Here is a 144,179-nt window from a genome sequence, read left to right on the forward strand (position 1 = left end):
AAAATATGTCTTTCCGTTTTAAACTATTTGATGCCAAAAAAAAATGTGTGAAAAATAAATATAAATGATTAGGGTACATGATACAGTTACAGACGGATTTTGTGTAAATAGTAAAGCAAAGTAAAATACATCAAAAATGGTACTCTACTCAATAATTCTTGTTACAATGCCGACAGCTACAGTTCGTCCTAGTGCTCTTCGAAACACCCTTCCAAGAGCTCTGCAACTTGAGAACTCATCTACACAAACTGGTTCCTGTAAAACCACTTGAATTCGGAAGAACAGAAAAATATGTTAAAAACAATCTTCAGTTATTTATTGTTAAGAGATTGGATTTGAAGTGGTCTTAGGCTTAGCCTAAGTGGTTCCACTTCCGTAATAAAAAAAAAAAAGAGAAACTGGATTTGAAGTTACCTCAACAATAGCACTCTGTTTCACAGTAAGACAACGAGGGGCCTTCTTTGCCACCTTGCCCGTCTTTGAATCGAGCAACGACAGTGTTGACGCCGTTTTTCGTCAACAGTGAAAGAAGAGCACGTAAACAACAAACAGTAATGGCCAATAAAAATACGATAATACAAAACATGATTTTTACGTGGTTCATCAGTTAAATCTGCCTAGTCCACGAGTCTTTGTTATTTAAACTCAAGATGATCTCTGAAAATTCTTCAAGGATGAATTCTTCAGAGTTTTCTCTCAAGATCACCAAAATTCCCCCTTTACAATGGTGCATGACCTCTCTATTTATAGAGAAGATTTCAGAATACTATCCCACATATTTTGGGTAGTTACTCTTTTTATGCAAATAAATTGAATGACATTAAATGCCTGCAATCCGATATAAAAGGAAACGTCCCCTGAAGACCAGGGGACGTATAACTGATCAAATAATATCCCATGATTTTAGGGGATTTACAGTAATAAATGTAGACTGCGTCTCTTATAGATGACTCATTAGGATATCCAAGGCTATTATCCTATATCACCAAGGTCCTATTCTCCCAGGTCTCGTATCGACTTTCGAGCTAATAACATCTCCCGAGGCCACATGACTTCGAGATCGTACGCGCGTCAGGCTCGGAGCCCATGATCCGAAGTCATCCCTGAGAACATATGCACCTCGGGGCCTACTCTTCGAGCTCATGGGGATTTCGAGGCCACCATCTTCGAAGTCGTCTCTGCTTTACAGGCTCGATGTTTAGATTCCAAACATATTCCAGACTTTACGAGTTCATTCATTATGAATCCAGCTTTCGAGGTCACAATTCTCATGGCTCGAAATCTGGGTATAACATCTTGCCCCCTCAAAAGTATTTGTTCGAATCCTAAGAGAAGGAAACTTTTGAACTACTTTCTTCGGGAACCGTACCGTCACATACTTATTAAGAATGGACACGCGTCAGTTGGGTATTGCTCATTCATGGTACTCGAGTACCTTGGAAATCTGCCCACGATCATTCGTCTGCCACCTTTCTGGTACCATCATATCAGTAATCCCCATCTGTTGGATCTTGCAAGGATTTTATTCAAGGCCTCAGATTAATCCCCTTTTTTCATCTATATATAAGACCCCATTCATTATCTTCTTTTTTATTTTCGTTCATCAGAAGAAAGAACAAAAACAAAACCAGAAACTCTCTGAAAACTCCTTGCTTGTGCATGTTCTCCCAACCGAAGAAGCAAAGGACCGCCGGTTTGTTCGAGATCGTAAGCTCATACCTGCAGCCTCTCCTTCAATCAACGATTTCTCTGCAATCGCCATTATTGCGTAAGTATCTGATATTTATTTTCCCTTATGCCAGCTTCTGTCCATATTGTTCTTGTTATTTCTGGGAATGCGCTGATATATTTCCTTAGTATTATATGTTAGGAAATTTTTGATCGATAGTCTTCTACATTTATGTTCCCATACTAGGTGTTGAATCTCTGGTTCCAAATCCAGTTTTTGTGTAGAATAAGGTTTCTTCTTTCTGGACTTCAAAATTTTAAAGGACATATCTTGCACACCAAGATATCGGGTATAAAACCTTGGTTTTAAAGAACACACGATACCCTAGATGACCTTTTCTGGATAACCGCCACTCTTTTTCCCACGATTTTCAAGATTTTCAAAAAAATTTGTCCACTCTCCTCCTTTTTTTTTCGTGGAATACACGTTCTGACTCTTAAATAAGGGTCTTAGTTTCGAGCTCGTTTCGTTCTCAAGCTCCGAGCTTGTCTTGTCAAGCTCGTAACCTTTGAACTCTTGCATGCATGGCCCTCACCATTTTTTCTTTATCACTAGATGTCACAGAATCTGGAAAGACGGTGGGGGTCGTTGCTGGCAATCCCTTACTCGCCCAAAACCCCGAGCCCAGAGTCGTTGTTTGCTCGGAATCAACGTCGAATTCGCGAATACGATCTCGCGCGCGAACAGGAGGATATTCGAGCTCATTACCGCCGCCAAATTGACGAGGTCATAGAGAAGAAAAGGAGAACCCTTCGGGAGGCAATTTATCCAGAGTCCAATTCAGGACCCAGGCCGATCCCACTCGACCCTAAAATGACAGTGACCGTTGCGTACAGCCCAGGAGAGCTCCAATTTTCACTCATGGGGGAGCCTTCTACCTCGCAACCGAGGAGAGAAATCTTTGAGGCCGAGCACTATTGGAGCTCGGTTTCCTCGAAAAATCAGATAACCGATATTGTGGCCTTCCATGGCCTCAAGTTGTCAAGCTCCTTGAGATGTCGAGCTCCGACCGCTAGCGAACGGAGCTGCTATGCTCTAGGGACTGGAAACCCTGACAATAGGCTGAGGTACGCGGCATGGAGTCAGGAACACATGAAGGCAGGAGCGCTTCTACCTTTGAAGTCTTATTTCAAGGACTTCACGAATTTTGTTGGGTTGGCTCCATTCCAACTCAACACCAATTCTTACAGGGTTCTGTCTGCCCTGAGGTCGTTATACCACGAGCTTAAGTGGGAAGGCCCTTCAGCACAGGAGATCTTATACCTTTTCTGTCTAAAAAGCAACCCCTCCCGAGCTCGAGGAGGGGACGGCTTTTACTATCTTTTGAGCTACCCCAAAGAGAAAAAGGTGTTTGAGGACCTTCCTAATCATCCACCTGACTTTAAAAAGCCTTCTTTTGGACAGATGGCTTGTCCCCGTCTCGATGCTATTCATTCAGGCGGATTCGTAAGTATTCCAACCTTCTTTATCTCTGTGCTCGGGATTTTGTTTGTAAATCCGTACTTAGTTAAAATGTGTCTTGCTTTCCAGCCAATTTTCACCGTCCTACTCCTGACGAGGCAATGAAGGAGCATAGAGAGACTCTGCTTCAGCTCCCTTACGACAGGAGGTCTCTCTCGTACCTTTTACATGAGAGCAAGCTCCGAGCCTGTGGGCTTTTGGGAGATGGCTAGTCCACCTCGGATTGGTCCAATCAAAAGTATGACCATTGGGAGCAGGTACCTTTGCCCACAAGTATCCTCCCTCCCAGGAGAGAGGTGAGGCCTCCACTCCCAGCTCGTCGAAGGAGTCCGCCATCGGGGAACGAGGCTAATGATGAAGCCTCGAGCTCAGACTCGGATGAAGAAGGTAAAGTCATCCTTAGCTCGAGAATGTGGTCCCCCACCTTATTAAAATACAAACCCGATAGGTTAGTCTTGTGCCCAGACGATAGGGACCAATTCTATATTTGGACTTGGGTAGACGACCGAGTTCATAGGTTTGATAGTTGGCTCGGGAAGTATGACTCCATGTATAGTTTGAACGAAGTGTGGGACGGGATAGCCGTCCAATATGGGACAAACGATTATAGGGACCTTTCGAGGTTGACATCCACGTATAGGGAAGGTACTCCCCCCGCCTCTTATGAAGAAGGGGGAATTTCATGGTCCCCGAGCTCGAGCTCGGGGGCGAGTTCCAGTTAGGTCCTTCTTTACTTGGTTTTTTTTTTTTAAATTTTCCAAGCCCATTACCATTATGTCTAACCTCGTTTGGAACTGTTCAGGTGCCATGGACCCCGACCTTGACGCTGTGCTTTTTAGCGATGAGGGAGTTGGAGCTCAGAAGAGTAAGCGCCCGAGAGCCTCGCGGAGGTCCAATCGACCATCCAAGGTCCTCAGACGCTCCGAGAAGACCCCAACAGCTCAGGCTACTGCGAGCACAACCGAGGAGTCGATTGTCCAGGTTGATGCGTCCAGTTCAATCGCGCCCATTTCGCTTCCTCCGACCGACACTCAAATAACAGTCGGCCGGCCCCCGAAGAAACCTTCCGTCTCCAAGGTTCAACTGTCGATGGCCCGACCTCATGTTGAGGAGTTCGTGCTTGACGGCGCCGCTGGGACCCAAGGGGCTATGCTTAGCTCGGACGTCCTCTCTCGAGTGGGTCAGAGTTTTTCAGGCTTCGACGCCGACCATTGGGACCTTATGCACAAGGCCTCAGACTGCAATACTCTTTATGATAAGAGTATTGAACTTACTGCCGCGGTAACCTTCGCAATTCTCCTTTAACTGTTTGTGTCTCAGCTCGCGATCTAATTCATTCTTTGTATTTCAGGCCCTTGTCATTTCAGCACAGCTTAATTATAAGCTGACCAACGAGGTGCACATGAATATGTCTCTGGCCCAAGAGTCGAGGGATCTCCAGCTTAAGATGGCTGATGAACTCAAGGACTCGAAGAACGAACTTGAGAATGTGAAGATCCGTCTCGCGGAGCTGGAGAAGACGAAAATCGAGCTTGAACAGGCGAAGATTCGTCTTGCTGAGCTGGAGAAGGCTAATGCTAAGCTCGAGGAGGATAAAGCTGCTACTTTCGACATCATGGAAAGCGAGAAGGCCCGCCTCCTGGACGAGTTCAAAGAGTAGAAGGAGAAGGCGGTCGACCAGGCCATGTACAAAATTTGGGTTGACAATGCCGACCTTGATACCAGCTTCCTGGGTCCTCTCGAGGCCAAGTATGTAGAGCGGTGGAATGCCCGTCTTGAGGCGAGTGAAGCTGCTCGAGAGGCTGCTCAGAAGGATAGTCATGCTATTCGTCCTGAGGGGTCCAGTGCTGCTGATGTTGAGAAGGCCAAGGAGACTCCTACTTCTTGAATTTGATCTCGGGGAAATCTTGTCTTGGGGCTGCGTCCCCTTATTTTTGTAATTACTTTTATTTATGCCCACATGACTGATACAATTTCTTTTTATATTGACTTATATATGCCTTACATTTCTCAGCTCGAAATATTTTGCACATTTTATATTGATGAATCATTTATGTTTATTTACACATACAAACATAGTTTGGATTTAGGCTCGAGAATCGATGCATTCATGCATCGCTTGCTCGAATTATCCGCTTCCGATCTCGTTATTTATCAAGGTCGGATATTATTTTAACCATGAACTCGGAAGTACTTGTATGGTATATAATGTGAATGGTTTAGTTTTATCTTATTGCTTAGTTACTTTCTCTTGTCCTCGGTTATTGCTCCAAGGATATGAGTTCGAAACTATTTTCCTTTAAGACATTCCAGCCTCGATCTCGACTTATCTCGAAGTAGGTTTAGGCTCCTACTTATCGTTGATTAGTCTTAGCTAGTTTGCTCCAAACCTGTTAAGTTCGCACATTTGGTTATATCCAAACGCTTTCCTTTTGATAATTTGGTTATGTCCAAAATATCTAAGCTTGCGTATCTGGTTATATCCAAATACTTTTATGTTTTTGATAATTTGGATATATCAAAACTATCTAAGCTCGCGTATTTGGTTATATCCAAATACTTTTATGTCTTTAATAATTCGGTTATATCCAAACTATCTAAGCTCGCGTATCTGGTTATATCCAAATACTTTTATGTTTTTGATAATTCGGTTATATCCAAACTATCTAAGCTCGCGTATCTGGTTATATCCAGACACTTGGTTGTATTTCGTGCATGTTATTTTATTTTTTAAGCTGATGGTATATATACCCATGATGCCCCCCTTAATATCCTATGAGTGTGACCATAGGTTATTAAATTAAGAGAGATTGCAAAAATAAAAAGAGATAACATATTGAACGAAATAGATCTTTATTGATGAAAGACAAATACAGATAGAAAATCATGGTTACAGGCAACACTTTTCCTATACTATTGGTAGTAAGGTCTCAGGTGTTCGCCATTCCATGCTCGCGGTACCAGGCTCCCATCCAATCTTGCTAGCTTGTAAACACTGGGTCGGATGACTGACTCTATTTGGTACGTCCCTTCCCAATTCGGCCCAAGCACACCAGCTGCCGGATCTCGTGTTGCTAAAAATACGCATCTTAACACCAGATCTCCCATCCCGAACTTTCGATCTCGAACCCTCTTATTGAAGTACCTGGTAGCTCGTTGCTGGTAGGCAGCATTCCTCAGCTGAGCCTCGTTTCTCTTTTCTTCAATTAAGTCTAAGGTTTCCTCGAGCTGAGTTTGGTTTGAATTTTGGTCGTAAATCTGAGTTCGGATTGTTGGGATTTCGACCTCAATAGGTAACATTGCCTCGCAACCGTATGCTAGAGAGAACGGGGTATGTCCTGTTGATGTTCGAGCTGTGGTCCTATAACCCCATAGGACTTGGGGTAATTCTTCGGGCCATTGTCCCTTCGCCTCCTCCAACTTCTTCTTTAGAGAACTTTTGAGAGTTTTGCTCACATCCTCGACCTGGCCATTCGCCTGAGGATGAGCCACTGACGAGAAACTCTTTATTATGTCGTTCTTTTCGCAAAAGTTGGTGAACAAGTCGCAATCGAACTGGGTTCCGTTGTCGGATACAATCTTCCTCGGTACCCCATATCGGCATACGATGTTTTTTACCATGAAATCAAGGATCTTTTTTGAAGTTATTGTTGCCAATGCTTCAGCCTCTGTCCACTTTGTGAAGTAATCCTTGGCGACTACAGCATATTTTACACCGCCCTTGCCAGTTGGGAGGGAGCCTATGAGGTCGATGCCCCATACCGCGAAAGGCCATGGGGAAGTCAACATGGTCAGCTCGGATGGTGGTGCTCGGGGAATCGTGGCGAATCTCTGGCATTTGTCGCATTTCTTCACGTACTCGAAAGAATTCGTTTTAATGGTGGGCTAGAAATATCCTTGGCGTATGATCTTCTTGGATAGGCTATGCCCCCCGGTGTGGTCTCCGTAGAACCCTTCATGAATTTCTTCAATTGTTTTCTTAGCTTCAGGTGGAGTTACGCACCGAAGTAATGGGATGGAATATCCCCTTCTGTATAGCTTCCCGTCCAAGATGGTGTAACGGGGAAGTTGATACATTAACTTTCGAGCCTGGTTCCGATCTTTTGGAAGGACTCCGTTCTCGAGATATTCAACTATTGGGGTCATCCAGGTAGGCTCTGTTTCGATTATACATACATCTTCGTCCTCTGGCTCGTTAATGCTAGGTGTCGATAGGTGTTCTATGGGCACAACGTTCAGTTCTTCATTTTCGGCGAAGGTGGCGAGCCGAGCTAAGGCATCTGCATTTGAGTTCCACTCTCGGGGAACCTGTTCGATTGTATAAAATTCGAATCATTCCAATGCAGACTTTGCCTTCTCCAAATAAACTGCCATTCTCGTGCCGCGAGCCTGGTATTCTCCTAGGATTTGGTTAACCACGAGCTGGGAGTCGCTGTGGCAATGTATCGCTTTAGCTTTGAGCTCCTTGGCTATGCGAAGCCCCGCCAGTAAAGCCTCATACTCGGCATCATTATTCGACGCCTTGAAGTTGAATCTCAAGGCTGAATGAAATCTGCTTCCTGCGGGGGTAATCAGAATGATTACTGCCCCCGATCCATTTTCATTGGATGAGCCATCGACGTATAGTTTCCACAGCTCGTGGGCTGGGGTTATGACTTCGTCGCTGGTCATACCAGTACATTCCACTATAAAGTCCGCCAACGCCTGTGCCCTAATGGTCGTCCTCGGGTGGTAGGTGATCTCGAACTGTCCGAGCTCAACAGCCCATTTAAGAAGTCGACCTGAAGCTTCTGGTTTAGACAAGACTTGCCTAAGTGGTTGGTCAGTCAGCACATGGATGGGATGCGCCTGAAAGTAGGGGCGGAGTTTACGAGATGAATGAATTAGACTAAGCGCCAGTTTCTCCATCAAGGGGTATCTTGACTCTGCCCCCAGTAATCTTTTACTGATGTAGTAAATGGGTCTTTGCACCTTCTCTTCTTCTCGAACGAGTATTGTGCTTATTGCGTGTTCGGTGGTTGAAAGGTATAGGTACAGTATTTCTCCCGTTTCAGGTTTTGATAAGATAGGGGGCTCGACGAGGTGCTTTTTAAGTTCCTGGAATGCCAGCTCGCACTCCTCTGTCCATTCAAATTTATTTCCTCCCCTCAAAGGGTTGAAAAATGGGAGACAACAGTCGGTAGATTTCGAAATAAACCTACTTAGGGCCGCCATCCTGCCGGTCAAACTTTGGACATCCTTGTGCCTTCGAGGTGAGGGCATGTCAATCAGGGCCTTGATCTTGTCGGGGTTGGCTTCTATTCCATGAGCGTTCACGATAAAGCCCAAGAATTTCCCTGATGATACCCCGAAAGTGCACTTCTGAGGATTCAGTTTCATGTTATACTTTCGGAGCACGCCAAAGCACTCTTCGAGGTCATCAACATGGTTATTGTTAAGTTGAGACTTGACAAGCATGTCGTCAACATAAACTTCCATGTTGTTCCCTATCTGTTCTGAGAACATCATGTTCACGAGCCCTGGTATGTGGCCCCAGCATTTTTGAGCCCGAATGGCATGACATTATAGCAGTATAGCCCCTTATCCGTTATGAAGCTCGTATGTTCTTGGTCGGGGGCATGCATGGGAATCTGGTTGTATCCGGAATATGCATCCATGAAGGACATCAGGCCGTGCCCCGCCGTGGCATCCACGAGCTGGTCAATCCTTGGTAACGGAAAACAGTCTTTCGGGCAAGCTTTGTTGAGATCTGAGTAGTCAATACAGGTTCGCCACGTCCCATTGGGTTTTGGGACCAACACCGGATTGGCTACCCAGTCAAGGTAAAAGGCATCCCTAATGAATCGGTTTGCCTTTAACCTGTCAACCTCCTCCTTTAGTGCCTTCTTTCTGTCTTCGTCCAGCTGTCTTCGCTTTTTTTGCTTTGGAGGGAAGCTTTTGTCTATATTTAGTGCGTGGCTTGCTATATTTGGACTTATTCCCACCATGTCCGAGTGCGACCACGCGAAGACATCCTGGTTTTTCTTCAAAAAGCAAATTAATTGCTATTTTGTCTAATCTTGGAGGTGTTTTCCAACCTTCACCTTTTTCGAGGAATCGACTTCTTCGAGCTCCTCTAAGGGTTCGAGGTCAACTTTCTCCTCAATCCTTGGATCGATCTCTTCATCAATTTCTAAGATTGCCCCGTCTTTATTTTGAACAATGACGAGTGTTTGTGCGCTCTTCTGTTTCTTTCCTCTCAAGGAAATACTGTAGCATTCCCTCCCTACTAATTGATCTCCCTTTAATGTTCCGACTCCGCTAGGGGTTGGGAACTTAAGGGCCAGATGCCTTACTGATGAGACTGCCCCCAGCCTGACCAGGGCGGGTCTCCCGAGCAGCACATTGTAGGCTGATGGCAGGTCTACTACCACGAACTCCATCATCTTGGTTGCCGAGACTAGGTAGTCTCCCAAGGTCACGTGGAGCTCGATGGATCCCATGCAGGCGGTCCCTTCTCCTGAAAAGCCGTATAAAGTAGTTGCACACGCTTTCAGGTCACGAAGGGAGAGACCCATTTTCTCGAGGGTTGCTTTATAGAGAATGTTGACTGAGCTCTCATTGTCTACAAGAACTCGGTGGACCCTTTTATTGGCCAGCTGGAGAGTAATGACCAGCGGATCATGGTGAGGAAACTGGACATGGGACGTGTCTTCCTCGGTGAAGGTTATTTGTTGTGTTTCAATCCTCTGGCTTTTTGGAGCCCTAAGTTCGGGTTCATAGGGAGACCCATCTCCAATTTTCAGCTTGTTAATGTATCTCTTTTGGGCATTCCTGCCCATTCCTGCGGGATGAGGCCCTCCCGAGATGGTTATTACATCCTCTCCATCTATCGGCGGGGGCCTATCTTCTTCCCAAGCTCGAGAGTTATTGTTTTGTGCGGGTGGAGGCGCGACTATTTTCTGGCTCGCGGCCGCCTGACTACACTACTACAAATATAGGGTTTCTCTGCGCTTTTTTTTCAATCTAAAATAAAAAGCGCAGAGAAAAGGATTGAAGGACACTTAGGAACTTTGTTACTGCGGTTTTTTTTTTAAAAACGCAATGTAAAGTAGGAAAAGTGGGAAGTGAAAACTTTTTCTCTGCGGTTTTCTTAAAAAAACGCAGAGAAAAGTTGCACTACTTTTCTCCGCGGTTTTCTTAAGAAAACCGCAGAGAAATAAAGACTTTTCTCCGCGGTTTTATTGAAAAAACCGCAGAGAAAAGTAGTGTAATTTTTCAAAACTTTTACCAAGCATAACTATGTGATCGGTTGTCCGTTTTGATTTTTTTTTTTTTAACTTTGATATTTTTTCGAGATCTATACGGACAACCAAGCACATAGTTATGCTTGGTAAAAGTTTTGAAAAATTACACTACTTTTCTCTGCGGTTTTTTCAATAAAACCGCAGAGAAAAGGTTCCAGACCTATATATAAACACATTCTTCCCCACAAGGTTCGTAAACCTACTTCATTTCGCGAAAAACTTCTTCAACAGCGGCGGTATGTCTTTCAACCTTAATCTTACTATTTTTTTGTTTCATCTTTTTTAGCTAAATCTTAGTTAAAAACTGAAGTTGATGCTTAATATTTGTCTATTTTCAGGTTTTTTGTCGTAAAAATGGTTAGGATTTGGTCGAAAAATTGTCCATTTTCACTGTATTTTTTGGCAAACATTGTGTTCTTGAGCTTCAAAATAGGTAATGATCTATATATGTTTGTTTGTATAGTTTTTTGTTTTTTTTTTCATCATTATTTTTAGAGTTTATTTTGTGTGAAATAGACAAATAGAAATCAAAATTTTGAGAGGTTTTTCATAAATCATTAATTTGGTTGCTGAATTTTTTTTCTTCACATTTTTCGGTGACAAAACCTGAATTTTTTTTTCAGGTTTCTTTTGTATGCAGCTAGATAGATCTCGAAAAAATACCAAAGTTAAAAAAAAAAACACCAAAAACGGAGAACTGAGCACAAAGTTATGCTTCGTCAAAATTTTGAAAAATTACACTATTTTTCTCTGCGGTTTTTTCAATAAAACCGCGGAGAAAATTCTTTCTTTCTCAGCGGTTGTTTTAAAAAAACCGCGGAGAAAAGTACATCTTTCTCTGCGGTTGGCTTACTACAACCGCAGAGAAAAATGACACTTTTCTCCGCGGCTGGCATACCACTTTTCTCTGCGGTCGAATACACTGCGCTTTTCAATACTCTCGAAAACCGCAGTGTATTGAGTAAAAAAACTGCAGAGAAAAGCCTTTTTTGTAGTAGTGCTAGTACTCTGGTTTTTGACATATTGCCTGAAGTATCCTCTCGAGACCAGTCCTTCGATCTCGTCCTTCAGTTGTCGACATTCATCGGTTGTATGCCCGGTATCTCTGTGAAATCGGCAATACTTACTGGAGTCCCTCTTGGACTTTTGATTTCTCATCGGGTCCGGACGCCTAAAGGGGACCTAGTTTTCATTAGCTAGGTATATGTTCTCCCGAGACTCGTTGAGCTCAGTGTATACTCTATACACGGAGAAATATCTCTCCCCTTTCTTTTTCTTTCCTCCCTCAGCTTCGGGGTTATTCCCTTCGTTCTTTTTCCTCTTGGAGAGGTTTTCCGCCACAGGCTTTGCAGCTGCCGGGTCTGCCGAGGTTGAGGCAGAGTTGACGTTTATTGTTGTAGTTTCGGGCTGGGAAGTCACATTAAGTGTTGACCTCGCTTCCTCTACATTGACAAACCTCTGCGCTCGTTTGTTAAACTCGGTTATGGACCTCACCGGTTTTCTTTGCATGTCATCCCAGAGGGCACTCCCTGGCATTACGCCGGCTTGGACAGCCATTAGGTGTCCACTGTCATCTACGTTCCGAGCTCGGGCGACTTCCAGATTAAACCTTGTTAGGTAACTTTTTAACGTTTCGCCCGGTTGTTGTCGAACGTTAGTTAGGGTTGATGCCTCTGGTCTGACCCCCATCATGGCTCTGAACTGCTTCTTAAAGTCTTTAGACAGCTGCTCCTAAGAAGTTATCGAGTGTCTCTTATATTTTTCGAACCAGCTTTTGGCTGGTCCCGTCAATGATGCTGGAAACAACATGCATCTGAGCTCGTAACCCACATTACTGGCTCTCATTATGGTGTTGAACGTACTCAAATGACTATACGGGTCGATTTTTCCTTCGAACGTTGGGACGTGAGGGATCCGAAACCCTTGAGGAAATGGAGTGTTGGAAATATGGGGAGCAAACGGTTCGAGCTCCTCGTCAGAGTCTTCATATCGATCATTCTCTTGCTCGTTCTTCAAGAGCCTAAAGGCCTTTTCAAGCTGATCGATTCTTTCTTGGACTGGGTCCGCGAGAGGTACCGTCTGGAATCGGTTGTCATCGATCACAATTCCAGGATCGCGCCTCCGTAAAGGATCTCTACGCCTATTCAAGCGATCCTCAGGTCCGGATTTATCGGGTCAACATTACCCCGACTTTGATTCAGGTGTTCTCGCAGGTCAGGGCGATTTCTGCGGCTTCCAGTATTCTTACGACTTCGGTCATGCTTGCTGACCGACCTGGTATCTCCAGAGTCGTCACTGGTAAAACTCGTCGCATAGTTATTTCGAGATGGATTCTTTCCATGCTGCCTCGTCTCCGCCGTGTGAGACCGAGATGTTTGACTTCTTTATGACGGGGCGGCTCTTCGCTCCTGGAAAGCTTCCCCGTTTCCTTGTCTCCCTCCCGTACGCCTTTCGCCCTGATCTCAAACTGGTTGAGCATTCCTGCGAGGAGGCGAAGGATATCTTATAGGTGATGGAGGGAACCGTATGGGTGACGGTGGCTGCCATCCATTTCGCGGCCTAGACGGTCCGGAGTTTGCCCAAGATGGGTTGGTTGCATTTGGTGCGCTCCCAGGGATTTGAGTCCGAGCCTCTGCAGGGGTTCGGTTGTTCTCAGTTCCCGCAGGTACTTCCACAGGTGGATTAACCGGGGCCCTAGCCCGAGTACTTCTCTGAGGCCTAGGGGGAGCGGATGGCCCTGCTGGTGCCGGAGGTTGAGCTGGCCTTCTTGTGGCAGCATCTTTTCATGGGCGCCCACGGGGCCTACGGGGAGGAACGTGTACGTCCCTTGGAGGCGGGACTTGGTTCTCACGCGGAGGCGGGGGTTGAGCCACCTGTGCCTTTGCGGCTATCCTTGCCAACTCCTCATTCCGTTTGTTGGCCTCTGCCAACTGTTGTTTCAGTTACCGGTTCTCAAGTTCCACAATGGGAACATACCGCTCAGGATTGTAATACATATCCTCATCCCTTGGTGGAGCAGGTGGTCCCCGGGAATCGGAAGATCCACTTCTTTCTTCGACATCTGGGTTTTCCATTGGTTGTTTCCCAGGACGTCTTGGGTAACTTTCTTCAGGAGCGTTCTGATTATTAGTGGCCATGACTTACTCAAGGACTGAATGCTTAAGGCTCTCAATGAAAGCACCAAACTGTGGACGCCGTTTTTCGTCAACAGTGAAAGAAGAGCACGTAAACAATAAACAGTAATGGCCAATAAAAATACGATAATACAAAACATGATTTTTACGTGGTTCATCAGTTAAATCTGCCTAGTCCACGAGTCTTTGTTATTTAAACTCAAGATGATCTCTGAAAATTCTTCAAGGATGAATTCTTCAGAGTTTTCTCTCAAGATCACCAAAATTCCCCTTTTACAATGGTGCATGACCTCTCTATTTATAGAGAAGATTTCAGAATACTATCTCACATATTTTGGGTAGTTACTCTTTTTATGCAAATAAATTGAATGGCATTAAATGCCTGCAATCCGATATAAAAGGAAACGTCCCCTGAAGACCAGGGGACGTATAACTGATCAAATAATATCCCATGATTTTAGGGGATTTACAGTAATAAATGTAGACCGCGTCTCTTATAGATGACTCATTAGGATATCCAAGGCTATTATCCTATATCACCAAGGTCCTATTCTCCCAGGTCTCGTATTGACTTTCGAGCTAATAACATCTCTCGAGGCCACATGACTTCGAGATCGTACGCGCATCAGGCTCGGAGCCCATGATCCGAAGTCATCCCTGAGAACAGATGCACCTCGGGGCCTACTTGTAACACCCTCACTTATTTTAGTTAAAACCATATTTGAGGTGTTACGTTTTAAAACTATATCATAACTTATTACTGCGGAAGTCTGGACATTTTTTTTTTAACTTAAAAACTTATTTCACATTATTTACATTAAACATAAAGTGTGTCTCAAACATATTATACATAAGTATTAAATAACCCAATTTATTTTCAAAACATAACTTCACACTTTATTACAAACATCTCACTGATAACTGAAATAACCCACAAAAGGTCGATATGTTCATATGTACAAATCAGGGTCAGGACCATGCTTCAGTTCTCCTCATGTCATTCACACATTTCTTTCTCTACCTGCAACACAAGACAACTGTGAGCCTAAAGCTCAGTAAGCAAAGTAATGCATGCAATGCTAATGATTACCCAATATCAATGGACATACACAACTTCTTTTTAAATTTTGGGCCCCTTAATATTGTGCACACTGTTTGAATTGGTCAATGCCTACAGGGCTTGTTACACATACAATATAAAATCCCATGGGTTCTCCTCCGGCTAGCCATCACCACAGTAGGGCACATTAAAAACCTTATTCCATCGTTGCCCCGTCGGGCTCAAGAGTTAAGGCGGCCACACACTATGGTGTCAATACATATAACAATACTCATATGGAGGAGAAATAAAAACAGAAATATGGCAAACAATATAATTGGTTCACTAAAACCTAGCCCAAATTATTGGGCAGCCACTATAAGCCTACTATAGGCCTCCGTTTACACTTATTAACACTTTCATTTGCCTTTTCAAAACAGTGCCACTAAACTTAAACTTCTTATTACAAATTTCTCTTATGTTGCACAAAACTTGCAAAGGCATCATATGATTAATCATCATAATATCATGCATGGTCTTATATCATATAATAATTTACCATATCACTATTATGCCATGCATACAAATTTATGATGAAGTGTCAATGTATGTTAATACCACTTACTCACAAAATATTCATATAATGCATACTTTCACATAACATGTCATTCTTGTGTTGCAGTTGAGTACTTTACTTACCTTCTGTCCAAAATATAATTCACCGTGTAACAAGTGGTGTCTTAGGTATTGATGTGCTTATCCTGACAATGGCATGGATTTCTCATCATAATGATGGCAGTAATACATTGAACTCTCATTTAAAAATACCCATAAAACATCATACCCAAAACATGCCTAAAATGCCTTAAACCACCTAGATCGAGCATTAGATTTATCTTAGACATTTGAAGAAATTTTGACAGAGTTTCCCCTTAATTTTAGCTATCCTCAAATATCAAAATAAACCAATAATCAACATCAAATAACCTGCCATAACCATATATATCCCAAATACCAACATAATTCATCATAAAGTTATCACCGATTTTGATAAAATTCTAATTTCCTAGATCATCACCTAAATTAAATGAGTCTCCACATCTATTAAAAAATTTATAAACATATATACTCTCTTATAAACTCAATCAAATAACCAAAAATCATCTTGTACTCCAAGAACCCCAAAAACCTCATAAAACACAAAATTTCACTTACCGAGCAACTTTTCGGCGAAAACACTCTCTTCAAGCTTTTCTAAACCTCAAACCACTTGGAAACCCCAAGAAATATCTTAAAAAGGATAAAACACCATATATAAGCTTTCAGAAAAATTCAAAAACATGGTTTAATTTCCAAGTACAAGAACTTACCATAAAAAGGCTAGAACTAAGCTTAATCTACTTCTTTGGCTTTGCTTTCACTTGGATCTCCTTAGAATTTCTTCAAACCAGCCAAGAAATGGTTTTTGGTTTTCTTTTCTCTCTGTTTTTCAGAGTAATGGTCGTGCAAAGTGATAAGGTTGATGAAAAATTCTTTATTTTCAATGATTTAGCCTTATTGTATCAAAATTTGACACCTTTCATCTCATCATTTCATCTTTTGACTTATGAAAACCTTATCACTTCAATAATTTCGACTTAATCATCTGCTAGGCCTATTATCCTTATGTTTAAAACACTCACACCAAACCTTAGGTCCATATGACTTCATACCCAATAGTTATGCTTACCCGATCGAGCGTAGCGCACTTATGCTAAGCTCGTTTTGACTTTGCATCAATACCACTGATTATGTATACCTCCCATCAAGAATTGATCTAATGGTTCTAAAACCATTTTTACATCATCAATGAGACCTTAATCATACCTCGATTACATTTGGTAAATCCATAAATACTCAATTTTACACCGAAATACTAGTAGTCGACATTGTACTATTTTTCACTACTTAACCTATTTTGCCTTCTATATCTCACTTTCATCACTTAATTCCATGCCTTGTCCATATTTTTCATACTTTCTTATATCTTGAGCACATCAAACACCCATAAAAGACAACTCAAATGCCACAAGGTAAATAATATTGAGCATACATATAGACATCACATACACAACTTTTATACTTATACATGAAAACACTTATAAGAATATGCATATGCTCAAATTATACATATTGTATGATATGTAATGCAATGCAATCATGTGATTATTGGCTATATTATGTCAAAATAATGTGGGTGCTACACTACTCTTCGAGCTCATGGGGATTTCGAGGCCACCATCTTCGAAGTCGTCTCTGCTTTGCAGGCTCGATGTTTAGATTCCGAACATATTCCAGACTTTACGAGTTCATTCATTATGAATCCAGCTTTCGAGGTCACAATTCTCATGGCTCGAAATCTGGGTATAACGGACAGTATCTTTACAACTCTAGCCACCTCCTTCACGTGGTGTATGTGAAACTCCAACTGCTCATTCCAGTTACAAATAAATCTCCAGTAAAAGAAAAAGAAAAATGAATAGTGATGAGCAAGCACAATACACACCTGAGAACCAACTAATATTGGAGTTGTAACATCAAAAATAAGAACCTTCACTACTAAATGTTTTGCTACAAAAATTGGAAAATCAGGGTGACATAGCACCCCACCAGCCATCACACTGCTTTCGTACTGAGCACTGGTCGTATGTTATTGACTTAAGAGTCAAGAACGGTCTTAGCGTGCTTAACGCAAGCTGAAAAGATTAGATCTAATCGACATGAGCATTGAATGACTCATCATGAGCATTAATGCTTGACCGACCCCAAGTTTGATGAAAAACAAAAGTGCTTGTGTAGTCTCATAACTAGTCACTCAGAGCTAGGGCCAGAAGGCCCTGGTGACTACATCGTCACATGGCTAAGGGTATAGAACCCACATTAGTGACTCACTCATTTGGTTTAAGCTAGTGACTCCATGGTCACTCATTTGATTTACATTAGTGACTCCAAGGTCACTCATTTGCTAAGGGTGCGAAACCCACATTAATGACTTACACATCAGTCACTCATCTGTTTGGGGCTATAAGCTCTGGATGACTATCATAATCATCATTTGAAATTATATACATGCAGTAATGAGTTTTCTTGCTGAGCTTTGGCTCACGGGTGCTATGTGGTGCAGGTAAAGGGAAAGAAAAACTATCCAACCTTGAGTGGAGAGCTTAGGTGGCAATGTGTACATATGCGGCCACTTGACCACCACGGCCAAGGAGTTTCTCAGAGAAACTAGGGGGTTTGTAATGACCCACTAATCTAGACTTTTGGACCATTAACGAAACTATACATAAAATCCTTAATAGAACTCACATTTGCGAAAATACCATAATTTTATTAAGTAACTTGTAAAAATAAGAGTTACTTACAAATAAATACTAAGAAGGATATGGGATCCCATTGTCTTTAAAAACAAAACATGATTTAAAATAAAAAGACATTACATAAATAGTGCGGAAAATACATGTAAAAAGACATAAAACAGAAACTACATCCTCGAATCGAATAACGCTCGGCTCCTTGACTCCATTCACCATCGATACACATCCTCTAAGCGTCACGAATCTTACCGCCTCTAAAGCTATTTTCCTGCACATAAAATAGAAAGGAATGAGCCTAATGCCCAGCAAGGAAAATCTAACACATAGTCATAAACATAAATTTCGTAATAAACATAAAGACATATCATAACACTTAATACATACACTTATTATAATGGCCATTATTACTTGGGGTCCCATAGACTAAACAAGCTTATGCCCATGAGATTAGTGGGGTCCTACTAGCTAAGTAGGCATATGCCCATAATCTTTTTTGGGGTCTTGTTAGTCAAATAGGGCATAAGCCCAAACCTACAAACATACACATTCATAACATATTCCATAACATAACATAAGCAATAAACATATAGATTCTATCCTATTTTCCTTACCAAAGTTACCGGGATATGTTGGACTGAGTTGGGACTTTTGGAACACTCCTAAAACCATAATGAACAAGAGTGAGTCTAAAGAAGGAAAAGAGATGAAAAGGAATGGGAAGACTAAACCATTGAAAAACATGCTTACTAAAACTTATGTGCTCAAGAGCTTAGATTCCCTAACCAAAATAAGAATGAGGTTAGGAAACTGAGTAGAAGGCTATGAGAAAGAAAATAACATAAAACAATGAGCTAGAGTTTTGGTTTACCTCAAAGACCAATCTACACCACAACCGAAATACTATAGAATCTCACTTCCCAAAGTGTTTGATAAGCTAAAGATGATTAAGCTTATGACTTTCCCACCCAAGTGTTTAACTCTCACACTCTCCTAGCACTTGCAGCTTCTGAACTTAGAGTAAAAGTTGAATAATGGCTGGGTACTAGGTCCTATTTATAGAGTTTGGGAATGAAAGTGTCTTGATTTTACTTGAATAAAAATAATGGCTTTTTAGGTGAAAATAATTTGAATAATCGTTCAGCAGAGGCTGAAGACTCGTTCAAAAGATGTTGGACTTATGAAGGAGTTTGAATGGCTGAAAGGAAAAGAATTCAAAACGTTTGAACATATGCTGAAGGAGGCGATATATCGCCCCCTGTAGGCGATATATCGCTTGGGCCAGTATGCCCGAGGCGACCGTGCATCATCTCGTGTTTTCCGTATCTACGTGCTGCGATATATCGCCCCCTATAGCTGCGATATATCGGCACACGCTGAATATTTAAACACGAAATTACACATTTTTAGCTAAGTTTGAATGGAGTAAACAGCCTTGACTAAGCCCTCAACGTATTCAAAGCTGCTGACTGACCTTAGGGGATTCAAACTTTACTCCTTATTAAATTTAATCCTCAAAATACTTAATCCTTAATCACCATTCATAACATGTGCTTAAAATCCTATTGGTCCTTATCTAAACCTTATAGTATAATAAATATAATCCTTAATATCAGTCACATTAATCAAACCTTAGGTTAACTTAATATTCTTAAACTATAGATTAAACTTAGAAAATCTACAAGTACTACTATGAGTGTCCAAATAATTCCCGGTCTGAACCAAAAATCCACAGTTACAAAGATAATGCTATAAATACTATCATACTACTATCTATCTTAGCTAAGTAAAGTTCTTGGACTCTACAGGGTTAACCCTATTTTTTCCGCTTAGGTCGGCGGGTTGTAATTTTTACACTGTAATGACCATTTTGTATTGTAAATAACTTGTAAACGCTTTTATAAGCCTATGAACAATTTTATTTTTTAAATAGAATATATTATTTCCTTTTGATCAAGTTTTTCACCTTAGCCTGTTAATAACAACTAGATGCACGTTTATAACCAAATGACTCGATTAGCGAGTTAAACATGGTTCAAAGCTCACAGTAACGGTCTTGGAGTAACCAGGACGTTACAACAATAATCTCTAATGTATCAAATGAAGACAAAAAGTGCATATATATATATATGAGTCCACTCTTAATGGTTACTACCCATGGATAGTTACTTTTATATTAATCATTGGATTAAGATCAATGGTCCATATTTATAGTTGTTAATTAATAAATCTAAAAGTAAATTTTGATATTTTCAAATTTTTAGAAGGTTTACCTGATTAAAAATGTGTATTTATTATGAAAATATAATATTGTAAACTTTTCATTTTTCAAATGCATGTCAATTTTTAAATATAGCTAGTGTCTCTTATTGGTTGGAAACAACATTAATTATGGCAAAAAAAAAAAAAACTAAATTCAAAATTAATGTAGAAAAAAATATTTATCTGTTGTTGACTTGCTATACCAAGTCCCTATAGTGACACATCATTATAATTGTTAGTACTCATCTATGGGTAGTAACCATTGAAAAGTATTCCAATATGAATGTATCGGATTGATTTCATACGCAATCAATAAGTATTTTTATATGTATCGGCAATTATAATAATATATATCAAATAGAGAAGAACAAAAATCGTCGATAACAAACAATAACAGTAATTAAGGAAACGAAGTTAGAGATTAAATCGATTAATCAAAATAAATAAATAAATAACATATCATCAATCTTGAACCTTAAATGTTTGTCGTCAAACCAAATTAAAGATAATAGGTTATCAAAACCCTAATTTTAGAAAAGCCCCAAATTTCTTTGAACAAAATCATACAATCTTCAATTAGTCTAGCAAACATGGCTTTAGTACCACTTGTTAGAATTTCTAATGCACTCAAATAATATGAACAAATAATAATCTCCAACACGTAATCCTAAATTATAATTTTATAGATCATTTGCTAAATTAAAGAAGAATGTGCGAAATCACTAACCTGAAGTCATTGTTGGAGATGATACAGAGAGGGTTGTGATCTTCCAGGAAAACAGTTTATCTTTGTCTATAAAAGCCGTTCTGTTTCTTGAGAGCCACATTCATATATATTAATTGATAATAATATCAGTTTTTAATATTTATAATTTGGTCTCTCATCAAATTATAAATATTTATTCCATGATATATTAATACCCATAATACTTATATCATAATTAGTCACTTTATTTTGTATCAAACTTTATAATAGTAATGTACATTAATACATACGTCAATAGAATTTTAATCCAACAATAATATATTTTAAAAGTACTCCTAAAGAAATTAGCTTCTTTATGGGGTTATCTTCATTATTTGTTCACTAAATAGTATTATATTGGTCCATATTAGTGTTATGGAATATGAAGTCATGTTACTTTTGTTTTACTTGTAAGACTTTGACTCTATTTTCCATATTTTTTTAAGATTAGAAAATGTAACATGCATGTCTCAAAAGTCAAAAGTACGTCCTTCTTGGAAAATTGTAGTCCTTAACATATGGACCAATTATATATATGTTCAATTATTCATATCTTTTCTATATAATTTTTTTTTATTTTAACGGTTTTTTTTTAATTGTTAATTTTAACAGAATATTTTTATATTTAACAGCAGTTTGTAAATACTTAAATTTAAATAAAATAAAATAAATAATTAAAAAATAAAAATAAGAAATTTTTGAGATATTTTACAATGATAATTGTTTAAAATTAATAAATAATTAAACAAATTAAAATAGTATATTTTTGAGATATTTTACACTGATAATTATTTAAAAATAATAAAAGTATATGTTTTATGACTAAAATAAAATTTAATTAAACTTAAACTTATTAAAATAATATCACATTAAACATATAATATAATCTACTGTCAATTAGCAACAAATTATTTCTTTTAAAAATACTAGCAAGAAACTTAAATTTAAAATCCACATATAATATTTAATATTACATTAAACAAATAATATATAATCTCTTGTTGTCACTCTCAAATTTAAAAACTAGAACAAACATAAACTTAAACAAAAATAAATAAATTATTTAATTAAAATAAGATATTTATTTGAAATTTATATGACATTAATAAAAATTTAATAAAAATAATTAATAAATTCTATAAATAAAACTAAACAAACGTGAATATTGCACATTGATTGTATCTAGTATATTTATATATATATATATATATATATAATTCACGTAAAGTAATATTACGTCAGAATCAGGCAGTTAATAAAGAATCTTCCTTTATTTAAAAAAAAAAAGGTTATTTTCACAAATTTCTCGTTAAATTATTGGACAACAACATTATTATATTAACTTTCATGTAAGCCACAATATTTGCTAGTGACAGTTTTTATTTACTTATTCTTTTTCAAGTAATCATAATTCAATTAGCTTAACATGCGCTATGATTAGATAATGAACTTATTTAGATAGAAGAAATCTCTTCGTCATTTATTCTTTATAATCTTAGAACCACATGTACATATATATAAGTAATAATCACGATGTTAGTCAATATAATTCGGAAGATTAAAATATATAAAATGGTACTTTTGCAAAATTGCATCTCATGATTTAAACAACTAGTTGAAAATTTAGATAGCTGGTCGAAAATTCAAATAGTTGGTCAAATTTTTTAGAAAGATGCCATTTTGCAAAAAAAAATTATCAAAAGTAGGTCAGAATGTAAAATCACTTTAAAAAAAAAGTCATTTTCACCACTTTCTCTATATAAAATGACTCAAAAGTAGTCAAAAAAAAAAATTTAGAGGAAATTACATTTTATATGAGATTTTTAATAGAGTGTGCAAAAATATGGTTTTTTTTAAGAATTTTCACTTTTATGGATTTATTTTCCCATATTTTTGTATAAAAGTTAGTTTATGCCATAGTTTTACTCTTAATCAAATTTGGAAGGGTATGTTTATAATTTGATTATTATTTTTTTAGGTTATTTATTTTTTTATATTGTTTTTATATTACTAATTTTATATTAAACTTTTCTTTGGTTGTTTTGCAATTTTTTTTTTGTAATATGAATTGTTTTTAAAACTATTATTTATTTATTATAAACATGTTTTTTTTAAGATTGTACGTTTTTTTTTTCAAATCCTGAGTAGGGTAACAAGTTACTTGATTGATCTTAAAAAAAAATCCTAGAGCTAGGTTAAATAACATGCACCATGAGGGGTAACCAGTTATCCTGGGATGAGTAACTTTCTGCCATAAGAGGGGTAACCAGTTACCTAAGAGGGGTGACGAATTAATCATATTAAATATGAAAAGAAACATCAAATTTGAAGGAAAAAATGAAAGAACACTTCATTAAAAAATGAAGAAGAAGTAACTATGATTTTAGTAATATAAGTAACTAGTTACTATAAAAACAACCATAAATATACACACACCAGAACGTGAAAGTAACCAGTTACCCTCAGAAATATACACACAAAGAATGTGAAAGTAACCAGTTACCCATTCACGTTTTCATATTTTTATTAGTTTTCTTTCCAAATTTTTGTATTCCTATAAGTGTTACAGTAAAAAGAAAATGCTGAAAAAATTGGTTTGAGTTTTTTTTTTATATATAGTGGAAAAAACTATAAAAAAATTACAATAATAAAAGATAATAAATAAAAAAATAGTAGAATAATTATGTATTGTTAAAATATATGTGTGAAAAAAATGAAAAAAAATAAATAGAATGAGAAAAGAATAAGTACAAAAATTAAAAAAAAAAAAGAAATGATGAATGAAAAAAATAGATGAATAAATAAGAATGAAAAGAAGAAGAAGAAAAATAATGGAAAAATGAAAAGGAAAAAAAAAACATGAATGAAAAAATTGGTAGAAAAAAATGAAAAAAAAATGGAAGAAGAAAAAAAAAAGCAAAAAAAGTTCATATGTGTGAAAAAAGAAAAAAAAAATGAAAGGAGAAAATAATAAATACAAAAATGAAGAAAAAATAGAATGAAAAAAAAACTGAAAAAATATGAAAACAAAAACAATACAAATGAAAGAAAAAAAATAGATAAATGAATAAAAATGAAAAAAAGAAGAAGAAGAATGAAAAATTGGAAAGAAAAAAAAGATGAAGGAAAAAATTGGTAGAAAAAAAAAAGAAAAAGGAAAAAATAAAAGAAAAGAACAAGTAAGGAAACAAAAAAAATAATAATGGAAAAAAATAAAAATAAAAATAAAATTACTTTCAAAATCAAACAAAACATAACTATGATAAAAAAAAAAATGATATTTCCATATTTTAGTTAGCTACTAATTGTGTTTCCATACTTTTAACTTTTTCTTTAATAAATTTTTCATACAAATTAAGAAAAGTATAACTCCCATATTTTTGCACATTAATAGTATAAAAACCATATTTTTTAAAAATTCCCAAAAAATTATTGTCTTTATGGGGTCGGCTTCATTACTTCTTCACCAAATAGTGTTGTATTTGGTCCATATTCGTATTATGGAAGAATCACTTCTTTGATGTATGTAAAATGTTTATGCCCTCAGTTTTCTTGATGTCTAATCCTGGGCTCGAGCATTGGCTTGGTGTGAAATGGTCAATGAGGTATCTCAAAGGTACAATAAGCACACATGGTAAGGTGTACAAGAAAAATGCTGGAAAGATATGGCTCGAAGGGTTTGTAGATTCTGATTTTTCTTCAAATCAAGATTCAAGAAAGTCTCTCGCTTTCTATGTTGTTACAATAGTGGGAGCACAGTGAGTTGGAAGCCTCATCAGCACCAAGTTATTGCCTTGTCCATGTCTGAAGCTGAATTCATGGCAACTGTAGAAGCTTGTAAGAAAGTAGTGGGAGCATTGCTTAAACTTGTTGAACATTGATACAAGCTTGTTGAAGTTACTTGAGCTAAATCATCATGAGCTTTTTCTTTATTACTAATCCTCCAGAACACATCCAGCAAGCAGTGTTTTTACCGCTGGCTTTGCCTATGTACGCTAACTCAGTTCATCAAGTTAGTTTCAGATTGGTATTTTATTTCACATCTTTGTAGAAAGAAGATCACTTGGAGAGTTTTGAGAGCTTTGAGTGTGGTTGCACAAGGGGTTCTCGGGTTTGGTTCCAAGGGTACAGAAAGAGTGAGTTTGGTGAGAGAGTTTGAAGATCTTCAACTGTAACAAAGATTGTATTGCTGATTCTCTATATATATGTAGGTTTAAAATAAATCTTGACTTACTAATGAGTCATGAGTTATTGGTTTAATCTGTTATTCTCAATATCCATATTTTAAAAATACATATAAATAATATATATATATATTAAATATTTAAATAAAATAAAAATTTTAACAAAAAAATATAGAAACTTGTTAAAATAGGAGTTTTTTTTTTCTAAAATATTATATATTATTTTAATTTTTTTTTTAAAACAAGATAAAATAAAATTATTAAAATTGGCAAAAAATTAAATTAAAGAATGACAAAAGTGTTAATTTTTTTTAAAATTATTTTTTTAGTTAATGTGGTGCCTGTATATATCTTTGGGTGCCTATATATATATTTTACCTTAACAAAGATTTGAAAAAAGAAACGTACAATCTAAAAAAAGGAAAATAATATTTATAATAAATAAAAAAAATAATAAACACAATTCATATTACAAAAAAAAATTACAAAACAACCAAAGAAAAATTTCATATAAAATTAGTAATATAAAAAAAAAAAGCTAAAAAAATGATAATCAAATTACAAACATACTCTTCTAAATTAATAAAACTTGAATAAGACTAAAACTATGGCATAAACCAACTTTTATAAAAAAAAAAATATGGGAAAATAAAACCTTAAAAGTGAAAATTCTTAAAAAAAGTCATAGATTAATTTTTTTTGAAAAAAAAAAACCATATTTTTGCACACTCTATTAAAGATCTCATATAAAATGTAATTTACTCATAAAAATATGGCATTGCCATAGATCTAGCTTTAAAAAATTAACTTTCAAAAATCAATAACTAATATAGATTTGTCAAAAAGCCATTAAATAATAATACAACTTAAATGTGAAAAAAGCTATGAATTAATTTCAAACTTAATTATTTATATAGGAAATAAAAAAAAACCATATATTTGAAAAAATAAAATAAAAGCCATAAAAATAATTCAAAATTTCCATAAAAAAAAGTTAAAAGGCAAAAAAAAAAAGCCATATGTAATTTCCACTTTTCTATTCTTGTCTTTATCTTTCTCTCCTTTTTATTTCTTATTTCAATTAATAAAAAAAAATTAAGATATAACATTTATATGATGTAAAGAAAATATAAATAAATTGATGTATGGTGTAATATAAAAAATAGAGTTAAAACAGAAGAAGAATGTATGTTTTGATGATGTATTATAAAAAAATTGAGTATAACACCTATGGGGTGCCAACGACCATTTTGTTTCTTAAGTTTTATTTCCAATTTGATAGAATTTATATATATATATATTTATATATATAAATATAGTAAAGATGATTTTGACTATTATTATTATTATTATTATGGCCACACACTTGAGATTGAGAGCGACACCGTCCCATTTGCTGAAAATCCGCAGCAAGCCTTTAAAATTCTCACTTTTAATGTGGTGTAGAATGAGGTAATTCAATAGTGTCTTAATCAAAAATAATAATATGTTAGATATAATGAAGAAAATACAATATTAATTTCTAACCTCATAAATAAGAGATAATAGTGTTAATTAGAGGCCAAAAATTCCCAACTCAAAATTTGTTGTTAATTAGCAAAGAAAAGATAAAGCAAGGCAACAAAGGAAGAAAACAGAATGAAAAGATTTCCAACCAAACCACACTTTAGTATATTACCATACCATACCATTATATTTTAATTATTATTAAAGTCATATAAAACTTTAGTCATATTATATATTGCAAATCTTTTACTTGATGACTTTGAAAATAATAATGCTCTAACTGGATGTAGGTCAAATTGACCGAACCAGTATAAATCTTGGCGTCCATTTCTTTACTTTAATTTTGATTTGTTGCTCGGGTACTTTGGGTTCTGTTCTTGAACATAAATACATAATAGTGAGGTTTTCTATTTGAGATTGCTGAAATCATTGAGGGTTTATTGAATTTGATTGATATAGTGGGACTGAATCAAGTAAACTCGTCTCTTGTTCTTTTACTGCACTATTTTATTTGTTCTTTATTAGGCTAATGTGTTAGAGTAATTTGATGTTAATGTAGTTCTTTATTTTAATTTCTTTAATTGATAAATATGTATAATAGTACTGAAACAATAAAGAATTTATACAGAAGTTTGTATATAGCTGAGTGTATAGTGAAATTTTATCGTCTAATATTAATATTTCATGCATTTAAACATATACTTTTTTTTCAATGTTGTATTGGTGGCCTTAGCTCTCTGTAAATTCCTTTAGAAATAGGCTTGGGTTAAGAATTCAAACCCCTAAATAATATAAAAATATGGATTTAAAGAAAGTTTTCACTAACGTAATTAAAAAAAAAAAAGGTCTCATTTTCCGTTGAGAGTTTTCTCTCTTGGCAATTTTATGGAACCATCATACTTTAATTTTCAGTATTATTGAAAAGAAGAAAAAAAATATATATTTCTCTTTGAGTATAGTGTGTCACATAAAATAAGTGTAAGAATATTGAGCAATTAATAATAACATTGGTAACTCCACTAATAACTCGTTGATTTTTAATTAGAATAAGTCTCATGATTCTTGTCATGATATCATGAGCCAATTCATTTGCGGGCATCCGATCCACATCAATTAAGTCAAGTCACACGAGATTTATATAATGCAAAAAATTCTTGAGATTGAAATCCAAATAGTAAGCTACACTGCATAGAATTCAATATCAGTGAGCGAAAATAGAGAGCGAAAATAGAGACCAGTATAAGATGGTATATCGGAGTATGGTGTAAATGCAAGAATATTTGTAACTCCATTGAGTGGTGGTTGGTGTTTAGACGTAAAAATATAAGCTAAGATGAATCATATAATTAATATGATCAAGACATATTTCCAATCAAACAGTTGTACTTAGTTTGTTTTACTTGAAGGACTTTGACTCTATTTTTCAACTTTGTTTTTTTCATTTATTATTAGCCAAGTAGAAGCTAATACACACGCAAATTGCAATTGACCCAAGTATATATTTATATATATATATATATATATATGTGAGAAATGCTAATGGTTATTATTGGTGTCAAAAAAATGATATATTGATATTGGTATAATTCAGTATCGAGACTTCCACATTTAAATTTAATTAGTATTATGAGGTATCGTTAACTAACATAGGGTACCACCTTATGTAGTATTGAGAACTTTAATATGTTAAATAGTAATACTCATATATATATATATATATATATATGTTAGAATTATTTATGAGATCGATATAAGATTGAATTATCTATCCATATCATCACGGAAGAGGACAAAGCTGCATAAGAAAATCTTATCAACCTTGTTAATTAAGTCCTTTAAAGTTGGACTGAAAATAAGACAAATTCGAATATATATCCAGACATTTAATAATGTCAGCTTTGGCCTTGCTAATGTTAGATAATGAACATACTGTTGATTAATGAACATACTGTTGATTAATTGTTTAAATTAGTCTTTGAGTGTTTTAATTAATTAATTATATTAGCATGCATTCACAGTCTTTGTTGTTCTTAATGACTATGTTTTATTACCTTTCGACAACTCTTTCTACATATATTTGGTCATGGAACCATTTAATACTGAATATTTTTTTTATTTGAGTATATTAAATAGTTTCATTTTTAATTATACAACACAAACTTATCTTTATAATGAAATAATTAAGAACAAGAACACAGAAATGACATATCTCAGTTAATGTGGCACGGATTAGTCAAACAAAATTATATTCTTCAGAGTAATTATGTAATGACTCAAATAATTGATATGAAGACTTTGGCTCCTCCATTTTTCATCTTCTTTTTTGCACAGTTAATGATATGAGAGGAGCACATATATACATACAAAACCAAACCAAAAGCATAGAGTTTTCATTCCACCACTAATCTAAAGATGGAGTACTGGTCATCACGTTTGATGTTCCTCCTTACCCTTCTACTCCTTCTTTCTCAATCTTTAATCGACTCATCTACTCCTTCACCTTCTAATAATTTCTTGTGTCATCCTGCCGAGAGCTCTGCTCTCCTCCAATTCAGCAACTCCTTTATCATCAGTCCAAGCATGGTCGACTATGAAATGAATCCGAAGACAGTGTCTTGGAAGAATGGCATAGATTGTTGTTCATGGGATGGAGTGTCATGTGATCATATTTCAGGTCATGTAATTGGCCTCAACCTCAGCAATAACTATCTTCAAGGCCCTCTTCAGTCCAACAGCACCCTTTTCTCACTTCCCCATCTCCAAACTTTAATCCTTGACGACAATAATTTCTCTTGCTCTCCAATTCCTCCAGAAATTGGATTAGGAATTAGCATTATTAGTTTAATTATCTTATTTATTTATGTTGTATTTCGGTTAGTTAGATTGGTTATGCAGCTATAACCAAAATTAGTTACTCTGTTCCAGAGACTCTTGTATATATATGTGTTCATTCTCAGTTTTGGAATTAATTCGATATCAAGATTTCTTTCATCTCTCTTTGATCTCATTCCGCAATATGGTACCAGAGCGGGAAGGTTAAGCTTTCCCAGATTCGATCCTCACTCCGGCCAACCGTGTCTCTGTTCCGGTGAAGCTGTGCATCTCGTTCCGACGATCCGTTCTTCATCTTCTTTTCCGTTGCATCTCCTCTTCTTTGTTCCAGCAAAGCTGTGCATTCTTTTTTTCCACCTCCATTCATTCCGACGATCCATTCCGGTAGCTGAACTGTTTTTGATCTTCTTCAGTTGCAAAAATGTCAACGGATCCCCAGCCTCACTCTCCGTCTGACCAAAGCGATCCTCAAACGCCTTCAACTCAAAGTCTTCCCTACACTGCAGTCAAGAATCCCCTTGAAGATCCAGCGAATCCATATTTCTTGCACCATGGAGACAATCCAGGCAACGTGCTCGTCTCACAACCACTCACGGGGCAAGAAAACTATGTATCGTGGAGCCGAGCTATGCTTCTTGCGATTTCTGTCAAAAACAAGATTGGATTTATTGACGGTTCTATCCCTAAACCTTCAATTTCTGATCATAATCTCTATACTGCTTGGATTAGAAATAATAACATGGTAATATCTTGGATTTTGAATTCTGTTTCTAAGGATATATCATCTAGCATACTGTATGATGAATCTGCTGCAGCCATTTGGTCTGATCTTCAAGTTAGATTTCATCAAAGAAATGGTCCTCACATTTTTAATTTGAGGAAGGATTTGATGAATCTGAAACAGGAAAATCAAACAGTAAGCATGTATTTTACTAAACTGAAAACTATATGGGAAGAATTGACTAACTACAGGCCAAGTTGCAGCTGTCATGGATGTACTTGTGGAGGAGTCAAGAAGCTCCAAGAACACTATCACATGGAGTACATCATGTCGTTTTTTATGGGACTTTCAGATGCCTATTCACAAGTCCGTGGGAGCATTCTGCTTATGGATCCCTTGCCCGAAGTGAATAGAGTCTTTCATCTTGTGACTCAAGAAGAACTGCAAAAGGGAAATGCATCTGTTGGTTCAGATTCTAACCAGGCCATGGCATTTGCGTTTAAAGGAGACAAACATAATGGTTCTAAACCTGATAATCAAGCTTCTAAGGGTCATCCACCAAGAAGAAATAGACCATTCTGCAGTCATTGTAACATGCTCGGACACACTATTGAACGCTGTTACAAAATACATGGGTATCCGCCTGGATATCACAAGCCAAACAAGACTCCTGAAGCCACTGCCAATCAAATTCAGACAAATGATTCTGCTAACATTCCTTCTGCTGATAATTACACAATCTTGCCTCAGTTGACAACCAGTCAATACCAACAGTTGATGTATCTTCTAGGCACTCAACAAACTGGTATGCATGCTGGAGAACCATCTACTTCAATGGATAACTCAGGTATTATCTTATCTCATAATACTCAGCTCCCTTTAAATGATTCTTGGATCATTGATTCCGGGGCTACACGGCATATATGTGGTAATATAAAACTATTTCAATTTCTGTGTAATACAGCAGCTACCAAACTAGTTCTACCAAACAATGATTATGTTTTTGTGTGTCAAAGTGGATCGGTTTGTTTGAATAATCTTGTGCTTACTAATGTATTGTATGCTCCAAATTTCAAATACAATATCATTTCAGTAAGTTGTCTTACTAACCATTCAGATATTGTAATGCATTTTACATCTAGTTCTGTCTGTATACAGGACAAAATCAACAGGAAGACAATTGGAAAGGGTAACAATATCAACGGTTTATACATCCTTGATACTGCACCAACAAATTCTCCTATACTTTCTGTTTCAGCTGAGACTTGGCATTTTCGCCTTGGTCACCTGTCAAATAAAAGATTAGATTTACTCAAAAACATTTTGCCTTGTAATACTTCTGTTTTGCATAGATCTGAACCATGTTATATCTGTCCTAAAGCTAAGCAAAAGAAACTTGCTTTCAATAATAAAACCAGATTTACAAGTAAAATTTTTGAGCTTGTTCATTGTGATGTTTGGGGACCATACCATGTCACATCACACACAAATCACAGATTTTTCCTTACTTTGGTTGATGATTACTCTAGGTTTACTTGGGTGTACTTAATGCAGTTCAAATCTGATGCTTTAACCATTGTTCCACAATTTATATCCTATGTTCAAACTCAATTTCATTGCAGTTTTAAGACATTTAGATCAGATAATGCACCTGAACTTGTTTTTAAAGAACTTTTTTCTCAACATGGTATTTTACATGAATTCACATGTGTAGAAACTCCACAGCAAAATGCTATTGCTGAAAGGAAACATCAACACTTGCTCAATGTAGCTCGAGCACTATATTTTCAAGCTAAAGTTCCTATTAAATTCTGGTCTGAATGTATATTATCTTCTGCATATTTAATTAACAGAACTCCTACACCTCTGCTGAAAGGAAAAACTCCTTTTGAATTGCTATTTCATAAAGCACCTCTATATGATCACTTGAGAAGTTTTGGGTGTTTAGCTTTTGCCTCAACATTATCTGCACACCGAAACAAATTTTCACCAAGGGCTAGGACATGTGTTTTCATAGGATATCCCCAAGGAATTAAAGGTTACAAACTCTATGACATTAATACCAAATAGATTTTTATTTCTCGGAATGTTGTATTTTATGAAAATATCTTTCCTTTTCATAAGCTCAACACTGAAACTTCTTATCTTGATCCTTTTTCAAAACTAGTGCTTCCTAATCCTAATATTACTGATTATACCTGTTGTGAATTTCCATCTTTGCCTAGCACTACTATGGACACTTCTTTTCAGGAACATGATATTGGTATTGATGCTACACAACAAGAACTGGAATCTGAAGCAGCCACAAACATTCCAGATTCTTTTCAACATGATCCCGAGCCTCCTATACTTAGACGATCCAGCAGAGCTATCAAACCACCAGCATACCTGGGAGATTTTGAATGCTCTTCGATTATACAAGACAACTCCTCAACTCCTCATCCATTATCAAAATTTGTTTCATATTCTCATTTGTCAGATTCTTACAAAAAATTCATCTTTGCAGTATCATCCAACGACGAACCACAACACTACTCAGAAGCTATGCAATATGACCATTGGGTGAAAGCAATGCAACAAGAATTGAGTGCTCTCATCACTAACAAAACTTGGACTGTCACAGAGCTGCCTCACAACAAAAGAGCAATTGGATGCAGATGGATTTATAAAATCAAATACAACAGTGATGGCAGCATAGAGCGGTACAAGGCCCGTCTTGTTGCTCAAGGTTTCACGCAACAAGAAGGGCTGGATTTCTTTGATACATTTTCCCCTGTTGCTAAAATGGTCACACTCAAATTATTGCTTGCTATTTCTACTATTAAACAGTGGCATATCCTACAATTAGACATTAATAATGCCTTCCTAAACGGTGACCTCAATGAAGAGGTATACATGTCTTTACCTAAGGGATTAACTCTGCCTACATCTTCTAATGCAGGTTCTCATTTAGTCTGCAAACTACACAAGTCCATCTATGGACTTAAACAATCGTCCAGACAATGGTACAAGAAGCTCACGGATGCCTTACTACAAGAAGGTTTCAAGCAATCACAGGCTGATTACACCTTATTCACAAGAGGCACCGCAGACTCTTTCATTGCTCTACTTGTATACGTGGACAACATAGTCATCACAGGGCCCAACATCACTGCTTTACACCAGCTACAAGATTCACTCCATCAAAAATTCAAGCTGAAAACTCTTGGAAACCTGCAATACTTTCTGGGATTCGAAATAGCACGCATGAAGACCAACCTGTTTCTTTCACAGCGAAAGTATACTTTACAGCTCCTTGAAGACACGGGTTACACAGGCTGCAAACCGAGCAAGACTCCCATGGATCCTAAGCTCAAACTCGACAATGACAATGGACAAGCACTTGACAATCCCTCTCATTACAGACAATTAATTGGTCGCCTCCTCTACCTCACTTTGTCACGGCCAGACATCACGTTTGCTGTCAATTGCCTCAGCCAATTCATGTCTGCCCCTCGAACACCTCATCTTCAAGCTGTGCATCATCTTCTTCGATACCTGAAAGGTAACCCGGGCCAAGGACTCCTGTACACTTCATCTTCAGCACTTCAACTTCGTGGATTCTCTGACTCAGACTGTGCATCATGCCCAATCACAAGACGATCCACCACTGGCTTTTGCATATTCCTCGGCGATTGTCTCATATCCTGGAGGACAAAGAAACAACCAACAATATCTAAAAGCTCCGCAGAAGTAGAGTACCGAGCACTCGCAGCCACCACAAGTGAAGTCACATGGCTTCGATACCTTCTCCAGGATTTTCAAATTCCTCAGCCCCATCCTTCTTTCATTTACTGTGATAACCAATCGGCAATTCACATAGCCAATAACCCCACTTTCCACGAAAGGACCAAACACATAGAACTTGATTGCCATTTTGTTAGAGACAAAATCAAATCCTCCACCATTCGTCTAATTCCTATTTCTAGTAACCTTCAATTAGCCGATGCTTTTACCAAACCACTCACCTCACCTGTTCTATCGACTCATATTTCCAAGATGTCCATATATGACATATATGCTCCATCTTGAGGAGGGGGTATTAGGAATTAGCATTATTAGTTTAATTATCTTATTTATTTCTGTTGTATTTCGGTTAGTTAGATTGGTTATGCAGCTATAACCAAAATTAGTTACTCTGTTCCAGAGACTCTTGTATATATATGTGTTCATTCTCAGTTTTGGAATTAATTCGATATCAAGATTTCTTTCATCTCTCTTTGATCTCATTCCGCAATAGCAGTTTTCCCAACATGAAAACGCTTAGACTCTCTTTTGCCAACTTTTCTGGTTATGTCCCTGAAGAAATTTCTCACCTCTCTAAACTTTCTCATCTCACCATTTATCATGATTTCGATGATTGTCATTTTTTGATGGGGCCATTTGTCTTGAAAAAAATGCTTCAAAACTTCACCAATCTCATGGAACTTACTATAAATAACATCGACATGTCTGATGTTGAACTAGTTAGTTCTTTTATGAATGTGTCTTCTTCCTTGACGACTCTTGATCTCTGTGACTGTGGATTGTGAGGGAAATTCCCAGAAAATGTCTTTCACTTACCAAATCTTCAGGAGCTGAGATTAGAATTCAATGGTAATCTTACTGGTTCTCTGCCTATGTTTAATTGGAGTAGTCCACTCAGGTTCTTAGATCTTTCTCACACAAAAATCTCTATTGATTTACCTTACATGTGTTCAAGTGCCAAGTCTTTGCAGATTTTGCTTCTTTCAAATTGTAGTTTTAAAGGATCATCAAATAGTGCAATGCTGACTAACCTCACTCAATAGTGGAACTCATTGCCTTAGGCATCGATAGCAACAATCTTGGAGGTCAAATTCCATTGGTTTTTCTCAATCTTCAGCAGATGACCTATTTGGATCTTTCTCGCAACAATTTTGTTGGTAAGATTCCTGAATTTCCGAAAGCAAATTCCTTACAAAGCCCACTACAATTCCTTGTCATATCTGATAACTTGCTTGATGAATCAATACCTTCCTGGGTATATTCTCTTCTATATTTAAAGTATTTGCGGCTGAACAATAATAAGCTTATTGGCCCAATTAAAGAATTCCATTCTAAATCTCTTGTATGGCTCAATTTGGGTTCTAATAAACTACATGGCCAGATTCCAAACTCAATATTTCAACAGAAAAACCTACGAGAGCTAGATCTCTCACACAATAGTTTGGATGGTGTTTTAGAGTTAAGCAAGTTTTCAATGTTGAAAAATCTTCTGAGACTTGACCTTTCTTTTAACAATTTCACTGTCTCCACAAATAAATACACCAACAATGATTCATTTCCTCAACTTTTTTATTTGGGTTTGGCTTCATGCAACATTAGAGAATTTCCATATTTTCTGAAAAACATGAAAAGCTTACAAATACTACAACTTTCCTAGAATCAAATTCAGGGTAGGATTTCTGAATGGTTGTGGAAAGAGGGAACATGTTCGTTGTCTGGATTGAACATTTCTCACAACTTCTTAACAAGTGTACAGAAAATTCTATGTAAAAGCCTAGTCACTGTAGATCTTCGCTCTAACATGATTGAAGGGCCTCTTCCTATTGTTCCACCTTCAGTGAGCATTTTTTTCATCTCAAACAATGCTCTATCTGGAGAGATACCCTCTACATATTGCAATTTGAGTGAGTTGGAAATCCTTGATGTCTCCAACAACAGTATTCATGGAAAAATTCCTTCATGTCTTGGAAATAAGCTCTCTCTCTGTTTTAGATTTGCATACGAATAATCTTAGGGGAGAAATTCCTCGTGACATGTTTGAAAAGTTAACTAAGCTGAGGAGTTTGCACCTTAGTAACAATCATCTAGGTGGACCCCTGCTAAGTTTTCTGCATAGTTGCCAAAGCTTAGAAGTTTTAGACGTGGGAAATAACAAGATAAACGATTCCTTCCCTCGTTGGTTGGAAGATCTTGCAATGCTTCGAGTTCTTGTTTTGAAATCCAATAGATTCCATGGTTTCATAAGGCCACCTAAGGTTGAACATCCCTTTCAGAAGTTGCAAATCATGGATCTCTCTAACAATGAATTCAATGGTCTCTTACCAACAAAGCATTTCGAGAGTTTCACGTCTATGATGGATGAACACTCCATTAGAAACTTGACATACATTGGTGACCACAACTACTACCAAGATTCAATCATTTTGGTAGTGAAAGGCAACAAACTTGTACTGGAAAAAGTCATAAGTATCTTCGTAGCAATCGATTTCTCGAGAAATAATTTTGAAGGAGAGATTCCAGGGTCGATTGGAGAGCTAAAATCACTTAAAGGGCTCAACTTTTCTCGAAATAAGCTCCAGGGATCCATTTCAGTGGAGCTGATAAAACTAAGTAATCTTGAATGGTTAGATCTCTCTTCAAATGGGCTTGTGGGAGTTATTCCTACTAAAATGGCGGTTCTAACACAACTGTCAAACTTAAACCTTTCGCACAACAAATTAGTGGGAGAAATACCTCGTGGGAACCAGTTCGATACATTCAACAAAGATTCATACAGTGGGAACTTGGAACTATGTGGACCTCCAGTGTCTAAATCATGCACCAGTGGAGAGACACAACCAGATGATGATTGTAATGACCCACTACTCTAGACTATTTGGACCATTAACGAAACTATACATAAAACTTACATTTTTACGAAAATACCATAATTTATTGAGTAACTTGCAAAATAAGAGTTATTTACAAAGTAAATACTAAAACAGATATGGGATCCCATTGTCTTTAAAACAAAAACATAATTTCAAAATAAAAAGACATTACATAATTAGTGCGGAAAATACATGTAAAAAGACATAAAACCGAAACTACATCCTCGAATCGAATAACGCTCGGCCCCTTGACTCCATTCACCATCGATACACATCCTCCAAGCGTCACGAATCTTACCGCCCCTTAAGCTTATTTTCCTGCACATAAACAGAAAGGAGTGAGCCTAATGCCCAGCAAGAAAAATCTAACACATAGTCATATACATAATTTCATAAGAAAACATAAAGACTTAACATAATACATATAACATACACTTATTATAATGGCCATTATCACTTGGGGTCCCATAGACTAAACAAGCATATGCCCATGGGATTAGTGGGGTCCTACTAGCTAAGTAGGTCATATGCCCATAACCCATTTGGGGTCTTGTTAGTCATATGGGTCATATGCCCAAGCCTACAAACATACACATATACATATCATAACACTTTTAATAACATAAAACATATAGATAACATAAACACATAACATATTGATTCTAGCCTATTTTCCTTACCAAAGTTACCGGGATTATGGACTGAGTTGGGACTTTTGGAACACTCCTAAAACCATAAGAAAGAGTGAGTCTAAAGAAAGGAGATGAAATGAAAGAGATGGAAAGACTAAACCATAAAAAAAAGCATACTTACCGACTTATATGCTTAAGAGCTTGGATTCCCTAACCAAAATAAGAATAAGGTTAGGGGACTGAGTAGAAGGTTTTTGGAGAAAGGAAATAACATAAAATACAGAAAGGAACTAGAGTTTTGGGTTTACCTCAAAGATTTGCAAGATCAATCTAACCTCCACCGAAATACTATAGAACTCACTTCCCAAAGTGTTTGATAAGCTTATGATGTTTAAGCTTATAGTTTTTCCCCAAACCAGGTGTTTACACTCTCACACTCACTTAACACTAGCAGCTTCTGAACTTAGAGCAAATGGTGAATAATGGCTGGGTACTAGGTCCTATTTATAGAGTTTGGGAATGAAAGTATCTTGATTTTACTTGAATAAAAATAATGGCTTTTTAGATGAAAATCATTTGAATAATCGTTCAGCAGAGGCTGAAGACTCGTTCAAAAGATGCTGGACTGTTGAAGGAGTTTGAATGGCTGAGAGGAAATGAATTCAAAAACATTTGAAAACATACTGGAGGAGGCGATATATCGCCCCCTGTAGGCGATATATCGCCTGGGCCAGTATGCCCGAGGCGACCGTGCAACGTTTCGTGTTTTCCGTATCTACGTGCTGCGATATATCGCCCCCTATAGCTGCGATATATCGGCACATGCTGAATATTTAAACACGAAATTACACATTTTTAGCTAAGTTTGAATGGAGTAAACAGCCTTGACTAAGCCCTCAACGTACTCAAAGCTGCTGACTGACCCTATAACATTCAAACTTTACCCTTATTTAATTTAATCCTCCAAAATACTTAATCCTTAATTACCATTCATAACATGTGCTTAAAATCCTATTGGTTGATTTCTAAACCTTATAATATAATAAATATAACTCTTAATTATCAGTCATATAATCAAACCTTAGGTTATACTTAATATTCTTAAACTATAGGTTAAACTTAGAAAATCTATAAGTACTACTATGAGTGTCCAAATAATTCCCGGTCTGAACCAAAAATCCATAGTAACAAAGATAACACTAAACATACTATAATACTACTAACAATTAGCTAAGTAAAGTTCTTGGACTCTACAATGATGATGATGATGAAGATGATGATGGAGTATTCGATTGGAAGATTGTGATGATGGGATATGGATGTGGAATAATACTCGGAATATCTGTGGGTTACATGGTGCTTTACAGTAGACGGTTTGATTATTGGCTAAATAAACAAGTTAGAGAAAGAAGAAGAAGAATTAGCTAGAATAGAAAACAAGAAAACTAATCATGACTTTCGGTAAGCTTTGGTAACAAATTAAGATTCAGTTCAAATTAATAAATTTTATTTATTTTTTTAGGGTAGGTAACCATTTGTTTTTATACAAAGTATAATTTCGGTAACATGTGTTTAAAATAATGTTGATTTGGTACTTTGGATTTTGAAATCGTACATATTTTGTACCCTAAACTCTAATTTAATTAATAAATTTTTTACCAATTTAATCAAATTACTCTCACTCAATTATATAAGTTCTAAATTCAAATTTAATTTGTTAATTACGTATTCTAGGGTACCAAATAAGTATGATTTTAAAATACATGGAATCATATGAGCATTATTGAGAAAAGATGATACAAAAACGATACTTTGTAAAAACATATGGTACCAAATGAGTAAATTTTTAATTTTTTTATTCAAAATTGATTGACCCACTAATTCATTGTTTTTTTTTTTTATGTTTGTATGTACTAATATGTTATACTGAAGGATGGAACAGTGTTGGTGAGGTTTGATTATTTCTACAACAGACTCCTGATCTGCCTATACTCTTCCCACCTCATTCTCTTGTTCACTAAGTCTTGTTTTCCTATAGATATGTATTCCATGAAGCTGTACCAATTTATGTGTGTTAGTTAGGAATGTTAAGCCTAATATTTAGATTTTGAGTTGTGCCAATTGAAATGTCAATCTTATGTATTTGGTTTATGAAGCTACACCAATTAATGCCAATGACTTATCTTGTTTTTATGAGTAGGTGTAATCTTTTTAGAGTATCTATGATTACAGTTTGCTTTACTGCAAATGACTTATATCATCTGCATGTGACTATTCAATCAGCCTTGGCACTCAACAGATAAAATTGACTAGATGTCCATTATTAATATATGTAAGTATCTAGAGAAATTTGTGAAAATTACCTCTTTTTTTTTAAGTGATTTTGTACTCAGGTCTATTTTTTTATAATTTTTTGCATAAGTGCATCTGTCTAAAATTTTTCGACCAATTATCTAAAATTTTGTTGTTTGAATTTTTCGACCACCTGTCTAAATTTTCGACTAAGTGTCTAAATTATGAGATGTCATTTTGCAAAAAATTATTAAAACTAGTCTAAAGTACAACATGACTTAAAAAAATACTTCATTTTGCCTGCCAAGAGACCTTGTATTCTTTTGTGTTATTAAAAAAAACTCCACCAAATAAGGATACTGTTACTAGTAACAAGTGTAGAATATTTGCTTAGGAGAAGAGAAGCAAAACAGAGCAACCTCTCCAAAACAAGAGTAAAACAGAAAGGGAGCTTGACCACCATTTAACTAGTTCTCAAGTTCTTGGCTTTGAGATTTTGTCCAATGGTGGAGTTCAATCTTTTAAACTTGTTGGAGATTTAGAAGAGTAATCTATTTTTATGAGATGAATTGCTTCCCAATATGGGATTTTCTGTAAAAAAAAAATTATTTAATGTATACATTATAGTTGTATGGCCAAAACAAGAAAAAGAAAAGGTAACCAGTATTTTAGATGAGTTTCCATAAGTTAATATTGTTCAAAAACTTGAAGGAGTTCATCTTCAAAATGGTTTACAAAGTATAAGCCTTACTTATGATATTTCAACTTTATTTGACACTCAATAAGAGCACATAGCTAGAAACTGTCGAGAGAAAAAAAAAATAGCAGTCTTTTTCATCTCTTTGTCCTTGTTAATCATACTATGCACACTTATCTTTTGAAAAGAAAATTCAGAGAAAAGATCTATCGAAATGTCTAAGACTATTAGAAGAAAAAAAGCACAAACCACCTCTTTCATGCTTCAATCCAATAACCATAGAGACCTTTATTTCACTATTAATGTTAGCCAGAATAGTTCAGAAATTTCAAAGTGTGGATGATATTATTCATCAACTCGATTACAAACAAAAACAGCATGTATGTTTATATATATATATATATATGTACCTATTATGGAAGATTATTAGAGAAAATGAATGAAGTCTTTTTCATCTCTTTGTCCTTGTTAATCATACAATGCACACGTCGTTTTTGGCCAATGACGTGAGAACGTCAAAAACGACAAACCTTCAAGAGAATTCAAACGACACAGACGGTTTAATAAAGAAAGTAAATAACACATAAGATTTTATAGTGGTTCAGCCCCAATATGTTGGTAATAGCCTAATCCACTTAGAGATTTGATTATTTTATCTACATTCAAGATCAGATGAACCTGCGTCAACTGAGTTTCTTCAGCGTAAATTCTCAGAATACAAAAGAGTTCTCTCTCAATAAAAAGCACTTTCTCTCTCTAGAAAACTCAGACCAAAACTTCAAATTGCCAAAAGTTCTTTTCTAATCCCATAAGTCATGTATTTATAGGCTTAGGATCATACATTGATATCCCCTAGGATCGAAATATTTTATTATTCGTATTATATTTTAATTACAAAAAATATTCAAAATGCAACAGAAACCCCAATTTGTGTGAAGAATGAGAGATTCCCGCGTATGCCCAGATTCTTGTTGAAGTCGTTTCTGGGAATCTTGACGTAGTCTGCTTTTATCTGGTTGATGAATATCACCTTCGGGTCGGCCATAGCGCTCTGGTCTAGCATGCCATTTCTCTATTTGGACAGTCATGCACTTGCTGGACATATGCATAAGGACCAGGCCTTTGTCTCTCCTCGGACATGCGTCCGACCACCCCTTTTGTCTCTCCTCGGTCATGTGTCCGACCACCCCTTTTGTCTCTCCTCGGACATGCATCTGACCAGGCACACCTCTAGCCCAAGTACACTATCTCTCCTCGGACATGCATCCGACCAGGCACACCCCTAGCCCAAGTACACGCCTACTTGGATGCATGCTGCTGGCCATCATCTCCTCAGGCCTAAGGTGTCCGACCGGACACGCTCAACCTGCACCATGCCAAACATGGTCCGCTCGGACCAACCCATGCTTCATCGCGGACACAAGGCATGCACTCTCCTCGGATGAGTGTTCGACCGGATGCCTTTCCTCTAGCATTGAGTGTCCGACCGGACACTTGGGTTGCTTCTCGGACGCACTTGGCTCGGACATGCCAGTGCTGGACAGCAAAATCACTCCTGGTTGGATGCAACTTACCCGGTCGGTCATGACACCTCTCAAACAGTCAAAACTCTTCATTGATGTACTGGGCTGTTGCTAAGCCAGATCACCCAACATTCCTTACCACTTGTTATTTCTATTGCCACATCATCATTTTCAAATTTTTGGGGATAACAGAACCTAAGGTTAAAAATTCTTTTCAAAAGTTGTAGATCATGGATCTCTCTAACAATGAATTCATTGGTTTATTACCAACAAAGTATTTTGAGAGTTTCACGACTATGTTGGATGGACATGCCACTAGAAACCTGACATACATAGGAGAAAACTATTACCAAGATTCTGTGAATTTGGTAGTGAAAGGTCATCAACTTATACTTGAAAAAATCATAAGTATTTTTGTAACATTTGATTTTTCAAGAAATAACTTTGAAGGAGAGATTTCGGAGTCGATTGGACAGCTGAAATCACTTAAAGGGCTCAACTTTTCTCAAATAGACTAGGGGGTTTTATTCCTATCTCATTGATAAACTTAAGTAATCTTGAATGGTTAGATCTCTCTGTAAATAAGCTGGTTGGGGAGATTCCTAGTAAAATGATGGATCTCACACAACTTTTGCACTTAAACCTTTCACGTAACAAATTAGTGGGACCAATACCTCGTGGAAACCAAATTGATACGTTCAACGAAGATTCATATAGTGGAAACGTGGAATTATGTGGGCCTCCTTTATCTAAATCATGCAACAATGGGATGCAACAAGATGGTGACCATGGCGAGAAACATACGGATCACATAATCTTTGATTGGAAAATTGTGATGATAGGATATGGATGTGGACTAATTATCAGGATATATGTGGGCTACATGGTGCTTTATAGTGAAAGGTTTGATTATTGGCTTTACAAAAAGGTTGAAGGACGACAAAGACAAAGACTACGTCGTCAAACAAATACTCATCTAAGAATGATGAGCTAGATTTTCTTGTGATGAAGGAAATTGTTGACTTTCGGTAAGCTTATAGACCAAATTAAGATTAATTGTAATATATATTTGCTTTTGGAATTGATTACTTTATATTTTAATTTAGGGTAGGTAACCATTTTGTACCCTATGTTTTTGCAAAGTATCATCTTGGTAACCTGTGTTTACAAATAATGCTCATTTGATACCCTGCATTTTGAAATCGTACATATTTAGTACCCTGCATTTTAAAATCGTACATATTTAGTACCCTATATTTTAAATCGAAGATATTTGGTACCCTAATCTCAAATTTAATTAATAAAATTTTACTAATTTAATCAAATTACTCTCAATCTTATGAACTACAAATTCTATATAACTGCTGACAGTTTAGTCATATTGACAAAATTTTATTAATTAGGATACCAAATATTTATGTTTTCAAAATACGGGGTACCATATGAGCATTATTGAAAACAGAGGGTACCAGAACGAAACTTTACAAAAACAAATGGTACCAAATGAGAAAATTCCCTTTAATTTATTAAACTTGATTGATCCTAATGCATCTTTGTTTCTTATTTTATCTTGGTATGTTTTAATACCATACAAAGAGAAGGGACAGAGTTGATGAAGTTTGCTGTGTCTGCAATAGCTCTTGATTTGTTTAGACTAACGTGTGAACCTCATCTTATTCTCTTGTTCAAAAAATCTTGTTTCCCTATGCCGATGTAGTCATTGAAGAGGAAATTGAAGAATGTTTTATTTTCTTTTTCAAATATATAATTGTAGTTGACATGTCATGCCTAATATTGGAGCTTTCATATCTATCCATTTTTAATAAAACTATGAATCACACGTTTGTTTATGAAGGATTACCAATTTTTATTGTGCTATCTTTAATTTGAAGCATATTTCACTTATGATGTCATATATTTCAAAATTAGAATAAGTGTCCCACATGGAATAAGTGTAAGAATATTGAACCATTAATAAGAACATGTGTAACTCCACTAATCACCAGTTGGATTTTAGATGAAGTCTCATGATTCTTGTCAATGTTTTACACTTGAAGGTTTTACTGTTGGCTAAATGAAAAGGTTGGCCTAGGAGGAGGACAAAGACAAGACTGCGTCGCTAAACAAATGTTCATTTGAGAAGGAGCGAAAATATCGAACCAACAAGCTTGTGTGTGTGCATTCATCTAATTCTTTTGTTCTTTAAACCTTGTTTTCATATAGCACTATTAATTTAAAAAAAAAAATTGAAAAATACAAAATTACAAAAATACGGATAACAGTTATGTAGTCGCCTATTACAATTTTATATTTAGTTTGTAAATGTTGTTTACAAAATTGTAATATATAGTTACAAACTATTAAACTTTATTTACAAAAAAAAAAATCTTATTTACGATTATGCCCCTTCGTATTTTTATAATTTTTCTAGATTCTGTATTTTTTTTTTCAAATCTTAGGTATTTTTTTGTTACAAAAAAAATTGTATTGTTACAAATTTGTAAACTTTGTTTAGAAAAAGATAAAAAATTCTTATTTATGATTATGCCTCTCTATATTTTTGTAATTTTTTCCAAATTCTGTATTTTTAATATATATTTTTTCAAGTCTTAGGTATTTTTGTGAATTTTCCAAATAATAAAACAAAACTACAACAAATAAAAAATTGTACTGATAAGTGTAGAATATTTTCCAAGGGAAATGTAGAGGTGTGAAATGAATATCAAACAGAGTAAAGAATGGAGTAAAAGTTTAATATTTGTTGAGTAAAACAGAACAACTTCTCCAGAGCAAGAGAAGAAACCAGAGCAAGAGAAGAAACCACTCTGGGTCATGTACATGGTAATATATACAACAACTGGGGAGTTTCCAATCCAATTATTACAGCAACTGCAAGAATGGTAACTACATTTTGGAGGCTCCTCAACTGGTTGAGATTCAAGATGTGCATGGGCCTATTTATTGAACTAAGAGAAAAGGTTTGAATCCTAAGATCCTAAGATTTGTATGTACAGGTTTACTACTTGCCTTTTCGGTGTGTACAGGATAGAATATATCCTAATTATATAAGGGGAAATTTCAATTTGTATGCTTGATCATTTTTATAATTACAAAAAAATGCTATACATATTAAAAATTACAAAATAATGTTATTTTTTGGCATTTTACCCAAAATGCATTTTCCACTTCCTCCTCACTTCTCATTTCTCTCTTTTCTCTTCCCTCTATCTCTCTCTTATTTCACTCTCTCTCACCTCACAACACCACCACCACACTAAATATTATATTTCGAACAGATTTGGACATAATTTTTGGGTTTTTTTTTCCAGATCTGAAACTCTGAAATCTGCAGAAAATCGACCTTATTTCACTCTCTTTCACCTCACAACACCACCACCACACTAAATATTATATTTTGAACAGATTTGGACATGATTTTTGGGTTTTTTTCAGATCTGAAACTCTGAAATATGCAGAAAATCGACCTTGCTCGATGGTAGATCGATGGTGCTCGATGCCAGCTCGATGAGACTTTCAAAATCATGATTTTTCATGAAAAAATGACTTTGCTCGATGGTGGTTCGATAGTAGTTCGATAATGGCTCGATGGTGCTCGATGCCAGCTTGATGAGACCTTCAAAATCATGATTTTTCATGAAAAAATGACTTAGCTCGATGGTGGTTCGATGGTAGCTCGATAGTGCTCGATGGTGCTCGATGCAATTCTTGTAAGAGACATAATTTTTCACTCGGGTGTCTGTTTGGGGTGATTTTTTTTTTTTGGTATTTTTTCAAGATCTACACGTTTGACATGTTAATATGCACATTTGTGAAGTGTAACACTTGTAAAAAATACTAAAGTGCAAACATACCTCATGTTTAAGACATCTTTTGGTATATTTTTAAGTTTTAAACTTCCCAAATGTGCATATTAACATGTCAAACGTGTAGATATTGAAAAATACCCAAAATAAAAAAATCACCCTAAACGGACACCTAAGTGAAAAATTATGTCTCTTACAAGAATTGCATCGAGCACCATCGAGCCACTATCGAGCTACCATCGAACCACTATCGAGCTAAGTCATTTTTTCATGAAAAATCATGATTTTGAAGGTCTCATTGAGCCGGCATCGAGCACCATCAAGCCTTTATTCGCTGGGGCCTTCAAGATCAAAATTTTCATGAAAAAATGACTTAGCTCGATGGTGGTTCGATGGTAGCTTGATAATGGCTCGATGGTGCTTGATGCAATTCTTGCAAAAGACATAATTTTTCACTCGGGTGTCCGTTTGGGGTGATTTTTTTTTATTTTTGGTATTTTTTCAAGGTCTCCACGTTTAACATGCTCATATGTACATTTGGGAAGTTTAAAACTTAAAAATATACCAAAAGATGTCTTAAACATGAGGTATGTTTACACTTTTGTATTTTTTACAAGTGTTACACTTCACAAATGTGCATATTAACATGTCAAACGTGTAGATCTTGAAAAAATACCCAAAATAAAAAAAAATCACCCCAAACGGACACCCGAGTAAAAAATTATGTCTCTTGCAAGAATTGCCTCGAGCACTATCGAGCTACCATCGAACCACCATCGAGCTACGTCATTTTTTCATGAAAAATCATGATTTTGAAGGTCCCATCTGTTAGAAAAATCTTATACAGGATCTTTATTTATTTTCATGTATATCTAATATTAAACAAATTAATACGAGATAGCCTAAAACATGTTTCTAAAATTGAATTCAAAGAGAAACAAAAATAGAATACTTACAGTATACGCAGCAGAATTAAGAGTCCTTCCTTCAGTTTCTCTAACTCTTGTATCCTCTCTGTCGCAGAGTATTATCAAGAAACTGAACCGATCTTCTATTTTCTTCACGATCTTCCAATGTATCCTTAGAACCACCTAGACTAGTGTGGGAAATTCTCAACACATGAGATAGATATAGAGAGAAGAAGAGAAAATAACAAAGAGGCTTAGAAAAGGACTTGTGTTTAGAGAGAATATAAAACTATCAGAAAATCTGACTTATCAAAAACCCTTCTCTATAAGCACTCCTTTTATAGACTCAATTAGGTCATTTAATTTAATTAAAAAATCAATAAAATAACAGCCATTTTGAAGCCCTAGGTCGAAATTATCATGGGCTATAGGCCCGTGAAATTTCCCATTTGATTATAAGCCCATTGGACTTAAAATCAAGGCCTGTATTATTTTCTATTGATTTAATTAATTAAATAATTATTTAAATCCTTTATCAAATTAATTATTTATAATTTGAACCTTGATTTAAATTTATTTATTAATTCAAATACCAATTTATCTTAATTAATAAATCTGCCATAATTTCTCTTTTCTTCTCAAAATTACACAACTCTGTGAAACTATCCAAAATTGACCTGGTCAACTTTGATAATTCTAATTGATGATTAAATCAATTAATTGAGACTATCTAGATGATTTTATCCAAGGTACAATGGGGACCATGGGCCTATGAAATCAAGCTCCAATAAGTTTTCATAAATCTAACAAATAAATTTATTAACTTATTAATTCCTCGTGACTCCACTATAGACTTGGAATTGCACTCTTGAATTCATAGAACGCTCTATAACAAATATAGATACGCTATTAATTATCCATTGTTACAACCATAATTGTCACTCAATCCTCTATAGACGGTCTACAATGAGATAGGACTAAAATACCGTTTTACCCCTCATTGTATTTTATCCTTAAAACACTTAGTTCCTTGTAAATGATATTTCAGTAAACTAATTTAATTACTGAAATGAGATCTCTATCATTTAACACCTTGAACCAAACTAAAAGGAAACCATCGTTTCACTTCTTCATCAGAAGCTATAGATGTTCATATCTATGATTAACACTCCCACTCAATTATACTACCGAGTTCCCAAGATGTAAGTATGGGCTAGTCCGTAGGGCAAGCTGGTAACGAACAAGTCAAAGAACTCAAATAATACAATCAGTTAGAATACTAACCACTCAGAATTGAGATTGAATTGACCTATGGTCAACTATATGATATGACTAGAATAGATAATAACGGTATGTTTACTTATCTTATCAACTGTCAATATCGGTCCTGTCCGATGTAACAAATACATCCGATCTTATCTACTTTGCTAATGTTCTGGAAAGAACATAACACTGTAATGTGTAAGTAGATCATATCGTAGATTGGCAAGTCAGTGTAAATCTGGTGCACTGGCTAATCTTAGGACTAACTTATTTTGAACATATAATCATATTTATATTCCACTGTGATTACGTCACTATAAATAAGATTAGCTATATGCTCGGGATTTAATAGAAGTTTATATTAAATAAATAATCATGAAAATAAAACATGTGAGCAAAGTGATTGACCAAGTCAAAAAATGATTTCTATTCTTTTATTGATAATAAAATGATATTACAAAGAATTTGGGTTTTAATTAGGGCATAAAACCCCAACACCATCGAGTTGGCATCGAGCACCATCGAACCACCATCGAGCAATGTCGATTTTTGCAGATTTCAGAGTTTCAGATCTGAAAAAAATCGCCAAAAAAACTCAAAAATCATGTCCAAATCTGTTCGAAATATAATATTTAGTGTGGTGGTGGTGTGAGGTGAGAGAGAGTGAAATACGAGAGAGAGAGAGAGAGAGAGAGAGAGAGAGAGAGGGGGGGGGGAGAGAAGAGAGAAAAGAGAAATGAGGAGTGAAAAGTGAGCTAGAAATGGTAAGGGCATTTTGGGTAAAGTACAAAAAAGTAGCATTATTTTGAAAATTTTAATATGCCTAGCATTTTTTTGTAATTATAACTTTTATCAAGCATATAAATTGAAATTTCCCTTATATAAGTAACTTTTACCTTGGCCAATCCTGATCTCAGGCAAGGAAAAGAGTCGATGGTTTGGTTCATGTTTGTAAGGACCAATATTTTCAGTATGACAAATTAGGTCCAGTCGTATCTGGAATGGTCTTATGTTATGTCTAGAGTTTGTTCATTTTTAGTAAGTGTCCACGTCAGCCTGTGTGTACAGCAAGGTTGTTAGTGATTAACAGTTGTTGGTTGTTTCTGGTTTATACCTAATTGCAGCTAATGATATATATTGGCCTGGTTAATTAGTTCTAACCAACTCTCTTAGATCGGACTATTGGATATTGTGCTTTGTATTTTCTCTTCTCTTTCTTCTATTGATTTTTGCAGGTTCTTGCAAGAAACTCCATTGATGGTGGTTAAAGATTTATGTGCAAGTTCTGAAGTCAAGCCATGATTGCTGAAGGACTTCAACTGGGTCTTGATGCCATAGATCCGAAGGTGTTCGGATATGAGATATTGTTGAAGGGAGTTGAACATTGAAGAAAGGAGATCTTGCATCTATAACCAAGGGATTTGGTTATTTAGGGTAAAAAGTTTCACTATATTTTGAGATAGATTGTATAATTTTATAGGTTGATTCTTGAACTGGTTATTGTAAAATTACTTCTTGATATAGTGAGAGTTATTACCCTGTTTCAGGGAACCCAATCACTAGTCAGCTGGAATAAGTTTTCAGTGCAGACGAAGCTTGTAATTTCGTGTGTTGACTCTTATAATTTAGTTGTTAATGTTCAAGCATAAATCAAGATAAAATCTAGATGAATATTGTAAAATTGGAAAGATAGACAAAAACTTAGGTTTTTCAATGTTAATTTGTCCAGCAGCTTCCATAGTGTGGTTGCTTTGATGTTGAATCATTGTTTTAAAAAAAATAGAAGAAACCACTCCAATGACATCCATGGTGATGGTATGTGATCACTTATGCAAAACACTATTATTATACATGTGATATATAGTCCAATTACTATATTCTTGGAGTATAAGTAAACTGTGAACTTACTAAGGAATGATTATTAATTGGTTGAACATACTTGATTGGTTAGTATATAAAGTAGTTCGTTTCTTAGGAAGAGAAATATTCAGAACACAAGTCTAAGATTTATTAATATTTTCATTTGAATGTCTGGCGTAATATGTTTTTATTATGTTATAAAGTTTAATCATTTTTATAATTATGTTTTTTTTTTAATTTGGTACTTATTAAATTTTGATGTCACATTCTAAAAATACGAAATGTAGAGGTGTGAAATGTGTAATATTATTTTATAATAATATAATATTTTGATTAAATAAATTATGTGACAAATGTTATTTTGTCAAATGTAACATATATTGTGGAGTTACAATTTAAAAAATGATGATCATAAATATTGTAACTCTCACAATAATTCACCAATTGATGTGTAAAAGGAGTTACACATTTTGAATTTTAATTTTCATTAGCTATAATATTTTATAGTTGTCGTGTTATGTTTTCTAACTCTCAAAGGGGTTTGATGGCATTAGAAAATCAAATGGTAGATGAGAACTCTATAAATAAAAATCATCTTGCTCACTTACATGTAATGTGTGAATGTGAAAAACACACTACATAGTTTAAAACACCTGTGATGACATGTTCATCTTTAGAACAATATGATGAGTATGAGAGAAGATTTGATAAATCCTTAGAAGCACTTTTAGAGAGTATTCCCAGACTGTTATTACAAGGAAGGAAATAATTTTTAGGACAAAGGTTTTGAATCTTGTTTAAACTTTGTGTTGCTCTTGATTTTGATATTCTACCTTCTACTCTTATGATAATTTACATATACATAAATTATGTAATATCTTCTCATCTTTTTCCTTTATTAATTAATATTATATATATTTTATGTTCATTTTTATTGTAATCATCTCTTTTGTTATATATTTTCAACAAAATGAAAAACAAAATAGAATAAAGAACAACAGAGACAAGAAATAAGAAACTGTGGATGGTATTGTTCATCCACTCAGTTACAAAAGAAGAAAAAAAAAGCTTGGATGGAAGAATTTTCCAACCCAATAGCTAAGATGAATCATAATATGAAATCACGTTACTTGAAAGACTTTGACTCTATTTTCCATCTTTTTTTTCTTTCTTTTTCATTTATTCGTACAGTTAGTCATGTGGGAGCTAATACACACGCAATCGATCCCACCCCATAAGTATAGATTGAATTTATTCATAAAAGATCCAACAAACCAAATCCAATAATATATTTTAAAAGTGCTCTTAAAGAAATTAGTGTCTTTATGGGGTCATATTCATTATTTGTTCACTAAATAGTATTACATTGGTCCATATTAGTGTTATAGAATATGAAGTCATGTTACCTTAACAGATACTTTTGTTTTACTTGTAAGACTTTGACTCTATTTTTATTTTTTAAGATTAGAAAATATAGTATGCATGTCTCAAAAGTCAAAAGTAAGTACTTTTTGGAAAATTGAAGCCGTAACTTATGGACTGAAAATAGAGTTAATGCATAGTTGAAAATAGAGTCAATGTTGGCAGTTAGTCTTTGAGTGTTTTAATTAATTATATTAGCATGCATTCACATATACGCATATACATTCACAGCTCATGATTTTACTAAGAAAAGTTTCTTTTACAGAAAATTATTATTTGTTTACTTAAGAAATTAATCAAATAATAATCTCAGGACATGTTTGGTTCTGGAAGTGAGACCCCAGCCACAGCTGTGAAATTATCAGAAACAGATGATTGAGTGGTCATGCATGTATGGTTCACTAGTAGGATTAACAATAAACAAGGCTTTGTTGTTCTTACCTTTCGACAACTCTTTCTACAAATATTTTGTCATGGAACCATTTAATATTGAATATTTTTTTTTTGATTTGATGTATATTAAATAGTTTCATTTTTAATTATACAACACAAAACTTATCTTTATAATGAAATAATTAAGAATAAGAACACAAAAATGACATATCTCAATTAATGTGGCACTGATTAGTCAAACAAAATTATATTCTTCAGAGTAATTATATAATGACTCAAATAATTGATATCAAGACTTTGACTCCTCCATTTTTCATCTTCTTTTTTGCACCGTTAATGATATGAGAGGAGCACATATATACATACAAAACCAAACCAAACCAAAAGCATAGAGTTTTCATTCCACCACTAATCTAAAGATGGAGTACTGGTCATCACGTTTGATGTTTCTCATTACCCTTGTACTCCTCCTTTCTCAATCTTTAATCGACTCATCGACTCCTTCACCTTCTAATAATTTGTTGTGTCATCCTGCCGAGAGCTCTGCTCTGCTCCAATTCAGCAACTCCTTTATCATCAATCCAAGCATGTTCGACTTTGTAATGAAGCCCAAGACAGTCTCTTGGAAGAATGGCACAGAATGTTGTTCATGGGATGGAGTGTCATGTGATCATATTTCAGGTCATGTAATTGGCCTCAACCTCAGTTCTAGCGGTCTTCAAGGCCCTCTTCACTCCAACAGCACCCTTTTCTCACTTCCCCATCTCCAAACTTTAATCCTTGACGACAATAATTTCTCTTGCTCTCCAATTCCTCCTGAAATTGGCAATTTTGCCAACATGAAAACGCTTAGTCTCTCTTTTGCCAACTTTTCTGGTTATGTCCCTGAAGAAATTTCTCACCTCTCTAAACTTTCTCATCTCACCATTTATGGTAATTTCTATGATTGTCATTTTTTGATGGGGCCATTTGTCTTGAAAAAAATGCTTCAAAACTTCACCAATCTCATGGAACTTACTATGTATAACATCGACATGTCTGGTGTTGAACTAGTTAGTTCTTTCATGAATGTGTCTTCTTCCTTGACAACTCTTGATCTCTATGAGTGTGGATTGCGAGGGAAATTCCCAGAAAATGTCTTTCGCTTACCAAATCTTCAGGAGCTGAGTTTAGGAATCAATCCACATTCACCTTTTAGTGGTAATCTTACTGGTTCTCTGCCTATGTTTAATTGGAGTAGTCCACTCTGGCACTTAGATCTTTCTCACACAAAAATCTCTATTGATTTACCTTACATGTGTTCAAGTGCCAAGTCTTTGCAGATTTTGTATCTTTCAAATTGTAGTTTTAAAGGATCATCAAACAATGCAATGTTGACTAACCTCACTCAATTAGTGGAACTCACTTCCTTACGCATCGATAGCAACAATCTTGGAGGTCAAATCCCATTGTTTTTTCTCAATCTTCAGCAGTTGGCCTTTTTGGATCTTTCTCGCAACAATTTTGTTGGTAAGATTCCTGAATTTCTAAAAGCAAATTCCTCACTACAGTTGAATTTAGTGGAACTCATCATATCTGATAACTTGCTTAGTGAGTCAATACCTTCCTGGGTATATTCTCTTCCATATTTATATTCTTTGTCGCTGAACAATAATAAGCTTATTGGCCCAATTAAAGAATTCCATTCTAAATCTCTTGAAATACTTGAGTTGGGTTCTAATAAACTACATGACCAGATTCCAAACTCAATATTTCAACAGAAAAACCTACGAGACCTAGATCTCTCACACAATAATTTGGATGGTGTTTTAGAGTTAAACAAGTTTTCAATGTTGAAAAATCTTCGGAGTCTTGACCTTTCTTTTAACAATTTCACCGTCTCCACATATAAATACACCAACAATGATTCATTTCCTCAACTTTCTGATTTGGGTTTGGCTTCATGCAACATTAGAGAATTTCCATATTTTCTTAAGAACATGAAAAGCTTACAAACACTACAACTTTCCCATAATCCAATTCAGGGTAGGATTCCTGAATGGCTGTGGAACGAGGGAACATGTTCGTTGTCTGGATTGAACATTTCTCACAACTTCTTAACAAGTGTACAGAAAATTCCATGTAAAAGCCTAGACACTGTAGATCTTCGCTCTAACATGATTGAAGGGTCTCTTCCTACTATTCCACCTTCAGTGAGTATTTTTTTCATCTCAAACAATGCTCTATCTGGAGAGATACCCTCTACATATTGCAATTTGAGTGAGTTGGAAATCCTTGATGTCTCCAACAACAGTATTCATGGAAAAATTCCTTCATGTCTTGGAAATAAGTTCTCTCTCTCGGTTTTAGATTTGCATACGAATAATCTTAGTGGAGAAATCCCTCGTGACATGTTTGAAAAGTTAACTAATTTGAGGAGTTTGCACCTTAGTAACAATCATCTAGATGGACCCCTGCCAAGTTCTCTGCGTAGTTGCCAAAGCTTAGAAGTTTTAGACGTGGGAAATAACAAGATAAACGATACCTTCCCTCATTGGTTGGAAGCTCTTCCAATGCTTCGAGTTCTTGTTTTGAAATCCAATAGATTCCATGGTTTCATAAGGCCACCTAAGGTTGAACATCCCTTTCAGAAGTTGCAGATCATGGATCTCTCTAACAATGAATTCATTGGTCTATTACCAACAAAGTATTTTGAGAGTTTCACGTCTATGATGGATGGACATGCCACTAGAAACCTGACACACATAGGAGAAACATATTACCAAGATTCTGTGAATTTGGTAGTGAAAGGTCATGAACTTATACTTGAAAAAATCATAACTATTTTTGTAACAATCGATTTTTCAAGAAATAACTTTGAAGGAGCGATTCCGGAGTCGATTGGACAGCTGAAATCTCTTAAAGGGCTCAACTTTTCTCAAAATAGACTAGAGGGTTCTATTCCTATCTCATCGATAAACTTAAGTAATCTTGAATGGTTAGATCTCTCTTTGAATAAGCTGGTTGGGGAGATTCCTAGTAAAATGATGGATCTGACACAACTTTCATACTTAAACCTTTCACATAACAAATTGGTAGGACCAATACCTCATGGAAACCAATTTGATACGTTCAATGAAGATTCATATAGTGGAAACGTGGAATTATGTGGGCCTCCTTTATCAAAATCATGCAACAATGGGATGCAACAAGATGGTGATCATGGCGAGAAACATACGGATCACATAATCTTTGATTGGAAAATTGTGATGATAGGATATGGATGTGGACTAATTATCGGGATATCTGTGGGCTACATGGTGCTTTACAGTGAAAGGTTCGATTATTGGCTTTACAAAAAAGTTGAAGGACGACGAAGACAAAAACAAAGACTACGTCGCCAAACAAATACTCGTCTAAGAATGATGAGCTAGATTGTCAAACCGGCCAGCAAGCTTGTGATGAAGGAAATTGTTGACTTTCGGTAAGCTTATAGACCAAATTAAGATTAATTGTAATATATTTGCTTTTGGAATTAATTACTTTGTATTTTAATTTATTAAACTTGATTGATCCTAATGCATCTTTGTTTCTTATTTTATCTTGGTATGTTTTAATACCATACAGAGAGAAGGGACAGAGTTGATGAAGTTTGCTGTGTCTGCAATAGCTTTTAATTTGTTTAGACTAACGTGTGAACCTCATCTTATTCTCTTGTTCAAAAAATCTTGTTTCCCCATGCCGATGTAGTCATTGAAGAGGAAATTGAATGTTTTATTTTCTTTTTCAAATATATAATTGTAGTTTACATGTCATGCCTAATATTGGAGCTTTCGTATCTATCCATTTTTAATAAAATTATGAATCACACGTTTGTTTATGAAGGATTACCAATTTATATTGTGTTATCTTTAATTTGAAGCATATTTCACTTATGATGTCATATATTTCAAAATTAGGACTTTACAGTACCTATAATAAGGCGGTTGATTATTGAATTATGGTTGGTTACTATGATGAGGAGGTTTAAACTGATGCCTTTGTTGTGGTGGTACACGATTCACCAATGACCCTTTGTTTGCAAAAAATGCATTCAACAACGGAAACTTTTGTATGTGTTTTATTCTCATGGTGAGTAAAAGATCTAAGAGGAACTGCCCAAATAAAAGGATTAGGTTCCAAGAGGATGCCTTTTCCTACTTAACACTTAAGATAAATTGTATCTGACAACAACTTACTGACCACTGAATCAACTGTAAGATGTAGAATACGATGCAAAATAGATCCACCGAGTCTCTCAAAGTCATCATGAAGTATCATTAAAATGGAACAAATCGTTATTCCTCCCTACAATAAGGTGTAAAAACTCGTAGTTCTGTAGATTCAGTAAAAGTCAATTGATCCCAAAGTTTTGCCATGACTATATAAAACTCTTGAATACTCATATATTTCTGCTCAAGAACTCTAATATTTGATTCCAATTGATATTGCTTTGCAAAGTTAGATTGTGTATACAATCTTGCAAGATGTTTTCAAACTTCCTTCGTTGTTTCATACTTGGCTAATTGGTTACCTATTGAGTGTTCTATAGAGTTGTTTATCCAAGTGATAATTTTTTAATAATCCACTTCCCAATTTTCTAGCAAAGTTTCAAATCTGCTTTATCATTTTTTAATCACAATCCCAGAGACATAACCTTACAACTTTTTTCCTCTCAACTTTTTTTTCATCTCATAGTCCAATACGAATAATTCTTCCCCTCTAACCTCACACTAATGGATTATACGGGATTATCTTTGGTGCTAGCCATTGCAAAATCTAACAATCTTCCAAATGCTAAATCAGACAAAAAAAAAATCAAATTTCTAATTATGATGAAACCCTAAAATTTCCAAATACAATACAAAATAGTGTTCCACTTATTTAATGCGATACAACTTCCTTATACAGCTTGTCAAACGTGCCCTAATTGCACTTACTTGTGATCATGGAACGTATAGAGGATAAGGCTGTTTAAGAATATTGTTAGACTAGTGAGGCTGATTTTTTTTACTCATAATTGATAATATCAAAGTTGTATATAAGTGAAAAGAAACCCCATGATTTATGTACTAAAGTATAACGACACATTTTTGCAAGAAAAACCACTTATCCTCCCCTTCTAAATATAAAGTTCTAATTTACTTTAAAAATGCCTCAAAATATGTCTTTCCGTTTTAAACTATTTGATGCCAAAAAAACTGTGTGAAAAAGAAATATAAATGATTAGGGTAAATGATACAGACGGAATTTGTGTAAATAGTAAAGCAAAGTAAAATACATCAAAAATGGTACTCTACTCAATAATTCTTGTTACTATACCGACAGCTACAGTTCGTCCTAGTGCTCTTAGAAACACCCTTCCAAGAGCTCTGCAACTTGAGAATTCATCTACACAAACTAGTCCCTGCAAAACCACCTGATTTCGGAGGAACAGAAAAATATGTTAGAAACAATCATCAGTTATTTATTGTTAAGAGATTGGATTTGAAGTGGTCTTAGGCTTAGCCTAAGTTCCACTTCCGTAATCAAAAGAGAAACTGGATTTGAAGTTACCTCAACAACAGCGCTCTGTTTCGCAGTAAGACAACGAGGGGCCTTCTTTGCCACCTTGCCCGTCTTTGAATCGAGCAGCGACAGTATCTTTACAACTCTAGCCACCTCCTTCACGTGGTGTATGTGAAACTCCAACTGCTCATTCCAGTTACAAATAAATCTCAAGTAACAGAAAAAGAAAAATGAATAGTGATGAGCAAGCACAATACACACCTGAGAACCAACTAATATTGGAGTTGTAATATCCAAAATAAGAACCTTCACTTCTAAATGTTTTGCTACAAAAATTGGAAAATCAGGGTGACATAGCACCCCACCAGCCATCACATTGCTTCCGTCAATGCCTTGAAGACTGACTGCAACATTGTCTCCAGCTCTTGCAATTGAGCAAGCCTGAGAATCGCGTTCTAAGGATCGCACAGTTCCTACCTCTCCGGAAGGCATAACCAGAACCTACAGATTAAAATCAATCAGGCTCAGCTGCACAAATGGACATAGCAAAATTGCAGAAATCTCCTGCTCTCCCTGGTAATCTGTATGTTTAAATTTCTAGAATCTTGGAAGATACAATAACAGAACAAGCACATTTAAGATAGGAGATCATACAGATTAACAAACAGCTGTAAATGCATATACACAACAAGATTCTCAAGTATGAAACATCTGACAATTTGGTTATCCTTTGAAGACATATGGATTTATTTATTGGACGTACAAGAGATCCTTTGGAAGGATTATATCCATGAAGTCAAAGGTTAAAAGTCATCCAAATGTACATTTTCTTCTTAGCATGACCAACTTAATTGATGATTTTATTGACAATTACCTTAAAGCCGGTCCGAAGAGCTCCAGCTTCCAGTTTACCACAGGCAGAAACCTGCCCAAGTGAAGCAGATTTGATGACATCACATATAGGCATGAGCAGAGGTTTTGAGAAATCTCTTGAGGGTGGTTGGAAGGAATCAATTGCATCCAACAAGTTAGGTCCTCGATACCTGCATATTAAACACAGGAGCAAAAAACAGAATTCTCAGAAAGCTCTTTCATGACCATAAGAATATTAACCTCTTCTTATGCAAGCAAATATCAACTAAATTAAGGTATAGATTCTCCTCTCTTTTTTTTCTTTCTTTTTCCTATGAGAACTTGCACTCAAGCCCTGGATGACCCATATGGGTTAGTGGTTCTTAGCAACCACACATCCTAGAGGCTAACATGCTTGACTAAAGATAGAATGTTAGCATCCCTAATTCTAAATTCTACCATTTTTCACTCAAATCGGTATACCACCTGAAACTTGGTTCAGTCTGATTAGACATAAGTGTTTAATCATAAGTAGAGAAGACAAAGCTCCTATAAAAGAAGTTCAGAGACTCCAAGCAGGCATACTCACCAGGAAGAGAAACGTGCATCAGATGGCGCCGCAACCAAATTTTGATTTTCCATTACACTCAGTGGAATCCAAAATACACAAGGATCTTTAAACCCACAAAGGCGGAGAAACGTCCCAAGCTGTTGTTTAATGAACTCAAACCGATCCTTGGAGTATCCAATAATATCCATTTTGTTAACAGCAACTATAATTTGTTCAACACCAAAACTTCTAATTAGCTGGGCATGCTCTCGTGTCTGCCCCTTCATAGTGTCCATGCCTGCTTCAAATGCACCAAGCGAAGCATCTATTACAAGAATTGCAGCATCAGCTTGTGTTGCTCCAGAGATCATGTTTGGAACAAAATCTTTGTGACCGGGGGAGTCAAGCACAACAACATGATACTTCTTGGAATCAAAATAAGCAACAGCCACTGTCATAGTTATTCCCCTCTCCCTTTCTTCAGCACTCTCATCCAATGCCCAAGCATAAGCAAAGGACCCTTTGCCCTGATTGAATAAACAACACAAAGTAAATCATGAAGGAAGAAGGTTTGAATTGCTGAAATGCATAATTACAGTGAGTTTACCTGTTGCTTGGCCTCTTTTTCATATTTGTGCATTAGTTTTTGAGATATCCGACCTGAAAGGTGTAGCAATCTTCCAGAGAGTGTTGATTTCCCTGAATCAACATGACCAACCTACAAGAACATGACACAAAAAGTTGATCACATGGCTAGATAGCATAAACAATTTAAAGAGCCAAGTTTATAGAATATGGATCACACAAACATGACTACACAGATGACTCACGATGGCAAGATTCAACTGAATCAGTGTGTCTTTAGCTTGATCAGGAAGCATCCACTTTTCAGGTTTATACTGCATCTGTGAATGGGCCTTTCTAGAATTTACATTATTTGACTTTCCAGTCCTACCATCCAAAGTCATGTTATTTACATTACTGGCAAGACTTTCTGACTTGCCTCTATTCTCTGAAGAATTAATGTTCTCATCCATGTTACTCTGTCTGCTTTTTGGTTTTGAAGAAGATGAACTGTCCATCCCTTTATTAACCAATTCTACATCAGCAGTATCACTTACTTTGTAACTGGCCTCCCCCACAGATCCGTGGTTACCTCTCGCAAAAGAATCAGATGAGACATCAGAAATGTTAGCACTTCCTCTTATTTTAACTGTCTCTTTCTGTACTTCATTCTTCTTATCCTTCATCGAGAACAAGCTATCTGTCTTTCGAGCACTTGATTGTTCATTACGAGCAGCTGTGACCTCAATGACAGCTGAAGAAAATTTTGATGTCTTTAAATCAATAATATTGGCTGGAAATATAACATGGTACCAAAAAAAAACGTTAAAATTTAAATCATTATTATTTTTCACAAAACTTGACACTGGTAACAATATAAAAAGATATGTCACTTGCTGATACAAACTTACTGATACAAGTATTAAGTATCATTTAAATTATATTGAAAGGCCCTAATAAAAAAAACTGAAAACACACAAAAGCTTGACATGTCTGTTTAACTTAAAACTGAACTTGTGACATCATATAAAAACTACTGTTTATTTTTTAAAAGGATGGATACCTTTGGAACCCATTTTGGATGAACGCAATCCATATGAAACCAAATCATCTGGAGATGGACTATCAAACTTGAAAGGAGCTGTATCATAAGTAAAGGTACATTTAGAACTCCAACCATGCGAAAGAAACAGTTCTCATGAAACATTAGTGAAAGAAACTAACTGCTCGGGGATGAAGGATCCCAACTATGAAAAGGGACTACTATCTATTCCTACAAATCAATATCCTCTAATAGAACAGGTGCAGACCTATATTAATCTTGTGATAGTTACAAGTACAAAAAATCTTATGCAATTCATGCATATGTCCTTGGAATTTCCCAAGCTTGTGGAAGTTATTGCCATTGTCAGTCTCAAAACCATCTTTCTGCGGTTGAAATAATACAGTTTTGGGTGTCTGATGCGGCAGTGATGCAAAAAGAGACTTGGCCATTAGGGATGCTTCAGCATGTTTGCATATGCCTTCAACTGCATGAAAGAGATCTACTCTATGAAAGGACAATGAATTTCAAATGAAACCTACGTAATTAGGAAACTGACACGGAATATGGATTTAAAAGATGAGGTATCTTTTGAAGACCTAAGAGTATTGAAATTTAACAAGTTCTTGCTTAAAACCTAACATGGCAGAGATGGAAGCTAATTGCTTTGAAATATCACCTTGGCAGAGACCAGGCTAGAGAAATAGTGTTTAACATGAAATAGTAAATGAAGACAAATTACACAGTGGAGATTTCCAAGACAGAAATTTCATAAGTAGCTGAATCAGTATGACATATTTTATCTACCTGTTTTCTTGGGCAAAGGATTGCGAAGAACCCCACATATATCACAAGCAGACATACTTTCTTCATTATCATAAGTGCAAATTGAACAACTCCAAATCCCAGGCCTTTTACTTTCTGGCGTTGACTGTACAACTTCAACTGATAAAGAAAAACACATTTAATTATGGTTAAAATTCATGTCCCAAAGACCCTGTTACAACATTGTAAATGAACATAAAATTGTAGAAGGAACTTAAATGTTAGGCCTCCTAAACACTTAACTTACTCTAGGATGAATAAGGCAAATAATGGCTGAATAAGTCAGTTGCTGTGTTGGCCATCTTTTAATGTATGTTAGTTGGTTGATGTCTAGGCCTATATTAGAGTATAAATAAATGATTCATTATATTCTTTTTTATTTTTCCCTGTATATTTAAATCAACAAAATCCAATTATGTATAGCTTGTATACTTTTTTTATTAGAATAGAAGTAATAGAATATGAACAAGTTAAGCCCTTTTTTCTAAATCAAGTTAGCTTTTATTTGAGTTTGTTATGTAATTATCAATTAATGTCAAACAACAAGATCAAAATGAAAGAAGAACACGAGCTTGAAGCACAGGATGACAACAAGGAAATGCCAGATAAACGAATAAAATCAAAATAAACGAAGCAACTAACCATTCTCTTCTCCATCATAGTCATATTCATCATAATCATAATCTTCAAAGTCATCGTAATAATCAACTCCGGTATTAATTTTGCGCGGCATGGTTCAATGCTGAATTGTAAATATGCATAAAACTCACACATATCACCTCAATTTGGACACAACAAAACACATTTAATTAAATAAAAAAAGAACAAAAAGAAAGAAATAGCAAAGAACAACATACCCAGAAAGCGTGCTTATACAGATTTAACAAAGTAACACCTGCGAAAACCAATCTTGATTTTCCAAAACAATGGCTGTCAATGTTGAAAAGCATAACATGACTTCTAATTATGAGCTCCACACTTCTTGATTTCTCTCTCTACCGAATAATTCAAGCTGCAAAAACACCCATAAAATTAAAAAAAAAATCAGTTTCAAGAAAAAAAATTGCTGCAACTCTTCGTCGATTTGTTAAAAAACTGTGTTGATTAGAAATCAACCGACTTTACAACAAAGTTTCTGCTTAGCTCACACGAGTTTTCTTTTCTTCCACCAAGCATTCTGGGCAACCAAACAAAAACCCAATAATCAAGGGAGCCCAAAAAAAAAAATGGAAAACCTAAGGGCATGCAACTTTGAACTTGAACAAGAATAGAAAAAAAATTTAATTTACGAACAAGAACATGATTACGTAGATGAGGTTTTAGGGAGAAAAAAATTGGGAATATATTTTACCTGAAGCTGAAGATGAAGTTGAAGGAGCAACAATGGCGAGAAGCGAAGCAAAGAAGATGCGACTTACAACGTCTATTGCCTCTCATTCACTTTTTTTTTCTTTTTCTTTTGTGTATTATTTGTACACGTCAGCAGTCTCCTAATTAATTTGAATTGGCCAATTCGGCACAATAACACGATGTGTCTTGACACAATATTAAATTCACATAATTAATCATAAAATCTATAATAATTATTCGTGTAATCATGTTCACACGATTACGATATAACATAATTATTAAACGATTTAACACGATTATGATATAACATAATTATTAAACGATTTAACACGATCAAGATAAACACGAATACGATATAATTATTAAAAGTATCAAAAACTCAAATAGGAACACTATTATTAAATGTCACCAAAACTTATTTATTTTCATACCGCGTCGTGTCATCATGTCGTGACTCAAATTGTCATCCCTACTTATAATAAATGACCAAATGTATTTATAGGCCTTCGTTACAGATTAGGGCTGGCAAAATATTTTATTTTTTTAATATTATTTTGTACTTTGACCTAATTTTAACTATTTTTTGCAAAATGACTTCTGACACTCGAAATAGGTGATTGAATTTTTTTAGATAGATGGTCGAAAAAACTCAGACAACTAGTCAAAATTTTAGACAAAATTTATTTTGCAAAAAATTATCAAAACTAAGTCAAAATACAAAATTACTCTAAACATAGTCTTCTCACCAATTTCTCTTACAGAATATAATAATATTTGGTTTGAATTCAAAATATTTATTTTTGAATAAAAAATATATGGAGGTTTTTGGCTGCAAAACAAAAATAGAATGGTATACAAAATAGAATAGTCATGATAATGAGAATGAAATTTTGAGACACTGGAATAAGGAAGACCTTACATTACTGGAAATAGCAAAGAACAACATACCCAGTAAGCATGCCCAACTATTAGCTCTAAACCAAGTTAGTATATCAATGCAAGAAATAAATAGTGAAAATAGAGCTCCCAAAACGCCACACTCACATATGGTCTTCCATAAAGCAACCAATACTCAGGCAAGCTATGAACAGTGATGATCAAGCAAATGAAGCGCCAGACACCCACATCAAGTCTTCCATAAAGCAACCGATGCTAAGGCAAGCTGGGAATAGCGATGCCCGAGCAACCCCATCACCAAACATCTCCATCAAGTCTTCCATAAATGAACCAATTCTCAGGCATACTCAACCCCGGCGAACCAACCCACTTGTATGGTTTGGTGTAATTCTGTGTCTAGTATTTAATCTTCTTCTCATTTTTTTTGGAATAGCAACTTTGATCATCTACCTTGTTGTCAAACCAAAAATACCATTATTTGACACCACAAATGCACACCTTAAGACCATCTACTTCGACGCGCCCGATTATTTCAACAGCGACTTTACTTTCCTTGCAAATTTCTCCAACCCCAATTGGAAACTTGACATAAGGTTTGAGTATATGGATATAGAGCTTTACTTTGCTGACAGGGTCATATCAAGATTCAGCCTTTCACTCAAAGACCTCGAGAAACAAGGATAGAAGATGTTCACCTCATCTCAAGCTTGGTTTACTTGCCCCTGAATCATGCACTGGAACTTCGAACATGATACAGAGCAACAGAGTCAACTATAATATAAGAGGGACTTTTAACGTGAGAGCAACTCTGGGTATGATACATGTTACTTACTGGTTACATAGTAGATGTCAATTGAAGATGACAGGCACACGAACTGGTATGTTAGTTGCCCAAAATTGCAGAACAAAGAGATGAAGAAGGTTACATAATTATCTTCTTTTCTTTCTGCATGTCCTTCTTTTGTTGCAGCATGTTAGCTGCCTCCAAACAAACAAATAAGTAATGAGAAATTTCAGCTGCAACATGAATTTAGATTCTGCCCAAGAACCCAATTCTTTTGTTATACAGCAAAATATTCCTAAAAGTAGTCCTTTCTCCAAAGTGTCTTAAAAGATCCAACACTCTATCAAGTAACAAGGAATGTGTTTATTGGAGTTACCAAACTGACTGTGGCTTAATGAGCTATAAAACTGGAGTTATCGAAGCGATTATGTGCTTCTAGCAATGCTAATGAACTACAACCTTAGCTACCTCAAGGAGAGAGTTAAGAACAATGAGAAGCTCTAGACAGTTTCAATAAAGTCTGTTTCTTTTTTAGCTATTATTATAAGTATTTCTATAGTAAGTACTATTAATCAATGACATAATATGTAATCCCAAACATCCATTATCGATTTGTAATGAACACACCACCTTGCCAGATGAGATTCTCACAAGCAATCCTATCAACTACAAGCCATGTAGTTCAAACAAAAAATTACCATACCAAGACCAAAGCTTCAAATATTTAACATAAAGCTCGTGATTTATACTTGATAAATTACACATTACTTGCTAGATTACTGTTTTCAAAGTTCAAAACTCCATTTTGGAATGACAAATTACCCTATTTCTTATTTTTAATAATGGATACTATTTTGTACTCCAGTTGGATATCTTTATCAGTCATCAGCAAATTAAAGCTCCCCAATTCCTTGTTTTCAATCTTGCATAACATGAACCCCAAGAGTTTACTAAAAAAAATTGTGTTGATTAGAAATCAACCGACTTTACTACGAAGTTGTTGCTTGGTTCACAAGAGTTTTATTTTCTTCTCCCAAGCTTTCTAAATCAAATCCAATAATCAAGGGAGCCCAAGAGGGGCATGCAATCTTGAACTTGAACAAGAACAAAAAAAATTTAGAATTTACGAACAAGAACATGATTGCGTCTTGAACATGATGCGATTTACAACGTCTATTACCTCTGATTCACCTTTTTTTTCTGTATTCTAGAAATCTAGATAACAAACTTGTTATAACCTCTAACAAAGACCCAATGTCATTGTAATATGTAACTCTTTTAGCAAAAGTAGACACAATCGCTAAACATATGTGTCCACGACATCTACAGGAAGATATAGCCCAGAAATCCATTCTAACACCACATATTTTGCTTGTATAACTGAGAAACAACCTACAAAATAAAGTTAACATACAAACAAAAACAACATTAGTTAATGAAATTGAATGAGTGATCAAATTTAATAGACAATAATACTAAATACTACAACAATTATAATGAATAAAGGAAGAAAAAACTTATCTATGAAGTACAACTAATACACAAAATACTATTATTATTAGACATGCTTTATTACCTAATTTTTGTACTAATCTGCATGTTCCCACTACAACAATTATTCCTTCTATTTTACCTAGTGCAGATCAAGAAACTCTATCAACTTCAATTCAAGCATCAACTCAACAACAGTCATCTTCTTTGTTAGGCCATAATATAACTCAAGTGAATCAATCTAATTCTCTAACACAGTCTGTTGTTGTTCCATCAACATCCCCAAGGTATTTCCAAAAAGAAAGCATTCCCTGCATCCAAATCTTTGGACCTGCTCAACAATGAACCACACTTTTACAAGCAAGTTCTCACATCAAAAGAATGGACAACATCAATGGTTGTTGAATTAGAAGCTCTAAAGAGAAACAACACCTAGTTTCTCACTCCAAAAACCTCCTGATGTCAACATTTTTTGGATCCAAGTGGATATTTAGAATCAAAAGAAAACCTGATGGTGCAGTCGATAGATATAAAGCACGATTGGTTGCCCAAAGATACACACAAACTCAGGGATTGGACTACACTGAAACTTTTAGTCCAGTAGTTAAAATAATAACTATTCGAATAATTCTAACTATTGTTGTTTCTAAAGGTTGGCAGGTCACTCATTTGGAAATTCAAAATACTTTTCTCAATGGTCAACTACAAGAATGTGAATACATGGCCCAACCTCCTGGTTTCATCAACTCCTCAGCTCCAGCTGTAACGCCCTACTACCCAGGGACCGTTATGCTGTGTATTTCAAATAGTGCTTAACTCGCTAAACGAGTCATTTGGCCATAATCGTGTAACTAAATGTGATTAACAGTTTAGGGTTAAAATTTTTGGTCAAAGATACAACGTTTCACTATAACATTTATTGTATACATTGGGATCCCAAAATACATTTTAAAGGTTAATTACAATAAAATATTTACAACCTGCCGACCTAAGAGGCAAAATACGGTTTAAACGTAGTTCCTCTTTAAACCCTCGGTTGTGGTGGTCGAGCAGCCGCATATGTACACATCGTCACCTAAGCTCTCCAACTCAAGGATGGTCCTGCGTTCTTTTACCTTTACCTGCAACACATAGCACCCGTGAGCCAAGACTCGGCAAGAAAACTCAAACACATGCTCATAGGCAGGCAATAACGTGCCACCAAATCATAATAAGCATGCATAGTAGTAATAACCATATTCATGCATGCAGACTAGCCAAGTTGTAACGCCCTACTTCCTTAGAGTCGTTACCAAGTGATTTATAAATGTGTCATTAGCTCGCTAATCGAGGTTTCAGGTTAAAAAAAATGTGTTTGGATAAAAATAAAGACTCATTTAATAAACATTAAGTACAAAGAGTTGGTCTTTCATTGAAATTCGTAAAAATATTACATTGGGATCCCAAAACACCATTTTGAAATACATTTACAATCCAAAGGTAAAGTACAGTCGACCTAAGCGACAAAACCGAACGTTTACCACATGTTCCTTAAAATAACCCCAGCCGTGATGGCCAGGTAGGCCAAACATGTTCACATCGCTTCATGCCCTCCAACTCATGGTTGTTCGACCCAACATCCTCACTCTTACCTGCACCACAGAGCACCTGTGAGCCGAGGTCCAGCAAGAGAACTTCAAGCACAATATGCAATATAATATATCTCAACAAATCATACTCAATCAGAGCAAAAAACAGATATCGGATCCTACCATCAAGCACAATGACACAACATTAAAACAGCTTAAAAGCACAATGGCATAACAACCTAATAGTACAACAGTACAATAGCACATCAGTACCATAACACGACAGTACAATAACTCAATACAATAAGATAGCACGTTAACATAATTGATACAACATTATATTAACACAGCAGCTCAATACTACAACAACATATAACAAAGCAGCCAACATGCTAAACACATAACGGCCATCTCGTCCCAGCTGCTTTACTAGGCCTTGGGTTCACAGTCTTCACCAAGAGGATGACTCCAGCATCCTAGGAGGGTCTCGCCCTAACGGCTTGCACTCCACTTGCTCAACACTGTTCCCGACCCCTTCTCGCTCCCGGCTTTGCACTCTGCGTGCTCAGCATCGTTCCCGGCCCCTTGCCACTCTCAGATATGCACTCCACGTGCTCAACACCGTTCCCGGCCCATTGCTGCTCTCGACTTTGCACTCCGCGTGCTCAACACCGTTCCCGGCCCCTTGCCACTCCCGGCTCTTGCCTCTCCTAGCTCTTGCCATTCCCGGCTCTTGCCGATCAGTCATAATCACATGTATGACATAACAAACATAAACAATACATACAGTATAACAAACCACATAGCTCTACGGGTATAAATAGTTCTCTTACCTTGTGTCCCAAGCTGACAATCCAAAGCGATCCCGAGCACGATCCTAATCCCGAGCCTGAGCAGTAAGACCTAGTCAGGGATGGCCATGACTATAACGAGACAGATTCCGGCAGGGGAAATGTTGGTTGAATGCAAGAAGAGAGGGGTAGGGAGCAGAATCCTCCACCAAGAGAGAACCAGCCAACAAGTCAGAATGTTGGGGGCAACCTAGACAACTTAACGTCTTTGATCGACTGGGCGCTAGCGAGCAAAGGCGTAGGGATGAGGATTTGAGGGATGTTCTCAATGACAGAAGAGAAAGACACGACGAGTATGCCCCTCCAGCACCGGTCGCCCCAATAATACCAGACGCTGTACAGGCCCAGCTTGATGCGTTGAATCAGGTCGTCCAGCAGCTAGTGGGGAACCAGATATCCCACATTGAGTATGACCGGAGAAGAGACACTCTGTTTATACAAAGAATAGTGATGGCTGAGACCCCTAGCAAATTTAAGATGTCGGTCTTACCCAACTTCACTCGATTAGGAGACCCAATATCTCACGTCAATAAATTCGATATACAAATGAATATCCAGAAGGTGTCAGATTACGCTCAATGCAGAATCTTTCCAGCCACCTTATCTGATACTGGTCAGGAGTGGTTTTTCAAATTCCCTCCTGCCATCATAGTGTCTTAGGAAATGTTCGTGAAAGAGTTTTACAAACAGTTTTACGCTGGTCGAGTACATCCGACCGAAGCCAACCAATTGGTCGAGATACGCCAGAAAGAGGGCGAAACCTTGAAGGGGTATGTACAACGTTTTATGCGAGCTGCTGCTGGGGCTAAGATAGTTGGTGATGAAGGAAAGATGATGTCACTTACTGCTGGGGTACGTCGCCATTCATCCCTCTGGAATAGTTTGTGGAAGAATGGGGTAAAGAGCACCCAAAATTTTTTGGACCGAGCGGACCGGTACATCAAGCTCGAAGAGGCAATTGGCAACGAAGGGAAGGCGCCCACGGAAGACCAGGGTCCGAAAGAAGATCCCACCAAAGCTGTCAGTTGGTCTGGGAAACCCAATGGCAACGGCAAAAATAATGGGAAAAACAAAGGAAAAAGGGCGAACCACAAGCCGTCAACATCTAAGAGCAAGCGCCCTAAAAGTAAGAGATACGAGTCAAGGTTCACCAATTACACGACCCTAGTCGATAGAAAGCAGAGGTGTACCAGGCCACTAACACCACTGTTCCTTTCAGGCATCCAGCCCCAATCAAGAAAGATATCTCCAAGAGAGACACAACCAAATTTTGTCGTTTTCATAACGACTTTGGTCATGACACTAACGAGTGCAACCAGCTTAAAGATAAGATTGAATTCCTTATCAGACAAGGGCACCTAAGAAGATATGTACGAGCCGCAGGAGGTTCTCAGCGAGAGGCTCAAGGAGGCAACGAGCAGGCACCTGTACGCCAACGCTCACCCCCTCTACAGCCAGCTCCAGTTGCTGGTATATTGCTGACCATTTGTGGTGGCCCACACTTGGCAGGTGATAGTGGGAAGGCAAGGGAAAGGTACGCCCGACCCTTACGTCATGACCAGGACATCGAAATGCTAAACATAGAGGAGCGAACTCCCAAAAAATCTCAAACAGAGGGAGAACCGATAAATTTCTCTGAGCTTGACGTTCAGCATGTCCGATTTCCCCATTTGGAACCTCTGGTCGTAGGTGTCCAGATCACTAATATGATGGTTAAACGAGTATTGGTGGATATAAGGAGCTCAATGAACATTCTGTACAAATCTTCGCTGGAGAGGATGAAGTTATCAGTGCAGGATTTGGAGCCATGTGATAACTCTATATTTTAGAGTTATTAATTGAGCTTTTGGACTTAAAAAGTTAGGTGAAATAGAGTGTTTGTGCTGTTATTGTGTGGTTTTAGTCACTTTGTCTCTTAACTTTGTTTGTGTAATATGTTTTAATTAATGATAACTCGTGGAAAATAATGGAATTATGTTCTAAAAAGGTGGTATTTATTTTGAAGGCATAGCAAGAGGGTGCTTGGAAAGCTTAGTGAAGCATGTGGAAGGAAATCATATTAGAGCTGAAATTCTGGCTATTGTTGCAACATCAGTCAACTTTGCTGCAGCAAAGTATGGACAGTCAGCAACATAAAGTCTGCACACTTGGCATGTACTTAGATGAGGTGGAAAGGAGCTGCAACTTCTGAAAAGGAACAGAATATTGTCCCCCACGTGTAGAGAGAGAAGGAGAGGGTTTATACCCTTTGTGAGCCCAAAAAAAAGGGATTATCTTCTTCACCCAAGAAAATAGAGTAAAGAGGAAGAGAACCAGCCGCCCAAAGCTCCATTAAAGGGGTTTATTTCTGAATTTCTTGAGCTGAATCATCAAGAAGAGAAGAGGGAAGAGAAGGAAGCTAGAAGAAGAAAAGGATTAAGAGTTAGAAAACAAGAAGAGAATATCTCTATCAATTTGGCTTGTTTTTCTAAACTCAACTTTCATATAATTTTATTTTCTTTTTCTTCATTCCTTGAACTCTTGAGATAATGCTGAATATTTATTGTGGTGACTTGGGTATTTTTACTATGACTTAAATTATTTGTGTTAGGGATATTGATGAACCCTAATTTGTAATTGCCCCCAAATTTTTGACTGTTTTATGAAATTTCTCTCTTGTTCAATTGAGCTATTTTTATTGTGCAAATCTCTTGCTTGAGAATGATCAACTTATGTGAGAGACAAGCTAGTTTTAATTCCGGAAGGGTAAAAATTAGTGGAAATGCTTGATTGATGCATGTTGATACTTTTATATTGATTAGTGAATAACTTAGGAATATTTTATTCACCTTGCAAACTTGAAGGATTGATGCTAGGAATTATGTTCTTGAAATTAAATTTAGCATAGGAATATGTGAATTTAATTGATGGAATTTTAACATGAGCATTTGGAAAAATGGCATGTGCATTAAATTGGAAATCCTAGTTACAAGAGAACTTTGCTATGAACTTTGTTGCAACATCAGGGGGAAAAACTACAAATTAGGGGGATTTGATATGCCTAACTTTTATCATCATAGTAATCGCAATTTGTCATTTTTCCAGCTTTATTGTTAAACGCCTAAATTAATTATCTTGTCTAGTTCTTTTTGTCCTTTAGTTAATTTGATTAGTCATAAAAAAAATGGGATATTTAATTGCACCCCAAATGTTTGATGATGATTTTTACAATATTTGTTTGGCAATCCTTGAGGAGACGATAAAAATTACTTTCATTATATTACTTGTTCAACGATTGTGTACACTTGCACACACTTAGGAAAATCCGCAACACCATGCAACCAAACTATCTATGGTTTTTCTGGCAAAGGACTTGCGCTGTAATGCCCCGAATTCTCCGATATGGTTTCATGGCAGGAATAGTACGCCGGGAGGGCCATACTTGTTTAATTATGCCATTAATTGGTAAAATGCATGTATATGTGGATTATATTATAATATAATGTTAAATGCATGCATGTGAGTCCATATTTTTAATTACAGGGGTGTGATGGTAATTTGGCCCGTTGAGGGTAAATTGTATATTTGTATGCATGTCGGTGATATATGTTAAGACCACATTATAATGTGGGTTTGTTCGAGTCATTCGGCATGAGACGACCATGGTGTGTTAATTAGCGGTCTCGTCATAACAGGTTTAAGTTTGAGGCTCGGGAGGAGTCTCGGGGTGATTAAATGATTAGAGCGTTACCGGGCATTAAAGGGTAACGAGATATGAATTATTGGTGTTTGGGGTTATTGAGAATAGCAGGAATTGGAGAGCGTTAATTATGATTAACGAGATAGGTTGGAAAGGACAAATATGCCCTTGGGAGCCTTTAGAAACCCTTAAATGACCTAGGGGTATAATGGTCTTTTTACCCCTAGGATAGATATAAACTGAGTTCAGCAGTAAAGTTGATGAGAAAAAACAGAGCAAGTTCTTGAGCTTACCCGTACCTTCTCCTTCCCCCATTTCCTTTGCGATTTTTGAGCTCTTGTTGGGGATTCAAGCTTGGGAAGTAAACCTTGAGAGTTTGGGAGAGTGTTCTACCATTGAAGAGCAGCACAACCTGAGTTTGAGGTAAGTTTCCAGCCATTAGTTTTCTCGTATACTCTGTTTTGATGTTAGTTTTCAGCTTGTGATCTTGTTGTGGATAGTTGGAATTGATAGAAGTTTTGGTTGGGGTTTCACTTGGGTTTTGATGAGGGAGTGTTATAGATCAAGTTTAGGGGTTGTATTGGAGGTTTTAGTGGTGTTTAAGCTTGGTTTGAAAGGTTAGTTCCAAGAGAAATCGCAAGGGAAGAAAAATAGGGATTTTGGCTGAACTGGAGGTTGGGCCGCGGCCCTTGAAGAGTGTTGAAGTTGGCTGCCTCTGTTTGAGGGGCGGGTCGAGGCATGGCCAAGGAGGGCCGCGGCCCTTAGTGGCTTTTTGGCTAGAAATGGATTTTTGGCTCGGGGATGCTAGCCTTAGGCCTCGGGGTCGATCCTACTACCCGGTTTAGTAGTGTTTGACGTCTCGGAGGCTAGGTTTTGGTTTGGGAACCCTTTGTTATTCATTTTATTGATGGAATCCCATGATTGGTTATGACCAGGTAACCGCTAAAGGATCAAAAGGTTGATCGTTCTCAATGGTCATTCTTTTATTCATTCTAGCTCGAACCAGAGGTAAGAAAATTGCACCCCATATGTGACATGCATGATGATTCTTTAGGCATGTTGATTGTGTAAATGTGGACATGGATTGATTATCGAATGCTTAGCAAATCTTGCTCACTTGTGTATGGTACTGACTCATTAGTCAGATTTGGCAAAGGTGCTAGAATCAACTGTGAAGCTGTGACTTATTAGTCAGGTTCGGTAGTGGTACTGGGCACTGGTCACATGGTGCTGACTCATTAGTCAGAGCGGCCTTAGCGTGTTCCATGCAAGCCAACAAAGATTAGATCTAATCGACTTTCTGCATTGGATGACTCAAAGAGCATTAATGTCGGACCGACCTCAAGTTCGATGAATATTATAAGCGCTTGTGTGGCTTACCCATCAGTCACTCATTTGTTAAGTTAGAGACTTACCCAACAGTCTCTCATTTGTTAAGTTAGAGACTTACCCAACAGTCTCTCATTTGTTGAGTTGGAGATTACCCATCAGTCTCTCATTTGTTTAAGGCTAGTGGCTTACCCAGCAGCCACTCTTCTGCTTAAACCAGTGACTTGTTCATTAGTCACTCAGTATGGTTTACCAGAACCTCAAGTGATACTCACTCATTTGTTTAAGAGCTACGAGCTCCGTGTGATTATAATGATAATCCTTTGATTATGTTTGTATACAACACTGTGTTTTCTTGCTGGGCTTTGGCTCATGGGTGCTATGTGGTGCAGGTAAAGGGAAAGAAAAGCTCACCCAGCCTTGAGTGGAGAGCTTAGGTGGTGATGTGTACATATGCGGCCGCTTGACCACCACGGCCAAGGAGTTCTCAGAGGAACTAGGGGGTTTACCCTATTTTTGCCGCTTAGGTCGGCAGGTTTGTAATTTTCAAACAGTAATGACCTTTTCGAGTTGTAAATAACTTGTAAATGTTCTTGTGGGCCCATGAACAGTTTTATGTATTAAATAAAACATATCATTTCCTTTTTGTTGGTCTTCAGCTTAACCTGTTAATGACACTTAGAACATGTTTTTAACCAAAGAACTCGGGTAGCGGGTCAAATTTCCGGTTCACCGTTCACCGTAACTGTTCTGGGGTAACCAGGGCGTTACACGCTCTAACAAGGTCAATCATGCTTCTAGTCACAGCAGGAACTGCACCTGCGAACAGGACATTACTCACTACTTTTATAGTAGTCGATTGTCCTTCTGCATATAATGTTGTAATTGGGAGGCCTGTTCTAGTCGACCTGCGAGCCGTTACCTCGGTCTGGCACCTGGCCATGAAGTTTCCAACCGATGCAGGGGTAGGATGCGTGTTGGGAAACCAACGAGTAGCGCAAAAATGTTATAATTCCTCAATGTCCAAGGCAAAAAGGGGTGCATTAGGAGAAAAATCCGAGAAAGGGTTGTTGTTGGCGAGTGAAGTACAAGCCCAATCAGGTGAGCAAGTCACCAAATAGGCTGTTGCCCAAAGTGAGGATAGGGATTTAGATCCTCGCTTTGGGGATTTTGAAGAAGATGTAGGACTAGTGGAGGACCTCGAGGAGGTCCAACTTGATGAGGAAAATCCGACCAGGGTTGTGAAAGTCAGTAAAATCTTAGAGACAACAACAAAGCAAAAACTGGTGGAATTTTTGAAGAAGAACTAGTTAGTGTTTTCCTGGTCGCATAAAGATATGGTTGGAATTAATCCAGCAGTTATCAGCCATGTCTTGAATATAGACAAAAAATTTCCACCAGTGCAACAAAAAAGAAAGCTGCTCAACAAAGATAGATCAAATGCATTAAAAGAGGAAGTCGAGAAGCTAAATGAGAATGGATTCACCAGGGTAGCGTTTTATCCATCTTGGGTCTCTAATCATGTACTGGTTCCCAAGCTGAATGGAAAGTGGAGGATGTGCGTGGATTTCACAGACCTCAATAAAGCCTACCCGAAGGATTTTTTCCCACTCCCAAGAATCGACCAGCCGGTTGATGCCACATAAGGACATGAGATCTTATCATTCATGGATACATACTCTGGATACAATCAGATCAGTATGCACCCACCTGATGAGGATCACACTAGCTTTCGAACTGATACAGGGCTTTACTGTTACAAAGTAATGCCTTTTGGTTTGAAAAACGTTGGTGCGACTTACCAGCGACTGGTCAACCACATGTTCAAAGAGTTGATTGGTGTTAACATGGAGGTATATGTCGATGACATGCTAGTTAAGTTGAAGAACGCAGAAGAGCACATCGGGGACCTGCGAGAATGCTTTAATGTCTTGAACAAATATCAGATGAAGTTAAATCCCTTAAGTGTTCATTCGGAATTGGATCGGGAAAATTTTTGGGATTCATAGTAAACTCGCGAGGTATCGAAGCTAATCCCGAAAAGATCAAGGCCCTGATCGAGATGACGTCACCAGTCAAAATTAAAGATGTTCAAAGTCTAATTGGGAGGATTGTCACTTTGAGTAGATTCATTTCTAAATCAATGAACAAGTGTGTTCCATTTTTTAATCAACTCAGAGGCAACAAGAAGTTCGAGTGGACGGAAGAGTGCGAACAAGCTTTTCAGGTGCTAAGGTCTTATATGTCGGAACCACTGATCTTATCCAAATTGGTCGAGAAAAAAACGTTGTTCATCTATTTGACAGTCACCGAGTATGCTGCTAGCACTGTCTTGATCCGAGAGGAGGAGCATTTTCAAAAAGTTGTGTATTATATAAGCAAAAGGCTAGTAAGAGCAGAGTTGTGGTATCCGCCCATTGAGAAATTAGCTTATTGCTTAATATTGGCTTCCAAAAAGTTGTAACCATACTTCCAAGCTCACCCCATTGTGGTACTCACCGACCAACCGTGTAATGACCCAAAATCACTAATATGGCTTAAGAGCCTTGATTAGTGTGCCGGGAGGGCATAATTGGTTTATGTGTGAACTTATTGATTTAATATGTTATTACATGATAAGAGTGCTTGTATGATTATATGAATATAAATGTGGTTAAATGTTATACTTGTGAGAACCACATTATTATGTGGGTAAATCTGCAGTGGGCGACTTGAGGCGATCCTAGGGAGCTAGATAGCGGGAAAGTCACAACGGGACCTAATGTTTGACTTTGGGCAAGTCAAGGGGTATTTCAGGTATCAGGTGGTTATTTAGATTATTGGGTTATGAAAATAAATAATTGGAGATATATTTGAGGTTAGGTAGTCTAGGTGGGAATATTGGGGAGTTTTACTATTTTGCCCTCGGGGACGTTTCCGGTACCCCAAGCTTTGGGATTAGCTCAATTGCTTAAGGATAGACTTAAGAAGATTTTAGAAAACTGTGGAATATAATAAACCGACTCTTTCCTCTTTCTCCCTTTTTCTCTCAAAGGAAACTCTTGGAATCTAAAGGAACTCAGTTGAAAGCTCTGTAATTTAGGCTTGGGTCTTGAGGGATTAGCTTAATTTTAGCAAAGGAATTCAACCAGGACTAAGGTAAAGATTGATTCTCATTTTCTGTTGTTGAAAATTCTGTGATTTTGAGTGTGTTCTAAGTGGGTTTTGGGTTTTGGATTTGAAGATTAAATTGAGGCTAGAACCTTGGAAGTTAGCCCAGAAAGCTCTTGGAGGATTGGTTCTGCAGTTGAGGTAAGCTTGAATTTAAGGTTTAATGGCTGAGTTATAGTGTTTCCATGGCTGGGTTTTGTGTTCTTAAGTTATAAAGTTTCATTGATTGAAATAGGTTTTCGATGGGTTTCTAGTCTAGGTTTCAGCTGGGTTATGTTGCTGGAATCTTGTGGGAAGTTTTTGGATAATTGAGTTACGAAATCGGGGTAGTTTTGAGTGAGTTTGCATGAGGTTTGAGAGTCAAAAATAGAGGTTTTTCTGGGTTCGAAGGGGTCGGGCTACGGCATAGTTCTTGGTGAGTCACGGTCCTTCGAAGCTGATGGGTGCTGAGGAAGGAGGGCGGGCCGCGGCATGGTCTGAGTAGGGCCGCGACCCCTACCTGTTTTTGGGCATTGGGAGGCTCTGGTTGGGGCCATGCCGCGACATGGGTGGCTAATGCCGTGGCCCTTAAGAGATTTTGGGATTTTGAGATTCTAGGCTTGGGAATTTAACCTAGGGTGCTCGGGATTTAATCTTTTACCATGTTTGGTGAAGTTCAATGTTACGGAGACTAGAACTTTGTCTAGAAGCTCATTTAAGATTGTTGATGGTATCCTTTATCTTGGTTGTGACTAGGTGCTAAGCTAGGGCTCGGGGGTCAGATCGCACTCAAGGAGCATCGCTCGTAGCTAGTTCACTTGGAAGCCAAAGGTAAGAAAACTGGACCCAGTTATGTATTAGTAATGGGACTAAGGGTTCCCTAATATGTATGCTTTTGTAGAGTCCAAGAACTTTACTTAACTAATTGTTTAGTAGTGTTATAGTATGTTTAGTGTTATCTTTGTTACTATGGATTTTTGGTTCAGACCGGGAATTATTTGGACACTCATAGTAGTACTTATAGATTTTCTAAGTTTAATCTATAGTTTAAGAATATTAAGAATAACCTAAGGTTTGATTAATGTGACTGATATTAAGGATTATATTTTTATTATATTATAAGGTTTAGACATCAACCAATAGGATTTTAAGCACATGTTATGAATGGTGATTAAGGATTAAAGATTTTTGAGGATTTAATTTAATAAGGAGTAAAGTTTGAATGTTATAGGGTCAGTCAGCAGCTTTGAGTACGTTGAGGGCATAGTCAAGGCTGTTTACTCCATTCAAACTTAGCTAAAAATGTGTAATTTCGTGTTTAAATAGTCAGCGTGTGCCGATATATCGCAGCTATAGGGGGCGATATATCGCAGCACGTAGATACGGAAAACACGAATCGATGCACGGTCGCCTCGCGAACAATGGTCCAAGCGATATATCGCCTATAGGGGGCGATATATCGCCTCCTCCAGCCTAAATTCAAATACTTTTGAATTCTTTTCCTTTCAGCCATTCAAACTCCTCCATAAGTCCAGCATCTTTTGAACGAGTCTTCAGCCTCTGCTGAACGATTATTCAAATGATTTTCACCTAAAAAGCCATTATCTTTATTCAAGTAAAATCAAGATACTTTCATTCCCAAACTCTATAAATAGGACCTAGTACCCAGCCATTATTCACCATTTGCTCTAAGTTCAGAAGCTGCTAGTGTTAAGTGAGTGTGAGAGTGTAAACACTTGGTTTGGGAAAAACTATAAGCTTAAACATCATAAGCTTATCAAACACTTTGGGAAGTGAGTTTTATAGTATTTCGGTGGAGGTTAGATTGATCTTGCAAATCTTTGAGGTAAACCCGAAACTCTATTTCATTTATTTCATGTTATTTCCTTTCTCAAAACCTTCTACTCAGTCCCCTAACCTCATTCTTATTTTGGTTAGGGAATCCAAGTTCTTAAGCATATAAGTCGGTAAGTATGTTTTTTTGTTGTTTAGTCTTTCCATCTCTTTCATTTCATCTCCTTTCTTTAGACTCACTCTTTCTTATGGTTTTAGGAGCGTTCCAAAAAGTCCCAACTCAGTCCATTATATCCCGGTAACTTTGGTAAGGAAAATAGGCTAGAATCAATATGTTATGTGCTTATGTTATCTATATGTTTTATGTTATTAAATGTGTTATGATATGTATATATGTTTGTAGGCTTGGGCATATGACCCATATGACTAACAAGACCCCAAATGGGTTATGGGCATATGACCTACTTAGCTAGTAGGACCCCACTAATCCCATGGGCATATGCTTGTTTAGTCTATGGGACCCCAAGTAATAATGGCCATTATAATAAGTGTATGTTATATGTATTATGTTAAGTCTTTATGTTTTCTTATGAAATTATGTATATGACTATGTGTTAGATTTTCCTTGCTGGGCATTAGGCTCATTCCTTTTTGTTTTATGTGCAGGAAAATAAGCTTTAGAGGCGGAAAGGTTCGTGACGCTTAGAGGATGTGTATTGATGGTGAATGGAGTCAAGGGGCCGAGCGTTATTCGATTCGAGGATGTAGTTTCGGTTTTATGTCTTTTTACATGTATTTTCCGCACTAATTATGTAATGTCTTATTATTTTAAATTATGTTTTTTGTTTTAAAGACAATGGGATCCCATATCCGTTTTGGTATTTACTTTGTAAGTAACTCTTATTTTTATAAGTTACTTAATAAAATTATGGTATTTTCGCAAATGTAAGTTCTTTTAAGGATTTTATGTATAGTTTCGTTAATGGTCCAAATAGTCTAGAGTAGTGGGTCATTACAGCTTTGAAAGGATGGTATTACGCCATGTAAACAGTAAACCAACGGCCTAAGAGTGCCAAAGGTTACACTTGCGCACAAGGCGCGACTCGGCCACTGGTAGCCGAGGACAGCTTATTATGCACTGAGCTCGGTTTAAGCGGGCCGGAGTCAGTGGGGTATACAGAGGGTGTGGCCTAAATTATCGGCCCTAGTTATTATGTGACTTGACTGTGTATTAATGATTGGTTGTGTTGCTGATTCTGATTACATGCTATGTGATTAACGTGGAATGTTAGGTGTTTGATCATGCTTAAAGAATTATTCTCTTGTTATGATTGTTGTGATGCGTATTATGTTTTCTTGATGGGCCTTGGCTCACGGGTGCTACATGGTGCAGGTAAAGGCAAGGGCAAACTTGATCAGCCTTGACTTGGAGAGCTCTGTGAGCGGAATGTACATGATCAGCTGCTCAGCCGCCACGGTTGAAAAGATAACAGGAACAGAAAAGCTATAAATGTCTGTTTTGCCTTAGAGTGGCTGATGGTTGTCTGTATTTTGGAAATTTTGTAAACTAACCTTTAAACACTGTTCCTTTTTGGGATCCCATATGTAAATCTGTTTAAATATATGAAATGTATATTTTGAGACCAAAACTATTTTTGACCTTAGCACATGTAAGGTTTAGTGTCACATTTTGACTAAATGACTTGATTAGCAAGGCATGCACCTTTATAAGTACACAGAGTAGCAATCCTGGCTATCCAGGGCGTTACAAACCGCTACGGAAAGTTCTACAAAAACTAGAGGACGCCGGTCGGTTATTGAAATGGGCAGTCGAACTCGGGCAGTTCGATATTTCCTATTCGCCGCGAGCAGCTATGAAGGGACAGGCGTTGGCAGACTTTGTTGCGGAATTCACCAGAATCTAGGATGTCGAGCCGATGGAGGAGCCTGAACTCCAAAGTCAAGCACCTTCCTGGAAGTTATTTGTAGATGGCTCTTCCAATGAGCACAATACCGGAGCAGGCTTGATCTTAATCACGCCTGAAGGTCATCGATTCCATTGTGCAATCAGATTTGACTTCACAACGTCCAATAACAAAGCCGAATACGAAGCTCTGCTCACAGGATTAAGGTTAGCCAAGGACATGGATATAAAGTCACTTGAGATATATAGTGACTCCCAGCTAGTAGTTAATCAAATTATTGGAGAATATCAAGCCCGATGTCTTAAGATGGTTGCTTATTTGAACATAGCGAATGACTTACTGGCACAATTCAAAAAGTATACCCTCCAGCAAGTACCTCGCGATCAGAACTCAAACGCTGATGCTTTGGCCAAGTTAGCAAGTGCGAAGGATGCTGACACCTTGAACATAGTACTGTTGAGCATTTGTCCGCACCAAGCATTCAAGCAGAAGGGTCTTCCCTGGTAATCCAAACAACAGACACATGGATAACGCCATTCGTTGAACACCTACAGCAAGGAGTGCTGCCGGCGGATAGAAACAAAGCGAGAACCCTCCAGAGGTAGTCGGCTTGATTCATTCTGGTCGATGGAGTTTTATACAGGAGAAGGTACTTGATGCCACTTTTAAGGTGTGTTTCAAAGGAAAAGGCCAAGGCACTAATGCGAGAAGTCCATGAAGGCTTCTGCGGGGATCATGCTGGGGGCAGAGTTTATAAAAAAAAATCCTAAGGCAAGGATACTTTTGGCCAAGGATGAATGAGGATTCTATGGATTTTGTTCAGAAATGTGATAAGTGTCAAATGTTCTCCTAGATACCACAAGCAGCCCCTAATGAGCTAAAACATATGCAAAGCCTGTGGCCATTCGCAGTGTTAGGGATAGATTTGATCAGGTCTTTACCCACAGGAAAAGGCAATATCAAGTATGTAGTAGTAGTTGTTGACTACTTTACAAAGTGGGCCGAAGTTGAACCACTTGCAGCAATAACGACTATGAAAGGTGCTAGATTTTGTGGTAAAGAACATCGTGTGTTGGTATGGGCTGCCAAGAAAAATTGTATCAGATAATGGCACACAATTTGACAGTGATCTGTTCATAGATTTTTGCGAGAGGCATGGGATTATCAAGAGTTTTTCTTCAGTAGCTCATCCGCAAGCAAACGGACAGGTTGAAGCTGTCAACAAAACCCTGAAGGATACCCTGAAGAAAAGGCTTGAAGAAGCGAAAGGGGCATGGCCAAAATAGTTACCAGAAGTCCTTTGGTCGTATTGGACGTTCCATCGAACAACAAAAGGTCATACTCCATTTTATTTGGCATATGGATATGAAGCCATGTTGCCGGTTGAATTAGACCCACCATCACACAGAAGGGTGGCATACGATCAGCGTGCTAATAGTCAGTTATTGATGGAATCTTTGGATTTGGTCGGTGAAAGGCGCGAGCAAGCTTAACTCTGAGTAGCAGCTTACCAGCAAAAGGTCGCTCGGTATTTCAACTCTAAAGTGCGGGAAAGAAAATTTAACGTGGGAAATTTGGTACTTAGAAAAGCTTTTCTTAACACCCGCGATCAAGCTACTAGAGTACTTGGACCTAACTGGGAGGGTCCATTTCAGATTGATGAAATCCTCCAACCAAGCACTTATAAACTTGCTCACTTAAAATTGAGATCTCATTCCTCGCTATTGTATTGGAGAACACCTGCACAAGTATTATCAATAAAATAATTCTTTTTAAAGAATTGGCTTGTATTAATTTAACTTTTTACAAGTTTATGAACAAGGATTAGTCAGTTATATAATTAGTCGCTTATAAGTGTAAGATCAATTTTTGATCACTTGTACAGACGTGATTGTCCATTTATTATGAGAAATAAAAGGAACTGTGCACAACCAGTTATTCTTGCCAATTATTGTATTTATTACAAATATTTGCTCATTACGTGTGTTGTTTTGCTATATTATCATTTTTATAAGTATTTATTACGAGCAGCATTGTTCGAACAGGTCTTGGTCATGGCAAGTGACTAAGGACCTTGAGTTCCTCAATCACTTGGGGGGCATATAAGGTAATAAGTAAGAAAATCATATCAACAGGCATATGTAAACACATGAGCAAAATAAGGGAAAGCATACTACGATACTTAGAGTATTTTTCAAAATTTTGTTTAAATTTTGTCAAATCAAAACAAAGTGTTATGCTAAGTTTGGTCATGCGAACATATGTTGTAATAAATTGCAAATATTATAATGTCAAAATAAAAATGTGTTACATCGCGAGCATTTGCTGCTCGGATGTAACTATTAATTAAAAGAGAGCTACCCTACGCAGCAAAAAATTGTCTTGACATTACGAACCGTGGTTCGTATGTCTTAGTTACAAATTAAAATAATGTAAATAAAGTTATTGAGCGGCAGGAGCAGCTGGAGGATCTTGCTGGGGCTGCTGGTCGACTGTGGTCCCAGCATCCTCGTCGACGCCTTCAAAGAGATCTCAGGGGATCCCTGGGCTTTCTCTTCTTCTTCCAGGCGAGCAATGCATTTTGTGAGCTGAGCCTGCTTAATATGCTCTGGCAAGTAATCATAGTTCGCCTCGAGGTTGCTTTTCTAGAACATATAGAAGCAGTTGAACCTCTCCAGGTCGCGAGCATTAGTTTCTTCGAGCAATTTGACTCGCTCCTCCTGCTTAGCAGTTTCTTTCCTGCAAATCACCAGTTCATCTTGGAGTTTGGAGGCTTCCTTGAAATTAATCACCAAAGCCTCCTTATACCTCTCTTTGGCCTCAGTGACTTTGACCACGGCCTCCTTGTGTTGCTTCAGCTCCTCGCCCAGTTTGGCATTTTTCTCCTAATCCGCTCTTAGCTGCTAGGCATTTTTCTCCTCAGCCGCTCTCAGTTGCTCGGCATGATTGACCTCTACCGCCTTGAGTTGTTCAGCGTGTTTGGCCTCGGCCGCCTTAAGTTGCTCAGCGAGTCTTTCCTCGACAGTCTTAATCTCTTCAGCATGCTTGGCAGACATCTCCTCCGAGCGACGCCAACCGGTACTCAAGGTCCAAACTCCCTGCGATCAGAGAAAAAGTAAAGTTGTTAGTATGAATAAAAGGGCAAGATATACAACTAAAGCACAACAAAAATGGCAACTTACACTGAGTACTTCATTCAGCGCGCGACTGAGAATTTGTTCGACCTTCATGGAGGAGATGTTGTTGAAGGCTTCCTGGCTGCGTTGGTGTCTTGATAGTTTCTTCATCTTGTCATTGGCCGAGTTGTAGGCTGTGTTTAGGACAGCCTCGGCCTAAGTCTTTCCTGACTGATCAGGAGGCGTTGGGTTGCGAGGAGCCGAAGGAGTTGGGTTGCGAGGAGCTGGAGGAATCGGGTCGAAGGAGCTAGGGGAGTCGGGTCGACGAGAGCTGGAGGAGGAGTCATTTCCTTGGAAGGTATTGATGCAGGAGGATCCTCACTCCGAGCCCTTTTCTTGGAAGGGTCGCTACTGCTTTCCCCAGGGTGGCGCCTGCTTTCTTTCCTTCTACTCGCAGGAGCCGTGGCTTTGGGTTTGCTGTACAAGTTGAATGCTTCTCCAGAAGTCATGACTGCAAGATGGAGACAAACGATCAGACAATATAAATAAGCTTATTAAAAAAAAAAGGCAAGGGAATAAGAACAAGAAAAATTCTAAGTAGTATACCCAAGCTATTATTATTGGTCGATACATTATTTATAGTAATACTGCTACACTCACTTTCTGCCTCGAAGAATTCTGAATTTAAACTATTGATCGCAAATTTAAAGTTTCTGTCCCCGTCAAATAAATGACAGGGAATGGGCAAGTTGTCTAAAAGTGAGAAGTCAATACCGTTCTCATTAGAAGACTCGAGTATGGGCTCAGGGTATTCTGGAAGTTTTTGCTTGCACTTCCCAAGTTGGGAAGGGGCAGCAGCAGCCTGTGGGATGCTGAAGGGTTCCCTGATGGTCACTCTGGTTGCCCGCCGTCTCGGGGGTTGTGAAACATCCTATTGTTGCTCGAGGATCTCCCCTTTAGTTGCACTCCCTACTGTAGACTCCCTCACTTCCTGGTGAGGTGCCAGAAGGCCGACCAGCCTTAAGTTGCTTTCAGTAACCAGCTCTTTGACGCTCTTCTCGATGTCCGTCATGCTGGCCAGGGCTGCGGCCCTTATCTCCATCTCTAGAGTTAGGTCTGGTCGATGACATGGACCTAAACAATATCAAAGTTCTAAGTACGATATATAAAAGCTAGAAGAAATTAGACGACCAGTAATTAAGAGATTTACCTCCTCGGGAGAAGGCCAAGTTGTCGTCGACCAGGTCCGTCGTAAAAAAGCACTCTTGGAAACATTTTCCTACATTGGATTTGTAGGTGACATCATTCAAGAATATGCGAGTAGACTCCTGGTGACAGAAATGGAAAAACCCCGTATGCAGTGGTTGTCGTCGATTACTTCACCAAGTGGGTCGAGGCAGAACCACTCGCAACCATTACGACCAAGAAGGATGATGGACCCAAAACGGGTATGTTTTAAATATTTATACTCGCAAGCGCACGAATCGTATTTATAGAATAGTTTTCGTGTAAGCACGAGGTCGAACCCAAAGGAGTTGTCTAAAATCGAAAATAAAACTATTTTAAATCAAAATTAATAAATTCTAACCTAGTTCCAAAGATTGATGAGTTTTAATAGTATGAACATAAAATAAAATATTGAAAAATAAAGCTATTTAAGAGAATAAAAATAAAGCAATAATGAGTTGACAATAAGTGTTAAAAGAAAAGATTATTAAGATACTAAAATCCACAAAATGTAAGTTTAATAATATTTATTACTATATTGATTCCCAAGTTTTAGTGATAGTTAAAATAATTTAAACTATCATTTTCCAAAAATATTTATAATTTTAAGCACAAATTTCTTATAAAAAGATAGGATTTTTCTTCACTTTTCAAAATTATAATTTCAAAGCATTTAGTGTAAATCAATCTAATGAAATAACAAATAAATCAATGAACATTATTTATAAAGCAAAACATAATATTTTTGTTCTAAGCATGGATGTGTACAATTTAATGACACATCTTACACAAAGAATATTATGTTTATGCACTAATGAAGAACAAAGTGTAAATATGTGCTAACAATCCAAAATACATGATATTTAAGATGAAAGAAGATATTTGAAGAAGAAAATTCCATAAACTTTGTTGCACAAAATGAGAAATCAACATACAAAATAAACACTATCTAGTTACATATTGTTTCATCATCACCTTAATAATCTTAAAAAGATTAGAAACTCATAACTAGAATAGCAAATACAAACTAAAAAATTACAACATAAATAGGAAAATTTGGAGGAGAAACCCCCAAAATTTCCTCTAAAAATACATAGAAAATAACCAAAAAGAAGAAGAAGATAGTAGAGAGGTTTTGAATGTGTAGAATTTGGTATAGTAACCTCCCTCCCAAAATATGACACCAAACTCCCTTATTTATAGCCAAAAAATGATATTAAAATAATCAATTCAAATTAATTAAATTGATTAAATTAATTGAATTAATTATAATATGGCAAATAGAGGTAAATTATAGGGTATAATAATTATGTTTTGGGGTAAAATGTGTAGAAAGTGAGTAAAAAGTGGTATTTTTGTCATAGGGGACAAATGTGCTTTTGGACAATTTATGGGCTCAAGATACAAAATGGCATGCATGGGGTGCTAGGCAAAGTGGCTGCTATGCCTGGCGTTGGGAGCAGCTGAGGCAGGCTGCTAGTGGAAGAGGCGTTGATGGCTGGGAGGACTCATTTGAAGCAAGCGTGGGCCTGGGCTTGGTTGATGCTTGGATGATGATGCTGAATTGCTGAAGTGATGAGGAGGCTGTGAAGGAGTTCAACGTGGCTGATGTGTGAATTGGTGGTATTGGTGAGCTCCTCATGGGTGAATTGAGCATGGGCTGGGCTTTGGAAGCAGGCCCAACGGCTGGGAAGGAGCATGTGCCATTTTTTTTATTTTCTCTTCAAAATTGCCATAATTCTAACCTTTTTCTTGCTTTTTCAAGAGCAAAAACATGCAACAAATTCTCTACAAAAAATAAACATAAATTAAATTAAAACTAAATATTTTCAATAATAAAATATACAACAAAAGTTTCATGAAAATATTAATTAAAATTTAATTTACTTAAACATTTAAGCTCAAAATATAACATTTTTTTACCACAAATTAAACTACAATAATTCAAATAATTAAACTACAATATATTACAACAAAATAACTATAAAAACACACAAAAATATATAAAATTAAAATAAGACTAATAAATTCAAAATTACTTAAAAACTTAATAAATCAATTAAAAACTCAAGAATTAAGCAACAATTAGCACATAAAAAGTGGTAAAATAACTCTATTTTGTAGAGTTATCAAAGGATCTGGACTTCGTGGTCAAGAACATCATTTGTCGCTATGGATTTCCAAGAAAAATCGTCTCGGATAACGGCACCCAGTTCGATAGTGATCTATTCACGGACTTTTGCGAACGACATGGTATTATCAAGAGCTTTTCTTCAATCGCTCATCCCCAAGCAATTGGAAAATTCGAAGCAGTCAACAAGACGCTAAAGGATACCCTGAAGAAAAGACTTGAAGAAACTAAAGGAGCATGGCCAGAGCAATTGCCTGAAGTCCTTTGGTCGTACAGAACTTCCCACCGAACAGCAACGGGTCATACTCCATTCTCTTTGGCTTATGGGTATGAGGCTATGTTGCCTGTTGAGTTGGATCCACCCTCACATCGCAGATTAACGTACGACCAAGACTCTAACAGCCAACTATTGATGGATTCTCTAGACCTGGTCAATGAGAAACGTGAGTAAGCCAAACTCTGAGTAGTTGCGTACTAGCAAAAAGTTGCCCGGTATTTCAATTCTAAAGTACGAGAAAGGAAATTCAATGTCGGAGATTTAGTACTTCGAAGAGTTTTCTTAAACACCCGCGACCAACCTGTTGGAGTACTCGGACCTAATTAGGAAGGGCCTTACCAGATTGAGGAAGTCCTCCATCCAGGCACCTACAAACTTGCACGCTTAAATTGAGATCTCATTCCTCGCTATTGGAATGGAGAACACCTGCGCAAGTACTATCAATGAACAATCCTTCTTAAAGGATTGACTTGTATTAATTTTACTTTTTACAAGTTCTGAAAAAGGGTTGTTCATTTTACATGATTGATCGCTTATAAGTGTAAGATCTTTTTATCACTCGTACAGACATGATTTGTCCAATTATTAAGATAATTATAAGGGACTGTGCGTAGCCAGTCATTCTTGTCAATCTTTTTATTTATTACAAGTATTTGCTCACTACGTGTTGTTTTGCTGTATTATCATTTTAATGTTTTTTTACCGAGCAGTAATGTTCGTACAGGTTTTGATTAAGGCAAGTGACCAAGAACCTAAAGCTCCTCGATCACTTGGGGGGCATATAAGGTATCTAGTAAGCAAAGCATATCGAAAGGTATGTAAACACATGAGCAAAATAAATGAAAGCATGCTACAGTACTTAGAGTATTTTTCAAAATTTTATATTTTGTTAAATCAAGCCAAAATATTATGCTAAGTTCGTTCATGCGAACAAATGTTATAATAATATGCAAATATATTATAATATCAAAACAAATCCTTTTACACCGCGAGCAGTTGCTGCTCGGATGTAATTGTTTAATTAAAAGTAAAAGCTGCCCATGCAGCAATAAAATTGTCTTTACATCACGACCCGTAGGTCGTGTACTTAAAAGATAAAAAAATAAAGAAAGAAGACAAGCTACAAGACTGGAGGATCTTGAGGGGCATCCTGGTCGACTACTTCTGCTGCATCAGCATCCCCTCCGTCCATACCAGTAGCCAGAGAAATTTCAAGTGAGGCGGGAGTCCTTGCTCTTTCCTCCTCTGCCAGTCAAGCAACACAACGAGCTATCTCAGCGTTCCTCGCGCGCTCGAGAAGGTAGCTAAAATTAGCCCCTTGGTTGTGTTTCCAGAAGTCGTAGAAACACTTGACCGTGGAATTTTTGTACCTTTCCAAATTACTGGTGTTAGCTTGTTTGAGCTGTTCTATTTGGCCCTCCAAGCTAGTGGTCTCCTACCTGCTTGCAACCAAGTCTTCTTCGAGCTTTTTGCACTTGCAGAAGTTGAGTCGGTTGGCCTCTTGGTACTCCTCTCTCTGCTTGATGGCTTTGTCCAGAAAAGCTTTATGTCTCACCAAATCCTCGCCCAGAGTGTTTTTCTCTTTGTGCGCTGCCTCGAGTTCTGCAGCGTGCCTCGCCTCGGCAGCCTGAAGTTCTTCAGCAAGCCTTAGCTCCCGAGCCCTGGACTGCTCGATGATCACGCCCGAGCGGAGACAAGCGACCGTAAGAGTCAGCATTGCCTGCAATCAAAAGCAAATGTTAGATTAACTATAGAGAATATAAGAGCTATTTCCACAGGAAAAAGGATAACTTACACTGGCCATCTCGTCGAGAGCTTTGTTGAGGATCTAGTCGACCCCCATCGATTCAGTCCCGGCCATGGCCTCTTTGCAGCGGTCATGCTTCAGGATTTTTGTGAGTCTGTCTATGGCCGACCTCAAGGCACGACTCGATATCTCACCTCCGGGGGAAGCAGGGTCAGCTTGCTGAGTCTGTTCAGTTGGGGTCGGGGGTGAGGGTGTTGCAGCAGCAGGAGCAAGTGGAATTTCCTGCTTGTGAGGAGAAGGAGGTTGAGCAGAGGGCTCGTCCGCCGAGGGGCCCGCTGTGCGGCTCTTCTTAGCCGAGGGTGTCTGGCTCCTTTCCCCAGCATGTCGTCTGCTCGACTTCAGGCACCTCGGGAGCGTTGTACAAATCGAACACATTCTCGAAGTCTATTTCTGTAAGAAAAGCAAACACACGAACAGTGAGACAGTATAAATGACTAAGTATGGTATGTCAGGAAAAGAAACAAGGAAAAATTGCAAAGTCAAATACCCGAGCTATAATTACTGGTCGCTATATTATATACTCTACTAGTGACACACTCACTCTCTGGCATGAAGAAGTCTAGACTTAAAGTGGGAGCATACTTAAAATTGCCGTCCCAGTCAAATTAGTGACAGGGAATTGGCAAGCTATCTAAAAGCGAAAGAACGGTACCGTTCTTATCTGAAGACTCGTCTAGGTGCTCGATGGGTTCGGTAACCTTCTTCTTCCCTTTCCCCAATGGGGCAGGGGATATTTCAGCTCGAGGAGTGACAGATGGTTCCCTGATCGTAACCCCAGTCGGTCTCCTTCGAGGAGGTGACGCTGGTGGCTGCTGCTCGGCAACCTCCTCGCCTATGGCGCTCCCCGCTATTGACTCCCTCACATCCTGATGAGGGGCCAAAAGGCCGACCAGCCTAAGGTTAGCCTCTGTGACCAGATTCTTGACGCTTTTCTCCACGTCAGTCATACTGGCCAATAGGGCTGATCTTAACTCCATATCTGGAGTAGGTTATGGTCGCAACCATAAGCTTGAAAGGTACAAAAAATCTGAGAAAGTGCAGAGAAAAAATTGAAAAAAAAAAAGATTAATGACCCGTGGTGCAGAGACATTACCTCCTTGGGTGAAGGCCAGGTTGTTTGCGACCATGCTGGTCATAAGGAAATACTCCTGATGGCACTTCCCCACGTTCGATATGCGAGTTGTGTCACTCAGGAAAGTGCGGCTTGTTTCCTGGTGATAAGAGTGAAAGAACCTCGTGCCTTCTTGTTTGGGGTTAGACTTGAGGTCAAACAAATAATTGACCTCATGAGGTGTGAGGCCAAGCCATTTTTTGTGACTATAAAGAATATAGAGTGCAGCAAGCATTCTATATCCATTGAGAGTTATTTGGAAAGGGGCAACCTTGAAGTAGTTGGCCACCCCTTGGAAGAAAGAATGAAGAGGCAAGGTAGCCCTTGCCTCAATATGATACCTCGACCAGGCGCTGAAAACGCCTCCGGGCAAGTTTGCCCGTTGGTCTTGGGTGGGTCGGACTAATGTTACCCCAGGGAGGCCATACTTTTTGATGTAGTTGGCTCTCATCCTGATCGTCACCCGACTAGCAGGGGCAACATACCATTCAACGTCTGGTTGAACAATATTTCGAGGCTGGGTTCGGGTTTGAATGGTAGGCTCGGGGACATTTCTTTCCCGGCCACTGGTCGATGGAGTCCCAACCCGAGAATCAGGCTGGGTTGAAGGGTGAGGGGTTTTCTTTTTCTGGGCTGTGGATTTGACTCTACCCATGTTTGGAGAATTTGGTTGGGGTCTATGAGGTGAGGCTCGAGAAAAGGGAATCTCCTGTATTAGTCGTGACAGTTGCTCCTCGTCTTCGAGTAGTTGGGCGAGCAGGTCGTTGTCAATAGGTCTTTCATCTCCCCACGGATCTTGCATCAAAAGCTGCGAACATAGAAAGGGGGAGGTGAGAATGTAAGGCCTAAAAAGTTGAAGGTTAGAATAACATTGCTCGTGTATAAAATTTAAGCTTTTATACGACCAGCAGCATTCTAACAAAAACACAAAGTTTTATAAGAGTAGTTTGGAAAACAGATTGAAAAGTGAAAGTAAAAAGTTTTTCTGAAAAAAGCTTTTTCAACTCCGAAAGGGGCAGGAAAAACCTAGTTTTTCAACTAACCTAAAAATCGAATTTTTACTTCGATTTTACGCCCTAAATCTACAATCTCAACTACCAAACTAGCTCCCAACTTATACAGAACAATACTACACTACCTTCTCAAGTATCTGTCAGTATACAAACAATCCTCATGCATTTCCAGCCAAGAACACGAAAAAGTTCAGAACTAAAAACAAACGTGTAACAGTTTCGTATGGCAATTCAAAAGACAAGAAAGTTCGTGAAACTTACTTGGATGAAGATTGAAGGTTGACTGTGAAAGTTTCGAGCGTCCGAATGTAAGTGCTTGAGAATTTCTGGGCTCTGGAAGGCAACGGTTCTTCGATGTTCTTCAAGAAAGCGAGAGTAAGTAAAAAAGTAAAAATTCAAACTTGGGGATTATTTATAGTGACCGAGGTATGAAAAAAAAGGGTAATCATGAATTACCTTTTTCAAGGCACGGGGAAGTATAATAGCCGTCAGATGGGTTACTTGAAAACCAAAAAGGTATAATTGGACGTGATTGATCACCTTTTTCAAGAAAGAATGGGCGGTTCTGACAGATTTCGTGGGGTATTCGAAGAGACAGTTTCCTAAGTTTACTTATTACTTATGACATGGCAAAGATTTTTCACACGTGGCCGACACGTGGCAGAGGTGTTGCTCGGCTATCGACCAGAGACACATCCATACGTGGGGTGCAAATTTTAGGTACGACCAGCCTGGTCGTACACTCCATTTATTTACATAAATAGTTGTAATTTTGTAATAATTGCCGAGAATATTTCTTCATTATGTCCTTGATATTCGTCTATTAAGGAAAGATATGGCCCATTGGCCCATGTAACCTCCCTTAAGCCTATAAATATACATGAAATAGCTCAAGGGAGGGATCTTCTTTTTTATCTGAAAAAGCTCTTGTTAATAAAAAAAGAAAAAGAGAATTGTATTACTATTATCCATCGTCTTGATTATATCTTCTTCCAAGGTCTTTGAAACTCAAGAACCCTAGTTCTTTGATCACGCCTTTGAGGTTCAACAATAATAATAGCACTAAGTGGATGTAGGTCATTACCAATCTCTAGGGCCGAACCACTATAAATCCTTGGTGTTTTCTTCTCTTTCATTAGATCTCAATTTTCATCTTATTTTCTATTATATATTTGACTCTGTGTCAGTTGGCCAAATCGAGGGTCAACAACAGCCTTTCGGTTAAAAGGGATGCCTATTTGCCTTTCTTTAATTACATTTTTATCTACGTGATCTTTCTATGATATGAAATTGGATTTTTAGTCAGCTTCAACTCAACTCTAACTCATTATTCACAATTCATATCGTTTGGGGACCTATTATGTGATTCAAATTTTATAACACGTACAAAGGAGTGACTTTTGTTTTATGAATGTGTGTTGTTCTGTTGATTAGTTTTTTCTTAAATATATTGTATTAGGTAATGGATATTGATGAGGTAGATGAAACTCTTCCCCCGATAGATGATCTAGATCAACCACCTCTCACTCAAACTGAAAACCATACTCCTCCTACTGAAAAGGGTAGAAAAACTAGGGCTAGAAAGAGGGTTAGACCTCCCATCCCTAGTGCTAGTAGTGCCGGAAAACAAAGGGAAAAGGGTCATTTGTTTGAGATCATTTTACTAAGGAAGATCCTCCTCCACCCTCGACAGATCCTAACGAAGAGTCTCCTCCCCCCAAGTGTATATCTAAAGAACGGGCATGACTCAACTCCCCTAGGGGGAAAGAATAATTGCGGTCTCCCATGTCGTCCAGGTCCAAAAGGTTACCGTATTGCAAGAACCCGGACGAGTACATGAGGGTTACGTATCCAGGACAATGGGGCAAGGAAGCCCCACTTCTCTAACGGCCCCGATCAAGTAACCTCGATACGGTTGCTTATCCTTATCTAAGACCTCAAAATGAGGAGCATAAGTTAAAAGCAAAGGCGAGTTACCTTGCCCCATCGAGAAGGGCATCCAGTTATTCGGACGCAGCCCTCTCCACTTGACGGGCCCACTTTTTCTTCTTCTTCTTCTCCGCATTCGCCCTGGCTGCGGCCTCCATAGCCTCGATGTGAACGAGGGCCAACTCCTCCCTCAGGGTGGGATCCTTCTCACATTGCAGCCCCCGGAGGCTAGGGGCCTCTATTGTCTGGCTGGCGACAAGCATTCCAGCCAGCCGAAGATTGTCCGTGGTCACAAAGCCCCCCACGTCCAGCTCCTCGGCACTAAGGGTGGCATAATACTTCTTGCGATCCAGGATGTATTTGATGAGGAGAGTCTGGACGTACGATCATGTTTCCCAAGAATGTGAGTGGAGAACAGACAAAACTAAGAAACTAAACAAGCCAGGAAGAAAATATCCACGCGCTGAAAATCCAGCACCAATGTGGGATTCTTCTCCAAGAGGAACCCGGATGTCATAAACCAGTAGTGTCTGACATCCAGGGGGTGCTTCCAAATACTGAATGGAGCCGTATAGTTACCACGGGGCTTCAATCTATAAAAGTCGTCCAAGGTCTTGTCTTTAGCATTAAGATGCGGTTCCAGCTAGTAGAAGTATAACACCTCCGCGGGGGTGGGCGTCGGGATCTCCTTCAACGCACAAAAGATGTGTCATCCCGCAAACAGCTTATACGCCTGGGGCAGAAGTTGGAACGGTGCGATCCCCACGAACTTTAGGAATTACGATAAGTACATGTGAAGCGGGAGCGTGGCTCCCGCACTGATATGGCCTACGCTGCAGGTCATGAACTCGCCTACGCTGGTATGGGCCTTCTCTTCTTTCCGGGACAACTGGTTGTAGAAGAGTCCTTGAGTCGATTTCACTCCCAGGTGTTTTTCCAGAGCATCCAACATCTGATAGTTCCAAAACTCATTCTTCTCCTCGTCCATCTCCCATACATTGCCCATGGGAAGCTTATGCCCGTCCAAGACTATGGGGCCCGACTAAACGTAGTCTTCCGGATGAAGGGTAACACTCATGATCAAGGACCTGGAAGCAGCAAATGAAACAAAAACCAAGCAGTTAGTACCAAAACCCAAAATATCAGTTAAGGTACGGGGGTTATCCTAAAACTGCAAGGAAAAGTCCTCTCCGGACCTAGATCCGGGAACAATAAAGATCTCAGGAACCTTGGTCAAGAACGAAAAATAAGAGGTTTTTTCTAACTCTCCCGAATCAATCTTGGAACGTCCAAAGTGATCCGGGGCAACCATACTAGAGGTATTACCTAGACAATCTATTTTTCAAACCTACACCAGTCTACCTAGAACCACCCAACACGGTGGTTGCAGCCCTAATAGTTTTATGGTCGCGGAAGTAACATTACAATAAAAAAGAATAAACAGAGGAAAAAACCAGAAAACTTACTGTAATGCCCCAGATTCCCTAGTATGGTTTAGTGGCTGGATTAGTAGGCCGGGAGGGCCATAACTGTTTAATTATGCAATTAAATGAATTTATGCATGTTTATGAGAATTATATTATAATATGATGATAAATGCATGCATGTGGGTCCACATTTGTTTACAGGGGTGTTCTGGTAATTTTGCCTGTTGAGGGCGTAATTGTATATTTGTTTGCATGTCAATGATATATTGTGAGGCCACATTATAATGTGGATTGGTTTGAGTTATTCGGCATGAGACGATCTTTAAGTATAATTTATCGGTTTGGTCATAACAGGTTTAAGTTCGGGGCTCGGGGTGAGTCTCGGGGTGTTTTTAATAATTAGTGCGTTACTGGGAATTATAGGGTAACGGGATATGAATTATTGGTGTTTAAGATTGTTGAGGTTAGCGGGAATTGGAGAGCGTTAATTATAATTAACGGTATAGGTTCGAAAGTACCAATTTTTCCCTTGGGAAGGCTTTAGAAACTTTTAATGACTTAGGGGCATTTTGGTCATTTGGGTGGATGTATATGACTTTTAGATGGCTGTAGAAAAACAGAGCAAAAACAAGGTTTCTCTTTCTCCTTCCCGTGCATCATTTCCTTCCATTTCTCCTTTGGAGTTTTTGAGCTCAAAGTGAGGTTTCAAGCTAGGAAATCAAGGGGCTGGGTTTGTAGACTTGGTTCAGCCATTGAAGGGGGTGTAATCTCGAATTTGAGGTGAGTTTCAGCCATGAGTTTCTGGTTTTACTCTGTTTTAGCTTTGAGTTTTCAGTTTGTAACTTTCTTGATGGATAGTTGAATTGATGGGAGTTTGATTGAAGTTTAGCTTGGGCTTTGATGAGGGTTTGATATAGGTGATGTCTAGGGGTTGGATTAAGTGTTTGGAGAAGGTTTGGAACTGGTTTGAAGGTTGGGTTTCAAGGGAAAACGCAGGGGAAGTTGAGCTGGTGCGTGCTGGTTTTTGGCTGATTTGCGTAATGAGTCGCGGCATGGCTGTGGTGCGCCGCGGCCCATGGTGCTTGACAGGAAAGGGTCGCCTCTATTTGAGGGGCGCGTCGCGGCGCAGCTAGGGAGGGCCGCGGCCCTTAGGGCAATTTTGGCCAGAATTGTGTTTTTAGCTTGGGGATTCAAACCTTAGGCCTTGGGATCGATCCTACTACCCGGTTTAGTGGGAATCGATGTCTCGGAGGCTAGGTTTTGGTTTGGGAACCCTTTGTTATCATTTTTATTGATGAATCCTATATTTTGGTTATGACCAGGTGACCGTCAAGGAATTAAAAGATTGATCGTTCTCAGGGGTCGTTCTTATAATAATTTTCACACGAACCAGAGGTAAGAAAACAGTGTATGAATACAGTTGCACCCTGTATATGTATATGACATGCGTGGTTTGTTATTGAAGCATGTTGGCTGATATATGTGGACATGGATTGCATATTATATGCTAGTGAATGTTGATTACTTGTGTATGGCACTGACTAGTCAGGGACACTGACCTAAAGGTCAGAAACGGCATAAGCACTCTAAATGCAGGGCCGAATCAAGATTAGATGTAATCGTTATCAGCATTGAATGGCTCTATGGCATTAATGCTGGGCCGACCCTAAGGTCGATGAACTTATAAGCGCTTGGCTAGTCTAAGACTAGTACTTAGAGCCAGGGCATAGGGCCCCGGTGACTGTTGTCACATGGCTAGGGAACGATGTTCCAAGGTTATGACTCTATGGTCATGAGGAAGGTTATGTTGGTGACAATTCACCTTACACCTATCCTGATCAAACTTATGAAAGGATAACTTATCAGTTAAGCCCTGGTGACCCTAACGTCACATGGCTAAAGGGAGCTGTACCCACTTTTATGACTTTTGCTACAGTCACCTATCTGTTTTGGACTGATAGTCCTGGATGATTATTATGATCATTGTTGATATTATATCATGCCTTATTGTGTTTTCTTGCTAGGCCTTGGCTCATGGGTGCTATGTGGTGCAAGTAAAGGGAAAGAGAAGCTCACCCAACCTTGAGTGGAGAGCTTAGATGGTGTTGTGTACATATTTGGCCGCTTCACCCCCACGGTCAGGGAGTTCTCAGAGGGACTAGGGGTTTACCCTATTTTTGCCGCTCAGGTCGGCGGGAATTGTAAATTTGAAACAATAGAGACCATTTTGTATTGTAAACAACTTGTAAACGTTTTGAATGGCTCATGAGCAATTTATTTACTTAATGAAATGTATCCTTTCCTTTTTACTGGTTTTACACCTTAACCTGATAATAACACTTAGATCACGTTTTTAACCAAAGGACTCGGGTAGCGGGTCAAATTTCCAGTTCACTGTTCACCGTAACTGTTCTGGGGTAACCAGGGCGTTACACTTACTGTGAAGTACTGGGTCTGAAAGTTGTAAAGACTCCGGCGATAGGGTCGACAGGATCTCAGCCTTGAATCGGAGAAGACGGTGCAGCAAGTCGTCTACTGGTTGAACTGGGACCAAACTGTCTGATGGCTGAGCGAAAAGAGGTTGGGTCGGAAACAAACAAGAGCAGAAATGGAGTAATTGTCAGAAAAATTTGACGGCAAATCAGGACATAAAAGCTCTCATTTTGGCTTTGGTTGTTTAGAATGTGTAAAGTTGGAAATGAAACTATGGGGTATTTATAGGGCAAAAACCCACTGTTTGATCCAACGGTTCAAAATGGGGATCTCAAGACTATCCCCATTTAACGATCTCGGATGACGCAGAGGCCTTAATTAGCCCAATCAAGCACTAGATCGTGGATTTGCCAATCCACAATCCACGCCTATCTGATCCAACAGTCTGCATTAAAAGATTTTCAAGGATATCCCCATCCAACGGTCCCAGATGGTGCAGAGGCATTAAACTGCTCACTCAAGTAACCTATCAACATCTCTCATGCAGACAGGACGCCTCGAAAATCATACTTGCACCCATCGGTCTCTATGACAGTCAAAAGATTATTTCTAGATATGTAAGGCGCGAATGGTATAGACGCACCAATTACTGGGAGACACGTGTGTAAGATGTGGTGAATTCGAAAGGACGAAGATCACCCAGGTGGCCCCTAACTAAATGAACCTGCCTCCTAGGAAACAAACCAGGCTATTTGGATTTGATCTGAGAGAATAAGGCAAATCCCCTCCGTGCAAGATTTTGATTTGATCAAAATCCCCTGGTAAATCCCCTCCGTGCAAGGCTATTTGGATTTGATCCGGGAGAATAAGGAAAATCCCCTGGTAACCCCCAAGCAAATGAACCCGTCTCCTAGGAAACAAACCGAGATATTTTGATTTGATCCGAGAGAATGAGGCAAGTCTCCACCATGAAAACACGGATGAAGATTTTGGGGGAAAATGTTGTCATTGTTTTCCCCTGGACACATGGCATAACACAATGGGTTCGTGGGCTCTCCCAAAGAGATCGAAGGCCCATCCTAAGCCCAATGAACTGGGAAGAAAAAAGTCTTAGTGGCCAGTGGTCAGTAAGCCTAACACTGTTACATGGGCGCCACCATAACGAGAGAACCGAGAACGAGATGCGGGCCCAATTCATCTTCCTAGTCCCCACCTAACGGTATCCTCTGGTATGCGGGTAAAGGTGGCAAGCTCCACAATCTAGGAACAGACCCATGTCAAGAATGAACCCGAGCCTTGGTAAACGAACCAGAGTCCCAGTGAATGGATCGGGACGTTAGTAAAGGAACTCGTACCAGGCATCCGCATAGGGCAAGATTGATCTTCCCTTACGCTGACACGTCTCCAAGAAACACAGAAGTTGGTCTCCTCAACTAACATGCAGAAGAGGTTACATGCAGAATGTACGATGCTACTAGGAAACAGTACTATCACTACTCTGATAGATCCTGTCCCAAAATCCCCTTAAAAGCTCACGCAAACCAGTCTGAGGTTGTGTCTGTTATACCCAGATTTCGAGCCATGAGAATTGTGGCCTCGAAAGATGGATTCATAATGAATGAACTCGTAAAGTCTGGAATATGTTCGAAATCTAAACAGCGAGCTTGCGAAGTAGAGACGACTTCGAAGATGGTAGCCTCGAAATCCTCACGAGATCGAAGAGTAGGCCCCGAGCCCGAGGTGCATCTTTTCTCAGGGATGGCCTCGGATCAAGGGCTCCCAGCCTGACGCGCTCGTACGAGCTCGAAGTCATATGGCCTCGGGATATGTTGTAGCTCGAAAGTCAGTAGGAAACCTGGGAGAATAGGCCCTAGTGATATAGGATAGTAACCTTGAACATCCTAATGAGTCATCTATAAGAGACGCAATCTACATTTATTGCTGTATATCCCCTACAATCAAGGGATATTATTTTATTAGTTATACGCCCCCTGGTCTTCAGGGGACGTTTCCTTTTACATCGGATTGCAGGCATTTAATGCCATTTAATCTATTTGTAAATAAAGAGTAACTACCCGAAATATGTGGGATAGTATTCTGCATCTTCTCTATAAATAGAGAGGTCATGCACCATTGTAAAGGACAGAAATTTTGGGATCTTGAGAGAAAACTCTGAAGAATTCATGCTTGAAGAATTTTCAGAGATCATCTTGACTTTAATAACAAGGACTCGTGGACTAGGCAGATTTAACTGCTGAACCACGTAAAAAATCGTGTTTTGTATTATCGTATTTTTATTGGCCATAACTGTTTATTGTTTACGTGCTCTTCTTTCACTGTTGACGAAAAACGGCGTCAACAGTTTGGTGCTTTCATTGAGAGTCTTAAGCATTCATTCCTGAAAAAGTCATGGCCACTAATAATCAGAATACACCTGAAGAGAATTATCCAAGACGTCCTGGGAAACAGCCGATGGAAAACCCAGATGATGAAGAAAGGAGTGGATCCTCCGATTCTAGGGGACCACCTCCTCCACCAAGAGATGAGGATATGTATTACAATCCTGAGCGATGTGTTCCTATAGTGGAACTCGAGAACCGGCAACTGAAACAGCAGTTGGCGGAGGCCAACAAACGGAATGAGGAGTTGGCAAGGATAGCCGCAGAGGCGCATGCGGTTGAGCCCCCGCCTCCGCGTGAAAACCAAGTCCCTCCTCCAAGGAACGTACACGTTCCTCCCCGTAGACCCCATGGGCGTCCACGGAAAGATGCTGCCACGAAAAGGCCAGCTCAACCTCCGGCACCCGCAGAGCCATCCGCTCCACCTAGGCCCTAGAGGAGTACTCGGGCTCGGGCCCCGGTTAATCCACCTGTGGAAGCACCTGGGGGAACTGAGAACAACCGAGCCCCTGCAGAGGCTCGGACTCAAGCCCCTGGGAATCCACTACACGCAACCAACCCATCTCGGGCAAACTCCGGGCCATCTAGGTCGTGAAACGGGTGGCAGCCACCGTCGCCCATACGGTTCCCGCCATCACCAATAAAATACCCTTCGCCCCCTCGCAGGAATGCTCAACCAGTTCGAGATCAGGGCGAAAAGCGTGCGGGAGGGAGACAAGGAAACGAGGAAGCTTTCCAGGAGCAGAGAGGCGCCCCATCAGAAAGAAGTCAAACATCCCGGTCTCGCACGGCAGAAACGAGGCGGCATGGAAGAAATCCATCTCGAAATAACTATGCGATGAGTTTTACCAGCGATGACTCTGGAGATACCAGGTCGGTCAGCAAGCAAGACCGAGGTCGTAAGAATACTGGAAGCCGCAGAAATCGCCCCGACCTGCGAGAACACCTAAATCAGAGTCGGGGTAATGTCGACCCAATAAATCCGGACCTGAGGGATCGCTTGATTAGGCGCAAAGATCCCTTACAGAGGCGCGAGCCTGGAATTGTGATCGATGACAACCGACTCCAGACAGTACCTCTTGCGGACCCAGTCCAAGAAAGAATTGATCAGCTTGAAAAGACCTTTAGGCTTTTGAAAAACGAGCAAGAGCATGATCGATATGAAGATTATGATGAGGAGCTTGAACCGTTTGCTCCCCATATTTCCAACACTCCATTTCCACAAGGGTTTCGGATCCCTCACGTCCCGACGTTTTAGGGAAAGACCAACCCGTATAGTCATCTGAGTACGTTCAACACCATAATGAGAGCCAGCAACGTGGGTTACGAGCTCAGATGCATGTTATTTCCAGCATCATTGACAGGACCAGCTAAAAGCTGGTTCGAAAAATATAAGAGACATTCAATAACCTCTTGGGAGCAGCTGTCTAAAGACTTCAAAAAGCAGTTCAAAGCCATGATGGGGGTTCGACCTGAGGCGTCAACTCTAACTAATGTCAGGCAAAAACCAGGCGAAACATTAAAAAGTTACCTTACAAGGTTTAACTTGGAGGTCGCCCGAGCTCGGAATGTGGATGACAGTGGACACTTAATGGTTGTCCAGGGCGGAGTAATGCCAGGAAGCGCCCTCTGGGACGATATGCAAAGAAAACCGGTGAGGTCCTTAACCGAGTTTAATAGACGAGCGCAGAGGTTTGTCAATGTAGAGGAAGCGAGGTCGACACTTAATGTGACTTCCCAGCCCGAAACTACAACGATAAACGTCAACTCTGCCTCAACCTCAGCGGACCCAGCAGCTGCAAAGCCTGTGGCAGAAAACCCCTCCAAGAGGAAAAAGAAAGAAGGGAGTAACCCCGAGGCCGAGGGAGGAAAGAAAAAGAAAGGGGAGAGATATTTCTCCGTGTATAAAGTATACACCGAGCTCAACGAGTCTTGGGAGAACATATACCTGGCTAATGAAAACTAGGTCCCCTTTAGGCGTCCGGACCCGATGAGAAATCAAAAGTCCAAGAGGGACTCCAGTAAGTATTGCCGATTTCACAGAGACACCGGGCATACAACCGATGAATGTCGACAACTGAAGGACGAGATCGAAGGATTGATCTCGAGAGGTTACTTCAGGCAATATGTCAAAAACCAAAGTGCTAGTCAGGCGGCCGCAAGTCAGAGAGTAGCCGCGCCTCCGATCGCACAAAACAATAATTCTCGAGCTTGGGAAGAAGATAGGCCCCCGTCGATAGATGGAGAGGATGTAATAACCATCTCGGGAGGGCCTCACCCCGCAGAAACGGGCAGAAATGCCCAAAAGAGATATGTTAACGAGCTAAAGACCGGGGACGAGTCTCCCTACGAACCCGAACCTAGAGCTCCAAAAAGTCCGAGGATTGAATCCCAACCAATCACATTTACTGAGGAAGACGCGTCCCATGTTCAGTTTCCTCACCATGATCCGCTGGTCATCACTCTCCAACTGGCAAATAAGAGGGTCCACCGAGTTCTCGTGGACAATGGGAGCTCAGTCAACATTCTCTATAAAGCAACCCTTGAGAAGATGGGACTCTCCCTTCGCGACCTGAAAGCATGTGCAACTACTTTATACGGCTTTTCAGGAGAAGGGACCGCCTGCATGGGATCCATCGAGCTCCTCGTAACCTTGGGAGACTACCCAGTCTCGGCAACCAAGATGATGGAGTTCGTGGTAGTAGATCTACCATCAGCCTACAATATGCTGCTCGGGAGACCCGTCCTGGTCGAGCTGGGGGCAGTCTCATCAATAAGGCATCTGGCCCTTAAGTTCCCTACCCCCAGCGGCGTCGGAACATTAAAGGGAGATCAATTAGCAGGGAGGGAATGCTACAGTATTTCCTTGAGAGGAAAGAAACAGACGAGTGTACAAACACTCGTCATTGTTCAAAATAAAGACGGGACAATCTTGGAGATTGACGAAGAGATCAATCCAAGGGTTGAGGAGAAGGCTGACCTCGAACCCTTAGAAGAGCTCGAAGAAATTCAGCTCGAAGAAACCGATCCCTCGAAAAAGGTGAAGATTGGAAAAACACCTCCAAGATGAGACAAAATAGCAACTAATTTGCTTTTTGAAGAATAACCAGGATGTCTTCGCGTGGTCGCACTTAGACATGGTGGGAATAAGTCCGAATATAGCAAGCCACGCACTGAATATAGACAAAAGCTTCCCTCCGAAGCAACAAAAGCGAAGACAGCTGGACGAAGACAGAAAGAAGGCACTAAAGGAGGAGGTTGACAGGTTGAAGGCAAACCGATTCATTAGGGATGCCTTTTACCCTAACTGGGTAGCCAATCCGGTGTTGGTCCCAAAACCCAATGGGACGTGGCGAACCTGTATTGACTATTCAGACCTCAACAAAGCTTGCCCGAAAGACTGTTTTCCGTTACCAAGGATTGACCAGCTCGTGGATGCCACGGCGGGGCATGGCTTGATGTCCTTCATGGATGTCTATTCTGGATATAACCAGATTCCCATGCATGCCCCCGACCAAGAACATGCGAGCTTCATAACGGATAAGGGGCTATACTACTATAATGTCATGCCATTCGAGCTCAAGAATGCTGGGGCCACATACCAGCGGCTTGTGAACATGATGTTTTCAGAACAAATAGGGAACAACATGGAGGTTTATGTTGATGACATGCTTGTCAAGTCTCAACTCAACAAGAACCATGTTGATGACCTCGAAGAGTGCTTCGGCGTGCTCCGAAAGTATAACATGAAGCTGAATCTTCAGAAGTGCACCTTTGGGGTATCTTCAGGAAAATTTCTGGGCTTTATCGTGAACTCTCGTGGAATCGAGGCCAACCCCGACAAGATCAAGGCCCTTATTGACATGCCCTCACCTCGAAGGCACAAAGATGTCCAAAGTTTGACCGGTAGGATGGCAGCCCTAAGCAGATTCATCTCGAAATCTACGGACCGTGGTCTTCCATTTTTCAACCTATTGAGGGGAGGTAAGAAATTTGAATGGACGGAGGAGTGCGAGTTGGCCTTTTAGGAGCTCAAAAAGCACCTTGCGGAACTGCCCATCCAGTCAAAACCTGAAACGAGAGAAATATTGTACCTATACCTTTCAACCACCGAACACGCAATAAGCGCAGTGCTCGTTCAAGAAGAAGAGAAGGTGCAAAGACCCGTTTACTACATTAGTAAAAGATTACTGGGGGCAAAGTCAAGATACCCTTTGATGGAGAAGCTTGCGCTTAGTCTAATTCATTCGTCTCGTAAACTCTGCCCCTACTTTCAGGCGCATCCCATCCATGTGCTGACTGATCAACCACTTAGGCAGGTCTTGTCTAAACCAGAAGCTTCAGGTCGACTTTTTAAATGGGCTGTTGAGCTCGGACAGTTCGAGATCACCTACCACCCGAGGATGACCATTAGGGCACAGGCGTTGGCGGACTTTATAGTGGAATGTACTGGCATAGCCGACGACAAGGTGATAACCCCAACCCACGAGCTGTGGAAACTTTACGTCGACGGCTCATCAAATGAAAATGGAGCGGGGGCAGGGGTCATTTTGGTTACCCCCGCAGGGAGCAGATTTCATTCTGCCTTAAGATTTGGTTTCAAAGCGTCGAATAATGAGGCCGAATACGAGGCTTTACTCGCGGGACTTCGTATAGCAAAAGAGCTCAAAGCTAGAGCTATACATTGCTACAGTGACTCTCAGCTCGTGGTTAATCAAATCTTGGGAGAATACCAGGCTCGTGGCACGAGGATGGCAGCTTATTTAGAGAAGGCAAAGTCCGCATTAGAGTGTTTCGAATTTTATACAATCGAACAGGTTCCCCGCGAGCAGAACTCAAATGCAGATGCCTTAGCTCGGCTCGCCACATCCGCTGAAAATGAAGAATTGAATGTTGTGCCCATAGAACACCTATCGGCACCTAGCATTAATGAGCCAGAGGAAGATGTGTGTATGATCGAAACAGAACCTACCTGGATGACCCCAATAGTTGAATATCTCGAGAACGGAGTCCTTCCAAGAGATCGGAACCAGGCTCGAAAGTTGATGTATCAACTTCCCCGTTACACCATTTTGGACGGAAAGCTATACAGAAGGAGATATTCCATGCCGTTACTTCGGTGCGTAACCCCACCCGAAGCTAAGAAGATCATTGAAGAAATTCATGAAGGGTTCTGCGAAGATCACACCGGGGGGCATAGCCTATCCAAGAAGATCATACGCCAAGGATATTTCTGGCCAACTATTAAAATGGATTCTTTCGAGTACGTGAAGAAATGCGACAAATGCCAGAGATTCGCCACGATTCCCCGAGCTCCACCATCCGAGCTGACCATGTTGACTTCCCCATGACCTTTCACGGTATGGGGCATCGACCTCATAGACTCCCTGCCGACTGGCAAAGGCGGAGTAAAATATGTTGTAGTCTCCGTGGATTACTTCACGAAGTGGATGGAGGCTGAACCATTGGCAACAATAACTTCAAAAAAGATCCTTGATTTCGTGGTAAAAAACATCGTATGCCGATATGGGGTGCCAAGGAAGATTGTATCTGACAACGGAACCCAGTTCGATTGCGACTTGTTCACCAACTTTTGTGAAAAGAACGGCATAGTAAAGAGTTTTTCATCAGTAGCTCATCCTCAAGCGAATGGTCAGGTCGAGGCTGTGAACAAAACTCTCAAAAGTTCTCTGAAGAAAAAGTTGGAGGAGGCGAAGGGACGATGGCCCGAAGAATTGCCCCAAGTCCTATGGGGATACAGGACCACAGCTCGAACATCAACAGGGCATACCCCATTCTCTCTAGCATACGGCTGCGAGGCAATGTTGCCCATCGAGGTCGAAATCCCAACGATCCGAACTCAGATTTACGATCAAAATTCAAACCACACTCAGCTCGAGAAAACCTTAGACTTGATTGAAGAAAAGAGAGAAGAGGCTCAGCTGAGAAACGCTGCCTACCAGCAACGAACTACCAGGTATTTCAACAAGTGGGTTCGAGATCGAAAGTTCGGAATGGGAGATCTGGTGTTGAGACGCGTATTTTTAGCAACACGAGATCCGGCAGCTGGTATGCTCAGGCCGAATTGGGAAGGACCATACCAGATAGAGTCATTCATCCGGCCCGGTGTTTACAAGCTAGCAAGATTGGATGGGAGCCTGGTCCCGCGAGCATGGAATGGCGAACACCTAAGACCTTACTACCAATAGTATAGGAAAAGTGTTGCCTGTAACCATGATTTTCTATCTGTATTAATCTGTCTGCTTTTGAATTTCATCGAATAAAGATCTATTTCGTTCAACATGTTATCTCTTTCTATTTTTGCAATCTCTCTTAATTTAATAACCTATGGTCACACTCATAGGATATTAAGGGGGCATCATTGGTATATATACCATCAGCTTAAAAAATAAAATAACATACACGAAAAACATAAAAGTATTTGGATATAACCAGCTACGCGAGCTTTGATAGTTTGGACATAACCAAATTATCAAAAACAAAAGTGTCTGGATATAACCAGATACGCGAGCTTAGATAGTTTGGACATAACCGAACTATCAAAAACATAAAAGTATTTGGATGTAACCAGATACGCGAGCTTAAATAGTTTGGACAATCAAATTATCAAAAGAATAACGTTTGGATTTAACTAGATGTGCAAACTTAACAAGTTTGGAGCAAACCAGCCAAAACTAATCGACTATAAGTAGGAACCTAAACCTACTTCGAGATAAGTCGAGATCGAGGCTGGAATATCTTAAAGGAAAATAGTTTCGAACTCTTAACCTTGGAGTAAAAACCGAGGACGAGAAAAAGTAACTAAGCAAAAAAGATATAACTAAATCATTCACATTACATACCATATAAGTACTTTCAGGTTCATGGTTAAAGTAATATCCGACCTTGATGAATAACGAGATCGGAAACGGATAATTCGAGCAAGCGATGCATGAATGCATCGAGTTTCGAGCCTAAATCCAAACTATGTTTGTATGAATAAATAAACATAAATGATTCATCAATATAAAATGTGCAAAATATTTCGAGCCAAGAAGTGTATAGCATATACAAGTCAATATAAAAAGAAATTGTATCAGCCCTGTGAGCATAAATTAAAATAATTACAAAAATAAGGGGACGCAGCCCCGAGATAAGATTTCCCCGAGATCAGATTCAAGAAGGAGGATTCTCCTTGGCCTTCTCAGCATCAGCAGCGCTGGACCCCTCAGGACGAATAGCATGACTATCCTCCTGAGCTCCCTCGGAGGCGGCCTCCCGAGCAGCCTCTTCCACCTCAAGTCGAGCGTTCCACTCATCAAGAAGTTTCGCCTCGAGATGGCCTAAGAAGCTGGTATCCAGGTCTTCGTTATTGGCCCACATCCTGTACATGGGCGAATCAACCGCCTGGTCCTTCTTCTCCTTATATTCAGCAAGGAGACGAGCCTTCTCGCCCTCAATTATGTCAAAGGTAGCGGCCTGATCTTCTTGGAGCTTTTTGTTATCCTCTTGGAGCCGAGCGTTCTCCTTATCAAGCTCCGCGAGCCTGGCATTCTCTTTCTCGAGCTCCGCGAGCCTAGTATTCAGCTTCTCAAGCTCGGACGCTTTGGCCTTAAGCTCCTCGGCTCCTGCCTCAAGCTTGTCATTTTCTGCCTTCAGGTCGCCACTCGCCTTGAGTTGAAAATCCTTTGCCTCCTGAGCATAAGACTTGCTCGAGTGGATCTCGTTGTTCAACCTATAGTTGAGCTGGGCAGTAAAGGCAAGAGACTGACAAAAGAAAAAACCGTCGTTAGCGCCAAGACTGTGTAAATATAACTAAGAAGTAGAAGGAAACTTACCGCGGTAGCGAGCTCGATACTCTTCTCATAGAGGGCAGTGCAATCTCGAGCATTGTTCAGGTATTGCCATTGAGGAGCTTCGAGACTGCTAAAGCTCTGTCCAATTCGGGACATGACATCTGAGCACAACATAGACCCATGGGATCCAGCCGCGTTGTCAATTACATACTCATCGACATGAGTAGAAGCTGACAGCTTCTGAGTTCGAGAAGCAGAAGGCTTTCTAGGAGCTGGACCAAGGGATGGCTAGACCACTACAAGAAGCTGAGGCTCGGCCATAGTGGAGGCACCAACCTGCGAGGTCGGCGCCATTGTAGAGGCACCGACTTGCGAGGTCGGCGTCGCCATGGGAGCACCAACTTGGGAAGTTGTCGCCGCGACGGAGCTCATAACGGGCGGAGCAGGAGGGGTTTTTTCGGACCTCCTGGGGATTTTGGTGGGCCGATCCACCTTTCGCGACCCCGCCCTGGGACGCTTGCTCCTTTTGGCGCCACCACTCTCGATGATGTTGTCGAGGTCAGAGTCCATGGCACCTGCATAGTTCCAATCGAAGTTAGACATCATGCTAATAGACTTGAATAAAAAAGAAGAAGAAACCAAGTAAAGAAAGACCTAACTGGAACTCTCCCCCGAACTAGAGCTCGGGGACCATGAAATTCCCCCATCTTCAGAAGAGGCGGGGGGAGTACCTTCCCTATAGGTGGACGTCAACCTCGAAAGGTCCCTATAGTCGTTTGTCCCATATTGGACGGCTATCCTGTTCCACACCTTGTTTAGACTGTACATGGTGTCATACTTCCCAAGCCAACTATCAAACCTATGAACTCGATCGTCTGCCCGAGTCCATATGTAGAAGTGGTATCTATCATACGGACATGAAACTAACCTATCGGGTTTATGCTTTAATAAGGTGGGGGACCACATTCTCGAGGTAAGGATGACTTTACCTTCTTCATCCGAGTTTGAGCTCGAAGTTTCATCATTAGCCTCATTCCCCGATGGCGGACTTCTTCGGCGAGCCGGAGGTGGGGGCCTCACCTCTCTCCTCGGAGGGAGGATGCCTGTGGGCAAAGGCACCTGCTCCCAATGTTCATACTTTTTATTGGACCAGTCAAAGGTGGACTGGCCCTCTCCCAAAAGTCTGCAGTCTCAGAGCTTATCCTCATGCAAAAGGTATAAGAGAGACCTCCTGCCATGAGGGAGTTGGAGCAGGGTCTCTCTATGCCCCTTCATTGCCTCGTCGGGAGTAGGACGCTAAAAATTGGCTGGAAAGCAAGAGACATTTCAACTAAGTACGGATCTTACAGTTAAAATCCCGAGCACAGAGATAAAGAAGGTTGGAATACTTACGGATCCGCCTGAATGAGTAGTGTTATCCATAAAATTAGCATTGGTGACGTGGCAAGTGATCCCTGGACACGTGGCTGACACCTGGAAACGTTCTGCTAGAGTATCGACCAGAGGACACATTAGAAGCAGTGCAAACCTGTCTTACCTACAACCAGTCTGGTCGATAGTTCCGTGTACAATGCGACATTAATGGGAAGATCTTTATGAATCCCGAATTTATCTCACACAATCTCCTGAGTATCCGATTATTCAGGAAAGAATATCTGTAACACTCTTTTGTAATCCCCCTTGAGCCTTGAGCCTATAAATAGCGAGAGATAGCTCAAGGGAAGAGGACTTTTTGGGGACTTTTTGCTTTTGAATCATTTGAGACTATAGTAATTCTCCTAGGAATATTGTATTATTCTTCAGAGATCAGTGAAACTCATTGAACCCTAGTTCTTTGATCACTAATCTGATTTTTATATCAATATCATTCTAAGTGGACGTAGGTCATTACCAGGTCCTGGGGCCGAACCACTATAAAATACTGTGTCTTATTTACTTTTGTCGTTACGTTCTTCTCATCACTTTCATTCATATCAAGCATATTCTGACTCCGTGTCAGTTGGCCAAATCGTGGGTCAACATTCTGGTGCTTTCATTGAGAGCTTGATTTATCGTTGTTGAGAAAACTAATGGCGAAAGCTGGAAAGAAAACTAGACAAGCAGTCGCCGCTGCACCGTCAAACCCGCCACCTCCTCCTCCTCCTGCAAACATGGCAGAGGATAAGCCACAACTGGATTTTGAGGAGGAGGAAATGGATGATGCAACGTTGAAGAATACCCTGGGCGCGTTGCAAGAAAAGCTGGCTAGTCTGAAGGCCAGTCAGGAGACTGTCGCTGAAGTTATGGCACGGCATCAGCAGGAGATTGAACGACAGCGCGCGGAATTGAGCGAAAGGCAGGCGGAGGTGGACCGCAGCCAGAACGAAGCCATGGCAGCCCTTGAGGCAGCCTTGCTATTGGCTAGAAATCAGGCTGCACCTGCCTCGCAGCCTGACCCACCTATGAATGGGCCACCCCAGAGGGTCAGCCTTCGAGTCCCAAGGAACCGAACCGAACCCACCGATCCAGCCTTCGAGTCCGCAAAGAACCGAACAGCCTCAGATGCCCCATGACGATGTCCCACTGGAGCCTGAGGTACAGCCACCGTCCCAAGCTGCTCGGGGTAACCCCCCGCAACGGAGGCAGAATAGGGCCAAGCATGAGCCTCGCAGCCCTAGACGCCTTAGGGATGATGGGCCGAACCTACCGAACAGAGGTCACTACCCTCCTGGCCACAGGAGGGATTCAGAGTTAGGCTCTGCGGTCCGGGGTCCCTCACTGCACGATGATGTAAGAGGACACCACGACCAATGCATGCCACCCTCTAACGCTCGGGATGGTTCAGCCAGAAACGGACATCGGAGGAACAGTCGAAGTTCAGGGATGGCCACGGATACAATGAGGCCGACTCAGGCAAAGGAAATGCCGGTGGAAGGAGTGAAGAAATAGGTAAAGGCAGGAGTCAGGTACCTCAAGATGACCAACCAAATAGACAAGATGCTGGGGGGCAGCCCAGAAAAAATAATGTCTTTGACCGGCTCGGGGGTAGCGAGCAGCGGAGAAGAGAAGAGGACCTGAGAAATGTACTCAATGATCGCCGCGAAAGGTGTCACGGGCCGGCTATTTGGGTACTCCAACTAGACGGAACGTGCAGCACTTGCAGACTCTTCAAGCTAGCAAGTCAGCCTACAACACACACCTACAGGCAAACAAACTCAGCGGTTAGCCACATACACATCTCGGACATGCAACGGGCGATAACGAAGTATGAGCAAGCACAAAGCAAGTCATTCCTAGGAACGTCCACACAACACAAAGCACACAACAAGGCAAGTGGCACACAATGTCCCAACGAAGGTAGCAAACAAGTAACACATAAGCAACAAGGAAGCACACAGGGGCAAGTATGGATAAATGTTATTTCATTAATATATAGTCTTGATAGGGCAATGGAATACACAGCTTTGGTCCCTATCTGTTGATGGCCATGGTGCTTTCCTAAGTCACCAGGTCACCTCCCCCTAAGGAGCCTTCTAGGGAAATAAAGTCTTCCCAGGAACATATATGATTTTTGTCTGGGAGACATATGCAATATTACAAAACTGCCACTACCCTATCCCATGAGGTTGCTTGGTGCAAGACTTGACTAATGATCAAGCACCAAGGCATGCTCATTAACAAAATAGCCCTATGTGGGTGTGCCAAAGGGCAGCACACCACAAGAGGCACGGCGAGAACGTCCCCCAGCAACAGAGGCCACAGCGATTCCTACCGCAGTGCAGGCCCAGATAGACGCCCTCAACCAGGCCGTACAGCAGCTGGTCGGAGGACGGACTTCTTACATCGACCACGATAGGAGAAAAGGCACTCCTTTCGTACAAAGGATAGCTAACGCCGAAACTCCCGGTAAATTCAAGATGCCTACGCTTCCAAACTTTGACGGGTATGGAGAACCAGTCTCGCATGTCAATAAGTTTGAAATTCAGATGGACATTCAGAAAGTGTCCGAAGACGCTCGGTGCAGGATCTTCCCTGCAACACTTTCTGAAGCTGCGCAGGAGTGGTTCTTCAAGTTCCCTCCCGCGAGCATTGTTTCCTGGGAAATGTTCGTATGGGAGTTCTACGGACAGTTCTATGCTGGTCGCGTGCACCCAACCGAAGCAAACCAACTAGTCGAAATTCGCCAGCAGGACGGGGAGTCAGTAAAGGATTACGTCCAGCGCTTTATGCGAGCGGCGGCTGGAGCAAAAACAGTGGGAGACGAAGGCAAGATGATGGCCATTACCGCAGGGGTTGAACGTTGCTCTCCCCTCTGGAAAAGTCTCCGAAAAGAAGGAGTGAGAACTACCCAAGAATTCTTAGACCGAGCTGACCGCTACATCAAGCTCGAAGAAGCCATTGCTGATGATGGAAAACCCTCGAACAAGGGCAAGAAGGCTGCTGAACCCGCCAAAGCCGCCAATGGTTTCAAACCTAATGGCAACGACAAAGGCAACGGGAACGGCAACGGTAATGGCAAGAATGGTGGAAAACGGCCGTATAACAAGCCTTCCACCTCCGACAACAAACGAGCTAAGGGTAATCGTTATGAGCCTCAGTTTACTAACTACACTGCCCTCGTTGAGTCTCGGGGAGAGGTTTACCAGGCCACAAGCTCCAGTGTGCCTTACAAGAAACCTGGACCCATTCGAAAGGACATTTCGAAAAGAGACACTACCAAGTTCTGTCGTTACCATAACGACTACGGACATGACACTAATGAATGCAACCAGTTAAAAGACAAAATCGAGTTCCTTATTAGACAAGGACACTTGAGAAGATACGTACGGGCCTCGGGAAATTCCCAACGAGAAGCTCCGGGTGGCAACGAGCAGGCGTCCACACGCCAACGCTCGCCGCCATTACAGCCTGCCCCCGTGGCTGGAACACTCTTAACCATCTGCGGAGGCCCGCACCTCGCGGGAAATAGCGGAAAGGCCAGAGAACGATATGCTCGGACTCTGCGCCACGACCAGGACATCGAGATGATGACTGTGGAGGACCGTGCACCAAAAAAGGCTCGGTCAGAGGAAGGTGAGATAACCTTCTCTGATGGCGATGCCCAACACGTCCGGTTCCCACATTCCGATCCGCTGGTCGTGGACATCCAGATGGCCAATATGATGGTGAAGAGGGTACTGGTCGATACAGAAAGTTCGGTGAATATCCTGTATAAATCAACACTGGAACGCATGAAATTGTCCGTAAAGGACTTGGAGCCCTACAATCAAACGATATACGGCTTCTCTGGAGAAGGACTCGTCCCAGCCGGATTGATCAAACTCCCAGTAACGACGGGTACATCGCCTGCAACAAGGACATTACTCGCCACTTTTGTAGTGGTCGATTGTCCTTCAGCGTACAACGCCGTTATTGGAAGACCCATACTGGTTGATCTACGGGCCGTCATCTCTATGTGGTACCTAGCCATGAAGTTCCCAACAGACGCGGGGGTAGGACGCGTTTTGGTAAATCAAAGGGAAGCCAGAGAGTGCTACAACGCCTCGATCACAAAGGCGAAAAGTGGAACGCCGAGGAGCACTACTTCAGATAGATTGCAGATGGCAGTTGATACGCAAGCCTAATCCGGTGATGAAGTCACCAAATAGGGTGTTGCCCAAAGGGAGGATGGAGATTTGGATCCTCGCTTTGGGGATTTTGAAGAAAATGTTGGACCCGTCAAGGACCTGGAGGAGGTCCAACTCGACAAAGAAGACTCAACCAGAGTCATAAAGGTTGGAAAAAACTTAGAGCCTACCACGAACCACGCACTGGTGGAATTCTTGCGAAAAAACCAGAAGGTTTTCGCCTGGTCGCATAAAAACATGGTTGGAATAAATCCTGCAGTAATCAGCCATGTCCTGAATATAGACAAGACCTTTCCACCCGTGCAACAAAAGAGAAGGATGCTCGATAAAGATAGATCACGGGCCTTAAAAAAAGAACTCGAAAGGCTAAAGGAGAGTGGGTTCATCCGGGTGGCATTTTATCCGTCGTGGGTCTCTAATCCAGTGCTGGTCCCCAAGCCTAACGGTAAGTGGCGGACCTGTGTGGATTTTACAGACCTCAATAAAGCATGCCCAAAAGACTGCTTCCCACTCCCAAGGATCGACCAGCTGGTTGATGCTACTGCAGGACATGAGATTCTCTCATTCATGGATGCATATTCAGGCTACAACCAGATTAGCTTGCATCCCCCTAATGAGGATCACAACAGCTTTCGGACCGATACGGGCTTGTATTGTTACAAAGTAATGCCCTTCGGACTGAAAAACGCAGGTGCGACTTACCAACGGCTTGTCAACCACATGTTTAAGGAGCTAATCAGTATAAACATGGAGGTATACATGGATGACATGTTGGTAAAGTCTAAGAAGGCAGAAGGACATGTGAGGATTTACAAGAGTGCTTTAATGTGTTAAACAGGTACCAGATGAAGTTGAATCCCTTCAAGTGTTCCTTTGGAGTCGGATCCGGGAAGTTTTTGGGATTAATCGTGAACTCAAGAGGAATCGAGGCCAACCCCAACAAGATAAAGGCCCTGATCGACATGAAATCGCCAGAAAGGATCAAAGAGGTACAAAGTTTAACCGGGAGGATCGCAGCCCTAAGTAGATTCATTTCGAAATCAACAGACAAGTGTGTTCCTTTTTTTAATCTACTTAGAGGAAACAAGAAGTTTGAATGGACAGGAGACTGCGAGCAAGCATTCCAGGCCTTGAAGGTTCATATGGCACAGCCTCCCATCTTATCAAAGCCGATCGAAGGAGAAACTTTGTTTATTTATCTGGCGATTACTGAAGTTGCTGCCAGCGCGGTGTTAGTACGAGAGGAGGAAGGCATGCATAAAGCAGTCTACTATGTCAGCAAGAGGCTGATCGGTGCAGAACTGCGATATCCGCCAATCGAAAGGTTAGCATATTGCTTGATCCTGGCCTCTAGGAAGTTACGCCCCTATTTTCAACCCAATCCTATCACAGTTCTAACTGACCAGCCCCTTCGGCAAGTCCTCCAAAAACCGGAAGCGGCTGGACGATTATTAAAGTGGGCAGTCGAATTGGGACAGTTCGATATAACTTCTTCACCGCGAGCAGCAGTCAAGGGACAGGTCTTGACCGACCTTATTGCGGAGTTCAGCGAACTTCCAGACAGTGAGCAGTGCGAGCAGCCTGAAGCGCTTATGCCTCAAGACAAAACTCCTTCGTGGAAGCTATTCACAGATGGTTCATCCAACGAGTCCCACGCTGGAGCGGGAGTGATATTGATAACGCCAGAAGGGCATCGATTTCACTGCGCCATCAGGTTCGACTTCAATGCATCAAATAATGAAGCGGAATATGAAGCACTCCTCGCTGGATTGAGGATGACCAAGGATATGAGCATAAAGACGCTTGATATTTATAGTGATTCACAACTGGTGGTGAATCAGGTCCTGGGAGAATATCAAGCGCGAGGTTTGAAAATGGCGGCCTACTTGAACAAAACAAAGGACCTGCTAGCCCAGTTCACGAAGTACACCCTCCAGCAAATCCCGCGAGATCAGAATTCAAACGCAGATGCCTTAGCCAAACTCGCGAGCGCAAAGGATGCTGACACTTTGAACATTGTGCCAGTTGAAAGACTGAGTAAGCCGAGCATACAAGCAACTGAGTCCAGTATGGAGATTCGAATGGAGGATACGTGAATGGCGCCTTACTTGGAGTATCTGACAAATGGTGCGCTGCCAACAGATAGGAACAAAGCCAGAACTCTACAAAGACGGGCTGCTAGGTACATACTGGTCGATGGTGTTATGTACCGAAGAGGATACTCGATGCCACTACTCAGGTGCGTTACACCAGAAAAGGCTAAGGAGCTCATGAAGGAGGTGCATGAAGGCTTCTGCGGAGATCACGCTGGGAGGCAGAGTTTGGCAAAAAAGATTCTAAGGCAAGGCTACTTCTGGCCAACGATGAACGGGGATTCGATGGAGTATGTACGAAGATGTGATAAATGTCAAAGGTACTCCAAGATTCCACGAGCAGCTCCAAACGAATTGAAACAAATGCAGAGTCCATGGCCTTTTGCAGTATGGGGGATAGATTTGATTGGATCCCTGCCTACAGGGAAAGGCGGAGTAAAATACGCAGTTGTGGCAGTTGATTACTTCACCAAATGGGCCGAAGCTGAACCACTCGCAACCATCACGACCAAGAAAGTTCTCGATTTTGTCATTAAAAACATTGTCTGCCGGTATGGTTTACCCAGAAAGATAATTTCAGACAATGGAACCCAGTTTGACAGCGATTTATTCACCGATTTCTGCGAAAGACATGGAGTTATTAAAATCTTTTCTTCAGTCGCACACCCCCAGGCGAATGGGCAGGTCGAAGCAGTGAATAAAACCCTTAAAGACACCCTGAAGAAAAGACTTGAGGAAGCTAAAGGAGCATGGCCAAAGCAGCTACCTGAAGTCCTCTGGTCGTATAGAATGTCTCACCGAACTGCGACGGGACATACCCCGTTTTCCTTAGCCTATGGATATGAGGCAATGTTACCTGTCGAGTTAGATCCCCCCTCACATCGGCGTTTGACTTACGACCAGGATCAGAACAGCCAACTAATGATGGAATCCCTAGACTCGATTGACGAGATACGGGAGAAGGCCCAACTCCGAGTCGCTGCATACCAACAAAAAGTCGCCCGGTACTTTAACTCCAAAGTTAAAGAAAAAAAATTCAACGTCGGAGATTTGGTGCTACGACGAGTTTTCTTAAATACCCGCGACCCTACTGCTGGAGTGCTCGGACCTTATTGGGAAGGACCTTACCAGATTGAAGAAGTCCTCCATCCAGGCACCTACAAACTTGCACGCTTAAACGGAGATCTCATTCCACGTTATTGGAATGGAGACCACATGCTCAAGTATTATCAATAAAACAGCCCTTTTTAAAGGGTTGGCTTGTATTAATTTTTATTTTTTACAAGTTTAGCAAAGAGGGTTGGCCACGCTATATGGCTAATCGCTCGTATTTGTAAGATTCTATTTCAGAATCACTCGTAAAGACATGTTTAGTCCATTTTTAATACGAGATTACAAGGGACTGTGCGCAGCCAGTCATTTTGCCAACCATTGTGAATTTACATTTACAAGTATTTGTTCATTACGTGTGTTGTTTTGCTATATTACAAAGTATCAATTTTCATACGAACAGGATTGTTCAAACAGGCCATGGTCAAGTGTAGAGTCCAAGAACTTTACTTAGCTAATTATTTAGTAGTATTATAGTATGTATAGTATTATCTTTGTAACTGTGAATTTTTGGTTCAGACCGGGAATTATTTGGACACTCATAGTAGTACTTATAGATTTTCTAAGTTTAAGAATATTAAGTATAACCTAAGGTTTGATTATATGACTGATATGAATGATAATATTTGGTATACTATAAGGTTTAGATGAGGAACAATAGGATTTTAAGCACATGTTATGAATGGATGATTAAGAATTAAGTATTTTGAGGATTAAATTTAATAAGGAGTAAAGTTTGAATGTTACAAGGTCAATCAGCAGCTTTGAATACGTTGAGGGCTTAGTCAAGGCTGTTTACTCCATTAAAACTTAGCTAAAAATGTGTCATTTCGTGTTTAAATATTCAGCGTGTGCCGATATATCGCAGCTATAGGGGCGATATATCGCAGCACGTAGATACGGAAAACACGAAACAATGCACGGTCGCCTCGGGCATAATGGCCCAGGCGATATATCGCCTACAGGGAGCGATATATCGCCTCCTTCAGCATAATTCAAATGTTTTTGAATTCTTTTTCCTTTCAGCCATTCAACTTCTTCATAAGTCCAGCATCTTTTGAACGAGTCTTCAGCTTCTGCTGAACGATTATTCAAATTAATTTCACCTAAAAAGCTATTATTTTTATTCAAGTAAAATTAAGATTCCTTCATTCCCAAACTCTATAAATAGGACCTAGTACCCAGCCATTATTCACCTTTTACTCTAAGTTCAGAAGCTACAAGTGCTAGGAGAGTGTGAGAGTTAAACACTTGGGTGGGGAAATCATAAGCTTAACCATCTTAAGCTTATCAAACACTTTGGGAAGTAAGATTTCATAGTATTTCGGTTCGAGGGTTAGATTGATCTACAAGTCCTCAAGGTATTCAACACACTCTAGTTCATTGGTTTTATGTTATGTTTCCCTTCTCTTAGTCTTCTACTCAGTCTTCTAACCTCATTCTTATTTTGGTTAGGGAATCTAAGTTCTTGAGCACATAAGTTTTGGTAAGTGTGACTTTCAATGGTTTAGTCTTTCCATTCCTTTCATTTCATCTCTTTTTCTTAATTAGACTCACCCTGTTATATAAGGTTTTAGGAGTGTTCCAAAAAGTCTCAACGCTGTCCTCTTATCCCGGTAACTTTGGTAAGGAAAATAGGATAGAATATATATGTTTTATGCTTGTGTTATCTTATGTGATATGTTATGAAATATGTTATAAATATGTTATGAAATGTGTATGTTTGTAGGCTTGGGCATATGACCCATATGACTAACAATACCCCAAATGAGTTATGGGCATATGACCTACTTAGCTAGTAGGACCCCACTAATCCTATGGGCATATGACTTGTTTAGTCTATGAGACCCCAAGTAATAATGGTCATTATAATAAGTGTATGTTATAAGTATTATGTTAAGTCTTTATGTTTCTTACGAAATTTATGTTTATGACTATGTGTTAGATTTTACTTGCTGGGCATTAGGCTCATTCCTTTTTTATTTATGTGCAGGAAAATAGTTTAGAGGCGGTAAGGTTCGTGGACGTTTAGAGAATGTGTATCGATGGTGAATGGAGTCAAGGAGTCGAGAGTTCGATTTCTCGAGGATGTAGTCTTGTTTTACTTTTTATGGTTTTACATGTATTTTCCGCACTTTCTATGTAACTCTTTTTTTTTCTTTAAGTTATGTTTTGTTTTAAAGACAATGGGTACCCATATCCTACTTATTTTATGAAAGTAACTTTTGTCTTTACAAGTTTCTAATATATTTATGGTATTTTTGCAAATGTAAGTCTTATTAAGGTTTGTATGTATAGTTTTATTAATGGTCCAAAAGTCTAGAGTAGTGGGTCATTACATCAAGGCAAGTGACCAAGGACCTAAAGCTCCTCGATCACTTGGGGGGCATATAAGGCACATCGATAGCAAAGCATACTCGCAAGGTATGTAAACACATGAACAAAATGAGTGAAAGCATGCTACAGTACTTAGAGTATTTTTCAAAATTTATGTTTTGTTAAATCATGCCAAAGTACTATGCTAAGTTCGGTCATACGGACAAATGTTATAATAAATAAAGATATTATAGCATCAAGATATAAGCTTTTACACCGCAAGCATCGCTGCTTGGATGTAACTGTTCGAATAAAAGAAAAAAAAGATTTTATGCCCGTGCAGCAAAGTTTAAAAAGAAATTATTGTCTTTACATCACGACCCGTAGGCCGTGTGGCCAAAAAGAGAGAAAAAATAAATGGGAAAGTTTAAGAGGCATTTGGGGCCTGAGGGTCCTGGGCAGCATCCTGGTTGGTTGCGTCCTCGGCAACTTCTTCTTCTTCTACACCAACGATGCTTGGAGAAGCAGGGATCCTCAGTCTTGCCTCCTCTTCGGCCAGTTGAGAGGTGCAGCGAGCCAACTCAGCAGTCCTGACTTCCTCCGAAAGATAGCTAAAGTCGGCACCCTGGTTGTGTTTCCAGAAGTTGTAGAAACATCGGAGTGTCGTCCTCTTGTACTTTTCAAGATTTTTGGAGTTCTCAAGCTCCAGATGCTTCACCTTGCCTTCAAGAGTGGCAATGGCCTCATCCTTGGGCTTGAGCGTCTCTTCCAACTTTTTGATTTCGCGAAGATGAGTTACGCTGGCATCTCGATACTGCTGTCGTGACTTTATTGCAGCTTCCTTTGCAGCTTCAGCTTCTGACAGCTTAGTCACCGCAGCGTCCCTCTCTCGAGCCATTGCCTCCAACTCCTTGGTGTGCCTGGCCTCTGCAGCCGAAAGCTCCTCAGCTGCCTTCACTTGATGCCTCTCAGTGGCCTTTGCCTTGGCCTGCTCGATGGAAGCCTGGATACGAGTGCGAGCAGTGATAGCAGATAGCAAGGCCTGTGAATAAAGGAAAAAGTTAGAACCTGCTGTGAAGAATAAAAGACTAAGGTTTAAAAAGTGAAGAAGTACTCACACTGGAGATTTCATTCAGGGCCCTGTTCAGAACCTGGTCAGCCCCCATGTTTTCAGCCTCGACCATTGCATCTCTGACACGATCACCTTTACCAATGCGGTCAAGGCGATCCCTGGCTGATCGAAGGGCACGGCTCATGAGTTTGGACCTGAGAGCTTCTTCACGAGTAATTTCCTCTCTAGGGGGCACAGCCGGAGGATTTGGTGGGGCAGGAGGAGTCTGCTTCTCAGTAGGAGCCGGTGGATGAGTTTGCCCTGTTGGCCCAGGAGTTTGCCCAGTTGGCGCGTCCTTGGGAAGGTCTTCTGTTCGACCTTTCTTGGCTGGAGGGTCTCGGCTGGATTCGCCAGTTCTCCTCTTGGATCTCCGCTGGAGTTGGGGAACCTCCTCTTCCTCCTCGGCCTGGTACATGTCAAAGATATTGGGAGTGGCCATATCTGCATACAAGTAAACACAGGAAACTGATAAGAATAAGAGGCAGATGAAAATATATTATATGTAACAGAAGAAAGGCAACAAAGTGAATATCCGAGCTACAACTATTGGTCGTTACACTATTGACTCTATTAGTCATATACTCATTATCTGGCATGAAGAAGTCTGGCCCTAAGTTTGGAGCATATGTAAAGTTACCCTCCCCGTCAAACAGATGACAGGGAATTGGCAAACCATTTAAAAGCGAAATAACTTTACCGTTATCATCATAGGATTCTCCTAAGTCCACAATAGGCTCTTTGGCCTTTTGTTTCCCCTTGCCTTGGGGAGCAGAAGATCTTTCTGCAGAAGGATTGCCCGTGGGCTTCTTGATTGTAACCCCCGTTGGCCTCCTCCGAGGAGGAGACACAGGAGGTTGCTGCTCGGGAACCCCCTCGGCAGTGGCTTCGTCCACCACGGACCCTCTAATTTCATGGCGAGGAGCCAAGAGGCCAGACAGCCTCAAGTTTTCTTCAGTCACCAGGGTCTTGACGCTTTTTGCTGCGTCGGACATCCTGGCCAGAGTATTAGACCTCAACACCATGGCTGGTGTTGGGGTCGGACGTAACCAGGGGCCTGAAAAGCAGATTACAGTTTGAGAAAAACGAAAGGAGACACCTTAAGTAAAAGTATCGACCAGTCAGAAACGGCGCTTACCTCCTCGTGCGAAGGCCAAGTTGTTGCTGATTACATCCGGAGTAAAGAAGTACTCCTTATGGTAATGCCCCACGTTTGATATATGGGTGGTATCACTCAGGAACGTCCGGTTGGTCTCCTGGTGGCAGAAATGAAAGAAGCTTGTCCCGTTGTGTTGCGGGTTAGACTTAAGGTCAAAAAGATAGTTGACCTCGTGGGGCGAAGGTTCTGGCCATTTCTTAAGTTTATACAGGATATAGAGTACGGTCAGCATCCTATATCAGTTTGGAGTTATTTGGAAGGGGGCGACACCAAAATAATTGGCCACCCCACAAAAAAGGGATGAAGAGGGAGATAAGCTCCCGCCTCAATATGATACCGAGACCAGGCGCTGTTTGCACCTCCGGGGAGGTTAGCCCTCTGGTCTTCGGTAGGACGTATAATGGAAACCCCTGTGATAGGGAATTTCCTGAAGCAGTTAGCAACCATTCGAAGAGTTACTGAACTGGCTGGGGAAGTATACCACTCGACATCAGGCAAGTTCTGATGGCGAGGGCTGGCCCTAATTTGGATATTAGGGTCAGGAACAAGATTTACCCGACTGCTGGTCGAGGGAGCCCTTGCCTGCGAATCAGGCCGGGCAGGAGAATTTGGGTTGTTTTCAGACTCGGGTCTTTTCTTGCCTGAAGATTTGGAACGAGCCATTGAAGGAGAAGGATGGGGTCTGGAAGAAGATCGCGAGAAAGGGATCTCGTGGACACGGTCAGCTGGTTGTTCTTCTCCCTCGAGCAGTTGGGTGAGAAGGTCGTCGTCAATAGGCCTTTCACCTCCCCACAAATCTGGCATTAAAGTCTGCATACAGAAGAATGGGGAGGTGAGGATAGAAAACTTTTAAAAGCTTTTTAGAATAACGCTAGTCGAGTATAAAAATTAAGTCTTTATACAACAGCATTCTAACAAAAGGCTAAATTTTTCTACACGAACAGTTTGAAAAACGGATCAAAGGGTGAAAGTAAAAAGTTTTTCTGAAAAATCTTTTTCAACTCCCCTTAGGGCGGGAAAAATTTATTTTTCAACTAGCCCAAAGATCGAATTTTTACTTCGATTTTACGTCCTAAAAAGCATGGTCCCGGATTTTAAACTAACTCGTAACCCTATTTCGCCTACAAAATATTCTGTCTACAAGCGTCTCAAACCAGAAGCAGATAAACTCAAACAGTGCACAGTCAGAAGCATGCATCACAAAAAATTAGAAGCGTGGGAACTCGAAAACTTACCAAGAAAAGTGATCGTGAAGATGGAAGAAAGGTCTTCAGAGATCAAGAAGCTCTCGAATGGGGTCCTGAAAGTGCAGACGGAACGGTCTTCAGAAACATTAAGGGCTCTGGATTTTAGGTTTTCTTGTGGAGACGATGGCGTGCGTAAAAAGAAAATAATGGCTTCGAATGTCTTATATAAGTTTGTCTATGATAGTAAAAAGTATAATCATCAGTTTCCCTTTTTTCAAAATATGGGGAAGCGTGATGGCCGTCAAAATCTTTTCTGGGGAACCAAAAGGACATTATTAGACAGAAGTGGGTTACTTGTTTCAAGAACACACGAAGGGTTCTAACACGTCAGGCGGGGTTACCGAAGAGTCGCTCGTTCAAAAGTTTATTTACTGCTCGTGATAAATAAACTTGGGGGGCAAATGTTATCCATAAAATTAGCATTGGTGACGTGGCAAGTGATCCCTGGACACGTGGCTGACACCTAGAAACGTTCTGCTAGAGTATCGATCAGAGGACACATTAGAAGCAGTGCAAGCCTGTCTTACCTGCGACCAGTCTGGTCAATAGTTCCGTGTACAAGGCGACATTAATGGGAAGATCTTTATGAATCCCGAATTTATCTCACACAATCTCCTGAGTATCCGATTATTCAGGAAAGAATATCTGTAACAATCTTTTGTAATCCCCCTTGAGCCTATAAATAGCGAGAGATAGCTCAAGGGAAGAGGACTTTTCGGGGACTTTTTGCTTTTGAATCATTTGAGACTATAGTAATTCTCCTAGGAATATTGTATTGTTCTTCAGAGATCAGTGAAACTCATTGAACCCTAGTTCTTTGATCACTCATCTGATTTTTATATCAATATCATTCTAAGTGGACGTAGGTCATTATCAGGTCCTGGGGCCGAACCACTATAAAATACTGTGTCTTATTTACTTTTTTCGTTACGTTCTTCTCATCTCTTTCATTCATATCAAGCATATTCTGACTCCGTGTCAGTTGGCCAAATCGTGGGTCAACAAGTAGCATCGAGACGGAGACAAGCCATCTGTCCAGAAGAAGGCTTTCTTAAAATCAGGTGGATGATTAGGGAGATCCTCAAACACCTTTTTTTCTTTGGGATAGCTCGAGAGGTAGTAAAAGCCATCTCCTCCCCGAGCTCGGGAGGGATTGCTTTTCAGACAAAAGAGATATAAAATCTCTTTTGGAGAAGGTCCTTCCCACTTCAGCTCGTGGTATAGCGACCTCAGGGCAGACAGAACCATGTAAGAATTGGTGTTGAGTTGGAACGGAGCCAACCCAACAAAATATGTGAAGTCCTTGAAAAAAGACTTCAAAGGCAATAGCGCCCCTGCCTTCATGTGTTCCTGACTCCATGCCGCGTACCTCAGCCTGTTGTCAGGGTTCCCAGGGGCGTAGCAGCTTCGTTCGTGAGCGGCCGGAGCTCGACACCTCAAGGAACTTGACAACCTGAGGCCATGGAGGGCCAGAATGTCAGTTATCTGACTTGTCAAGGTAACCGAGCTCCAATAATGCTCGGCCTCGAAGATTTCTCTCCTCGGTTGCGAGGTAGAAGGCTCCCCCATAAGTGAAAATTGGAGCTCTCTCGGGCTGTACGCAACAGTCACTGTCAGTTTAGGGTCGAGTGGGATCAGTCTGGGCCCCGAATTGGATTCTGGGTAAATAGCCTCTTGAAGGGTCCTCCTTTTCTTCTCTATGACCTCGTCAATTTGGCGACGGTAATGAGCTCGAATATCCTCCTATTCGCGTGCGAGATCGTACTCGCGAATTCGACGTTGATTCCGGGCAAACAGCGATTCCAGGCTCGGGGTTTTGGGCGAATAAGGGATTGCCAGCAACGACCCCCACCATCTTTCCAGATTCTGTGACATCTAGCGAGAAAGAAAAAATGGTGAGGGCCATGCATGCAAGAATTACGAGCTTGACAGGACAAGCTCAGAGTTTAGGAACAAAACGAGCTCGATACTAAGATCCTTATTAAAGAGTCAGAACGTGTATTCCACGAGAAAAGGGAGGAGAGTGGACAATTTTTTCGAAAGTCCCGAAGATCAGGGGAAAAAGAGTGGCGGATATCCAAAAAGGGTAATCTTGGGTATCGTGTATTCTTCAAGGCCAAGGTTTTATACCCGATATCTTGGTGTCCAAGAAATGTCTTTTAAAATTTTAAAACCCAGAAAAAAGAGATCTTGCTCAAACACCAAAACTGGGTATGGAACCAATAATGTAAACCTAGTATAGAGGCGTAAACATGGAAGCCTATCGGTCAGAAACTCCCTAACGTATCGTGCTAAGAAAATAAACTAGTACATTCACAGAAATAACAAGAACGATATGAACAGAAACTGGTATGAAGGAAAATAAAAATTGGACACTTACACAATAATGGCGATTGCAGAGAAATCGTTGATTGAAGGAGAGGCTGCAGATATGAGCTCACGATCTCGAACAGACTGACGGTCCTCTGTTTCTTCGGCTGAGAGAACATGCACAAGCAAGAAGTTCTCTGGGATGGCCTCTGGTTTCGCCCCTTCTCTTTTGTTTCTGATGCGTGTAAAATAAGAGGAAGAAGAAGACCTTGTATATATAGAGGGAAAAAAATGGTAAGAAGGATTGATCTGAGCCATTGGCCAGAACCCTCATAAAATCCAACGGTCAGGGATTGATGACATGATGGTACCGAAAAGGTGGCAGACGAATGATCGTGGGCAGATTTCCAAGGCACTCGAGTACCCTGAATGGGCAATACCCAGCTGACACGTGTCCATTCTCAAGTATGTGACGGTACGGTTCCCGAAGAAAGTAGTTCAAAAGTTTCCTTCTCATAGGATTCGAACAAATACTTTTGAGGGGGCAAGATGTTATACCCAGATTTCGAGCCATGAGAATTGTGGCCTCGAAAGATGGATTCATAATGAATAAACTCGTAAAGTCTGGAATATGTTCGAAATCTAAACAGCGAGCCTACGAAGCAGAGACGACTTCGAAGATGGTAGCCTCGAAATCCTCACGAGATCGAAGGGTAGGCCACGAGCCCGAGGTGCAACTGTTCTCAGGGATGGCCTCAGATCAAGGGCTCCGAGCCTGACGCGCGTACGAGCTCGAAGTCATGTGGCCTCGGGATATGTTGTAGCTCGAAAGTCAGTAGGAAACCTGGGAGAATAGGCCCTAGTGATATAGGATAATAACCTTGAACATCCTAATGAGTCATCTATAAGAGACGCAGTCTACATTTATTGATGTATATCCCCTACAATCAAGGGATATTATTTGATTAGTTACACGCCCCCTGGTCTTCAGGGGACGTTTCATTTTACATCGGATTGCAGGCATTTAATGCCATTTAATCTATTTGTAAATAAAGAGTAACTACCCGAAATATGTGGGATAGTATTATGCATCTTCTCTATAAATAGAGAGGTCATGCACCATTGTAAAGGACGGAAATTTTGGGATCTTGAGAGAAAACTCTGAAGAATTCATGCTTGAAGAATTTTCAGAGATCATCTTGAGTTTAATAACAAGGACTCGTGGACTAGGCAGATTTAACTGCTGAACCACGTAAAAAATCGTGTTTTGTATTATCGTATTTTTATTGGCCATAACTGTTTATTGTTTACGTGCTCTTCTTTCACTGTTGACGAAAAACGGCGTCAACAGTGTCCTATTGACAGTTGTACGGCTTGGCCACGCCCAAACCAGCCCAATGGGGCCTGATTATTATGTATTATTTAGCAATATCCTTTGTATTAAGCCTCCATTAGCAAGCAAACCATGATTACATCCCTATTGGGCCCGGATTAGTCCGGCCTAAGCCAATCGCACCTAAATTGCCTATAAATAAGACCAGTTGTGCACTGTTGCGGGGATCTGAGATTCTTTTCTTTAAAATTATATTGAAAGGCCTTAATAAAAAAAACTGAAAAAACACAAAAGCTTGACATGTCTGTTTAACTTAAAACTGAACTTGTGACATCATATAAAAACTACTGTTTATTTTTTTAAAGGATGGATACCTTTGGAACCCATTTTGGATGAACGCAATCCATATGAAACCAAATCATCTAGAGATGGACTATCAAACTTGAAAGGAGTTGTATCATAAGTAAAGGTACATTTAGAACTCCACCCATTGGAAACAAACAGTTCTCATGAAACATTAGGGAAGGAAACTAACTGCTCGGGGATGAAGGATCCCAACTACGAAAAGGGACTACTATCTATTCCTACAAATCACTACAAATCAATATCCTCTAATAGAACAGGTGCAGACCTATATTAATCTTGTGATAGTTACAAGTACAAAAAACCTTATGCAATTCATGCATATGTCCTTAGAATTTCCCAAGCTTGTGGAAGTAATTGCCATTGTCAGTCTCAAAACCATCTTTCTGCTGTTGAAATAATACAGTTTTGGGTGTCTGATGCGGCAGTGCAAAAAGAGACTTGGCCATTAGGGATGCTTCAGCATGTTTGCATATGCCTTCAACTGCATGAAAGAGATCTACTCTATGAAAGGACAATGAATTTCAAATGAAACCTATGCAACTAGGAAACTGACACGGAATATGGATTTAAAAGATGAGGTATCTTTTGAAGACCTAAGAGTATTGAAATTAAACGAATTCTTGCTTAAAACCTAGCATGGCAGAGATGGAAGCTAATTGCTTTGAAATACCCCCTTGGCAGAGACCAGGCTAGAGAAATAGTGTTTAACATGTAATATTAAATGAAGACAAATTGCACAGTGGAGATTTCCAAGAGACAGAAATTTCATAAGTAGCTGAATCAGTATGATATATTTTATCTACCTGTTTTGTTGGGCAAAGGATTGCGAAGAACCCCACATATATCACAAGTAGGCATACTTTCTTCATTATCATTAGTGCAGATTGAACAACTCCAAATCCAAGGCCTTTTACTTTCTGGCGTTGACTGTACAACTTCAACTGATAAAGAAAAACACATTTAATTATGGTTAAAATTCATGTCCCAAAGACCCTGTTACAACATTGTAAATGAACATAAAATTGTAGAAGGAACTTAAATGTTAGGCCTCCTAAACACTTAACTTACTCTAGGATGAATAAGGCAAATAATGGCTGAATAAGTCAGTTGCTGTGTTGGCCATCTTTTAATGTATGTTAGTTGGTTGATGTCTAGGCCTATATTAGAGTATAAATAAATGATTCATTATATTCTTTTTTATTTTTCCCTGTATATTTAAATCAACAAAATCCAATTATGTATAGCTTGTATACTTTTTTTATTAGAATAGAAGTAATAGAATATGAACAAGTTAAGCCCTTTTTTCTAAATCAAGTTAGCTTTTATTTGAGTTTGTTATGTAATTATCAATTAAATGTCAAACAACAAGATCAAAATGAAAGAAGAACACGGGCTTGAAGCAAAGGATGACAACAAGGAAATGCCAGATAAACGAATAAAATCAAAATAAACGAAGCAACTAACCATTCTCTTCTCCATCATAGTCATATTCATCATAATCATAATCTTCAAAGTCATCGTAATAATCAACTCCGGTATTAATTTTGCGCGGCATGGTTCAATGCTGAATTGTAAATATGCATAAAACTCACACATATCACCTCAATTTGGACACAACAAAACACATTTAATTAAAAGAAAAAGAACAAAAAGAAAGAAATAGCAAAGAACAACATACCCAGAAAGCGTGCTTATATAGATTTAACAAAGTAACACCTGCGAAAACCAATCTTGATTTTCCAAAACAATGGCTGTCAATGTTGAAAAGCATAACATGACTTCTAATTATGAGCTCCACACTTCTTGATTTCTCTTTCTACCGAATAATTCAAGCTGCAAAAACACCCATAAAATAAAAAAAATCAGTTTCAAGAAAAAAAAATTGCTGCAACTCTTCGTCGATTTGTTAAAAAACTGTGTTGATCAGAAATCAACCGAATTTACAACAAAGCTGTTGCTTAGCTCACACGAGTTTTCTTTTCTTCCACCAAGCATTCTGGGCAACCAAACAAAAATCCAATAATAAGGGAGCCCAAGAAAAAAAAATGGAAAACCTAAGGGCATGCAACCTGGAACTTGAACAAGAATAGAAAAAATTTAAAATTTACGAACAAGAACATGATTACGTAGATGAGGTTTTAGGGAGAAAAAAATTGGGAATATATTTTACCTGAAGATGAAGATGAAGATGAAGTTGAAGGAGCAACAATGGCGAGAAGCGAAGCAACGAAGATGCGATTTACAACGTCGATTGCCTCTCATTCACTTTTTTTTTTCTTTTCTGTATTATTTGTACACGTCAGCAGTCTCCTTTTCAATATTAGTTGAAAATTAATTTGAGCAATTTTTTACCAAGTTAGAATTAGGGCTTGCAATTATGTCAGGTAATTATTAAACGGATCAACACGGTCCTATTGTAATTAAACAGATCAATACGACAAGATAGCATCCTTATTGTGTCATGACAAAATTAATTATAATTATATAAAAAAAATCATAAAATTTATAATAATCATTCGTGTTATCATGTTGGCACGATTATAATATGACACGATTATTAAACGGGTCAACACGATTATGATGTGATTAAGGTAAATACAAATATGATACGATTATTAAACGTGTCAAAAACTCAAACATGAACACTATTATTAAACGTGTCACCTAAACTTATTTATTTTCATGTCGTGTCATTGTGTCGTATTATACCATCGTGTCGTAACCTAAATTATCACTCCTAATTAGAATAAATGACTAAATGTATTTATAGGCCTTTATTACAAATTATGGCTGGCAAAATGTCTTTTTTTTTTTAAGTTATTTTGTATTTTTGCCTAGTTTTGATAATTTTTTGCAAAATGACTTAGGTAATTGAATTTTTTTAGATAGATAGTCAAAAAAATTCAAACAACTAGTCAAAATTTTAGACAAATGTCATTTTGCAAAAAATTATCAAAATGATGTCAAAATGCAAAACGACTCTAAAAAATAGACAATTTTCATTAATTAATCTTACACATTATAATAATATTTGGTTTGAATAATTCAAAATATTTATTTTTGAATAAAAAATAGAAGTAGGCTTTTGGTTGCAAAACAAAAATAAAATGGTAACAAAAAAAAATTAGAACGGTAACGATAATAGTAACGATAACAAGATAGGAATGGAATTTTGAGACATTGGAATAAGTAAGACTTTACATTATTGGAAATAGCAAAGAACAACATACCCAAAAAGCATGCCCAACAATTAGCTCTAAACCATGTTAGTATATCAATGCAAGAAATAAATAGTGAAAATAGAGCTCCCAGAACGCCACACTCACATCAGGTCTTCCATAAAGCAACCAATACTCAGGCAAGCTGTGAACAGTGATGATCAAGCAAATGAAGCGCCAGACACCCACATCAAGCCTTCCATAAAGCAACCGATGCTCAGGCAAGCTGTGAACAGCGATGCCCGAGCAACCCCATCACCAAACATCTCCATCAACCCACTAGTACGGTTTGGTGAAATTCTGTGTCTAGTATTTAGTCTTCTTCTCAATGTTTTTTTTTTGGAATAGCAACTTTGATCATCTACCTTGTTGTTAAACCAAAAATACCATTATTTGACACCCCAAATGCACGCCTTAACACCATCTACTTCGATGCGCCAAATTATTTCAACAGCGACTTTGCTTTCCTTGCAAATTTCTCCAACCCAAATCGGAAACTTGACATAAGGTTTGAGTATATGGATATAGAGCTTTACTTTGCTGACAGGGTCATATCAAGACAAGCACTTCAGCCTTTCACTCAAATACCTCGAGAAACAAGGATAGAAGCTGTTCACCTCATCTCAAGCTTGGTTTACTTGCCCCTGAATCATGCACTGGAACTTCAAACACGATACAGAGCAACAGAGTCAACTATAATATAAGAGGGACTTTTAAGGTGAGAGCAACTCTGGGTATGATACATGTTACTTACTGGTTACATAGTAGATGCCAATTGAAGATGACAACTGATATGTTAGTTGCCCGAAATTGCAGAACAAAGAGATGAATCTTATTTTCTTTCTGCATGTCCTTCTTTTGTTGCAGCATGTTAGCTGCATCCAAACAAACAAATAGGTAATGAGAATTTCAGCTGCAACATGAATTTAGATTCTGCCCAAGAACCCAATTCTTTTGTTGTACAGCAAAATATTCCTAAAAGTGGTGCTTTCTCCAAAGTGTCTTAAAGATCCAACACTCTATCAAGTAACAAGGAATGTGTGTATTGGAGTTACCAAATTGACTGTGGCTGAGCTATAAAACTGAAGTTATCGAAGTGATTATCTGCTTCTAGCAATGCTAATGAACTACAACCTTAGCTACCTCGAGGAGTAGAGTTGAGAACAATGACAAGCTCTAAACAGTTTCAATAAAGTCAGTTTCTTTTTTTGTTATTATTATAAGTATTTCCCCCCAAAAAAAATGAAGTTCAGATACAAACATCAACATAAGGTTGGCTGGTGGATATAGTAAGTGTTATCCCCATTTCCTGCAGGGGCTTTGGGCCTTCGCCCTGGCCCGCGGTCAGAGGGCCAGCTCGGCACATGGGCCCGGCCCAAGGTCCCTTGGTTTGAATATTGCCCAAGGGAACTGGTACGGACCAGGTACTCTAGACTGGGCCCATTGGAGGCGTCCGGGACGTCCCTCCGGGTTCGTCCTCAGCAAGAACGGTCCAGGCGATGTCCAGAGCGCCCGGACCGTCGCGGCCTACGCGTTCCTGTCCCAGACCCTGGTATGGTCTGGGCCTATGGTAAATAGAGCGGGCCAATGGTAAACGGACCTGGATCACCTCCTCCCCGGTTGAAGGGCCAAGCGTCCAGGATCCTGAAGCCGCCTCATTTCGCGTGGGCATTGTCCCCCACTTTTCACCTGCAGAAAGGGTCGCCTCGGGATTGCTCACTGATGTGTCAGGACTGCGCAGCCAAGTACCCTGACCGGTCTTGTCTCCTGAATCAGCCTCGTGACTCGAAGTGGTCAGAGCCAAAGCGCCGTTTTGTCGGGAAAGGCTTGTGTCTCAGGTCAACCAATTGGGCCTTAGCTGGTTTGAATTTCGTGTATTGTATACCTTTTTGTATTGGGCCTCCACTAGAAAGGCCCCTTGTACCCATTTCTCTGATGGGCCCGGGTCGGATCCGGCCCAGACCCGGTATTCCCCTCAGCTTATAAATATAAGCTGTAGAACAATGTAAAGGGGTCTTCGGAAAAAAAAGAAGGCGGAAACTCTGTTCAGATATTACTAGAAAACTCCATTGTAAAAGCTTCTTCTAGCTCTAATATATTGACTCGTGGACTAAGGCTAGTTAACGCCTCAAGCACGTAAAAACCCCGTGTCGATCTTCTACTTTCATTATTATTACCAGCAAATATTATTCATTAATAGAGTTGCCGAAAATCTCGGTTAACAGTAAGTACTAGTAATCAATGACAATCTAACATCCATTATCCATTTGTAATGAACACACCACCTTGCCAGATGAGATTCTCACAAACAATCCTATCAACTACAAGCCATGTAGTTCAAACAAAAAATTACCATACCAAGACCAAAGCTTCAAATATTTAAGATAAAGCCCATGATTTATACTTGATAAATTACACAGTACTTGCTAGATTACTGTTTCAAAAGTTCAAAACTCCATTTTGGAATAACAAATTACCCTATTTCTTATTTTCAATAATGCCTAACTATTCTGTACTCCAGTTGGATATCTTTATCAGTCATCAGCAAAGTAAAGCTCCCCAATTCCTTGTTTTCAATCTTGCATAACATGAATCCCAAAACATACATTACATGAATGTTTGGAATAAAACTAAAACAATTCACAGCAAAAATGCCTAACTATGTAACTAGCTATTGCATTATCAAGATTCAAGACACAGTCTTTCATAATCTAAAAACTATGAGAAAATGTATACAACACATCTAAAAGTGGTACAAATCAATAACCCCAATAAATTTCTTTAATTATTAAGAAAAAAATATATATAAAAATGAACCTCTTTTTTTCTATACCATGAGATTGAGAACTCCTTCATCCTCCACCAACTTCAGATGGCGTCTTTGCTACAATTGACAATGCATGTAATCCACTTTGCAACTCTTCTTGCCTCAAATTCTTTCGAAACAATTCTCACATTGAAATGAGTCTTCAACCTCCAAATCAACAGGACTAAGCTCTTTCTCTAATCTCTCCTTAATTCCCATGCCCCTGCTCCCTAAAGAACCTGAATTCGAATCAGACTCGTTCCTCACACTCTTTGCTGGTTCTGATTCAACAACTTTATACTGTTTATTTTCAATACCCAGTTCAGATTTCAATCCAAGACTCGACCTTCCGCCATTGTTATGGATATTTGACTCCGAATTCGAGCTCCCAACGCTCTTCTCGGCTTCATTGTACAACTCAAGCGCCTTCTTTTGCATCAACTTCAACATATTCAATAACCCATTATTCCTAGAAGATTAATTAAAAAATTCTAAATAATCTTTTTTCTTTTTAATTCTTAAAAGATTAATTAAATAAAATTTTCAAATGTTAAAAAAATAAATTGAAACTCATCTAATTTTTTTGTTTGGAAAAATTTAATTATTTATTTTCAATAATGATGGAATTAATAACATTTCAATTAGATTGATTTAAGTTTGTAAAAAAATAGATTATTTTTGGCTTATTTTTTTAATATTTGAAAATTTTATTTAATTGATCTTTTAAGGATTTATTCAAAAGAAAAATATTTTTTTAATTTTAAATTATACACATGGCAATGACACGTCAGCAAACTGTTAGCCACATAGGATAAAGCTTAACAGAAGTCCCACTTTACAAAACTGTGAATAGTTTGGAGATAATTTTTAACGGCTCGAAAAAATTAGAGAGCACAATAATGTATTAGTCATAGTTCGAGGGGCAAAAATCTTAATTATTCAAGTCTAAATATCCCGAGAAAATTAGAGATATTTTCATACTAAACAAGTTTTATTTCCACCGAAACAGCATGCACAACTAACTATGAAACAACAAATCATGTATTAGGAACACTCTTGGAGATTTGGATAACAAACTTGTTATAATCTCTAACGAAGACCCAAGGTCATTGTAACATGTAGCTCTCTTAGCAAAAGTAGACACAACTGCTAAACAATATGTGTCAACAACATCTACAGGAAGATATAGCCCAAAAATCCAATCTAGCACCACACATTATGCTTGTATAACTGATAAACAACCTACAAAATAAAATTAACATACAAATAAAAATAACATTAGTAAATGAAATTGAATGAATGATAAAATTTAATAGAGAATAATACTAAATAGCACAAAAATTATAAAATATTCAATTATAATGAATAAAGGAAGAAACAACTAATACACAAAATACTACTACTATTACACATGTTTTATTACCTGATTTTTGTACTAATATGCATGCTCCCACTACAACAACTATTCATTTTATTTTACCTAGTGCAGATCAAGAAACTCTATCTGCTTCAACTCAACAACAGCCATCTTCTCCAGCTTTGTCAGACCATAATATAACTCAAGTGAATCAATTTGATTCTCTAACACAATCTGTTGTTGTTCCATTAGCATCCACAAATATTCATCCTATGCAGACTAGATTAAAGAGTGGTATTTCCAAAAAGAAAGCATTCCATGCATCCAAATCTTTGGACCTACTCACAATGAACCACACTTTTACAAGCAAGCTATCAGATCAAAAGAATGGACAGCAGCAATGGTTGCTGAATTAGATGCTCTAAAGAGAAACAACACATGGTTTCTCACTCCAAAACCTCCTAATGTCAACATTGTTGGATCCAAGTGGATATTTAGAATGGCACAATCGACAGATATAAAGCACGATTGGTTGCCCAAGGATACACACAAACTCAGGGATTGGGCTACACTGAAACTTTCAATCCAGTAGTTAAAATAGAAACTATTCGAATAGTTCTATTGTTTCTAATGGTTGGCAGGTCACTCATTTGGATATTCAAAATGCTTTTCTCAATGGTCAACTACAAGAATGTGTATACATGGCCCAACCTCTTGGTTTCATCAACTCCTCGCCTCCAACACATGTTTTTCGATTAAATAAAGTTCGTTATGGTCTTAAACAAGCTCCTAGAGCTTGGTTTCATAAGCTAAGTTCCTCTCTTCTAAACTGGGGTTTCATTTGCTGCAAATCAGATACATCATTATTCTTTTACTCTAAACATGCTACAAAAATATTTCTTTTAGTATATGTTGATGACTTACTTATAACAGGAAATGACTCCAATGAAATCCAATCCTTGATTAAAAGTCTACATAATAAATTTCTTTTACGTGACTTAGGTTCAATCTCATATTTTCTTGGATTGGAAGTTCATCAAGACTCAGGAAATCTCCATCTATTCCAAACAAGATACATTGCCAATCTTTTACAAAAATTGGATTTGTTTGACACAAAATCAGCACCAACACCAGGAGCATTAGGCAGACTTGACTCTCAATATGATGGACAACCTCTTGAAGACCCCATAGTCTACAGATCAACAGTGGGTGCACTGCAATATGCTACACTTACCAGACCTAAAATCAATTTTGCAGTAAATAGAGTTTGTCAATTCATGCACAAACCATATACTGCACATTGGAACTCAGTCAAGCAAATACTGAGATATCTTCGTAGCACACTTCAACATGGTCTCTTATTCTCACCAACAAAACAACTTCATTTAGCTACCTACACAGATGCAGATTTGGGCTGCTAATCCAGATGACAGGAGAAGTACAGGTGGCTATAGTGTTTTCCTAGGTACAAATCTCATCTCATGGTGTTCCACAAAACAAAAGGTGGTTTCAAGGAGCAGTACTGAGTTAGAATACAAGGCTTTAGCAACTGTGGCAGCTGAATTAAGTTGGATTCGCTCTCTCTCTCTTCTGAGATTCAACTCACTATTTCCTCAATTCCCATTATTTGGTATGATAACATCAGTGCCGCCAACCTTGCTAGCAATCCCATATTTCACGCTCGGAACAAAACATATAGAAATCGACTTTCATTTTGTTAGAGATATGGTTCTTCATAAGACTGTGCAAGTTCAATATGCCTCCACTATTGATCAAGTAGCAGATATCTTCACCAAACACTTGGATGCAACAAGGTTTAATACATTTAGAACCAAGCTCAAAGTGGTCCCTAGACCCCTTGGCTAAGAATGTCATGTTCAGACTTAATTATAACCGTTAGTTGGCTAAGTATTTTGTTATTTTCTGTTTTAGATTTGTTAATTAGTTTTAGGGTCAGTTTCTTTCTCCAGCTATATTTTCTTGTATTCTATTTTTCTCTATAAATAAAATGGGTCCTCCTAAAACATAGACATCACTTTATGCACTTTCATTTTTTTTTATTGTGCTTAAGCTTTCTCGAAAGATTAGACAATGCTAATAAGGTTTGCCTATATTGGGGTATGGTGTTCCAAATAGAATAAGTGTAAGAATATTGAGTCATTAATAAGAACATGGGCAACTCCACTAATCACTAATTGGTTTTTAGATGGAGTCTCATGATTCTTGTCAGCTTCTGTGTACAAGAGGCTCTTGATCTACCTAGACTGATGTGAGGACTTGTACCTTATTGTCTTGCTCTTCAAGTCTTGTTTTCCTATTTACATTTATTATATATATATATATATATATTCATATATCTTCTTTTCTTCTTCTAATTATTTGTATTTGGAATGTTATGCCTATTAAGGTTCTTGAGTTGTCTATTTACCAATTGAAATATCAAGCATGCATTTGGTTTATGAAGCTGCACCAATTAATTCCCCTTTTGATGTAACATGCTAGAAAAATAAAAAAGATATGTGTGTGTTTTTATGAGCTAGCAAAATATTTGAATCCTAAGATTGGCATTATGTGTTTATTTTACCTTCATATTTTGTTCTTATTTAATAATATAAAGTAATAATTTAACAAAGATGGCTATTAAGGAATCTCTCCGGCTAAAACTTTTGTTTGTAAGTCCAATAAGTTAGACATCTTCCAATTGCTCTGGTGTTCTCAAGGATTGTTGTGTAAGCAACAAAACAAAGAGATTGGAGGGTGTAATATTTTTGGAGTATCTATGATTACAACTTCTGAAAACCTCAGTTCTTCGATTTTGGTCTCATCAAAATTTCCTTTACTGCCAATGCACTGCACCAAAAAGGCTTTTGGAAATTGGACATTGCTCGATTCCATAGCCTACAACATCGGGCATCGTGCCAAATCCAGTGATGTATCATAGGTCAAATCTATGGTATCAGGCAGTAGTAGTAAGGATGACTTATCTCACTTCTGCATGTTCATGTTCAATCAGTCTTGGCTCTCTCAACATTTTAGATGATGCCCATTCCACCGTTGAGAATGAAATTTCACTCTCACCACTGATAATATCCTGAGAAGTATCAACTAAACTGAGTGATGAGAGTACTATTGTGGTATTTTATTATTCCTCTAAATCATAACTGTTTTAACTGCTTTCAGTTAGAAGCCTTTCAGTTCATTTTAGCTGGCTATATATAGGAGGGCCTTCGGCTGGAACAGAGAAGAAGAAGTGAGAAAGAGTGATATTCAGAATCAAGAAGCAAGAGAGAGAGAGAGAAAGAGAGTGTGAGATCAAAGGGTTTGGTAGTTGAGCCAACACTACTGTTCGAAAGTGTTAGGCTCAAGGGTGGGGTTGAGTGTTTGAGATAATTCACCATTGAAGACTCTTTAGTTGAAGATCCACTTCTCAACTGTGTTGTACTCTTTGCTACAGATTTATTCAATAAAGGGATAGTGTTCAAACTGGATGTAGAGTCAAAGATCACATTGATCTTTGGTCTTGAACCAATATAATTGTTCTGTGTTGGGTTTATTTCGTTACTGACATTTGTGTTTAGTTTATATGTCTAAATTGATTCTCTTCTAATTTTTACAACTCTGTTTTATGCACAATAAAAGTTTGTCTTATAATTGCCATTGTTTTCAGTGATAAGTTCTTAAATATTATAACAATCTGGTTGTTTGATCTTGAGTTAATACAGATTTTACAACAACTATGTTCTTAACTTCTAAAATTCAACTTGTAAAAAACAAGTTTTGGTTGGTTAGACAACTCTACAGGCGTTTTTGAGTCAAATATTTCATCAATCTGGTTAGAGTTTACAACCACCATTCTTCTTAATATTCAAAAAGATGTCATCAACTAAATCAGCTATCTTATCATTGTCTTTAGTCTTTATTTTCGAGAACCATGTCCAATCTTTTGTGAATCTTCTTTAGTTTAAGCCATATTCCACTGATCACTTGCGATGATACAATATATGTCATCACTGAAAAGATTTTGATTTTAGTAAGGTTGAACACTGAACTAACTTGAAAGCAACAAAACATAGTCAAATTTGTGACTTCTTCTTTGATTGATTGAAATTATTCTACTTGTTATGAGTTCAACACCTTTAATGGTGTGCAAATTTTTTACATCCATAAGCAGTAAGCTCCATACTGTGCAAAAGCAATGTCAGTTATCAGCTTTTATAAGTCAGGTTCTTGGCCAAGACTCAAGCAATTATGAGATAAAAGTCTGATATGGTGCATGTTATCATGGCCAAAGCTCTCAGTGGTTTGGTTCATGTTGCCAACAGAGTGGGCAGGGTTGTGTAATGGCCAATGTAAAATGTGTTACTTTTATCCTTTCTATATATAAAATGATACTTTTCTAAGTGTGGGAGTTTTTCTGTATGTGTAAAAATGATATTTTTCAAATTTTGAGACCTTTTTGACCGAGACCTAGACACAGGCCTAACCCGCTTATACCTAGTAACGAGTCTGTTGCCGATGATTTTCAGCAGCTTTGTAATAATGAAGTTGAACTTCATATTCAAAATAATGAAGGGAAAAAAAAAAAGGAAGTTGAACTTCCATCAGGATGATGCAGTGTGTAGATATGATAGACCCTAGTTCTATGAGTAACTTTGTGGCTACATCTTGGATTTTAAACAGGTTAGGCTCTTAGAATATTAGTTCACGCAAGATTCTTTTTTTTTTCTTTTGATTTGAGTTATGCTTTACACCATCCTAGAAGGCTAGAACATGGTATTTTCACTATTAAGTTGTGCTTTGGTTTCTTGATTATGCAAAAAATTAAACCAGATTGGAACATTTGCACGTGGAACCCTCAAAACCTTGGCTTGGTTATTCCTTTCTCTAGAAGCTGACACAGGAGAATATGTGATACCAAATGCAATGGAAGTATGTGTGTTATTTGTTCTCTGAAATACACGACCAATAACTATCATACTTTGTGAGGATGAAAGTCTCACTTGATTGAACATGCCCACATATCGTTTGAACAAGACCAAGAGCTATCATATTTGGTGACCCCTTAATCTTAAGGGTTATATTTTGGTAAATAGAAGAAGAATATCCCTTACCTACTTTCCTTGTTTTCTCCTACAGTAATGCACACTCAGCCACATTTTTTGACTTTTACTGAAACAATGCCATAATTTATGCTAACGAGACATTCATTGATATTGTTAAATTTAAAATATACTGATGCACAATAAGTCTAATCAAGATCTAATCCAACAAGCATATTATTTACAAATGCAATGAATTTTATTTCTCTTTATAAACTGCATAGTATCAAAAAGCCTTGAAATTGGAAAAGTTTTAACCCCATGTAAATCTCAGTAGATTCCAGAAAACATTGTAATGAACGAAGATAATGATAAAAAATAGCTATTAAAGCACAAGACTATATTGCGTAAGAGAAAACTGTCTTAGCTTTTATTTCTCTTTATAAAATGCATAGTATCAAAAAGCCTTGAAATTGGGAAAGTTTTAACCCCATGTAAATCTCAGTATATTCCAGAAAACATTGTAATGAACGAAGATAATGATAAAAAATAGCTATAAAAGCACAAGACTATATTGCATAAGAGAAAACTGTCTTAGCTTTTCTTACATTGATACAAATACCAACCACCTTACACAACAGTACCAGCCAGCTGCTTAAGCAAGTTTTTTGTCAGCTTCAAGACTCGAATTACCAACAAGAGAACTTCTGTTCTCTTTTTGGTGTTCATACAAGCCAAGAATAAAAAATCACAGCTGCTCAACATTACAACTTAAGCTAATATGTATCTATTCTTGTTTGCCAATAGGAGAACCTCAGTTCTCACTTAAATCACCAACAAGAAGTACCACCATATCTTAAGACAACCTATTATATCATAACTCATGTTCCATAATTATAAACAAACAAAAAAAAGAGATTAGCATATAATTAGTCACTTCAGATAACATAATCAGACCACTCAGAAATATGAGAAGTGTGGTCCATGGTAAAGCTAGGAATCTTATCAAGCTTAATTGGGTTTTGCTTCCCTCCCACCAATCTAGCAGGATTTCCAACTGCAGTAGTCCTTGCAGGAACATCTTTAAGAACAACAGAACCAGCACCAATCTTAGCACCTTCACCAATTCTAATATTACCAAGTATACAAGTCCCAGCTCCAATTAGAACCCCATCACCAATCTTAGGGTGTCTATCCCCACAGGCCTTGCCAGTTCCACCCAAAGTCACATTATGCAAAATTGAGACATTATTACCAATCACAGCAGTCTCACCAACAACAACACCAGTAGCATGATCAAGCAAAATCCCACGTCCAATCTTGGCCCCAGGATGAATATCAACTGCAAAAACCTCAGAAACTCTGTTCTGAATCAACAAAGCCAACACCTCTCTTCTCTGTGACCATAACTTATGAGCCACCCTATGAGCTTGACAAGCCAAAAACCCTTTGAAATTCAAGAAACAATGAACATAACTTATACAAGCAGGGTCTCTCTCTTTCACCGCTCTAAGATCATCTTGAACAGCCTTGATGATGTCTTGATCCTCTGTGAGCACCCCCATGAAAATATCAAAAAGGGTATTGCTAGGAAGACTGAGATTGCTAAGCTTGACAGAGAGATGGCTAGCCAGAGCGCTCTCAAGCGAGTTCTGAGACAAAATCGAGCTCAAATAGAAACTTGTCAAGATGGGCTCTTGTTCAATATCCATACGAGCCTCACCTTGCATTTTCAGCCACAGATCGACCTTATCCTCATCTGGGTCAGCGTAATCGACCACCCTGCGAGTTTCTGACGTGGTGGTGACCGTACGGGTCGGGCAAACCGTCGCCGCGCAGGACACCGTGTCGGAGGAAAAGCTTCTCCGGCAGAAAGTCACGAACTTTAACTGGCTATTGTTGTCCTTGGAGTGGTCCCGGGAACGTGGGTTTGGTTGGGCTGAGCCTGTTGGAGACATGTCGATGCAGGTGGCCATGGGATTGGGATTGGGGTTGTGGTTGTGGTTGTGTTTGGCAAGTGTGAAAATCCTCAAGAAAGTGAGGAAATTTTTGTGGTTATTTGGGGTTGAGAGAAAAAGGGTCTTCTTCTTATATAGTAATGGTGGAGTTTTCACCACTAGAACTTTCATGGACAATAGCTCAGAGAGAGAGATAGATACTATAATTTATATATATACACACACGTATATATATATATAGAGAGAGAGAGAGAGAATTTATGTGGAGAGACAGAGTACCTTTGAATCTAGATTCTTGAGGCAAGTAGAAGAGGAAGGAAATGACATAAAAACTTGTTCTTTGCTCAATATATAATTATATTTTTTTCCTAATTTTCTTTTTATTTTTTTAATTTTTTGGGTGGAAATTAGAATATTCTTTGTCATTATATCCTTTCCTTAACGAAGAATAAAAAAAAAAGATAAATTAAGGATCTTGTTCTTCCTTAATTGTGATAAAGAAGATCGTTTTAAATATTTAATTAAAAATATTTTTTATTTCACAAAAATTTGTATTAATAATAACTTAAAGTTATAGTTCATTTTCATATAATTTGTTATTATACATGAATTATTTGATATTTTTCGAAGTAAGAAAAAGTAAGAGATTTTATTCCAACTTACAAGGATTTCTTTTTCTTTTATTTATTTTTGGGAAATTTGTGAAAATGGCTTTTTTTTTAAGTGATTTTGCACTGGCCTATGTTTGATAATTTTTTGCAAAATGGCCTCTGTCTAAAATTCAACCTGTTGTCAAAAAATTTCGACCAATTGTCTAAATTTTTCGACCAGCTGTCAAAATTTTCGACCGCCTGTCTAAATTTTTCGACCACCTGTCTAAATTTTCGACTACCTGTCTAAATTATGAGAGATCATTTTGCAAAGAATTATTAAAACTAAGTTAGAGTACAAAATGACTTAAAAAAATAGGTCATCTTGCCAAGAAGTCCTTTATTTTTAGTAAAATAAAAATGTTAATAAACACATCACATTGAGATTAACAAATTTAAAAATGAAGAAAAGTTGAAATTTTGTGTTTGTGTGTGTGTGTTTTTTTTTTCACTTTGACTTTGTAAAAAGTCATCTTCATATTAAGAATGAACTATTCAAGATAAGGATCATGAATCACGTTGATTTTTTCCCCTAAATTTTAAAATATTGAGATTTATAGATTATATTTAAGAATTATAGTACATATAATTATAATTAAGAAAGAAATTTAGAACAAAAAGTAATATTGTACACATTAGCAAAAACTCAATACAACAAACTAGTACATTATAATTCTAAATGGTAGGGGCAAAAGTATAATAATATTGCTAATTAATGATAGTAATTGACCCATTTAAAAAAATGATAGTAATTGACGCAAAATTAAATAGTATAGGGGTAATTATATAGTAAGAACAAAAAATAATTGTATAAAGAATTATGACCCCATTAAGATATAAAAAAAACGAAGATGCATAATAATAATAATAATAATTATAATAAATGAAGACAATAAGGGCATATATAAAATCATAAATTTTGTCAAGTTAGCCAATTAAAGTATTGTTATTTGAGATCTTAAGGTGTGATCAACACTACACAAAGTGATACTTTATGATTGGTTAGCGATACTCCATAATACTTATTAAATTCAAATAAGTGAGATTCGATATTAGATTGCACTAATAACAGTATGTCACCTCCTTATAGTGTTGGACACCACTGACACTCCTTAACAATTCTCTTATTTAAAAAGTATATGCCCTTGAAAACAGTAATAAAAAAATTAGTATGTTGCTTTTGTGAGAAAAAAAAAATAAACAAAACAAAAATACAGTATGATTTCATTTCCAATTTGCTAAATTTAAGTTATAATATTGTAACGTTAGGTGTAGTCTAATAGTAAATTAATGACACCACTAATTAATGTGGAAGTTTTATTTTAAGTTACAATATTGTAAATATTTTTCAAATTTTGAACCCAAGAAAAATAATATGAATATTCATTACAATTGTATTAATGATCCGTTTCTCTTTTTTCTCTTTATTATTATTATTATTATTATTATTATTATTATTATTCAATCTTATTTAATTGGTTATTATTGATAGGAGCTTTCTTAAACAACTTTATCTTGATCAATTAATTAAACCTAATGACAAATCTTCAAGGCCATTATAATATCCTTTTTTTCCTTCAATTTTTTATGTTTTGACGTTATTCTATAAAATACTAATACCATCATATTATATTACATTATATATAATTAATTAAATTTACATAATTAGCCATTTGTGTGTTTCGTCACCTAAATAATTTTTTTTCTAATTTTTTTTTATAACAGTTTATATTGTAGTCATTTAAGACATCCTGCAAATTTTCAAGAAATTTAAAATAATTTACAGTGTCGAAAACAAAATTAAAACACTTTTGTTGTACCCGTATCCATTTTTTTGTATATGCGTATAAAATTCAACTGTTTAATATTGTTTTCGATACTGTATATTATTCTAAATTTTTTTAAAAATTATAAAATATCTTAAATTATTACAATTTATACCATTTTAAAAAAATATATATTTAGATATTGAAATCATATTTTGGTTTCATCACTACTTCACCGTAGTCAACCCTATATATATATATATAAATATAATATATGTGTGATGAGTATAGATGTTACGCAATGGGTTACATATGTAATGTAAGAGATTATAAATACATTAATAATTGGAAGTTTCGAAGTTGGATTTTAGAACCACACAATTGTGAATGTGAATCTGAATGTGAAACCGTGGAAGAAAGCAACGACCAATCCACTTTTGTGGTCAAACCCTTTCTTGTCGTATTAAACCCCAATAATAATAATAATAATAATAATAATAATGTATTTTCATATTATAAGGTCACTAACTGCGTCACGTCACGTCTCTTTTTTTATTCTTTTCATCTTAAATATTTATATATTTAGATTTTTAGCCCAAATAATAATGAGTTTATACTTTATTTTAGATTACTTGTTTTTTGTTCTATTATATATTTAAATCTTGTATGTTGTGAAATTCATTTTTAGATCTTGTATGATCGTACAAATAGATCTATAAATTTAATTTTAATAAAGAAAAAATTAAATATAATAAAATAGTTGTTACACAGAATAATTTTGTTTTTCGTTTTAAATTATTAATTTAGTGAATTATTTATAATTTTAATTTAAAAATTATTAACTAAAATTGAGTTTAAGATTTTATTTGAATTATTTTATAAAATATAGAGTCTAAAAAAATATTTTGTCTAAACGATAATAGAAGATAGCAAATAGTTAAAAAAAAGTATAAATCTAATAAAAATAAAATCAATACTATTATAGAGAGTAAAAAGAACAAAGCCAAAAAAGACAAAGTAGAACAACGAACACTAGCTTCCAATGCCAAAAGTAGCGATGGATAAATAATTGAGCACAAATAAATAATTAAATATACATGTAACTAAAACTAGCATTCAACTTCAAATAGTTTTAGCCTAAGTATTTTATTTGAAATTTAAACAAAAATTAAAAATTCTTACTAACCTTGTGATTTTATCGTATTATTATTCTTTATCTATTTTGATTTGAGAATATACATTTTTGATATATTGTGTATTAATAAAATATAGTTTTGATGCTCTATGTTTTTAATAATAATAATAGATTGGATATCATGTAATTTGATTGCATCGAAATAACATCGTTTTTGTACAAAAAAAATAATAATGAAAATGATGCTATATTGAGGCAATTGCGATGCATCCACAGAAATTGATTTTTTGGCCAAAACTGTGCAAATTCGATGCAATCTTTAAAATTTGGTTTTTTTGTTGTTGCCAAAATGATGTTTTTTCAATGCAAAGTCCAAATTACAACTTACAAACATAAAATATGTCAAAGTCTCAAAATACAACCATAAACAAAAATAAAGTCCATAGACTAAAGTACATAACTAGTTAACTACAATACCATAATAAAGTCCATAAGTCTACAACCATAAACATAAAGTCCATGAAAATTCAAAATACAAAGAAAGTTCATACCTTTTCCTTCCTTCTTTTCCTTCATTCCTTTCAAAATTCAAATAAAAAACATTATTAAAGAAAATAAATAAAGTTTAGTGTTATTAAGACATAAAATTGGACTGATAATCTTCATTATATCCCTAAAAAAATATTCATTCTGTCTAACTTGGCGTTGTCACAAACTTAATACGATTAATAACCCTACTAAACATGGATTGCCATTTTCGTAACTTTCATAATTTTATTTCTCTCTAAACGTTCAAGAAACAGACCATTATTCTAGCATAATAATTGGTGTAGCACATTCAAGTGCAAATGAAGTTACCTAGTTTAGAAGAATCTAAAGTGTCTAAATCACATTATCTGCAATGCTGACACTAGTAGTTAAAGCCTACAAGCTACCTTCTGGTTTAAGTCCACTATAACTCAGTACAGAACAAAAAGTTGATACTTAAGCGTTTACAAAAGGAAAATTATCACAATCTTTACAGAGATCAATGAAAACAGGTCTAAACCTGAAAACGA

General features: G+C 38.5%; 7 protein-coding genes, 1 long non-coding RNA gene and 2 pseudogenes across 18 annotated transcripts; 4 read left to right on the forward strand and 6 right to left on the reverse strand.

Moving 5' to 3' along the window:
* Nucleotides 1–286: 286 nt before the first annotated feature.
* On the reverse strand, nucleotides 287–17,313 carry LOC133783258 (uncharacterized). Its single transcript, XM_062222812.1, has 3 exons — nucleotides 17,195–17,313; nucleotides 17,061–17,116; nucleotides 287–493 (listed from the first exon to the last, which is right to left on the reverse strand). The coding sequence occupies exons 1-3, from the start codon at nucleotides 17,303–17,305 to the stop codon at nucleotides 358–360; spliced, it is 303 nt and encodes a 100-aa protein (XP_062078796.1). The 5' UTR covers nucleotides 17,306–17,313; the 3' UTR covers nucleotides 287–357.
* Nucleotides 14,462–16,229, reverse strand: LOC133783259 (uncharacterized). Its single transcript, XR_009870847.1, has 4 exons — nucleotides 16,020–16,229; nucleotides 15,865–15,939; nucleotides 15,349–15,410; nucleotides 14,462–14,631 (listed from the first exon to the last, which is right to left on the reverse strand). It is a non-coding gene; the product is annotated as an uncharacterized LOC133783259 (long non-coding RNA).
* An 18,668-nt stretch (nucleotides 17,314–35,981) lies between the features above and the next one.
* On the forward strand, nucleotides 35,982–36,908 carry LOC133786056 (receptor-like protein 7). Its single transcript, XM_062225270.1, has one exon. The coding sequence runs from the start codon at nucleotides 35,982–35,984 to the stop codon at nucleotides 36,906–36,908; it is 927 nt and encodes a 308-aa protein (XP_062081254.1).
* Nucleotides 36,909–52,141: 15,233 nt separating this feature from the next.
* LOC133786057 (receptor-like protein 7) lies at nucleotides 52,142–55,587 on the forward strand. The gene is made up of 2 exons (XM_062225272.1): nucleotides 52,142–55,185; nucleotides 55,329–55,587. Exon 1 carries the CDS (start codon nucleotides 52,142–52,144, stop codon nucleotides 55,133–55,135), a length of 2,994 nt encoding a protein of 997 aa, XP_062081256.1. The 3' UTR covers nucleotides 55,136–55,185; nucleotides 55,329–55,587.
* Nucleotides 55,588–56,942: 1,355 nt separating this feature from the next.
* On the reverse strand, nucleotides 56,943–62,552 carry LOC133783260 (uncharacterized). 9 transcript variants are annotated; one of them, XM_062222813.1, is made up of 13 exons: nucleotides 62,433–62,552; nucleotides 61,939–62,093; nucleotides 61,724–61,823; nucleotides 61,064–61,201; nucleotides 60,525–60,758; nucleotides 60,278–60,355; nucleotides 59,481–60,007; nucleotides 59,258–59,368; nucleotides 58,690–59,177; nucleotides 58,123–58,291; nucleotides 57,510–57,749; nucleotides 57,297–57,431; nucleotides 56,943–57,159 (listed from the first exon to the last, which is right to left on the reverse strand). In XM_062222813.1, exons 3-13 carry the CDS (start codon nucleotides 61,812–61,814, stop codon nucleotides 57,037–57,039), a joined length of 2,334 nt encoding a protein of 777 aa, XP_062078797.1. In that variant the 5' UTR covers nucleotides 61,815–61,823; nucleotides 61,939–62,093; nucleotides 62,433–62,552; the 3' UTR covers nucleotides 56,943–57,036. The 9 variants fall into 9 exon arrangements, with proteins under 9 accessions (XP_062078797.1, XP_062078800.1, XP_062078801.1 ...); XM_062222816.1 differs by having other exon boundaries at nucleotides 60,525–60,743; nucleotides 62,433–62,551; XM_062222817.1 differs by having other exon boundaries at nucleotides 59,481–59,968; nucleotides 62,433–62,551.
* A 697-nt stretch (nucleotides 62,553–63,249) lies between these two features.
* LOC133784498 (uncharacterized) lies at nucleotides 63,250–64,512 on the forward strand (annotated as a pseudogene).
* Nucleotides 64,513–105,858: 41,346 nt separating this feature from the next.
* On the reverse strand, nucleotides 105,859–108,348 carry LOC133784499 (uncharacterized). Its single transcript, XM_062223819.1, has 2 exons — nucleotides 106,587–108,348; nucleotides 105,859–106,515 (listed from the first exon to the last, which is right to left on the reverse strand). The coding sequence occupies exons 1-2, from the start codon at nucleotides 106,716–106,718 to the stop codon at nucleotides 105,925–105,927; spliced, it is 723 nt and encodes a 240-aa protein (XP_062079803.1). The 5' UTR covers nucleotides 106,719–108,348; the 3' UTR covers nucleotides 105,859–105,924.
* Nucleotides 108,349–117,879: 9,531 nt separating this feature from the next.
* On the reverse strand, nucleotides 117,880–127,534 carry LOC133783262 (uncharacterized). Of its 3 annotated transcripts, none has more exons than XM_062222825.1 (7): nucleotides 127,363–127,534; nucleotides 127,160–127,188; nucleotides 126,871–127,025; nucleotides 126,657–126,756; nucleotides 125,996–126,133; nucleotides 118,788–119,221; nucleotides 117,880–118,711 (listed from the first exon to the last, which is right to left on the reverse strand). In XM_062222825.1, the coding sequence occupies exons 4-7, from the start codon at nucleotides 126,745–126,747 to the stop codon at nucleotides 118,097–118,099; spliced, it is 1,278 nt and encodes a 425-aa protein (XP_062078809.1). In that variant the 5' UTR covers nucleotides 126,748–126,756; nucleotides 126,871–127,025; nucleotides 127,160–127,188; nucleotides 127,363–127,534; the 3' UTR covers nucleotides 117,880–118,096. The 3 variants fall into 3 exon arrangements, with proteins under 3 accessions (XP_062078809.1, XP_062078807.1, XP_062078808.1); XM_062222823.1 differs by having other exon boundaries at nucleotides 127,128–127,188; XM_062222824.1 differs by lacking the exon at nucleotides 127,160–127,188 and having other exon boundaries at nucleotides 127,363–127,532.
* A 771-nt stretch (nucleotides 127,535–128,305) lies between these two features.
* On the forward strand, nucleotides 128,306–129,280 carry LOC133783263 (uncharacterized; annotated as a pseudogene).
* Nucleotides 129,281–138,191: 8,911 nt separating this feature from the next.
* LOC133783264 (serine acetyltransferase 1, chloroplastic-like) lies at nucleotides 138,192–139,853 on the reverse strand. Its single transcript, XM_062222826.1, has one exon. The coding sequence runs from the start codon at nucleotides 139,739–139,741 to the stop codon at nucleotides 138,551–138,553; it is 1,191 nt and encodes a 396-aa protein (XP_062078810.1). The 5' UTR covers nucleotides 139,742–139,853; the 3' UTR covers nucleotides 138,192–138,550.
* Between the last annotated feature and the right edge of the window lie 4,326 nt (nucleotides 139,854–144,179).

Source organism: Humulus lupulus, chromosome 6, assembly GCF_963169125.1.
Source record: "Humulus lupulus chromosome 6, drHumLupu1.1, whole genome shotgun sequence".
NCBI classification, from domain to species: Eukaryota; Viridiplantae; Streptophyta; class Magnoliopsida; order Rosales; family Cannabaceae; genus Humulus; species Humulus lupulus.

Coding starts and splice junctions, on each gene's coding strand:
- LOC133783258 (XM_062222812.1), bottom strand. CDS start 17,305: ATGGCTGGTGGGGTGCTATGTCACCCTGATTTTCCAATTTTTGTAGCA. Junction 17,117..17,194: donor CAATATTAGTTGGTTCTCAG/GTGTGTATTGTG, acceptor TGGAATGAGCAG/TTGGAGTTTCACATACACCA. Junction 494..17,060: donor AGAGTTGTAAAGATACTGTC/CGTTATACCCAG, acceptor GTCAACACTGTC/GTTGCTCGATTCAAAGACGG.
- LOC133786056 (XM_062225270.1), top strand. CDS start 35,982: ATGGAAAAATTCCTTCATGTCTTGGAAATAAGCTCTCTCTCTGTTTTA.
- LOC133786057 (XM_062225272.1), top strand. CDS start 52,142: ATGGAGTACTGGTCATCACGTTTGATGTTTCTCATTACCCTTGTACTC.
- LOC133783260 (XM_062222813.1), bottom strand. CDS start 61,814: ATGCCGCGCAAAATTAATACCGGAGTTGATTATTACGATGACTTTGAA. Junction 61,202..61,723: donor CTATGATGGAGAAGAGAATG/GTTAGTTGCTTC, acceptor TTTCTTTATCAG/TTGAAGTTGTACAGTCAACG. Junction 58,292..58,689: donor GATGCACGTTTCTCTTCCTG/GTGAGTATGCCT, acceptor TTTAATATGCAG/GTATCGAGGACCTAACTTGT.
- LOC133784499 (XM_062223819.1), bottom strand. CDS start 106,718: ATGTTGTGCTCAGATGTCATGTCCCGAATTGGACAGAGCTTTAGCAGT. Junction 106,516..106,586: donor GTATCGAGCTCGCTACCGCG/GTAAGTTTCCTT, acceptor TTCTTTTGTCAG/TCTCTTGCCTTTACTGCCCA.
- LOC133783262 (XM_062222825.1), bottom strand. CDS start 126,747: ATGCCGCGCAAAATTAATACCGGAGTTGATTATTACGATGACTTTGAA. Junction 126,134..126,656: donor CTATGATGGAGAAGAGAATG/GTTAGTTGCTTC, acceptor TTTCTTTATCAG/TTGAAGTTGTACAGTCAACG. Junction 119,222..125,995: donor TCCTTTGCCCAACAAAACAG/GTAGATAAAATA, acceptor ACTTGTATGCAG/ATATGGCCACTCCCAATATC.
- LOC133783264 (XM_062222826.1), bottom strand. CDS start 139,741: ATGAAAGTTCTAGTGGTGAAAACTCCACCATTACTATATAAGAAGAAG.